Below are 144,179 nucleotides of genomic sequence, written 5' to 3'. Positions count from 1 at the left end.
CTAACCCCTGGGCCAGACGCAGGGCCGTCTCAGGCTGTTCTGTGAAGAGGGCTTGTGCTGGACCAGAGGAGACCCTTCTGTTTTGTCTCCTGCTTTGTCCCCACACTTCCTTGTCCATCTGGGCAATGGCCGTCCCCAAAGGACACACCTGCCCCAGGTCTTCCAAACTCTGCCTGGTTCAGGGCTCAGCGGACAGGGTCTGGGGAGGGGCCCCAGACACAGACACTGGCTTTGAACACTGTTCGTAATGCTGAACATGCTGCGATCTATCTCACAGGTAAGGATACATCTTCAGTTCAGTTCAGTCGCTCAGTCGTGTCCGACTCTTTGCGACCCCATAGAGGTTCAAATAGTTCCATACACCCCGGTAGTGACAAAACCAGCTTCAGGCTCCCGCTGGGTCCTCTCACCTGGGAGGCACAGGGAGGTGGCTGGCAGAGTCACGCTGTGAGAGTTCAGGTGTGCGCAGGTGTGGGGAGAGAGCAAAGTTGCCCAGATGGCGTGTTCAGGCTCCCGTTTTGTAAATCATGACTATGTAACAGCCGAGCGCATTTGCAGCACTGCGCATGCGCGTCACGAGGTACTCGCTCGGTCATGGCCTGCTTTGTGCCCTAGAGATAGGTGAACTCCACCTAGAAAGTGGCGGCGCTCTATCGCTTCAGCACAGCTGTGTCCATTGGGTCAACCAGGAGAAGAGAGACTGTAGCTTGTCTACTAGCAGTGTCTACATAGTAGTCTATGGCTACTGCGTCAGCCAGGAAAGAATGAATGTGTCTGCAATTCCCAGGGCTCCTCAAGTCTCCTTCCAGCCTCTTAGCTCAGGCCTTGCCTAACCTGGGTTCAGCAAGCACTGCAGACAGTGTGAACAGCAAGACAATTGGAGTCACAAGCAGGATCAGCAATACAGCAGGCAAGGCTGGCATGCTGGGGCTGTGTTATCCCTCAGGCTAAATGCCGAGAGACCCGCTGGGTCTTGGTTGGGGGGTGCAGGGGCTGTCTGACTTTTGGGATTTAAGGGCCTGAGAGCCTTCTGTTGAGCTGTGAGAATCTCTGAGGAGCACGAGTATTGTTGACCCCTCCCCTTGCCCACCCTTGCCACTCCTGTGAGGGATTCAGACCCTGGAGGGGGTGAGGAGTCAGCACGTCTCAGCACCCCGTGACCCAAGTGTTCTGCACACGTCCCCATCGGACAGAGGGACAACCCGAGGTTCCGAGGCCCAGCTACCAGCCTGGGCTACAGTGGAGGCAGTACTGGGTAGTGAGGCAAGGCTGGACTTGGATGCCCTCCCTTTCCTCCCACCTCGTAGTCCCCCCTGACCCCACTCCTCCGTCAGCATTGCATGCAGCCTTGCAGAGGAGCCTTTAGCTTGCAGTTCTCCTGCCCCATCAGTGCAAGGGAAGCCTGCTTTTGTCCTGGCATCTGCATGGGTGTCAAACACTTAGATACTATGTGTCCAGCTGGACTTGGACAAGCTTCTGGCCACACCCGAGTGGCCCACCCGCCCACAGCTTGAGGCACCCCTGAGCTGGTCTAGAACCCAGGACTTTCCCAGTGGCCGTATCTGGAAGGTGTGAGGATGGTGGGCAAGTAGTATTCTGCCTGCAGAGTGCCCAGGACCCTCATCTTGCTCAGTAAGTGCGGGCAGGACACAAGACTATCTGGCCCTTTGGCTTGTCCGGTTTCACTTTTTGGGGTTGGTGTATCTCATGAGGACCCAGGTCCTTGATTTTGTTGGACCTCAGTGAAAGAGGTAGCCTAACTGAGCCATCAGGGACCAGGCAGTCCCGGAGGGGCCTGTGTCGCTCCACTTTGAGACCGAGGCCAGGCCCTCCACCCAGGCTGCCCCAGCAGCTCCCAACCCTGAGCTGGCCCCTGCCCTCTGACCTCTACAGTCTGGACCTGGGCAGCCTCTGCTTCCTCTAGTCCCTAGACACAGACCACGAAGGGGTGGGAGCTTGTTATGATGACCCTCCTCCCCGCCCCATTCTGTCTTCTGACCCCCTGCTCCATCCTCTCCCCGCCCCCTCCTCTCTCCGCTTCTTTTCTCCCTCTCTCTGTTGCCCGCTTCCTCCCTTTCCCCGCTCCTCCCCTTTCCTCTCCTGCCATTCTTTTTGCTTCTGCTCCTGCTCCCTCCTTCCTCACCTCCCTCTTCCTCCCTTCTCCTCTTGTCCTATTTCCTGTGCCCTTCTCTTGCCCTGGTCCAGGGCCTGCGACCCTCTTGCATGGTTAAGGGCTCAGACAACAGAGTCCCTCACCCCCACTGTGCCATGCCCCCATTGACCCTAATTCTTACTGCACACCTGCACATGGGGTGCACAGATGCCTGCTGCAGAGACCAGCAGGTTCATCTGGGAGACTCGGGGGGTGTCCCTCATCCCAGCGTGCCCAGGCACAGGAGGATAGCCCACTGTCAACCCAGACTCTCATGTCCCTTGGAGACTGGGGATAAATCAACTTCCATGGCTCATCCTTGAGTAGCCTTCAGAATCGTTGGCTAATGTTAGAAACGACTTTATATGCAGTACGTTTTGAAAAAGTCCAGGAAAAGGGATATTTGTCAGTGTTTAAAGGCCACGTGACAAGCCTCTGCGTCATCAGCCTCTATTTCTCCCCACTCCAGGATCTGACCGCGGTGCTGCCTCCCCGAGGGGCATGGCCAGCCACCCAGGTCCCCCACTGACAGGTGTCCTGCCTTCTCTCCTGGACACAGGCCTGCCAGACCACCTCCACCTTCAGGATTGGGAAAGGCCAGGAGTGCACACTGGCCCCGCCCACACCATGGAAGCGCCCCGCCCCAAACCTAGTCCTGTCCCCTTTCAGAGAGAGCCCGCCCACCACGGCCCAATCCTTGACCTGGCCCCTTCCCAGCCTGGCCAGCCCGCCGAGAGCCCGTCTGCAGCCACCGCAGCCGAGCCCTGGAGACTCAGTGGAAGCAGGAGTGGATGTTGTGAGCACCAGCTGTGGGTGAGGACGGCGCTGCTGTACATGGCAGGCAGGGGGTCCACTTACTGCCTCAGTGACCTGGTCTTGAATCTGTTGGGCACACAAGTGCTGATGCTGGGGCGCGGATGGGGTAGGGGAGGCGTTTTTCGTAAGCAGGTTGTATTCATGAATGTCCGCCTTGTAAAGAGACCTCAGCGTCCTAGGCCCCTCTGGTGTTCGGAGACCTGTATGCTTCTGCTCTCTGCGATTGGCAAGGAGGCCAAGAGGATGACAGGTGGACAGGCTGCACCTGCTCCTCGTACACTTGCTTGTTGAGCCCGTCGGAGCCTCCAGGACGGCTGCCCATCGCCTAGGCTAAGATGGACAGGATGCGGAAATACCAAGCTCACCAGCAGGCCGCCAGCAGAGAAGGAGCAGGGGCCCAGCAGAGGCTCACACCCAGGACGATGGTGCCTCGGCCACGTGCGGGGGTCCCTGAGGGGCCCCTGCTCCTGGGAAGGCTTCGGCGGTGGGTTCCAGCTGTCTTGGCAGTGTGTGTTATTTACGATATGATTTTGTGATATGCAGGTTTACACGTTTTGATTCCCGGCTACATTTTTTGTGATGGTTGTCGCTGAGGCTGTAAATAGTGTTTCTCTAGTATCTTCTGTTCGCTGTGGTATAAAATCCAAATGACTTCTTATGTGGTCTCAAATCCATGCACCTTACTAAGTTTCTTGAGAAACTCTCCAAAGACGTGGGGATTGAAAAAATTATCTTGTGATATTAACTTCTGATTGAACTGTTTTGCAGAGACCTTGTTAGAGCGTCTGCCTCTAATATGGGAGACCCAGGTTCGATCCCTGGGTTGGGAAGATCCCCTGGAGAAGAAAATGGTAACCCACTCCAGTATTCTTGCCTGGAGAATCCCATGGACGGAGAAGCCTGGTAGGCTACTGTCCACGGGGTCGCAAAGAGTCGGACACGACTGAGCGACTTTACTTTACTTGGCCTATACGACACATGGTGTTGGAAATTGTTTCTTGTGGCTTAAGAGATGGGGAATTTTTACGGAGGCTGCCAGCACCCGGGAAGTTCTGCTGCTGCTGCTGCTGCAGCAGGAGGGCCTCTGCTCCCGGGGCAGGCTTCCGTGATGCCTTCTCCATCAGAATTGGTCCTCTCTGCTGTGAGTTCTCTCAGAGTCAGATATTCCTTTTCCTTGGACATCTGGCCAATATGTGCCTGATATATCTCTCCCTGTGTTCTTGCTTTCAACTGCTCTGCATTCCATCATTATATTGTGTTGCCTGAACAGCACAGAACCGGGAGTTATAGTTTTTTGTTTTAACCCAATATGATCCTGTCTTTTAGGTTTTAAGAATAGTCCAGTATGTACTGTGACTATTGATATATCTGGATTTCTTTCAATTTGTCTTTATTTCCACTTTAATTAGTTCTTTTCTACTTTCTTGCCTTAATGGAGATTTTTGTTTTAATACTCCCTCCCACCTTTATTGATTTTTCTCTATACAGGCTTGAAATTTATACATGCTGATTCTAGTCTTTCAATGCTGCCTCTTGAGCAGTTTAACCTATTAAGTTAACAGAGACTTAAATATTTGATTACCTCCAAGGCAATAAAAGTACGTTAGAATGTTTTAGCTCCAATAAGTTTTCCAACTTAGTATTACTGAGTGTTTTAGTTCTTTCTTTAACCTCGCAAATTAGATGTTGTTTCATCGTTTATGGACAGTGGTTGTTTGGATTCATCCACGTATTACTGTTGTGTTTGTTGATCATTTCTTCTTATACACTGGACTATCCTTCCAGGATTATTTTCCTTCTTCTCAAAGCACATACTTGAATTCCTTGAGAGCCAACTCTGGTGTTAAATTCCCTCCATTTCTGTTTATCCTGAAGTGATTTTATTTTCCCTTTGTCCTTGAGGAGTAGATTTGCTCAATATACAATTCTATGTTGGCATTAATTTTCTTTCAAAACTTTGTAGCTGTTATTCTAATGAACTGAATCTATTGCTGCAAAACAAATTACGTCAAAACTTCGCTGTGCCATGTCGTGCTAGGTCGCTTCAGCCGCGTCCAACTCTGTATGACACCATGGACTGGGCTTCTCTGTCCATGGGGTCCTTCAGGCAAGAATACGGCAGTGGGTGGCCATGCCCTCCTCTAGGGGATCTTCCTGACCCAGGAATCGAACCTGAGTCTCTTATGTCTCCTGCATTGGCGGGAGGGGTTTTACCACTAGCACCATCTGGGAAGCCTTAAAACTTACCTGTTTAACACAAAAATAATTTTCCATGGTTTCTGTGGATCAGGAATTTGGGAGTAGCTTAGCTGTTCTGTTCTGCCTTAAGATCTGTTGTGAAGCTGGATATTGTTTGAAGGCCCGGAGATCTGCTTCTAGGGGAGGTCACACGGCTGTTGGTTAAAGGCCTTGGCTTCTCTCCACAAGAACCTCTCCACAGGCCTTCTAAGTGTTCTCCTTCCAGAGTGGCTGACTTTCTCCAGAACTTCAGTCCAAGAGACTGAGGTGGAAGTACGAACGCTCTTCGTGTTTTAGCTTTGGAAGTCGCACATCATCACTTCCTCAATATCCTATTGGGCACAGAGCCAACCCTGCTCAGTGTGGCTGCTGCAGGCAAAGTCGCTTCAGTCACTGCAACTCTTTGCAGCCGTGCAGGTCATAGCTCTCCAGGCTCCTTTGTTCATGGGATTCTCCAGCAAGAATACTGGAGTAGGTTGCCATTTCCTGCTCCAGGGGATCTTCCCAACCCAGGGATGGAACCTGCATCTTTTACGTCTCCTGTATTATAGGTGAGTTCATTACCACTAGTACCACCTGGGAAGCCATTCAGTGTGGGAGGGGGTACAGAAAGGCACAAGTGAAATGAGGGTTACTGGAGGCCAATTTGGAGGCTGCCACCGTAGCTTCAGTTGCCTTTGTTTAGAGTTCTGTAAGCCTTTCCTTTATAGGTGATTTCTCCTCTCTCTGGGTCCTTGAAAGATATTCTCTTCCTCAGTTTTACTATAATGTGTCTAGGTGTAGGATATATTGTACACTTGTGGATTTATATTTTTCATCAGTTCAGGGAAATTCTCTTAATATATTAATATAACCCTCTTAATGTTTGTAGCCATTCCCCAATAAATCCTTATCACTTTCTCTTAAGAGATTCCAGATAGACACAGATTAGATCCTCTCACTGTATCCCCTTGTGCCATTTAATCTCTTTTTTGTGTGTTTTCCACCTTCTCTTCTCTGCTGCATTCAGGATAAATTCACTGAATATGCTTTCTGCTTCCTGACTTCTCTCTTTAACTGTGTTTAATCTGCTGCTGAACCCAGCTACTGTGTGCACATTTCTTTAAAATTTCAGTGATTATATTAAATTTTTAGAAGTTACATTAAAATATTCTGTTGATTCCTGAAGGTTTGCTTTTATCCTGTGTAATTGCATCCTTTATTTTTCATTTAAAAAAACATTTCACTTGAAAAATAACATCCGTACATAAAATTTCACAAAACAAGATTGTACAGCTGAAAGTTATCATAAAATAAATGACTTTATGGTGAGAACATCACCCAGATCAAGAAACAGAATGCATCTTGCAGCCCAAAAGTATCTTTATACTTTTAATAACTCTCTTTCTTCTTCCTTGTAACTTTCTGTTCAGTTCAGTCGCTCAGTCGTGTCTAATTCCTTGCGACCCCATGAATCACAGCATGCCAGGCCTACCTGTACATCACCAACTCCCGGAGTTCACTCAAACTCATGTCCATTGAGTCGGTGATGCTATCCAGCCATCTCATTCTCTGTCGTCCCCTTCTCCTCCCGCCCCCAATCCCTCCTAGCATCAGACTCTTTTCCAATGAGTCAACTCATTGCATGAGGTGGCCAAAGTATTGGAGTTTCAGCTTTAGCATAAGTCCTTCCAATGAACACCCAGGACTGATCTCCTTTAGAATGGACTGGTTGGATCTCCTTGCAGTCCAAGGGACTCTCAAGAGTCTTCTCCAACACCACAGTTCAAAAGCATCAATTCTTTGACGATCAGCCTTCTTCACAGTCCAACTCTCACATCCATACATGACCACGGGAAAAACCATAGCCTTGACTAGACGGACCTTTGTTGGCAAAGTAATGTCTCTGTTTTTTAATATGCTGTCTAGGTTGGTCATAACTTTCCTTCCAAGGAGTAAGCATCTTTTCATTTCATGGCTGCAATCAGCATCCGCAGTGATTTTGGAGCCCCCAAAAATAAAGTCTGACACTGTTTCCACTGTTTCCCCATCTATTTCCTATGAAGTGATGGGACCAGATGCCACGATCTTAGTTTTCTGAATGCTGAACTTCAAGCCAACTTTTTCACTCTCCTCTTTCACTTTCATCAAGAGGCTTTTTAGGTCCTCTTCACTTTCTGTCATAAGGGTGGTGTCATCTGCATATCTGAGGTTATTGATATTTCTCCCGGCAATCTTGATTCCAGCTTGTGCGTCTTCCAGCCCAGCGTTCCTCATAATGTACTCTGCATATAAGTTAAATAAGTAGGGTGACAATATACAGCCTTGACGTACTCCTTTTCCTATTTGGAATCAGTCTGTTGTTCCATGTCCAGTTCTAACTGTTGTGCTGCTGCTGCTAAGTTACTTCAGTCGTGTCTGACTCTGTGCGACCCCATAGACAGCAGCTCACCAGGCTCCCCCGTCCCTGGGATTCTCCAGGCAAGAGTACTGGAGTGGGTTGCCATTTCCTTCTCCAACTGTTGTAGACAACCACTATTCCAACTTTATAATTTTATTTGCTTTTTTAAACACCTACATTCTTAAACACCATAGCTTATCCTTGCCTGTTCTCTGAACTTCATGTAAATGGAACTACCCAGTACATGTTTTGTTGTGTTCGGCTTCTTTTATTCAATATTAGAGCTGTGAGATTCATGCACATTGTTGCTTGTTGTAATTTATTTTCATTGCTGCATAGTATTCCATTGTGTGAATATACCGCTCTTAAAAATACCTTCTTCTGTTGCTGAATGTGTCTTTTTCCCTGTTTGGGTCAACTGTGAATAATGAGGCTATGTTTTGCCAAATGTTTTACTTTCATTTCAGGTTCAAAGGATTCATTAACAAAAAAAACAACTCATTACAAACAAACAGTTTCAATATTTAATGGACAATCATTTAATTTCAGTATACAGTCATTAAAAGAAAAGAGAAATAGAAACAACAGAGAAGAGTAATAGCACATACATCCCCAAATGGGGCTGATCAACACCCAGACTTAAACAGCATGCTGGGAGTTTGTGTGTGTGCCTGCGTGTGTATGTGCTCAGTCAGTCGTGTCTGACTCTTTTGTGACCCCATGGATTATAGCCTGCCAGGCTTCTCTGTCAATGGAATTTTCCAGACAGGAATACAGGAATTGGTTGTCATTTTCTGCTCCAGGGGATCATCCTGAACCAGGAACCCAACCCACATCTCTTGTGTCTCCTGCAGTGGCAGGCAGATTTTTTACCACTGTGCCACATGGGAAATCCAGCATGCTGGGAAGTCCCTCATTAACAGCAGTCTGGAGTCCTGACTGGGAGAAGGCCCTGGGCAGTGTGTGCACCCCATGGGTGAGACTTCAGATGGCAGTGTTGGGGGCTCCCACTTATAACCCCAAGCTGCAAACTGATATCATTAGTTTGTGTGCAAAAATGCAGCTCTGGCTTTACTTTAACATCTTACAAGGCTGTCTGTTTTTAGATTGTGAGTTATACGATTTTGCTAAACCCTGGGTGCAGTTGGCCAGACCTCCAGGGGCTCAAGAATTCCAAGATCCACTCTCTTTCTAATCTAAAGTGCCACCTGACTAGGTGTGCTTGTGGGCAGGCACGGAATCCGGGCAACGTCCACACAGGTCAGAAGCAAGATCAGAGGTCTGCTTTTCTGCTTCTGAAGCCTGAACAAGACTCTCTCCATTTTAATTTCCCTAACATAATTTCCATGAACATAATTTATTTGTATTTCTTGTACATGTGCATGTGTTTCTTTTGGGGTATTAACCTAAAAATGGATTGCTGAGTGAAAGGTTGGCGGCATATTCAACTTTAGCAGATAGTACCAAAACAATTGAACCAATTTAAATTTTTTCTAGAGTGCACAAGAATTTTCATTGTTCCACGTGGCCAGTTTTTTTTTTTTTTAATATGAGGTATTCCGGTGGATATGGAGTTGTATCTCATTATTATTTAAGCTTGCATTTCCCTTATGAGTAATGGATTGGTTATTTAAATATCCTCTTTTAAGAAGTGTCTATTCAAGTATTACCCATTTCTCTACTGGGTTATCTTTTTCTTGATTTTTTTGAAACTCTTCAAATTTGTCAGTTTTGTGAGTAACATTTTCTTAAACTTCATGGTTTCTCACTGATTCAATGTGTGGGTGGTCAGTTGCATCCAAGTCTTTTCAGCCCCATGGATTGTAGCCCGCCGGCTCCTCTGTCCATGGGCTTTTCCAGGCAAGAATATTGGAGTGGATTGCATTTCCTTCTCCAGGGGATCTTCCCAACCCAGGGATTGAACCTGGGTCTCTTGTGTCTCCTGTACTGGCAGGTGGATTCTTTACCACTGGGCCACCTGAGAAGTCCTGGGCCAGCTGAACAGTGTCTTCTGATGTCTTCAATAGTGTCTTCTGCTGAAAAGAAAATTTTAATTACGATGTTCCAAATGTCAAATTTCCCCTCATGGTTAATGCTTTTTGTGTGTGCATGTGTGTGTGTGTGCTTAGTCGCTCAGACGTGTCCCTTTGTGACCCCACGGACTGTATCCTGCCAGATTCCTCTGTCCATGGGATTTCCTAGCCAAGTATACTGGAGTGGGTTGCCATTCCCTTCTCCAGGGGATCTTCCTGACCCAGGGATTGACCTCGGGTCTCCTGCATTGCAGGCAGGTCTGAGCCACCAGAGAAGCAGTAGTAGTATAAGAGGAGGAGAAAGCTAAGCCAGGATTTGTTCTGCACTGAAGCCCAGAGAGAAGTTCTTGCACGAGAACTGGTGGCAGAGTTGCTGCAACCTTAAGACAAAGGGCTGGCCATCCTGGTCAGATCCTTCATTGTCCCAGGCTCAGGTCAGCCTTGCAGTGGGGGTGGTGCTAGCTACCCAGACCAGGCACTTCCCACTTGGACAAGGATAACCCTCTTGAGAAGAGCAGCTGTTAACTGCTCCAGCCAACACTCACAGCAGCTGGCTGTGGGCACACCAGCTGCTACAGAGGATCTGGGAGGAAACCAAGGGCATCTACCACATCCTCACTGTTCTTATTAAATCCACTCTATCTGGCTAGCTTTCTTGAGATTTTGTTGGTCACACGTCCTTAGAAAATGTTGAAAAGGACAGCTGGTGGGATACACCATGCTCCTGCTGCTGCAGTAGGTCCTAAGCCTGATGATACTCATCATCCTCGCCCTCCCCATTCGATGTCCTGCTGACGTTTGCTGGCCTTTGTGGTTTGCCTGGGGCCAAGGACTATCCCAGATTCTCATCCTTGAGGAGTAGGAGACACTCCTCAGGCTATAGTGACTTCATCTGCCACTTCCAATCACAACTAGGCATTTGAAGAGCAAAGGACACCCTGGGGATTGCCTGGGTGTAAAACATATTCTTTCTGACCCTGCCTCCATTATGTAGCCCCAGTCCAACTCCTCAGGATGATCAAGGTTCATTAGCCCTGTCAGCAGAGGTACTCAATCTGGTGGAAGCTATCACATGAAATCTAGTGGGACTCTTCCTGCACTCCCTGGTAGAGTTCTCTCTTTTCAGGACCTAAGATCTCTGCACCATAGAGCAGACATTGATTTAAAGTACATGCCACGTGTAAAAGAGTCAGTGGGAATTTGCTGTGTGACTCCGAAACTCAAACTGGGGCTCTGTGACAACCTAGAGATGCGGGATGGGGTGGGAGGTGGGAGGGAGTTTCAAGAGGGAGGGGACATATGTACACCAATGGTTGATTCATGTTGATGGATGGCGGAGACCGACACAGTGTTGTAAAACAATTATCCTTCAATTAAAATAAATAAATTAAAAAAATAAAGTACATGCCACGTTCTGAGACATGGTGCCCCATCCTTGCAGAGTTTTTACTCTAAGCTGGCACCTCATCTGCATCTTTCAGAGGCCCGTCAAAGACAGCTTCTGACTGGTGGGAGAGGTGGGGGTTCTTTGGTCGTGTTTTAAAAGGGACCCTTTAGTGAGAGTCTGTGGGTCCTGTGCAGGTAAATGAGACATTGGTGAGCTGAGATTTGTGGTGGCTGAACCACTGCAGGTTGGAAAGGCAAAGTCAGTCCTGGTCGGAATGAAACCTGTCCGGCTGCAGGCAGTGTGGCCCTGGGTTGGTTGGTTGGTTTCTTTAGGAGGTTGTACAGGGTCTCAGCTTTGGTCTCCCATTGGCCTCCATGAACTCCCTGCACAGCACTTGATGGTGGTTGACTCTTCTGCAGTGGCTGCTCTCAGGTGGCTTCAGCACGTGACAGAAAAATCTCACAGTTTTGTGCCCTCTCCTCAGAACTCCTGCTTCCTACACTCCCAATTTGCTTCTTCCTGGCTCCCTACCTAGCTTAACCATTTGCTGCTCATATTTAGCTGGATTTCCTGCTGCCTCCATGTGTCCCTTATACTTTTATTACCTTGGGCCGCAAGGTAGATGGTCTTAGGAGGAGGTCCATGCATTAGGAGGTACCCATCACCACTGTTTTCAAGGGTTTCTCTGGGCACAGCAGCAGTCCACTCACTGAGCCAACCCATCTTGATTTTTCCTTCTTTGTCAGCTACTCTTAAGGGGCCCCAGAAGGCCAGGAGGGGTGAGGAAACGCTTCTGTATGACAGCAGGACGTAGCTTGAAGAACCCAGTTAACTGTTCCTTCAGCTTACTGTCCCCTCTGGACCTGCCTGATGATGATTAGCAGGGCCCACCTAACCTTATGACTTGGAGGGCCTGGCAGTACTCAGTTTGTCATGGACAGTTCGGGCCACATGACCACTCAGATTCCATGGTTGGATGCTTGCTTTCTGCCAGTGTCTGGTGCGTGTCAGGAACCGCACACATGGTGAATGAGAAGAGTGTGCCCTGTGAGCCTCCCAGCCAGAGCTGATCAGATGCTCCTCGCAGTGTCTTTCCGCACCTCATACCTCTCTGGTGCCATGGAATCCAATGAGCTACATGAGCCATTTGGCAGGCCTGGTCATACTACAGCTGGGACCTGACATAAAGCCGTTTCCTGTCTGGGCTTCATGTGATGCAGTCTCCCCAAGTGCAGAGCATGCTGGCTCCAACAACCAGAGGGGCACTGTGCTTCCTTCTTGGTGGGAGGAGGTGTGAGGTGCAGTGCTTTACCCTTCAGTTTGGAAGAGAAACACCAGTAAGTCCCAGTGGGGCCTTATATCCCATTCCGATGGGGAAAGTGTCTGAGTCTCTTTAGGATTTACTGCCCCCGCTGCAGAGTGTCTTTTCAAGGATCCAATATGCTTGGTTTTAGGGAACTTGAAGAGTGACCACCAGTGGACATGGAGAGGAACCTGACTTGATATTAGTCCCTGTACACTCCTTCTCCATAGGGAAGGGTGTATGGCACTTTGGGTCTCTAGCTGTCAGCACGAACTTGGACCCTGTGTTCCACATCCTTGAAAGATCTGGGGGCTCTCCTTTCCCCCAAGATATAACTACTCTGTAAATGGTCATACATCCGGTTGGGAAGGACTGGAGGAGTCACTACTGTACACGCCTGCCAGAGTTTGCAAGGCCCTTCATAGGACACAGGCTCTGGGTCTGAACACTGGCTTAGATCTGGGAGCAAGGGCAGAGATCAAGCGTTCCTCTGGGATAGCTGCCTCATCCTTCTTCTCATTCTTTTTTTTTTTTTTTTTTTGGTGTGTAAGCTATCTGTATTGCCTCAGAAACACCAAGTTCTTACCAAGTTTGTCTCCACAGACACCTCAGGGTCCGAGCCCCTAGACTGCCTTCTGATCTTGCTGCCATGATGGTACTTGTTCATCCTGCTTCTGATAGTCATGCATTGCCCTGACCTCCCTTTTCCAGGGCCCAGCATCCCCATGGTTACCAGAGAGCCTAGTTTGGGAACAGAATCTCCTACATTTGGCTCTGCCCACAGAGAAGGGGGGCTTTCCAGGTGGCTTTAGTGGTAAAGAACCCACCTGCCAATGCAGGAGACGTAAGAGATGTGGGTTCGATCCCTGGGTTAGGGAGATCTCCTGGAGAAGGACATGGCAACCCACTCCAGTATTCTTGCCTGGAGAACCCCATGGACAGAGGAGCCTGAGGGCAACAGTCCATGGGGTTGCAAAGAGTTGGACACAAGTGAAGTAATTTAGCACTCACACATGCATGGCACAGTGGAGAGCTCTCTGGGATGCACCCTAGGCCCTTGATACATGCGGTGTTTTTGAAGTCCTCCTGTAGAATGTGGCAGCTGATTTCACAGTTGTTTCTGATTTCATATAACTGACATATACTAGCATGCCCACTTCTGTAAAAAGGACATTGGAATTTTTATGGGCATTTCATTTAATCTGTAGTTCACTTTGGGTAGTTTTGGATTCTCCTGGGAATATTTTCTTAATAAGCTACCTGTGCAATAATTCTTATCTCAGGGTCTACTCCTGGGGAGACTAGCCTAAGACAAGCTATTTTTACTGATTTTATTTATTTTTATTGAGGTAGAATTCACATAACATAAAATCAACCAGTAACCATTTTAAAGTGTACAATTTTTGGCATTTAGTACATGCATACAAATTACATCTTTTATACATTTGTGTGCCCATTATAATAGATTTATAATTACTGTTTTATGCACATGTCTTTTAAATCAAATAGGAAGATAAGAGGAGTCACAAGCCATAAGCCAGGAATGATGGCCGTTATGTTCACCTGTGCAGTTATGATGAACAGTGCTCTTCGTTTCCTGCACAGCTTCAAATGACTGTCCAGTGTCCTTCTGTTGTAACTTCAAGTGGAGCATTTCTTATAGGCCAAATCTACTCATAACAGACTTCCTCACCTTTGGGAATATCTTTATTCCTTCATTTTGAAGGACAGTTTTGCTGCTGTGGAATATTTTGTTGACACTATTGGTATTTAAATTTCAGTGATTATATTTTTTTAATTCCCCAAATTATATTTTGTGCCATCTGTGTTTACTTCAGAATATCCTGTCCTTGCACCCTAGGTTGCATCTCCATTCTCTTATCTCTCTGAATATATTAAATATACTAATGAAAGTCCTTCTAGGAACTGCTCTATTAAAATTTTTTCATTGGAGTATAGTTGAATTACGATGTTGCGCTAGTTTCAGCTGCACAGCAAAATGAATCAGTTACATTTACATATGCATTTACATGCAGTCACACTTATATATGCATTTACATATATAGACTGTATTTTAGATTCTCTTCTCATTTAGGCCATTATAGAATACTGAATAGAGTTCCCTGTGCTATAGTCCTTACTAGCTATATATTTTATATATAGTAGTGTGTATATATCAATCCCAGTCTCCCAAATTTTCCCTCCCCTCCACCCCCTGGTAATCATAACTTTGTATTTTATATCTGTAACTCTATTTCTGTTTTGTAGGCAAGTTTATTTGTAGCCTTTTAAATATTTCACATATGAGAGATATAATATGATGTTTGTCTTTCTATGTCTGACCTCACCTAGTACAACAATCTCTAGTGCACACTGTGCATGTGTGCTAAGTTGTTTCAGTTGTGTCCAAATCTGTGTGACCCTATGGGCTGTATGTAGACCACCAGGCCCCTCTGTCCATGGGATTCTCCAGGCAACAATACTGGAGTGGGCTGCCATGTCCTCCTCCAGGGGATCTTCCTGACCCAGGGATCGAGCCCATATCTCTAATATCTCCTGCATTTGCAGGTGGGTTCTTGACCACTAGCGCCACCTGGGAAGGCCCTAGGCCCATTCATGTTGCTGCAAATGGTGTTATTTTTAAATTTTTTATTGCTGAGTAATATTCCGTTGTATATATGTACCATATCTTCTTTATCCAAGGAATCGGTCTATTATTCCTTTTCTTTCAACCTAAGTTCTGTTAGATTTACCTTCTTTATGCTATTTCCCAACTGATTTTTGGTTGCATACATATCAAGTTTGTTTTTCTTATTATGTCTGTCTGTGTGTTGAATAGTAAAGAGTGGTTTCCGCCTATAATCTAGCTACCATCTTGAGGCAGAGGGTTCTTCAAGCTCATTCCTCTGCTCTCCCAGGAAGCCATGGTCTGAGTTGCTTCGCTGCCCACCCATCTTGGTTTCCTCAGGTCTTTCCATTGTGTTCAGTGGAAGCGTTGAATACAAACAGACCCTAAGTAGCAAGACTACAGGTATGACCGAGGAGCCCAAACTGGTGAACAAGAAAGGGTGGTGGTTAGGCATCCCCTGGGAGTTGACCAAAGGCGGGATGGGGCAGACCAGGCTGTGGGGCGCAGCTGCACTGCCCACTGTGGATTCAGCTGCCTACTAACTCACAGACAAAGGCTCCAAAAGCCAGAGTTGAAATCCTCCTACGTGCAGGTGTGTGGTATCCCTGACACTGGCCTGAAGAACAGGGGCTCTTCAGAGTGTCGCCCTTGAGGGTCCCCTCCCACAGCCCTTCCTGGGACAGGTGTGCACACACTGCAGGACCTCTACCCAAAGGGGCCAACAGGGGGTGGCCCTGCACCTAGTCTGAGATCTGCACATGCTGCTATTCATTGGATGCCAGGTACTCTGCTCACCAGTCCCTGTCCCACAGGCACCCCTGCAGCTGCTCCTGCAGGGCCTGTCTGAGCATGAAGCTGTGCCCTTGGAGTCCCTAGAGCCAGGCCTTCTAGGCCTGTGATCTGTGCACACTTGGACTCCCTCTGAAAGCCTCCATGCTCAAACAAGTGAAATGTTGGAAACTGCTAGAATCAATGTTTTTGCCACTGTAATTCAGCACCTCCAAGCCAGGTGTTGCTCACTTCATAACTGCCTGCAGAAGGTCCTTCTGGGTATAGAAGCCCACTCAGACAAATTGGGAGGTAGGAGCTTATTCCCAGGCTGACTGTGAAAGGCCCACTGGGCAGTGGGATTGCTCAGTGGGTTGTGACTGAGAAAGCAGCCTCTTATCTTACACTGTTGGTTCTTAGAGGAACCTTGAGGTGTGAGCTGGAGCTGGCAGGGAACTGAGCAGTGCTGGGCTAATGCCCGGCCTCTGCAGCTGGGCCTCCCTGCATGCACAGTGTGGTTTCTGTGGATGCACCTGTGATGTTTGGATCATGATTTCAGGTTAAATTTTATCAGAGGTGTTCAAAATGCTCCTACGTCTTTTTTGTTCTTTTGATGTTAATTAATAGTTATGGTTTTTCTACTGAGCAACTCTGATTGCCTTTGAAGAAGTAATAAGAAAATGAACATCAAACAGAGGAAATAAAGTCCCTTTATTTTCAGAGAATTGATGACCTAACTCAGAAACCTAAGAAGAATCTACAAATATTGCAACAGTTGGAGTTAATCAGATTTAATGGTTTGGAGATCAATATACGGAGTAGTTGGGACTTCCCAGGTGGTGGTAGTGGTAAGGAACCCATCTGCCAATGCAGGAGATCTAAATGACATGGGTTTGATCCCTGGGTCAGGAAGATCCTCTCGGGGGCATGGCAACCCACTCCAGTATTCTTGCCTGGAGAATCTCATGGACAGAGGAGCCTAGAGGGCTATGGTCCATAGGGCCGCAAAGAGTTTGACACGACTGAAGAGAGTTAGCATGCATGCATACATACAGAATAATTACACTTCTCTCTTAAATAGCAAGCAGCTAGCTGAGACTTTCAAAGGCAGCCACTGAGGGACTTTGTGGCTCTTCAGAGGTCTTGTCAGACCAGGGGTCAAAAGTTGATTCCAAAGCCCACTGAAGGATGGCCCTACCTGGGTGGGGGCGGTGCCTGGCAACTGCACACCCAGGAGCTGCTGGCAGTGTGGTGCTAGGGCATCACTGTGAGCGCAGGAGGCAGGAGCACAGGAAAGCCGCAGCCCATGTGCCTGCCTTCGCCGCACTCTCATTTGTAAGAAAATTGCATGGTCAGTACCCAACATGGCCTATAACAGTTAATGGAACAGACTCACAGGCAAGCTGACGTGAGACCATACACCAACACAGGCACCCAGGGAACAGCAGAAATTTAGGGTAGATGCAGGGGGGAAGCTGCTGGCCCACGCCACCACGGCCCCTGCCCCTTAATGTTGAGAAGCAGCAGAGCTCTGGATGGACCTGTTGGACCTGAATACCACTGAGACCAAGGAGGTCTCCACAGGTGGGAGTCTCCCTGCCAGGCCTCTCAGCACTGCAGCTGTGCAGGCAGCAGGGTTAGTGGACAGCTGAGCTGCTCTGCAAACAGAATAAATGTTTCACAGTCCTTTGGCGTTGGGGAAACAAAGGCCAGTCAGTGGGAGGGGTACTGGAGAGAGCCCTGGTGGGGTGAGTTGAGGACCAGGAAGACCTTTCCAAGGGCCTTTGCCAGTTCTGGGCATCCTATCAGCCAGGCTGTGGCTTGGCTGCAAGTGGCTGGAAAAGAGGGCCCAGCAGAGTCCTGGCAACTTGTTGGGTTGGGTGAGAAGCTAGAAGAGCTGCAAAGACAGTTCCCCGAATAGGAGAAATGCTGAAACTTCAGACAGCAGATTAAGGTCCAAGTCAAAAATCTCATGAGACAAACTCATTTTCCAGCTGTCTGATGCAGAGACCTAGAGTAGGCCTTTGGGGGAATATAGGATTTCTCTGAAGTTCCTGGAGCTGTGACCAGACTGCACAGAGCCTTGATCCCGGTTGCTCCCCATGGTCATCAGACCATGCCTGCTGTTGCCCAGCAGAGGGGACCAAAAGACCTGTAGCTTCCAACATGCTCATGCAGAGGAATCTGGCATTCACGCAAAACTTACTAGGCAGTGAGAGAGAGGATCAAGTACCCTCACTTCAGAGGGAAAACAGACAGTGGATTGTTTTGCCTTTGTAAAGCATCCAGAGTATGAGGAAGAAGCCTGTATTGCTAGCAGCCTCTTATTTCTCCTGCCCCCTAGGTCTGGGTGTCTCTTTCGCCTGAGTGCTTCTCAGAGCCCCCTAGTGCCAGGGAGTATGTCCATTTATGGGGAGCATGCTTAGAGGTCCAGTTGCCAAAGACTGGGAGACTCAGACATCAGCCATCCCTTGAACGCTGGGAGGATGTCCCCTGCTTCAGTCCTTTTCTCTTTAGGACCTCCGTCCTGTTAGGTGGGCAGGCCCACCTCATATTGGTCATTTATGCATTTCTTTGTGGCCATTTATTGCCACACCAGTCCCCTTAACCACTCCACCTGAAGCAATTATTTTCATATTTTCAAGGTACATTTTTATTGAAATGTAACTGTGTAAATTGTTATTCTGTGATGATGATAAAGTTAGATGTGATTCACATATAAAATTAACCATTCACCATTTAAAACTGAACAATTCAGGGGCATTAAGTACATTCACACTATTGTGCAAAACCCATCTAATTGCAGATGTTTTCATCACTCCAAAAGCAAAACCATACCCATCACCAGTTGCACTGGGACGTCACCTCATCCCCACCCTTAGCAACCACTGACTTGCCTTTTCTATTTGGATTTACCTCATGTGGCCATTTCACATAAGAGGTATCACACAGTATGTGTCCCCTTGCGGCTGTCTTCTCTCACTTCAGTTCAGGTCAGTTCAGTCGCTCAGTCGTGTCCAACTCTTTGCGACCCCATGAGTCACAGCACGCCAGGCCTCCCTGTCCATCACCAACTCTCTCGCTTAACATGATTTTATTTTAAAGTTGTTTTTAATTGAAGGATTATTGCTTTACCGTACTGCGTTGGTTCCTACCACACATCAACATGAACCAGCCATAGGCACCTCTATCTGTATCTGTATCTGTATGTGCATCCACAGCCATACCTCTCTCTGTATCTGTCCCTATACCTGTATCTATGTCTGTATCTGTATCTGTCTATCCAGATGTCCCCCCGCCCCCCGAGCCTCCCTCCCAGCTCTCACCCGATCCCACCCCTCCAGGTTGTCACAGAGCACTGGGTGTGAGCTCCCTGCGTCATATGGCAAATTCCCACTGGCTGTCTGTTTACATACGGTAATGTATATGTTTCAGTGCTACTCTCCTAATTCGTCCCATCCTCTCCTTCCCTCATTGCATCCACACATCTGCTCACTGTGCCTGCATTTCCATGGCTGCCCTGCATATAGGCTCATCAGTACTATCTTTCTAGATTCCACATATATGTGTTAATATATGATATTTATTTTCTCTTTCCGACTTACTTTACTCTGTATAACAGGCTCATCTGCTTCGTTAGAAGCGACTCAAGTGTGTTCCCTTTTATGGCTGAGTAATATTCCATTGTATGTATGTACCTTAGCTTCTTTATCCATTCATCTGTCGATGGACATCTAGGTCACTTCCATGTCCTAGTTATTGTACATAGTACTGCAGTGCACCTTGGGTACATGTGTGTCTTTCAGTTATGGTTTCCTCAGGGTATATGTCCAGTGCTGAGATTGCTGGATAATATGGTAGTTATGTTGTTAGCTGCTCATAATAGTCTTATGATCCTTTGTATTCCTTCATACTCATGACTTCTCCTCTTTCATTTCTAAATTTATTGACTTGAGTCTTCTCCCTTTATTCTTGATGAGTCTGGCTAGTGAGTGGTCTGTTGATTTTATCTTATCAAAGAACCAGCTTTTAGTTTTATTGATCTTTGCTCTTGTTTTATTCATTTCTTCTTCATTTATTTCTGCTCTGGTCATTATGATTTTTTTCCTTCTACAAACTTTGGGTTTTTTGTTCTTTTTCTAGTTGCTTTAGGCATAAGGGTAGGTTGTTTATTTGATTTTTTTCTCATTTCTTGAGGTAGGATTGTATTGCTATAAGGGCTTCACTGGTGGCTCAGAGGGTAAAGCGTCTGCCTGCAATGCGGGAGACCCAGGTTCGATCCCTGGGTTGGGAAGATCCCCTGGAGAAGGAAATGGCAACCCACTTGGGTACTCTTGCCTGGAAAATCCCATGAACAGAGAAGCCTGGTAGGCTACAGTCCATGGGTCGCAAAGAGTCAGACACAACTGAGCAACTTCACTTCACTGTTAAGCTTCCCTCTTAGAACCACTTTTGCTGCATCCCGTAAGTTTTTGGTCATCATGTTTTCATTGTCATTTGTTTTTACGTATTTTTAAATTTCCTTTTTGATGTCTTCAGTAACCTGTTGGCTATTTAGAAATGTGTTATTTAGCCACATGTGTTTGTGCTTATTACAATTTTCCCCCTGTAGTTGATATCTAGTCTTATAGCATTGTGGTCAGAAAAGATGCTTGATATGATTTCAATATTCTTAATTCAATATTCTGTGGCTTGATTTGTGACCCAAGATGTGGTCTGTCCTGGAGAATTTTCTGTGTGCAGGTGAGGAAAGGTGTATTCTGCTGTTTGGGGATGGAATATCCTGAAGATATCAGTTAGGTCTGTCTGGCCTAATATATATTAGGCCTGTGTTTCCTTATTAATTTTCTGTCCAAATGGTCTGTCTGTTGGTATAAGCGGGGTGTTAAAGACCCATACTATTGTTGTGTAACTTTAATTTCCCCTTTTAATGTTGTTGCTGTTCAGTCGCTCAGTTGTATCTGACTCTTTGTGACCCCAAGGACTGAAGCACACCAGGCCTCCCTGTTCCTCACCATCTTCCGCAGCCTGCTCAAACTCATGTCCATTGAATCAGTGATGCCATCCAATCATCTCATCCTCTGTCGTCCCCTTCTCCTCCTGCCTTCAATTTTTCCCAGGATTGGGGATTTTTCTAATGAGTTGGCTCTTTGTATCAGGTGGCCAAAGTATTGGAGCTTCAGCATCAGTCTTTCCAAAGAATATCCAGGATTGATTTCTTTTAGGGTTGACTGGCTTGATTTCCTTGCCATCCAAGGGACTCTCAAGAGTCTTCTCCAACACCACAGCTCAAAAGCATCAATACTTTGGTGTTCAGCCTTCTTCATGGTCCAACTCTCACATCCATACATGACTAGTGGAAAAACCATAGCCCTGACTCGATGGACCTTTGTTGGCAAACTAATGTCTGTGCTTTTTAATATGCTGTCTAGGTTGGTCATAACTTTCCTTCCACGGAGCAAGCGTCTTTTAATTTCACGGCTAGTCACCATCTGCAGTGATTTTGGAGCCCCCCAAATTAAAGTCTGTCACTGTTTCCATTGTTTCCCCATCTATTTGCCAAGAAGTAATGAGACCAGATGCCATGATCTTTGTTATGTGAATGTTGAGTTTTATGCCAGCCTTTTCACTTTCCTTTTCAGCTTAATCAAGAGGTTCTTTAGTTCCTCTTCACTTTCTTCCATAAGGGTGGTTTCATTTGCATATCTGAGGTTATTGATATTTCTCCCAGAAATCTTGATTCCAGTTTGTGTTTTATCCAGCTCGGCATTTTGTGTGATATACTCTGCATATAAGTTAAATAAGCAGGGTGACAATATACAGCCTTGATGTACTCCTTTCTCAATTTTCAACCAGTCCATTGTTCCATGTCCAGTTCTAACTGTTGCTTCTTGACCTACATACAGGTTTCTCAGGAGACAGGTAAGGTGGTCTGCTAGTCCCATCTCTCTAAGAATTTTCCACAGTTTATTGTGAGCCACACAGCCAAAGGCTTTAGTTTAGTCAATGAAGCAAAGTAGATGTTTTTCTGGTATTCTCTTGCTTTTTCTATGATACAGTGGATGTTGGCAATTTGAACTCTGGTTCCTCTGCTTGAACATCTGGAAGTTCTTGGTTCACATACTGTTGAAGCCTGGATTGGAGAACTGTGAGCATTGCTTTATGGTTGTTAGCATTTGCATTATGTATTTAGGCACTTACTCCTTGGAAGGAAAGTTATGACCAACCTAGATAGCATATTAAAAAGCAGAGACATTACTTTGCCAACCAAGGTCCATCTAGTCAAGGCTATGGTTTTTCCAGTGGTCATGTATGGATGTGAGAGTTGGACTGTGAAGAAAGCTGAGTGCCAAAGAATTGATGCTTTTGAACTGTGGTGTTGGAGAAGACTCTTGAGAGTCCCTTGGACTGCAAGGAGATCCAACCAGTCCATTCTAAAGGAGATCAGTCCTGGGTGTTCATTGGAAGGACTGATGTTAAAGCTGAAGCTCCAATACTTTGGCCACCTCATGCGAAGAGTTGACTCACTGGAAAAGACTCTGATGCTGGAAGGGATTGGGGGCAGAAGGAGAAGGGGACGACAGAGAATGAGATGGCTGGATGGCATCACCGACTCGATGGAGGTGGGTTTGGGTGAACTCCGGAAGTTGGTGATGGACAGGGAGGACTGGCATGCTGTGATTCATGAGGTCACAAAGAGTCGGACATGACTGAGCACCTGAACTGAACTGAACTGATGTTCCTATTACCATTAATTATTTAGGTTTTTTTTTTTTTTTTGGTGTGTGTGTATATTTAACTCATATGCAGAGTACATCATGAGAAACACTGGGCTGGATGAAGCACAAGCTGGAATCAAGATTGCCGAGAGAAATATCAATAACCTCAGATATGCAGACGACACCACCCTTATGGCAGGAAGTGAGGAAGAACTAAAGAGCCTCTTGATGGAAGTGAAAGATGAGAGTGAAAAAGTTGGCTTAAAGCTCAACATTCAGAAAACTAAGATCATAGCATCTGATCCCATCACTTCATGGCAAATAGATGGAGAAACAGTGGAAACAGTGGCTGACTTTATTTTTCTTGGCTCCAAAATCACTGCAGATGGTGACTGCAGCCATGAAATTAAAAGACACTTACTCCTTGGAAGGAAAGCTATGACCAACCTAGACAGCATGTTAATAAGCGGAGACATTACTTTGCCAACAAAGGTTCGTCTAGTCAAGGCTGTGGTTTTACCAGTAGTCATGTATGGATGTGAGAGTTGGACTATAAAGAAGGCTGAGCACCAAAGAATTGATACTTTTGAACTGTGGTGTTGGAGAAGACTCTTGAGAGTCCCTTGGACTGCAAGGAGATCCAACCAGTCCATCTTAAAGGAGATCAGTCCTGGGTGTTCACGGGAGGGATGATGTTGAAGCTGAAACTCCAATACTTTGGCCACCTGATGTGAAGAACTGATTCATTGGGAAAGACCCTGATTCTGGGAAAGACTGAAGGCAGGAGAAGAAGGGGACAACAGAGGATGAGATGGTTGAATGGCATCACTGACTCGATGGACATGAGTTTGAGCAAGCTCCAGGACAGGGAAGCCTGGCGTGCTGCAGTCCATGGGGTCACAAAGAGTTGGACATGACTGAGTAACTGAACTGAACTGAATATCATTGTACTCTATGACCAGCCCCACCCAGATGAAGGAACAATTGGGAAACTAAGACAAACTATGTGCCCAGTGGAAAAGGAATCAGTTAAGGAAACTAATTTACTTGCCTATGTGACATGAGCTTTTCTACTATGTATTATCTAATAAAGTATAAGCTGCTGCTGCTGTTAGTCCTAAGTCGTGTCCAGCTCTTTGCAACCCCAAGAACTGTAGCCCACTAGGCTCCTCTGTCTATGGGATTTCCTAGGCAAGAATACTGGAGGCATTGCCATTTCCTTCTTGAGGGGATCTTCCCAACCTAGGGATCGAACCTGAGTCTCCTGCTTGGCAGGCAGATTCTTTACCACTGAGCCATCTGGGAAGCCCCATAGCACATTAGCACTTTTAAATCCAGTTCAGTTCAGTTCAGTCACTCAGTCGTGTCCGACTCTTTGCCACCCCATGAATCACAGCACACCAGTCCTCCCTGTCCATCACCATGTCCTGGAGCCTACCCAAACTCATGTCCATCGAGTTGGTGATGCCATCCAGCCATCTCATTCTCTGTCATCCCCTTCTCCTTCTGCCCCTCAATCCCTCCCAGCATCAGGGTCTTTTTCAATGAGTCAACACTTCCCAAGAAGTGGCCAAAGTATTGGAGTTCCAGCTTCAACATCAGTCCTTCCATTGAACACCCAGGACTGATCTCCTTTAGGATGGACTGGCTTGGTTTCCTCGCAGTCCAAGAGACTCTCAAGTCTTCTCCAACACCACAGTTCAAAAGCATCAATTCTTTGGCGCTCAGCTTTCTTCACAGTCCAACTCTCACATCCATACATGACCACTGGAAAAACCATAGCCTTGACTAGATAGACCTTGGTTGGCAAAGTAATGTCTCTGCTTTTTAATATGCTATCTAGTTTGGTCATAACTTTCCTTCCAAGGAGTAAGCGTCTTTTATTTTCCTGGCTGCAATCAGCATCTGCAGTGATTTTGGAGCCCCCCCCCCCAAAATTAAGTCTGACACTGTTTCCATTGTTTCAACATCTATTTCCCATGAAGTGATGGGACCAGATGCCATGATCTTAGTTTTCTGAATGTTGAGCTTTAAGCCAACTTTTCCACTCTCTTCTTTCACTTTCATCAAGAGGCTTTTTAGTTCCTCTTCACTTTCTGCCATAAGGGTGGTGTCATCTGCATATCTGAGGTTATTGATATTTCTCCCGGCAATCTTGATTCCAGCTTGTGCTTCATCCAGCCCAGCATTTCTCATGATGTACTCTGCATATAAGTTAAATAAGCAGGGTGACAATATACAGCCTTGATGTTCTCCTTTTCTTATTTGGAACCAGTCTGTTGTTCCATGTCCAGTCCGAACTGTTGCTTCCTGACCTGCGTACAGGTTTCTCAAGAGGCAGGTCAGGGGGTCTGGTATTCCCATCTCTTTCAGAATTTTCTGCAGTTTATTGCGATCCACACAAAGGCTTTGGCATAGTCAATAAAGCAGAACTAGATGCTTTTCTGGAACTCTCTTGCTTTTTCCATGATCCAGCAGATGTTGGCAATTTGATCTCTGGTTCCTCTGTCTTTTCTAAAACCAGCTTGAATATCTGGAAGTTCACGGTTCACGTATTGCTGAAGTCTGGCTTGGAGAATTTTGAGCATGACTTTATTAGCGTGTGAGATGAGTGCAATTGTGCAGTAGTTTGAGCATTCTTTGGCATTGCCTTTCTTTGGGATTGGAATGGAAACTGACCTTTTCCAGTCCTGTGGACACTGCTGAGTTTTTCAAATTTGCTGGCATATTGAGTGAGGCCCTTTCACAGCATCATCTTTTAGGATTTGAAATAGCTCAACTGGAATTCCATCACCTTCACTAGCTTTGTTTGTAGTGATGCTTTCTAAGGCCCACTTGACTTCACATTCCAGGATGCCTGGCTCTAGGTGAGTGATCACACCATCGTGATTATCTGCATTGTGAAGATCTTTTTTGTACAGTTCTTCTGTGTATTCTTGCCACCTCTTCTTAATATCTTCTGCTTCTGTTAGGTCCATACCATTTCTGTCCTTTATTGAGCCGATCTTTGCATGAAATGTTCCCTTGGTATCTCTAGTTTTCTTGATGAGATCTCTAGTCTTTCCCATTCTGTTGTTTTCCTCTATTTCTTTGCATTGATTGCTGAGGAAGGCTTTCTTATCTCTCCTTGCTATTCTTTGGAATGCTGCATTCAAATGGGAACATCTTTCCTTTTCTCCTTTGCTTTTCACTTCTCTTCCTTTCAGAGCTATTTGTAAGGCCTCCTCAGACAGCCATTTTGCTTTTTGGCATTTCTTTTCCATGGGGATGGTCTTGATTCCTGTCTCCTGTACAATGTCACGAACCTCCGTCCATAATTCATCAGGCACTCTATCTATCAGATCTAGTCCCTTAAATCTATTTCTCACTTTCATTGTATAATCATAAGGGACTTGATTTAGGTCATACCTGAATGGTCTAGTGGTTTTCCCTACTGTCTTCCATTTCAGTCTGAATTTGGCATGTTAATGATCTGAGCCACAGTCATCTCCTGGTATAGAGCTTCTCCATCTTTGGCTGCAAAGAATATAATCAGTTTGATTTCGGTGTTGACCATCTGGTGATGTCCACGTGTAGAGTCTTCTCTTGTGTCATTGGAAGAGGGTGTTTGCTATGACCAGTGCGTTCTCTTGGCAAAACGCTGTTAGCCTTTGCCCTGCTTCATTCTGTATTCCAAGGCCAAATTTGCCTGTTACTCCAGGTGTTTCCTGACTTCCTACTTTTGCATTCCAGTCTCCTCTAATGAAAAGGACATATTTTTGGGGTGTTAGTTCTAGGTCTTGTAGTTCTTCATAGAACTGTTCAACTTCAGCTTCTTCAGCATTACTGGTTGGGGCATAGGCTTGGATTACCGTGATATTGAATGGTTTGCCTTGGAAACGAACTTAAATCATTCTGTCATTTTTGAGATTGCATCCAAGTACTGCATTTTGTACTCTTTTGTTGACCATGATGGCTACTCCATTTCTTCTAAGGGATTCCTGCCCACAGTAGTAGATATAATGGTCATCTGAGTTAAATTCACCCATTCCAGTCCATCTTAGTTCGCTGATTCCTAGAATGTCTACGTTCACTCTTGCCATCTCCTGTTTGACCACTTCCAATTTGCCTTGATTCATGGACCAAACATTCCAAGTTCCTATGCAATATTGCTGTTTACAGCATCGGATCTTGCTTCTATCACCAGTTACATCCACAACTGGGTATTATTTTCTTTGGCTCCATCCCTTCATTCTTTCTGGAGTTATTTCTCCACTGATCTCCAGCACCTACCGACCTGGGGAGTTCCTCTTTCAGTGTCCTATCATTTTGCCTTTTCATACTGTTCATGGGGTTCTCAAGGCAAGTATACTGAAGTGGTTTGCCATTCCCTTCTCCAGTGGACCACATTCTGTCAGACCTCCCCACCATGACCTGCCCATCTTGGGTGGCCCCACACGACATGGCTTAGTTTCATTGAGTTAGACAAGGCTGTGGTCCATGTGATCAGATTGGCTAGTTTTCTGTGATTATGGTTTCAGTGTGTCTGCCCTCTGATGCCCTCTCGCAACACTACCACCTTACTTGGGTTTCTCTTACCTTGGTCCTGGGGTATCTCATCACTGCTGTTCCAGCAAAGCGCAGCCACCGCTCCTTAACTTGGACTAGGGGTATCTCCTCACAGTCGCCCCTCCTGACCTTGAACGTGGAGTAGCTCCTCTAGGCCCTCCTGCACACGTGCAGCTGCCACTCCTCGGAATGTGGGGTAGCTCCTCTTGGCCGCCGCTCCTGACCTCGGATGTGGGGTAGATGGCTCAGACGGTAAAGCGTCTGCCTAAAATGCTGGAGACCTGGGTTCGATCCCTGGGTTGGGAAGATCCCCTGGAGAAGGAAATGGCAACCCACTCTAGCATTCTTGCCTCGAAAATCCCACGGATGGAGGAGCCTAGTCAGCTACAGCCCATGGGGTTGCAAAGAGTTGGACATGACTGAGTGACTTCACTTCACTTTTAAATTCAAACACTTGTTTTTCTCTCTGGTGTGCATTCTGGTGTGATGTACTCTTTTTTTTCCCCCCAGACAAATTTTTTACTATGAAATAGATTTCATGTTCTATGTTTTCCTTAACATGATACAACATAGCATATTTATGGGAAACTACCTTTGAATCCAACCTCAGATATGCAGATGACACCACCCTTATGGCAGAAAGTGAAGAGGAACTCAAAGGCCTCTTGATGAAAGTGAAAGAGGACAGTGAAAAGGTTGGCTTGAAGCTCAACATTCAGAAAACTAAGATCGTGGCATCTGGTCCTATCACTTCATGGGAAATAGATGGGGAAACAGTGGAAACAGTGTCAGACTTTATTTTGGGGGGGCTCCAAAATCACTGCAGATGCTGATTGCAGCCAGGAAATTAAAAGACGCTTACTCCTTGGAAGGAAAGTTACGACCAGCCTAGACAGCATATTAAAAAGCAGAGACATTACTTTGCCAATCAAGATCTGTCTAGTCAAGGCTATGGTTTTTCCCGTGGTCATGTATGGATGTGAGAGTTGGACTGTGAAGAAAGCTGATCCCCGAAGAATTGATGCTTTTGAACTGTGGTGCTGGAGAAGACTCTTGAGAGTCCCTTGGACTGCAAGGAGATCCAACCAGTCCATTCCAAAGGAGATCAATCCTGGGTGTTCATTGGAAGGACTGATGCTAAAGCTGAAACTCCAATACTTTGGCCACCTCATGTGATGAGTTGACTCACTGGAAAAGACTCTGATGCTGGGAGGGATTGGGGGTAGGAGGAGATGGGGACGACAGAGAATGAGATGGCTGGATGGCATCACCGACTCGATGGAGGTGAGTTTGAGTGAACTCCGGGAGTTGGTGATGGACAGGGAGGCCTGGCGTGCTGTGGTTCATGGGGTCGCATAGAGTCGGACACGACTGAACGACTGAACTGAACTGACCTTTGAATCCAAGATATGTGTGCTCTATTTTACTGTTTTGTAAGGTGTTTCACTATCCTACAGGCAGGCTCTGTGAGACCAGTTATATCTACTTAAAAGTTTACCAGATAGTCTCAACTTTAAGATGAGGGGACTTGTCCTCATCCTAAATATCATCCAAATTCTTCCTGCTCTGTGAAAATTTTCCTAGTAATGGTATTCAAAACTAACATTTTTCTTCTTTATTTTTATCAGTCTTTATTGTAATTAATACACATTAAAATTTACCTATAATTGGGTTAATTATATGAACATATATTTTCCTTCAGCAATTTATGAAATTTGGGTAGCTCATACTACCAATATGTAGCATTAGAGTTATGCAACACATATTTGATAAATCTGTGGAATGTTCATTCATTGTTGGTATGAATGTACTACTTAAAAATAAAATTACAATTGAACATATGTTTAAAGAAGAATTTAACATTCAAATGATTGACAAATTTTCAAAAATATTTGTTGTTGTTTAGTCGCTAAATCATGTCTGATTCTTTTTCAACTCCATGGACTATAGCTTGACAAGTTTCTCTGTCCACAGGCTTTCCCAGGCAAGAATACTGGAGTGGGTTCCCATTCCCTGCCTTATGCTTTCAATTTTTCACCATTGAGGATAATGTTTGCTGTGGGTTTGTCATATATAGCTTTTATTATGTTGAGGTATGTTCCTTCTATTCCTGCTTTCTGGAGGGTTTTCATAAAATTGAAAGCATTTCCCCTGAAGTCAGGAACAAGGAAAGGGTGCCCACTCTCACCACTACTATTCAACATAGTTTTGGAAGTTTTGGCCACAGCAGTCAGAGCATAAAAAGAAATAAAAGGAATCCAGATTGGAAAAGAAGTAAAACTCTCACTGTTTGCAGGCAACATGATCATCTACATAGAAAACCCTAATGACTCCACCAGAAAATTACTAGAGCTAATCAATGAATGTAGTAAAGTTGCAGGATATAAAATTAGCACACAGAAATCCCTTGCATTCCTATACACTAACAATGAGAAAACAGAAAGAGAAATTAAGGAAACAATTCCACTCACCATTGCAATGAAAAGAATAAAATACTTAGGAATATATCTACCTAAATAAACAAAAGACCTATATATAGAAAACTATAAAACACTGATGAAAGAAATCAAAGTGGACACAAATAGATGGAGAAATATACCATGTTCATTGATCGGAAGAATCAATATAGTGAAAATGAGTATACTACCCAAAGCAATCTATAGAGTCAATGCAATCCCTATCAAGCTATTTTTCACAAAACTAGAACAAATAAATTCACAATTTGTATGGAAATGCAAAAAAACTGAATAGCCAAAGCAATCTTGAGAAAGAAGAATGGAACTGGAAGAATCAACCTGCCTGACTTCAGGCTCTACTACAAAGCCACAGTCATCAAGACAGTATGGTACTGGAACAAAGACAGAAATATAGATCAATGGAACAAAATAGAAAGCCCAGAGATAAATCCACACACCTATAGACACCTTATCTTTGACAAAGGAGGCAAGAAAATACCATGGAGAAAAGACAATTTCTTTAACAAGTGGTGTTGGTAAAACTGGTCAACCACTTGTAAAAGAATGAAACTAGAACACTTCCTAACACCATACACAAAAATAAACTCAAAATGAATTAAAGATCTAAATGTAAGACCAGAAACTATAAAACTCCTAGAGGAAAACATAGGCAAAACACTCTCTGACATAAATCACAGCAGGATCCTCTATGACCCACCTCCCAGAGTAATGGAAATAAAAGCAAAAATAAACACTTGGGACCTAATTAAACTTAAAAGCTTTTGCAAAACAAAGGAAACTATAAGCAAGGTGAAAAGACAGCCTTCAGAATGGGAGAAAATAATAGCAAATGAAGCAAGTGACATAGAATTAATCTCAAAAATATGCAAGCAACTCCTGCAGCTCAATTCCAGAAAAATAAATGACCCAATCAAAAACTGGGCCAAAGAACTAAACAGACATTTCTCCAGAGAAGACATACAGATGGCTAACAAACACATGAAAAGATGCTCAGCATCACTCATTATCAGAGAAATGCAAATCAAAACCACAATGAGGCACCATTTCACGCCAGTCAGAATGTCTGCTATCCAAAAGTCTACAGGCAATAAATGCCCGAGAGGGTGTGGAGAAAAGGGAACCCTCCTACACTGTTGGTGGAAATGCAAACTAGTACAGCCACTATGGAGAACAGTGTGGATATTCCTTAAAAAACTGGAAATAGAACTGCCATATGACCCAGCAATCCCACTGCTGGGCACACACACCAAGGAAACCAGAATTGAAAGAGACATGTGTATCCCAATGTTCACTGCAGCACTGTTTATAATAGCCAGGACATGGAAGCAACCTAGATGTCCATTGGCAGACGAATGGATAAGAAAGCTGTGGTACATATACACAATGGAATCTTACTCAGCCATTAAAAAGAATATATTTGAATCAGTTCTAATGAGGTAGATGAAACTGGAGCCTATTATACAGAGTGAAGTAAGCCAGAAAGAAAAACACCAATACAATATACTAACGCATATGTATGGAATTTAGAAAGATGGTGATGATAACCCTATATGTGAGACAGCAAAAGAGACACAGATATAAGGAACAGTCTTTTGGACCCTGTGGGAGAGGGCGAGGGTGGGATGATTTGGGAGAATGGCATTGAAACATGTATATTATCATATGTAAAATGAATCGCCAGTCCAGGTTCGATGCATGAGACAGGGTGTTCGGGGCTGGTGCACTGTGATGACCCAGAGGGATGGGATGAGCAGGGAGGTGGGAGGGGGGTTCAGGATGGGGAACATATGTACACCCAGGGCAGATTCATGTCAATGTATGGCAAAACCACTACAATATTGTAAAGTAATTAGCCTCCAATTAAAATAAATAAATTTATATATATATTTTAAAAGTGCTGCCTTATGGACAAAGGTTTTTCCACATTCATAACATTCATAGGGTCTCTCCCCTGTATGAATTCTCAGGTATACTCCAAGTGTTGAATTTTGGGCAAAAGCTTTCCCACATTCATTACACTCATAGGGTTTCTCTTCTGTGTGAATTCTCTAGTGTGCACTAAGGTGTGACTTCTTGGGGAAAGTCTTCCCATACTCACTACATTTGTAGGATCTTACACCTGTGTGAATTCTCTGATGTACTCTGAGGGTTGAATTATGTGCAAAAGTTTTCCTCCATATATTACATTAATAAGATTTCTCCCCATGTGAGTTCTCTGATGTGCATTAACATATGACTTCTGAGGAAAAGTTTTGCCACATTTATTACATTCATAAGATTTCTCCCCTATATGAGTCCTCAGATGTACTTTGAGGTGGATATCTTGGAGAAAGTTTTTCCAAATATATTACATTCATACAGTTACTCCATTTTGTGAATTCTCTGATGTGCCCTGAGGGCTTAATTATCTGCAAAGTTTTCCCACATTACTCACATAAGGTTTCTTTCCTGTGTGAGTTTTCTGATTTGCACAGAGGTGTGTCCTCTGGGAGAAAATTTTCCCACATTCATGACATTCATAAGGTTTTTCTCCTTTGTGAATTCTCTCATGTCCACTGAGGTATGATTTCTGAGAGAAGGTTTTCCCACAGTCACAACATTCATAGGGCTTCTCACCTGTGTGAATCCTCTGATGTGTACTGAAGTGTGTCTTCTGGGCAAAAGTTTTCTGAAATTCATTACATTTGTAGAGTTTCACCTCAGTGTGAATTTTCTGAAGTGCTCTTATTAGGGGACGCACACTGACTGAAGGGCTTCCATGGTGGCTCAGATGGTAAAGAATCTGCCTGCAATGCAGGAGACCCCGGTTTGATCCCTGGGTTGGGAAGATCCCCTGGAAGAGAGTATGGCTACCCACTCCAGTATTCTTGAATGGAGAATTCCATGGACAGAGTAGCCTGATGGGCTACAATCCATAGGGTTGCATAGAGTTGGACACGACTGAAGTGCCTTAGCACAGCACAGCACAGCACCGACTGAAACCACCCACCCCGGCCAGACACCATAGTAACCATTTGTGTGAGTTATTTTATGATAGGAGGTCCTAGTAAGGAACATGGAACTAACAAGCCACCGCCAACCAGAAAAAATTGGGAAAGGTCAAAAGGAGATGCCACGTGTCCTACCACCTCCCAGAATCCTTCTTGTTGGCATCCATCTTGGCTGCACAATGCATGCGCCACCAGGAAGGACTCTGAATCAGAGTGATTGGCCAAAGAAAGCCCAGAAGCTAATCCCATCACCATAAAACCTGAGACTGTGAGCCACGTGCAGAGTAGTTCTCCTGAGTTCCTTACCCTCCTGCTCTCTGCCTGGCCGCCCCTTTCCAATAAAGTCTCTTGCTTTGTCAGCACGTGTGTCTCCTCAGACAATTCATTTCTGAGTGTTAGAAAAGAGCCCACCCTTGGCCCCTGGAAGGGGGTCTCCCCTCCTGCAACACTCTGAAGTTTGAATTATGGGCAAAAGTTTTCTTATATTCACTACATTCATATGGTTTCTCACCTGTGTGAATTCTCTGATGTGCTCCAAGGATTGAATTACCAGCAAAAGTTTTACCACATTCATTATATTTATAGAGACTGACCCTAATATGGGTTCTGGAATAATGAATAGGATGTGAATTTGAACAAAAGGATTTCCCACATTTCTTACATTCAGAAGGTTTCACACCTGAGTGGGTCCTCTGATGTTGAATCAGGTGTGCTTTCTGATAAAAGGATTTCCCACATTCAGTAAGTTCAAATGACTTCTCTCCTATGGCTCATTGTTGATGTACACTGAGGGGTGAGTTTTGATGGGAGGATTTCTCATATTTATCACATTTGTGGAATTTCTCTTCTTTGTGAGTTCTTTGATGTATTGTAGGGTCTAATTTCTGGCAGAAGGCATTTATAAATCCATTATAAACACAGAATTTATCTTTTGTTTGTGTCTTCTGATGTACTGTATAGGCTGAGCTCTAGCTCAAGTTCTTCACACTAAATGCTTTCAAAAGCACCTTGTTCTATAACAGTTCTCTGAGGGTGAGTGAGGGGTAAATTCCTACTGAAGTTATTCCCATTTTCATTACATTCATAGTGTGTCATAGCCTTGTGATCTTCATTGTATTCCACAATGGAGGTTTTGTCATAGGATTTACCACATTCGTTAAGATCAAAATATTTCTCCTTTGTGCCAGTTCTCATGCAATTAAAAAGAGTTGCTGTACCAGTCCTCTGTGACAACCTAGAGAGGTGGGATGGGAAGGTATGTGGGAGGGGGATTCAAGAGGGATGTGACATACATATATACCTAATGCTAATTCATGTAGATGTATGGTAAAAACCATCACAATATTGTAAAGCAATTATCCTCTAATTTTTAAAAGAGTAGCTTTATCACAGTTTTCCCTAAATTCATTATCCTTACAGGATTCCTCTCCTGTTAGCAAACTCTTAGCTGTAACCCAGACAATATTATTATGTAAAACTTTTCCATATTCATTACATTCAAAAGATTGCTTCAGAGTTTGAAATTTATGATCATCTTTCACATAACAGAGAGCTTTCACGTTTTTATCATATTTGTAAGAGCTCTCCCATGTGAGTTTTCTCATGCTGAATACCCAGCTGCAAATTTTCACATATGTTTATGTTGTCAGTCTTCTGTCATGAATAGTTCCTATTACCAACAATTCAGAAACAACTGGAAAATTCACACTACATGTGTCACTTGGTTGTTGTTGTTCAGTCGCTTAGCCGTGTCCAGCTCTTTGCGACCCCATGGACTGCAGCACACCAGACTTCCCTGTCATTCTCTATCCCATGGAGTTTGCTCAAACTCAAGTCCTTTGAGTCGATGATGCCATCCAACCATCTCATCCTCTGTCATCCCCTTCTCCTGCCCCCAATCTTCACCAGCATCAGTGCTTTCCAAAGAGTCGGCTCTTCGCATCAGGTAGCCAAAGTATTGGAGCTTGTATTAGCATCAGTGAATGTTCAGGATTGACTGGTTGGATCTCCTTGCAGTCCAAGGGACTCTCAAGAGTCTTCTCCAGCACCACAGTTCAAAAGCATTCATTCTTCAGCATTCAGCCTTCTTAATTGTCCAACTCTCACATCCATACATGACTACTGGAAAAACCATAGCTTGGACTATACAGACCTTTGTCAGTAAAATAATGTCTCTGATTTTTAATACACTGTCTAGGTTTGTCATAGCTTTTCTTCCATGGAGCAAGCATCTTTTAATTTCATGGCTGCTGTCCCTGTCTGTAGTGATTTTGGAGCCTAAGAAAATAAAATCTATCACTGTTTCCATCTTTTCCCATCTATTTGCCATAAAGTGATGAAACTGGATGCCATGATCTTAGTTTTTTGAATGTTGAGTTTTAAGCCAGCTTTTCCACCCTCCTCTTTCACCTTCATCAAGAGGCTCTTTAATTACTCTTGGATTTCTGCCATTAGGGTGCTATTATCTGCCTGTTTACATACTTTGTTCGTAGTGATGCTTTCTAAGGCCCACTTGACTTCGGCCACCTGATACAAAGAGCTGACTCATTAGAAAAGACCCTGATGCTGGCAAAGATTGAAGGCAGGATGAGAAAGGGATGACAGAGGATGAGATGGTTGGATGGCATCACTGACTCAATGGACATGAATTTGAGCAAGCTCCAGGAGGTGGTGGAGGACAGGGAAGCCTGACATGCTGCAGTCCATGGGGTTGCAAAGACTTGGACATGACTGAGCGATTGAACAATAAAACCTTAATACTTGAGGTTATTGATATTTGTCCTAGCAATCTTGATTCCAGCTTGTGTTTCACCCAGTCTGACATTTCACATGATGTATTCTGCATATAAGTTAAATAAGCAGGGTGATTATTATATAGCCTTGATGTACTCCTTTCCAAATTTTGAAGCAGTCCATTGTTCCATGTATGGTTCTGACTATTGCTTTTTGACCTGCATACAGGTTTCTCAGGAGGCAGGCAAAGTGATCTGGTATTCTCATCTCTTTAAAAATTTTCCAGTTTGTTTTGATCCACACAGTCAAAGGCTTCATTGTAGTCAATGAAGCAGAAGTATATGTATTTCTGGAATTCCTTTGATTTTTCTATGATCCAGTGGATGTTGGTAATTTGATCTTTGGTTCCTCTGCCTTTTCTAAACCCAGCTGCACATCTGAAAGTTCTTGGTTTACATACTGTTGAAGCCTAGCTTGAAAGATTTTGAGCATTACCTTGCTAGTATGGAAATGAGCACAATTGCACAGTAGTTTCAACATTATTTGCCATTGTCCTTCTTTGGACTTGGAATGAAAACTGACCTTTCTCAGTCCTTTGGCCACTGCTGAGTTTTCCAAATTTGCTGGCATGTTGAGTGTAGCACTTTCATAGCATCATCTTTCAGGATTTGAAATAGCTCAGCTGAAATTCCATTACCTTCATTAGAATTGTTGGTTGTAATGCCTATTGAAGTCAGGCCCACCTGACTTCACACTCCAGGATGTCTGGCTGTGAATGATCACATGATTGTGGTTATCTGGGTCATTAAGACCTCTTTTGTATAGTTTTTCTGTGTATTCTTGATACCTGCTTTTAATATCTGCTTCTGTTAGATACTGCTTCATTAATAATGTTTCTGTCCTTTATTATGCCCACCTTTGCATGAAATGTTCCCTCTGTATCTCTAATTTTCTTGAAGAGATTTCTAGTCTTTCCTATTCTATTGTTTTCCTCTGTTTCTTTGCATTGTACACTTAAGAAGGCATTCTTATCTCTCCTTGCTATTCTTTGGAACTCTGCATTCAAATGGGTGTATCTTTTCTTTCCCCCTTTGCCTTTAGCTTTTCTTCTTTTCTCAGCTATTTGTAAGGCTTCATCAGACAACCATTTTACCTTTTTGCATTTTTTTTCATTGGGGATGGTCTTGATCCCTGCCTCCTGTACAATGTCACAAACCTCCATCCATAGTTCTTCAGGCATTCTGTCTATCAGGTCTATCTAATCCCTTGAATCTATTTGTCATTTCCACTGTATAATCGTAAGGGATTTTATTTACGTCATAACTGAATGGTCTAGTGGTTTTCCCTACTTTCTTCAATTTAAGTCTGAATTTGGCAATAAGGAGCCTATGATCTGAGCCACAGTCAGCGCCAGGTCTTGTTTTTGCTGACTGTATAGAGCTCTTCCATCTTTGGCTGCAAAGAATATAATCAGTCTGATTTTGGTATTGACCATCTGGTGATGTCTGTGTGTAGAGTCATCTCTTGTGTTGTTGGGAGACGGTGTTTGGTATGATCAGTGCGTTCATTGGCAAAACTCTGTGAGCCTTTGCACTGCTTCATTTTGTAATCCAAGGCCAGACTTGTCTGTTACTCCAAGTATATCTTGACTTCCTACTTTTGCCTTCCAGTCCCCTATGATGAAAAGCCATCTTATTTTGGGGGGGGGGCGTGTTAGTTCTAGAAGGTCTTGTAGGTCTTCATAGAATTGTTCAACTTCATCTTCTTCAGCATTAGTGGTGGGGGCATAGACTTGGATTACTGTGGTATTGAATGGTTTGCCTTGGAAACAAATCAAGATCATTCTGTTGTTTTTGAGATTGCACCCAAGTACTGCATTTTGGACTCTTTTGTTGACTATGAAGGCTATCCCATTTCTTTAAGGGATTCTTGCTCACAGTAACATATATAATTATCTGCTGCTGCTAAGTCACTTCAGTCGTGTCCGACTCTGTGTGACCCCATAGATGGAAGCCCACCAGGCTCCCCCGTCCCTGGGATTCTCCAGGCAAGAACACTGGAGTGGGTTGCCATTTCCTTCTCCAATGTGTGAAAGTGAAAAGTGAAAGTGAAGTCGCTCAGTCGTGTCCGACCCTCAGCGACCCCACGGACTGCAGCCTACCAGGCTCCTCCATCCATGGGATTTTCTAGGCAAGAGTACTGGAGTGGCTTGCCATTGCCTTCTCTGATATAATTATCTACTAATATCTATATAATTATCTACTACTGTGGGCAAGAATCCCTTTAAGAAATGGTCATCTGAATTAAATTTACCCATTCCTGTCTTATTTTAGTTCACTGATTTCTAAAATGTCGATGTTCACTCTTGCCATCTCCTGTTTGACGACTTTCAATTTACCTTGATTCATGGCCCTACCACTTCAGGTTCCTATGCAATATTCTTCTTTACAGCACTGGACTTTACTTTCACCACTAGACACATCCACAACTGGGCATCATTTCTGCTTTGGCTCAGCCTCTTCATTCCTTCTGGAGCTATTTCTCTGCTCTTTTCTAGTAGCATAACCTACTGACCTGGGGAGGTTCATATTTCATTGTCATATCTTTTTGCCTTTTCATACAGTTCATGGCATTCTCAAGGCAAGAATGCTAAAGTGGTTTTCCATTCCCTTCTCCAGTGAACCACATTTTGTCAGAACTTTCCACCATGACCCATCTGTCTTGGGTGGCCCTTCACAGCATGGCTCATAGCCTTACACAAGGCTGTGATCCATGTGATCATTTGGGTTAGTTTTCTGTAAATGTGGTTTTCATTCTGTCTGCCCTCTGATTGATGAGGATGAGAGGCTTGTGCAAGCTTCCAGATGGGAGGGACTGGCTGTGGGGAAAAGTGGGTCTTACTCTGGAGGGCAGAACCATGCTCAGTAAATCTTTAATCCAATTAAAGCTAGTTTAGCAACTAGTTGCAATTTTAGTGTTCTTGCAGGAGAAGATGAGCGCACATCCTTCTACTCCACCATATTGCTGGTAGTATGGAGCTCCCTAAAACCATTTTTAAACATTGGTTGAAACTTCTAGATGCATGTTCTGTTTGATTCTCTGTAAATATTATTGAGATCATGAATTTAAAAACATTCTCTCACATTAACTGTGTTGATGAACTTGCACTCACAGTATGAGAACACGGGACTTACCCAAGGTCAACAAATCCATCAAGCAGCCTGTGTGCCCACCCTGCTGGCCCTCTCACTAGATGCTGTCACTTTCACTTCTGCTTCTTCAGTTGGTGATTAGTGTCCTGGTTCTCATAAACTGTTTCATTTTTTCTGTTGTTATTTTCATTATTTTCCAATTGGTTCTCATAACTGTTATCCTTATTTCCTTCATGATTTTGACATGAGTTTTGTTTTCATTTGGATATAGTAAGACAAGTTTTGTCTCTGAGATCTTTTTGTGTATGTGATTTGCAGTTTCGGCTTCTTTTTTTCTTGGTTATTGTTTGACTGGGTTACTCCCTGCTGTCATTATTTGAATTTTAGTATGATCAATAATACTGAGAAATTTACAAATTAATCTGATATTAAGGCCTCCATAAGAGCAATTCAAAATGCATTTTAAGTTGCCACTTGGTTCCACTGGGTGGTGGTCTCTGATGCACTGATATATGTGTGCGGGAGTTGTGTCATTGGAGCACTTACTTTTCCAGGTAGTTTGGTTGCATCTGCAGCCATCATGTGTGTTGTTTCACCAGGAACCAGAAAACTTTGCTATGGCAGATTAGGAAGAGGAACTAAGGTATGAAGGTCAGCTGGGATGCATGAAGCACTCAGCTTCAAATGGCCACTTCACCATGTAAGTTTTCTGCCTGACTGACAGAGACTTTAGTAAGTTGTATTTCATGAATTTCCATTCCAACAGAAGATGTTTGGTATGTTTACTATTGCACATGCTGCATTATTAACTCTATTCCGGTACAGGACAGAGCTTCCATCTTGACCTGTGTAGTGAAAACTTAACTCTCACTTGCAGACTAACTTGTGTCGTACATACAGGGCCTGAGTATTCCTGGCAGCATTGCTGTACCCAGATGGCTAGCAATTATTTACCTCTCTACAGAAGGATGTATACAATGTAAATAAGAATACATCCTTAGCTGAATCCCCAGTGGCCCTGGATGAGAATGAAGGAGACACAGGGAAAGACATCAAATGAAGTTAAGAGTTTGTCTTAACCTATTGCTGTTAAAATACTCGTGTTGCAAACATCACAGATCACAATGATTGGAATGCATCGCTCTGGCTCTGAGTGCAGCTTTGTCTCAGCTTTATGCTAAAACAAAGCCAATGACAGCAGAGACTAATTGCTTTGGTGCCTCTTGTCACTCCAAGGCTGTGACAGTGCTTGGTTCACAGCTGCTGCTGTTGCTGCTGCTGCTAAGTCGCTTCAGTCGTGTCCGACTCTGTGAGACCCCAGAGAAGGCAGCCCACCAGGCTCCACCGTCCCTGGGATTCTCCAGGCAAGAACACTGGAGTGGGTTGCCATTTCCTTCTCCAATGCATGAGAGTGAAAAGTGAAAGTCACTCAGTCGTGTCTGACTCTTAGCGACCCCATGAACTGCAGCCTACCAGGCTCCTCCATCCATGGGATTTTCCAGGCAAGAGTACTGGAGTGGGGTGCCATCGCCTTCTCCGTGGTTCACAGCAGTGCTCAACAAATACCTGGAATGAATACAGGTATGTTTTGTACTAAAGAATTCTAGTGTTCAGCTGTGTGAAGAGAGCAAACTGGTCAAGATGGAGTGTTCAGGCTCTCTTGCCCCCCGTTTTGTAAATAATGACTATGTAACTGAACTGAACTGAACAGCCAAGATCATTTGTAGCACTGTGCATGTGCATCAGGAGGTGCTCGCTTGATCACGAGCTACTTTGTGTTGCAGGGATATTTGAGCTTCACTTTGAAAGTGGCGGCATTTCACTGCTGCCTCACAGCTGTCTGTCGGATTAGCCACGACAGGAGAGAATATAGTGTGTATACTGTTATGGCTGCTGCATCAGCCAGGAGAGAATAAACATGTCTGCAGTTCCTATGGGCCCTCGAGTCTTCTTCCTGCCTCTTGGCTTGCGCCTTGCCTACCCTGGGTTCAGCGAACATTGCGGACTGGATGATCAGCGATATAATTGGTGTAGTGGGCAGGATACCCAGCAGGTAGGGTATCTGAGGCTCCACTGGATGGAGGTAGCCAGTGGCCACTATAGAGCATGTGGTGCCATGTGGCTGCAATTCTCTCAGCGTGGGCTCTGGTGGAAGACTGGGAGGTGGTGGACGGTTCACTGGATAGCATTGAAAAGGTGTTGTAGGCGGTGAGTTCCCATTTGCTGCACAGACTGCCTGGCTCTGTGGGGTGGATTTTCCTGACTGCCCTGAAGATGAATATGGATAATGTTCTCAGTGATGCTGTGCTGGTGTACAGTGTGCAGAGATGCTCGGAAGAACTAGAGCATCGTATACCGGCGTTAGAGCAAGAACCCCGTGGCCCTGATGAATCCAGCATCTCTGACAGCGAGGCGGTAAGTGATGGTGATGATGAAAGTTAATGAGACTGTGGGTTCCCACTTGACAGTGAGGCCCATTCATTGTACAGCAGAAAGTGAAGCATGAGCACCTCATGTGGCCTGGGGGAGGCATCCTCAAGGGGCCCCCAGGGTGACTGAGTTCACGACATTTCAACCATATACTCAGGAGGAGTTGGTCGACTTGGGTAAGCAGTTTTGACAAAAGCAAGGGGAACCTTGGCAGCTTGGCTTTTGTGACTCTGGGACACAGGGGTGGGCCCAGCTCCTGTGGGGGGTTTTGCGGGTCCTTACTAGAGAAGTAGAGGGATGGCATGTAAGATGCCATTTTGAAAATGTGAAGACTGAAGGGGGCCTGACCTGGCAGGGGTCCCATCTGGGTTATGTGGATGCAAATATGGGCTGATTTGTGCAAAGGCATAGTGTAAAGGCTGTGTCCTGTGATATAGGTTTAGAATAGTATACTGTAAAGGCTATGTCCTGTGATGTAGGTTCAGTAGAACAGTGTACTGTCAAGGCTGTGTCCTGTGATGTAGGTTTAGAACAGTGTACTGTAACAGCTGTGTCCTGTGATGTAGATTTAGTAGAACGGTGTGCTGTAACGGCTGTGTCCTGTGACGTAGGTTTAGAACAGTGTACTGTAACAGCTGTGTCCTGTGATGTAGATTTAGTAGACCAGTGTACTGTCAAGGCTGTGTCCTGTGATGCAGGTTTAGCAGAACAGTGTGCTATAAAGCCTGTGTCCTGTGATATAGGTTTAGAACAGTGTGCTGTAAAGGCTGTGTCCTGTGATGTAGGTTTAGTAGAACAATGTACTGTAACAGCTGTGTCCTGTTATGTAGGTTTAGTAGAACAGTGTGCTGTAAAGGCTGTGTCCTGTGATGTAGGTTTAGAACAGTGTACTGTAACAGCTGTGTCCTGTGATGTAGATTTAGTAGAACGGTGTGCTGTAATGGCTGTGTCCTGTGATGTAGGTTTAGAACAGTGTGCTCTAAAGACTGTGTCCTGTGATGTAGATTTAGTAGAACAGTGTACTGTAAAGGCTGTGTCCTGTGATGTAGATTTAGTAGAACAGTGTACTGTAAAGGCTGTGTCTTGTGATGTAGGTTTGGTAGAACAGTGTCCTGTCAAGGCTGTGTCCTGTGATTTAGATTTCGTAGAACAGTGTACTGTAATGGCTGTGTCCTGTGATGCAGGTTTAGAACAGTGTGATCTAAAGACTGTGTCCTGTGATGCAGGTTTAGTAGAACAGTGTGCACTAAAGGCTGTGTCCTGTGATGTAGATTTAGTATAAAAGTGTACTGTAGAGGCTGTGTCCTGTGATGCAGGTTTAGTAGAACAGTGTACCTTAAAGGCTGTGTCCTGTGATGTAGGTTTAGTGGAACAGTGTACCTTAAAGGCTGTGTCCTCTGATGTAGGTTTAGAAGAACAGTGTACTGTAAAGGCTGTGTTCTAAGATGTGCTACTAACCTCTGATTCTCTTGCAGATTTAGAATAGTGTGAAAGCATTTGGAATCATGTTGGTGGGCTGTGAATGCCACAAAGATCCTCTCCTTGAAGGGGTATGCCCAGTGCCTGTGGGGGATTTTGCTGGTCCTTAATATAAAAACTCCACAGAGGCAGAGTTGTCCCTGTGGAGGCTTTCCTGCAGTCCCACACGGACAGACAGCAGACTGAACTTGGTCATGGAAGATGAAGGCACTCCACATGTGGCGGGTGGCTCTTCTAGCCCCATGAGGGCAAGAACTACAGCATGAGTTCCAGGTGATACCTGGCGTTGGGTTTTGCTATGTCTTGGGGATGCAACTGTTTGTTGTTGTAGCTACTGCTGTTGCAAGATATAAATCCAAGGGTCAGTGTTACTCTGCAAGGGAGTATTGCAGAAGATGGACTGTGCATTGAATGTGAGGCAAGAGACCCTGAGGGGGTGGAGTGTGGGGAGAGCACAAATTGGCCAAGATGGCATGTTCAGGCCCTCTCACCCCATGTTTTGTAAATAATGACTATGTAAAAGCTGAGATCATTTTTAGTGCCATGCATGCACGTCAGGAGGCGCTCACTTGGTCATGAGCTACTTTGTGTTGTAGGGACATATGAACTTCACTTAGAAAGTGGAGGCACTTTACTGCTGCCTCACAGCTGCCTGTTGGACTAGCCACAAGAGGAGAGAATATAGTGTGTATACTGTTATGGCTGCTGCATCAGCCAGGAGAGAATAAATGTGTCTACAGTTCTGTGGCTCCTTGAGTCTTCTTCCTGCTTCTTAGCTTGGGTTCAATGAACAGTGTGTCCAGTGAGACACAGTGAGACAACTGGCATCACAAGCAGAATCAGCAATACATCAGCCCTTCCAAAACTGCTGGGAAAACAGTCTGCTTGGTCAGGGTGTATACAGTTTCTAAGGCCAACTTTATATGACCATGTCAAATCACACTTTTTAAAACTTAAATATCTTCAGTGATTTAAAGTGACACATTTCCCACACACTGATTTTCCAACATGATGTTGTTTAGTCACTAAATCGTGTCCAACTCTTTGCGACCCCATGGACTGCAGCAGCATATATTTGGGCTCAATTCTGAGTGTGTATGCACAGACACAAATTCTCAAGTCTATGGAATGTTATTATTGTAGCATCTTTGGGGGATATTTTAATTTCTGCTGGCTTAGTCCCCACCGTGACTTGAATTTAGTTTTATTCCTGGGTTTTCTCACCTATCTGTGTTTTGCTATACACTTTCAAATCAATTTATCTAACTCCAGAAAAGAAAAACACATTTTGAGTTATCTGTTCAAGAATCTGGGATATCTTATCCATCCAAATCTACTTTTTCTTTTTGTGTATGTTGTTTTGATTTTTATCCCCCCCCCCCCCCGCCAGGAATATTTTAAAGGTTTCCCCATATGAATTTTCACTTTTTTTTTTAAGGTCATAGGTATCTTATCTCTTTCATTGTTATTATAATTGGTGTTTTTGTCTTTCATCATGCTTTTAATGGGAATATGGCAACCCACTCCAGTGTTCTTGCCTGGAGAATCCCAGGGACGGGGGAGCCTGGTGGGCTGCCATCTATGGGGTCTCACAGAGTTGGACACGACTGAAGCGACTTAGCAGCAGCAGCAGACTGATTTTGTCATGTTTTGTCTAATGACCTTACTGAACTTTCTTACTATTTGTGGTAGTTTCATAGTTTTCTCTTGGGTGTTCCAGATATCCTCTAAGTCTTCTTTTTAAAGAAATTCAGCTTTATAGCATTTTTAACTTTTATTTATTTTTAAAAAATGTATTTATTTATTTTTGCTGCATGGCATGTGGAATCTTTGTTCCCAACCAGAGATTGAACTCCCGCCCCCTGCATCGGAAGCATAGATTCTTAACCACTGGGCCACTAGGGAAGTCCTTCTAAGTTTTAAAATAGGAGATAGATTAAAAGTCCCTTTTCCATTTCCCTGGATGATTCTCTAGTGTGGCTGTGGTGGCCAATCTTATTAAGGAGCAAGGGATAAAGGAAAAACCTTTCTGTGACCCTGACTTCAGCATAAAGGCACTCATTCCCTCACTAAGGAAAGTGCTAGCTTTTAGACTGACTTGTATATATATATTAGGCTGACTTGTATATATATATCTTACTGGACTTCCCTGGTGGCTCAGACACTAAACAATCTGCTTGTAATACAGGAGACCTGGGTTCAATCCCTGGTCAGGATGATCCCCTGGAGTAGGAAATGGCGACCTACTCCAGTATTCTTGCCTGGAAAATTCCATGGACATAGAAGCCTGTTGGGCTACAGTCCATGGATTCGCAAAGAGTCAGACACGACTGAGCAACTAATACACTATATATCTTATTATCCATTGGTTCCCTTTTTACAAGTTGGAAATGGATTTTGAATGTATTAAACATCTTTTCATTAATTTTATTCTCCTTAGAAAAGCAATAATATTGTGAATTATATCTATGGGTTTTCTAATAATAATCTTCACATTACTGGAATAATTCCTACATGATTATAACGTATTACTTTAAAAAATATTGAATTTGTTACTATTTCATCAGGATTTTTGTTAATTGATAGGTTGGATTGTCTTAGTTTTTTGCGTGTGATTAGTTTCTGTCTTCACAACACTTTCCTCCTTTGTCTGCAACTGGAACAGAATGGACAGCACTGGGACAATCCTGTGGTTAAAGGCCTGATATGATTCCCAGGGAGGCCGTCTCAGCTAAGGATTTTCACTAGGATAGAGTTTCTTTTCTTAAATTTCCCCATTTCTTCTTTGGAATTTGATCTCTAGCCTTCTGTCTCTACTGGGATTAGTTTCAGTAAATTAGTTATTTCCTAAAAAGTGATACTTTTCATTTGAATTTATTTACATAGAGTTGTATAATATCTCTTAGGATTTCTTAGATTTGTTATGTTCAATGGATACAGCCCCCGTGTCATTTCTTGTTTTGTGTATTTTTAGTCTCACATCATATCTCGATTAAACGATGTCCTTTTCTACTTTTTTATTTTTTGTTACAATTGGTATTTCTACAGTGTTAGTTTTAGTGTTTTCTATTGTTTGGCTTTTGATTTCTGCTTTTACCTGTGTAAGTTTCCTTTGTGTGCCTACTCTCAGCTCATGTTTTCCCTTTTCCAAATTAGATGTTTAAGTATTTAATACTCTGATATTGATAAGTCTGTTTTTAAGATGATGACTTTCCCTGTGCCCCAGTTTTGGTCACACCCTGGATTCTATATCCAGACACCAGTGTTTACATGGTTGTCCTTTCTAGACATGCTGTAGTTTGGTTTGTCCTTCTCTCACCCTTCTGCCCATCATTCTGACAAGGCAGGGTGATGAATATACTCTGCATGTGAAAGGGAGGCTGTACTCTGTGTAGAAAGATAAATATAGGATTTCTGGGACACTTGCTTTGTAAATATTTAATATCTTCTCAAATCTTAGGTGCCCAGAGCACTCAACAAATGTACTCTGCCCTCCCATGAACCGCCACCCTTCTGTGATGAGACCAGCCTCTGCCTTCCTGGGCGTGGCCCTCGTCAGTCTCCTCCCGGACCTCGCATGTGAGCTTGGCTGATGGCCCTCAGTTTGCTCAGGTGTGTGAGGGCTTGAGGGGCTGGAGCTGGACAGGGATGGAGGCATGCAGCCATGAGGAAGCTGGGTGAGGGTTCTTGTCCTCACAGCATTGACAGGGCAGCCAATGAGGTCATAAGGACATTGATGATGGCCCCCAGAGTACAGGAGAGGGCAGGGAGTGGCTGAAGAGGTAAGGGTGTGTTTTCTATGTGATGATGAATCCATTTTGAGAAAAAGGAGACTCGGGCAAAAACTGTCGGATACATAGGGTATGTGCAACCCTGCCCCCAGCTCACTACTCCAATTTGCACCCAGGTGCGGTTGAATTCACAGACAAGTGGGCCCCCAGAATCACCCTGGAAAAAAGAGGAGTTTCTTGTGAACTGGGAGTTTGGGGCCTCCTGCATGAGGGTGGTCCAATGCCACACTGTGGGATGGACCCAGGCTCCTGCCACTCATGCGACCCCAGCTTGTCAATGGGAAGGCCCTGCTGCAGGCAAGCAGTGTTCACTACACTGTCCTGCAAGTAGAGGGTAGGTGCTGTGGGATGACAGTCAGCATGGCCTCTGGGAAAACGTGGAGCCCTGGGCTGCTCTGGCCAGCACTGGGGTTCACAGGGCCTGACTGAGGCCTGTGTTGCATTTGCACATAAGCCACCTTGTGGTCTCCCACTCAACCCATGGCTGTATGGAGATGTACTTCTGAGGCCCATAGGAACAAGGCTGTTGGGGACCATTGACCCACCTGGTAGAATGCTCCTGGCTTAAAGCATATATAACATCTGAAATCCCTGGGCTTAGCCTCCCATTCCCACAGTGGGTCGCACCTCACATGCAGTCTTCATGTCCTTGAAGTTTCCGGCACACAGCATGTCTGGCAGGATGTTTCTTTGTCCATAGAGCAGTCGGCACAGGTACAATGGGACCAGAGGCAGCTGTACCTCCTGCAGCTTGTTTGAAGTGTCACCTGTCAGAAGCAGTGCAGGCCCAGTGAATGGTCTCACTCTTTTTCCCCAGGGCACACACTGGAGCTCGCCCAAGGCTTAGTGGGCTCACACCAGAGCTCCTTCTCTTGCTCCTGCCCTCCACGTGGCTCCCTTCTCTGCAATGGAGACCCAGGCTTTTGTCAGTAAAGTTTAAATATGTGCCACATGACACTTCCTAAGAGAGATGTAAGAACCAAGACTTGGATCATCCCATTACATTCCCATTGTTGCAGCTCAAGTGCAAACAGCTCCATCAGCTCCATCAGCTGAGAGTCAGTGGATGACAGAATGTGTGCAAGAAAGTAGCCTCCAAAAGTTTTGTGGGTTGTTATTCCATGTGTCCTTGTCTATGCCAATGGATATGGTAATAGGTCCTAGGAAACCTGTACTTGCCTGACCAATGTTTAAGTGATCCTGTTCTGCCTAGAAAGGGGTTATTCTCACAGGTTAAAGACAGGTCTGAGTGGGTATTGGTGGGGGGGGGTGCTGTATTTGGGGATAGTGTAGTCTGTGGCAGGGGGGAATTAGTTTTAGAGTAAACAAACGTGTACCTCAAAGGAAGATGATGGGAAGCAGAATGTCAGCAGTGTTTGTGGTTTCTATTGAGTGCATTGGCAAGGCAGTATCAGGAGAGGGGCCATGGAAGAATTAGATGGTTAACAGAAGGAATTAAAAAAAATCAAGCTACTTATTGTGGTAGTTTAAGCTACTAATATTTTGTTAAGTTGCTATCCTAACTAATAAAATTTAAATGAAAGGAAAAAAAAAAGAAGAGGGAATGTTGTAAATTTCATGTAATTTGCTGCAGCAGACCAAGATTTAAAAGCTGTTTATTATGTAAAAATTGTTTAAAGATAATAAAGTAGATAATATTAAGAGACATTTTCAGTAAGTACAGAGTGAGTTTGATGAGAACAGTCCATAGTCCAAAAAAAGTCAATAAAATTAGTTGCCTGCATTCAAAATGAGTGTCCAATAAAAACTGTTTAAAAAAAAAGGAAAAAAAATAAGGTTGGTGATCCTGGAGAAGCAATGTAGTAAAATGCAGTTGGAAAATACTTTTAACTACTAAGCCAGCTAAAGATCTATCTGAGGCCTTTCTCTGTGCCCACAGTTGGGTAACTGGGAGTGAACTTGCCTCTACCATAAGCTAGCAGTAAACGTATTTACCTAGGAGGCAATTATTTCCCATTCAACATGAGGCAGGGCACTGCTGTGGCCCCTGAGAAAAGAGAGCAGATGAGGTACGGTCTATAAGGGCCTCATCTTCCTTCTTGGGGCACATTCCAGGCTGTGACATGAAGAGGAGCACAGGCAGCTGGAATCTGCAAAGGTGGATGCCAGAATCAGGGTACTCCAGAGTGAAGGACCCCTGAGGGAGCACAGGAGGCCCTAGTGCCTGCAGTCTGCCGTTGGACCCTGAGCCATGGGTACACAATACACAATTCCACAGGAAGGGCAGAGTAGCCAGATTAGACTTCACAGTTCCCAGAGCTCACACGGGTCTAGAAGGCTGGGTTGTAACCAGTGAAGAGTGAAGCGCCTTGTGGAGCACCTGAGACATTGAATGAAGACAGTGCAGGGGTGGGATAAACTACCCCTGTCATGGTTACACAGGTGCCAAGGCCCACATGGAGCCAGGGGCACAGAGGCCCGGAAGGATGAGCTCTAAAGGTGACCAGCACAGCACAAAGGAAGAGGTGTGCACACAGTGGGAGGGAGAAGTCAGCCAGCTATAATTTCAGTGGGTTATTCAACTGTGGGCCAGGGTGCCAGTTCAGAATGATGAGACATCAGACGAGAGGACTGCACTCACTGGTAGGTCTTTCTCCCAGGCCTTCACTAGGAGCTCATGCAGTATACCTGGGGCAAAGCAAGGGACCACAGACAGAACATCTCAGTGTAGGTGTTCAGAAGATTACCGCCTACCACTGGGGACCTGAAAGAACACATTTTGCTTACCGCTCACATATGGAGCAGAAGCCTTCTACCGGTAGTATGTGGCGGGAGGCACCACATAGTCCTGTCCTCAGGTGCACTATTCTGGTGGAAGAGTAGAACGGCCCCATATCCCTGGAAAATCTCAGATGCCAAGACTAACATCAGAAGCCACAACCCAGTTCAAGTTCTCACGAGCCTGAATCAGACCTTCCCCATCCTAATGGTTTAGCAGAAGAAGAGGAATGCCTGCTTTGGGGTACAGAGACTTTAGTCTTAAGTGTTCTTCTTTAATATCTGGCATTCAACCAAAAATGAAAAGATACACACACACAGGTACAGGGGGAGTGGAAATAAAACACTGGACCCACTGTCAAGAGATGTAACATTGAACAGAATCAGACCCAGAGATGACTGAAACATTGAAAGCATCTGAAACGAACTTTAAAGTAGCTATGATTAACACGTTAAAGAAATTAAGAAGTAAACAAGCATGAAAAAATGAAGAATTGTAGAGATATGGAAACTATTAAAAAAAAAACAATCAATTGGGAATGCCAAAAATGCACACTATCAGAAATTTAAAATTACTTCAACAGATGTTTCAGCAGACTGGACACAAATGAGGAAAGAATAAGCAAATGTGAAGATAGGTCAATAGCTATTATCCATGCTGAAATACAAAAGAAAAAGAGTAGAGAATAAAGCAAACCTTAAGAGATAGATGTAGCAAAATAGCAGTGTTAACATATGTGGAATTAGTCCCAGAAGAAGAGAGTGTAGGGCATAAGAAATATGTAGAGATATAAAGGCCAAGAATTTTCCAAGATTAAAGACTATAATAATCACAGATTCAAGAATTTCAGAGAACCCCACACCAGAATAAAACAAGCAAATATCATAGTCAGTGGAATTTCCTGGTGATCCAGTGGCTGAGACTCCACACTTCTACTGCAGGGGGCATGGGTTCGATCCTTCGTTGGGAAACTAGTTTCCTGCTGGCCATGCAGTACAGCAAAAGAAAGGAAGGAAGGAGGAAAGATCATAGTCAAATGGCTGCAAAATGAAGTCAAGGAAAATCCTAAGGCAGTGAGAGTAGGAAATATTTAACACAGGATCAAGGGTAAGAGTTACAAGTTTTTCATTAAAAACTATGCAGTTCAGAAGACGATGAATCAGACTATTGCAAAACAAAATTAAACCAGAAACCTGTCTACTCAGAATTCTATATGTCGGGAAATTATCTGTAAAAATGAAGGTAAAATAAAGACTTGTAGTCCAACAAACAGACCTGTAGCTCTTATTCACTCCTGAATACAGTGAAAAATTGCACACACACTTTGGAAAATCCTTTGCAGTTTCTCAAAACTACATGAGTAAGTAATTTCACTGTCATGGATGCACCCAAGAGCAATGAGAGCACATGCACAGAGACAGTTGTAAAAGAATGTTCATAAGAGTTTTGTTCACAGTACCCCAAAACTGAAACAACACAAATGTCAGCCAACAGAAGAACAGACAAATAAACTCTGGTATTTATGTGATGAAAAGGCAAAAAGAGATGACACTGAAAACGGACTCCCCAGGTCAACAAGGTGCCCAATATGCTACTGGAGAAGAGTGGACAAATAGTTCCAGAAAGAAAGAAGAGGCTTAGGCAAAGTGAAAACAGTGCCCAGTTGTGGACATGACTGGTGATGGAAGTAAAGTCTGATGCTGTAAAGAACAATATTGCATAGGAACCTGGAATGTTAGGTCCATGAATCAAGGTAAATTGGAAGTGGTAAAACAGGAGATGGCAAGAGTGAACATCGACATTTTTAGGAATCAGTGAACTTAAATGGCCTGGAATGAGTGAATTTAATTCAGATGACCATTATATCTATTACTGTGGGTAAGAATCCCTTAGAAGAAGTGGAGTAGCCCTCATAATCAACAAAAGAGTCCAAAATGCAGTTCTTGGGTGCAGTCTCAAAAACAACAGAATGATCTCTGTCTCCAAGGCAACCCATTCAACATCACAATAATCGAAGTCTATGCCATAGCCACTAATACCGAAGAAGCTGAAGTTGAATGGTTCTATGATGACCTACAAGACCTTCTAGAACTAACACCAAAAGGGGTGAGAAGGGAGGGAGATAGAAGGGAGGTCCAAAAGGGAGATGATATATGTATACCTATGGCTGATTCATGTTGAGCTTTGACAGAAAACAACAAAATTATGTAAAGCAATTTTAATCCTCAATAAAATGATAAAAAAGATATCCTTTTCATCATAGGGAACTGGAATGCAAAAGTAGGAAGTCAAGGTAACTTTGGAGTAACAGGCAAGTTTGACCTTGGAGTAAAAAATGAAGCAGGGCAAAGGCTAACAGAGTATTGCCAAAAGACACATGCTGGTCACAGCAAAAACCCTCTTCCAACAACACAAGAGATGACTCTACACATGGACATCATCAGATGGTCAATATCAAAATCAGATCGATTACATTCTTTACAGCCGAAGATAGAGAAGCTCTATACAGTCAGCAAAAACAAGACTGGGAGCTGACTATGGCTCAGATCATGAACTCCTTATTGCAAATTTCAGACAAAATTGAAGAAAGTAGGGAAAACCACTAAGCCATTCAGGTATGACCTAAATCAAATGCTTTACAATTATACAGTGGACATGACAAATAGATTCAAGGGATTAGCTCTGATACACAGAGTGCTTGTGGAACTATGGACAGGGGTTCATAACATTGTACAGAAGGTGGTGATCAAAACCATCCCAAGGGAAAGAAATGCAAAAAAGCCAAAATGGTTGTCTGAGGAGGCCTTACAAATAGTTGAGAAAAGAAGAGAAGCTAAAGGCAAAGGAGAAAAGGAAAGATATACCCATTTGAATGCAGAGTTCCAAAAAATAGCAAGGAGAGATAAGAAAGCCTTCTCAGTGATCAATGCAAAGAAATAGAGGAAAACAAGAGAATAGGAAGACTAGAGCTCTCTTCAAGAAAATTAGAGATACCAAGGGAACATTTCATGCAAAGATGGGCACAATAAAGAACAGAAATGGTATGGACCTAACAGAAGCAGAAGATGTTAAGAGGAGGTGTCAAGAATACACAGAAGAACTGTACAAAAAGATCTTCATGATCCAGATAATTACGATGGTGTGATCACTCACCTAGAGCCAGACATTCTGGAATGCAAAGTCAAGTGGGCCTTAGGAAGCATCACTATGAACAAAGCTAGTGGAGATGATGGAATTCCAGTTGAGCTATTTCAAATCCTAAAAGATGATGCTGTGAAAGTGCTGCACTCAATATGCCAATAAATTTGGAAAACTCAGCAGTGGCCACAGGACTGGAAAAGGTCAGTTTTCATTCCAATCCCAAAGAAAGGCAATGCCAAAGAATGCTCAAACTACCACACAATTGCACTCATATTACACACTAGTAAAGTAATGCTCAAAATTCTTGAAGCTAGGCTTCAACAGTACATGAACTTCCAGATGTTCAAGCTGGATTTAGAAAAGGCAGAGGAACCAGAGATCAAATTGCCAAGATTCATTGGATCATTGAAAAAGCAAGAGAGTTCCAGAAAAACATCTGCTTCATTGACTATGCAAAAGCCTTTGACTATGAATCACAACAAACTGTGGGAAATTTTTCAAGAGATGGGACTACCAGACCACCTTACCTGCCTCCTGAGAAATTTGTATTCAGGTCAAGAGGCAACAGTTAGAACTGGACATGGAACAACAGACTGGTTCCAAATTGGAAAGGAGTATATAAAGGCTGTATATTGTCATCCTGATTATTTAACTTATATGCAGAGTACATCGTGCAAAATGCCAGGCTGGATGAAACACAAGCTGGAATCAAGATTGCCAGGAGAGATATAATTAACTTTAGATATTCAGATGACACCACCCTCATGGCAGAAAGCAAAAAGGAGATAAAGAACCTCTTCATGAAAGTGAAAGAAGAAAGTGAAAAAGTTGGCTTAAAACTCAACGTTCAAAAAACTATGATCATGGCATCCAGTCCCATCCCTTCATGGCAAATAGATGAGGAAACAATGGAAACAGTGACTGACTTTACTTTCTTGGGCTCCAAAATCACTGCAGATGGTGACTGCAGCCATGAAATTAAACGATGCTTGCTCCTTGGAAGAAAAACTACGACAAACATAAACAGCATATTAAAAACAGGAACATTACTTTGCTGACAAAGGTCCATCTAGTCAAAGCTACGGTTTTTCTAGTAGTCATGTATGGATGTGAGAGTTGGACTATAAAGAAAACTGAGCACTGAAAGAATTGATGCTTTTGAGCTGTGGTGTTGGAGAAGACTCTTGAGAATCCCTTGTACTGAAAGGAGATCCAACCAGTCCATCCTAAAGGAAATCAATCCTGAATATTCATTGGAAGGAGTGATGCTGAAGCTGAAGCTCCAATACTTTGGCCACCTGATGGGAAGAACTAACTCACTGGCAAAGACCCTGGTGCTGGGAAAGATTGAAGGCAGGAGGAGAAGGGGATGACAGAGGACAAGATGGTTGGATGGTATCTCTGACTAAATGGACATGAGTTTGAGCAAGCTCTGGGAGATGGTGAAGGACAGGGAAGCCTGGCATGCTGCAGTCCACGGGGTTGCAAATAGTTGGACATGACCGAGCAACTGAACTGAAGTGAATATTCCTTGAAATAAAAGGAGCTGTAGATACAAGCAAAACATGAATAATTCTTACAGACTATATTGAGTAAAAGAATATTCCATTTATATATAAAGTCCAAAAGCATAAAACTAAAGGGTAAATCACAGAAATCACAACAAAAGCTACCATAGAAGAAAGAACTTGGTTGCAAAGCAGTAAGAGAGCTTTCTGAGGCGATGAAAATGTTAAATGTATTGATTTGAGTGTTTCAAGAATGTTTTATATAGAAACAAATAATTTTAAAAGTTAGAAAAATGATCAGAGAAGCTCTCTGAAGAATATTCAGTGATGAGCTGAGTAAGTGGAAAACAGTGTGGTCTTATGAGCTGAGTGTCAGAGACATATTTTTTGGGTAATGTTCAGGAATTTGCTGGTGTGGAATAGAAGAGGGAAATAACTAAGAAATATGTGTTGTATTGAAGTCAGAACCCATACAGTGTCATCTAAGTGACCTAAATAAAGATGAGGCTACTTTCCAGTTATTTTTGGTTCCTTGGGAACTGTAAAACTGAGAACTATAAAACTTCATTAGGTGGCCCTATGGTTATTTGAACTACTTTCGCTTTGCACATCTTAGAGCATGTTCTTGCATTCTGGATAATTCTCTGAGTTCTGCTGAGGGAAGGCCATAACACTGTAATTGTATATTTTTTTCCTCTTTTTTAAAAATTAATTTTTATTGGAGTATAGTCGCCTTACAATGTTGTGTTAGTTTTGCTGTACAGCAAAGTAAATCAGTCATGTGTATACACATATCACCTCCTTTAAAGATTTCTTCCACATTTAGGACATTACAAAGCACTGAGTAGAAGTTCTTTGGTATACAACAGGTTCTCTTCACTTATCTGTTCTAGACATAGTAGTGTATGTGTGTCAAACCCAATCTCCCAATTTGTTCCTGCCTCCCTTCCCCTTTGGCATTCATAAATTTGTTCTCTGCATCTATGTATCTATTTCCACTTTCCAAATAAGTTCATTTCTATTATTTCTCTAGATTCCACTTATAAGTGGTAATATACAATATTTGTTTTTCTCTTTTTTCACTTTGTATGACAATCTGTAGATCTATCCACATCTCTGCAAATTGCACTATTTCATTCCTTTTTGTGGCTGAGTAATATTCTTTTGTATATATGTACCACATTTTTAATCCATTGCTCTGTGGATGAACATTTGGGTTGCTTCCATGTCATGGCTATTGTAAATAGTGCTGCAATGAACATTGGGGTGCATGTATTTTTTTTTTTTTTGAATTATGGTTTTCTATGGGTAAATGCCCAGAAGTAGTGTTGCTGAGTCATATGGTAGTTCTGTTTTTAGTTTTGAGGAGCCTCCGTACTGTTCTCCATAGTGGCTGTATCAATTTGCATTCCCATGAACAGTGTAGGAAGGTTCCCTTTTCTCTACAACCTCTTTAACACTTACTGTTTGAAGATTTAACATTTTTTTTAATTTATTTATTTTAATTGGAGGATAATTGCTTTACATTGTTGTGTCAGTTTCTGCCATACATGAATCAGCAGAACGTCCTCCTTCTTGAACGTCCCTCTCACCTTCTGCCCTGTCCCACCCCTCTAGGTTGTCACGGAGCACCGGGCTGAGCTCCCTGCATCATACAGCAGGTTCCCACCGGCTGTCTGTTTCGCGTGTGGCAATGCTTGTGTTTTGACGCTGCTGCCTGCCTGTCCCACCCGCTTCTCCCTGCTGTGCCCGCAGGTCTGTTCTCGGCACTGCTGCCTGCCTGTCCCACCCGCTTCTCCCCGCTGTGCCCACAGGTCTGTTTTCGGGGTCTGCACCTCTACTGCTTTTGTTTGCTGTCATTCAGTCACTAAATCACGTCTGACCTTTTGCGACCCCGTAAACGGCAGCATGCCAGACTTCCCTGTTCTTCACCATCTCCTGGGGTTTGCTCAGACTCATGTCCACTGAGTGAGGGATGCCACTCAACCATCTCATCCTTTGTTGCCCCTTGCCCTACAAACAGGTTCATCAGTACCATCTTTCTAGATTCCATATACATACGTTAATACACGGTATTGTTTTTCTCTTTTTGACTCACTTCACTGTGTATAATAGGCTCTAGGTCCATCCGCCTCATTAGAACTGACTTAGATGTGCTCTCCCTTTTATGACTGAGTAATATTCCATTGTATATGTGTACCACAGCTTCCTTATCCATTCATCTGTTGGTGGACATCTAGGTTGCTCACATGTGTTGTGGTGACCAGAGCCTGCCCTGGATGTTGCAGAGTCTCCCCTTTGCCCTGTGGTTATCACTGCACTGTCAGGGGCAGAGGCATCTCCCTAGTTGTTGGAGTAGAGGACCCCCAAATCTGCTTCTCAGGTGTGTTTCTGATCTGTGGTGCGGTAGGCAGATTTGGAACACTCCTCCTGGCAGGGAGGCCACTGAGTATTCCTCCTCTGGAGCTGTTCACCTGTGTGTGTGCTCTGTTGTCTCACCTTTAACCCATTGTGTGAACTCTCAGATTACACTGATGTTGGCACTGCTCTCAGCCCCACTTTAACTGTGGGTGTGATGGCAACTGGCCCTGGTGTCTCTCAGATGTTGCTTTCACCATGCCACCAGAGTAGATCCTCTGAAATCTGGTTCTAAATGCAGAAATCCTGGCTCTGGAGCTGTTGTGGGCATACAGAGGCAACTCAGACTTTAGCCTGATCCAACCCCTACAAGTTCATTCCAATCCCAAAGAAAGGCAATGCCAAAGAATGCTCAAACAACCGCACAATTGCACTCATCTCACACGCTAGTAAAGTCATGCTCAAAATTCTCCAAGCCAGGCTTCAGCAATATGTGAACTGTGAACTCCCAGATGTTCAAGCAGGTTTTAGAAAAGGCAGAGGCACCAGAGATCAAATTGCCAACATCCGCTGGATCATGGAGAAAGCAAGAGAGTTTCAGAAAAATATCTATTTCTGCTTCATTGACTATGCCAAAGCCTTTGACTGTGTGGATCACAATAAATTCTGACAGAGATGGGAATACCAGACCACCTGACCTGCCTCTTGAGAAACTTGTATGCAGGTCAGGAAGCAACAGTTAGAGATGGACATGGAACAACAGGCTGGTTCCAAATAGGAAAAGGAGTACGTCAAGGCTGTATACTGTCACCTTGCTTATTTAACTTATATGCAGAGTACATCATGAGGAATGCTGGGCTGGAAGAAGCACAAGCTGGAATCAAGATTTCTGGGAGAAATATCAATAACCTCAGATATGCAGATGACACTACCCTTATGGCAGAAAGTGAAGAGGAACTCAAAAGCCTCTTGATGAAAGTGAAAGAGGAGAGTGAAAAGGTTGGCTTAAAGCTCAACATTCAGAAAACAAAGATCATGGCATCTGGTCCCATCACTTCATGGGAAATAGATGGGGAAACAGTGGAAACAGTGTCAGACTTTATTTTTTGGGGCTCCAAAATCACTGCAGATGCTGATTGCAGCCAGGAAATTAAAAGATGCTTACTCCTTGGAAGGAAAGTTATTACCAACCTAGATAGTATATTAAAAAGCAGAGACATTACTTTGCCAACAAAGGTCCGTCTAGTCAAGGCTATGGTTTTTCCTGTGGTCATGTATGGATGTGAGAGTTGGACTGTGAAGAAAGCTGATCGCCGAAGAATTGATGCTTTTGAACTGTGGTGTTGGCGAAGACTCTTGAGAGTCCCTTGTACTGCAAGGGAGATCCAACCAGTCCATTCTAAAGGAGATCAATCCTGGGTGTTCATTGGAAGGACAGATGCTAAAACTGAAACTGCAATACTTTGGCCACCTCATGCGACGAGTTGACTCACTGGAAAAGACTCTGATGCTGGGAAAGGTTGGTGGTGGGAGGAGAAGGGGACGACCGAGAATGAGATGGCTGGATGGCATCACCGACTCTGTGGACATGAGTTTGAGTGAACTCCGGGAGTTGGTGATGGACGGGGAGGCATGGCGTGCTGTGATTCATGGGGTCGCGGAGAGTCGGACACGACTGAGCGACTTAACTGGACTGACTGAACCCCTACAAGTATGTGCCCACAAAGTCTACAGCTGCTAAAGCTAGGCCTGTCCTAGCCAAGGGAACTTGTCTGTTCAGATGTTTTGTATGCACTGAGTTTTTAACCAAGTCAGTAATGAGATGTCAGTTCACAGTTTGCTCAAGTGAGATAAGTAATATCAACTTTTCCCCCCTTAGTTTCATGTCCCCTGGGGCTCACCTATGGTTTTGTCCTTACCTCTGTGTGTGAGCCACCCACAGGGGCCTGCTCCTGAGGCTGCCTGGAGCACTCGGGTCCACCCTGGTTAGGGCAGGGCATGGAGGTGGCACAGCTAGTGGTGTTACAGGAGGCCTGATGGTGACAGGTGTACTGGGGAGTCAGTGGTTGTGAAAGATTCTGCCCCATCAGTAACAAGGTACCCAGGAAAACTGGTGGCTACTGGTGTGAGAGATCCAGCCCTGGAGGCAGCCTTTCCTAGCCCCTGTCTACCGCACAAGATGGCCACCCTGGTGGGGACCTTTTCTAACATCTGCTGGCAGGTGGGCAAGGGCCAGTTCCTTCCCCAGATGCAGGGAGCGCTCCTCTCCTTCAGCCAACCTCTCAGGGGCACAGGTCCCATCCAGCTTCCTCTCTTCTCCTTCCCATCTTCTTTCCTTTGTCCCTCCTGGTTACATGGGGATCTTTCTTGCTCATTCCAGTGTCTGAGGTCCTCTGCTAGTGTTCGGCCAATGCTCTGTGAGAACTGTTCCATCTGTAGATGTACTGTTGCTGCATTTGTGGAGAGAGACGAATTTCACATCCTCCTACTCCTCCGCCATCTTGCTTCCTCTGTGGCTGTATCTTAAATGAAGGATAAGTCAGAGCCAGAGTCTCATACAGGAGGGGAAGATATATAAAGTCAGTTTCAGCTAGAAGAGAGTGGAACCTGACATTCTTTTCTTTAGGTCCAAGCTTCTCAACCCGTGGCCTTAGTTCCTGATAGGCAATGGATTCTATGCCCTGGGATCCATGTGTATACCATGACTGCCTGTGAAAGATTTGTGGGGAGCATTCTGGGAGATGGCCAAGCAGGAAGCACTAAGAATTTGTCTTCCACTAGGACAAAAGAACTGCACTGGCAGGATTTGACTGATGTATTTTGGAGTTCTAGAATCTACTGAAGATTTGGAGGGTAAATTGCAACCAACTTTAGTCAATTTCAGCTCTTAACACAGTAGCATCTACATCCCTGGGGCAGACAGCTGTACACATATTCCTGGAAAGCTTGCACACAACATGTGGGGGCCAGCGTGAGCAAAGAAGACTCTGTACCCTGTATATTGGGGATCTGTGCTTTGATTGCTGCTTCTTTTCACAGAAGCATACACAAAAAGGGAGGCAGTAATTTATTTACAGGGCAGCAATGGCGAAACAGACATAGGGAATAGACTTATGGACATGGGGAGAGGGGAGGAGAGGGTGAGATATATGAAAAGAGCAAACACGGAAACTTACATTAGCATATGTAAAATAGACAGCCAACGGCAATGTGCTGTATGGCTCAGGAAACTCAAACAGGGGCTCTGTATCAACCTAGAGGAGTGGGATGGGAAGGGACATGGGAGGGAGGTTCAAAAGGGAGCAGATATATATATACCTGTGGCTGATTCATGTTGAGGTTTGATAGAAAAGAACAAAATTCTGTAAAGCAATTATCCTTCAATAAAAAATATATTTTAAAAAAGGGAGGCAGCCGTTGTTGTTGCACCTCCCCCCAGTTGTCACAAGCACCTCCTACTCCAGCTGAAGTGACTTCTAGAGGATTTATGAGGCCACAACCCTTTTCTCTCTTCATTTTTTACTTTTCCCTTTTTGAGATCTAGAAAGAAAAAAGACTAAAGAAAAGCAAACAGGGCCTAAGGAATTGGTGAGACACCATCAAGAAGCCAACATACATTGTGGGTGTCCCTGGAGAAGAGAGAGAGAGATAAAGGGGCAGAGAGAGTATTTAAAGAAATAATAGCTGAAAAATTTGCAAATTTAATGAAAGACATAAGTATAAACATCCAAAATCCTCAACAAACTCCAGGAAAAATGAATTCAAAAGGATCCACACTGAAACACATTATAATCAAACTTTCAAAAGCCAGAGCCAAAGAGGGAAACCTGAAAGCAGTAAAAGAGAAGAGAATCATCACGTACATGGGATTCCCAGTAAGACGATCAGTATATTTCTATCAGAAACTTTGGCGACCAGGAGACAATGGACAGATATAGTCAAATTAATAAAAGAGAAAAATTGTCAACCAAGAATTCTAATCTGGCAAAACTGCCTCTCCAAAGGAGGGAGGAACCAAGCTATTCCTAGAAATTTCTATACAGTCCATGGAATTCTCCAGTCCAGAATACTGGTAGCCTTTCCCTTCTCTAGGGGATCTTCCCAATCCAGGGATCGAACCCAGGCTTCCCACATCATGGGCAGATTCTTTAGCAGCTGAGCCATAAGGAAGCCCAAGAATATTGGAGTGGGTAACCTATCCCTTCTCCAGTGAATCTTCCTGACCCAGGAATCAAACTGAGGTCACCTGTATTGCAGGTGGATTCTTTACCAACTGAGCTATCAGGAAAGCCCTGACTTAAAAGACCAATGCATTTAAAAGAGTTAAATGCATTGTTTATGTTTTGGGGCACAAAATGTATAAGATGCAATTCTGTGACATCAACAACCAAATTGGCTGTGGATAGAATTTCAAAGGAGCAGAGTTTTTATATGTTACTGAAGTTAAGCTGTTGTAAATTCAAATTAAAATGTTAAATGTCATTTCCATAATCACAAAATAGCTATAGATTATGCACAAAAGAAAAGAAATTTAAACTTTTTACTACAAAAATATCAACTAAACACAAAAAAATAGTCATGCAGGAAATTAGAGACAACAAAGCTATGGAGCATATAGAAAATTTACTTCACAGTGACACAAGTAATTCCCTCCTTATTGATAATTAAATGTAAATGGATTTAAACTGTCCAATCAAAAGATTTGCAGAATGGATTAAAAACACATGATCTAACTAAATGTCTACAGACTCACTTCAGATCCAAAGATACAAACAAGTTGAAAGTTAAAAAAAAAAAGGAAAAAGATAGTTCATGGAAATAGTAACCAAACAATAGGAGGTGAGTTTATACTAATATCAGAAAAAGTATATTTTTAAATTAAAAAAGAGACCAAAAAAAAGGATAACTCAGTTGGTAAAGAATCCACCTGCAGTGCAGGAGACCCTGGTTTGATCCCTGGGTTGGTACGATCCACTGGAGAAGGGATGGGCTACCCACTCGAGTATTCTGGCCTAGAGAATTTCATGGACTGTATAGTCCATGGGGTTGCAAAGAGTCAGACATGACTGAGTGACTTTAAAAAAGATTAATAAAAGAATACAGCAAGAAGATATAACAATTATAAACATCTACATCAAAATATATGAAGCAAAACTGACAGTATTCAAGGAGAAATAGTTCAATAATAATTGTAGACTTCTATACCTTTTCAGAATAATGGATAGGACAAACAGACATAAACAAAGAAACAGGAGTGAACACAACAAACCAATATTTATCTAGTAGATACATACAAAATACTCCACCCAGCAACAGCATAGACATTTCCCTCAAGTACACATGGAGCATTTCCCAGGATAGACCATAGTTTAGACCACAAATTAAACCTCAATAGATTTAAAAATATTGATAGGATGAAAACATCAACATTGAATTTGGCAATGAGTGGAAGTGAATGGTCCTGATTTCAGAGTAAACTGAATTTGAGCATTAGGTCAATCATTTCCTGAATGAAATTAAAAATGAAACTACTGAAAAGCATGTTGAAGGATTACTGAAGATTTAAAGCAACAATAATGCCAACATAGTGTGCAGAAGTAAAACACAGAATAATGGTATAAGAAATTGAAGGGAGTAATGGAGTTGTACTTTGTTAAGTGTTTATCTGCTTAACAATAAACTATAAATTGAAGGGAATGAATTGCATTAATGAATTCAATTTTCCATATTTTCCTACATATACGTCCTTTGCTCTGTTTCTTTGCAGTTACTCCCATCAAGAGGTGTAATGTATATTCTCAGTCCTTGGATCTGAATTTTGCCACATGACATGCTTTGTCAATGAGATTTGAGCAGACTTGCTGCAAGCAGAGACTTCAAAAAATGTGTTTCTCCACCACTGCCTGTGAATGTTTCCTGGTCAATCTGCTGGACAGTGAAAGATGCATGAATCAGAGTTCAGCACTCCAGATCAATCCGTCACAGGTTAGCCCATAGAGACAGTTACCAGATACACAGGCATGCTCAGCCACAACCAGCAGGATCACACAGCTCAAGACCTGTACTTGTGAAAGTGTTGCCAGTCTGGACTAAAAGGTAGCATGATGTTCAAAATGTCAAAGACTGTGGGCCCCAGGAGAGAATGGTAAATTTGCTCAATATGGCATTTTTCAAGGCCCTTTTAAGAAGTAGCCAAGGTGGAGGATGTCTCAGAGAACAGTGCCAAAGAACAGTGCCATGGAAATTCAAAATCTTAGCAGTTTTATTGTAGAAATCAGGGAGCTAATTCTAAAATTCATATGAAAGTGCAAAGGACTCAGCATTCCCATGATAATTTTGAAGAAGAGAAACACTGTGGAGAATGTGTAAGATCAGACTCATCATAAAGCCCTGGTAAGTAAGGCCTGCTGTACTGGAGAGATCCAAGTGGCAGAAGAGTAAGTCTGGAAGTAGGCCCCACACATATGGTCACAAGAGGTTGGACAAAGATGCCAATACAGGTCAGTGGGGAAAGGAGATGATTCTTTACAAATGGTGCTAGAGCAAGGTACAGAAGATATTAAGAAGAGGTGGCAAGAATACACAGAAGAATTATACAAAAAAGATCTTAGTGACCCAAATAACCACAGTGGTGTGAACATTGACCTAGAGCCAGACATCCTGGAGTGCAAAGTCAAGTGGGCCTTAGGAAGCATCACTAAGTAGAGATAATGGAATTCCAGCTGAGCTATTTCAAATCCTAAAAGATGATGCTGTGAAAGTGCTGCACTCAATATGCCAGCAAATTTGGAAAACTCAGCAGTGACCGGACCACAAGACAGGAAGAGGTCAGTTTTCATTCCAATCCCAAAGAAAGGGAATGCCAAAGAATTTTGAAACTACTGCACAATTGCACTAATCTCACACACTAGTAAAGTCATGCTCAAAATTCTCCAAGCCAGGCTTCAGCAATACGTGAATCATGAGCTTCCAGATGCTCAAGCTGGATTTAGAAAAGGAAGAGGAACCAGAGATCAAATTGCCAACATCCGTTGGATCATCAACAAAGCAAGAGAGTTCCAGAAAAACATCTATTTCTGCTTTATTGACTATGCCAAAGCCTTTGACTGTGTGGATCACAACAAACTGTGGAAAATTCTTAAGGAGATGGGAATACCAGACCACCTGACCTGCCTCTTGAGAAACCTGTATGCAGGTCAGAAAGCAACAGTTAGAACTGGACATGGAACAACAGACTGGTTCCAAATTGGGAAAGGAGTATGTCAAGGCTGTATATTGTCACCCTGCTTATTTAACTTATATGCAGAGTACATCGTGAGACATGCCAGGCTGGATGAAACACAAGCTGGAATCAAGTTGCTGGGAGAAATGTCAATAACCTCAGATATGCAGATGACACCACCCTTATGGCAGAAAGCAAAAAGGAGATAGAGTCTCTTGATGAAAGTGAAAGAAGAGAGTGAAAAAGCTGGCTAAAAACTCAGCATTCAAAAAACTAAGATCATGGCATCCCGTCCCATCACTTCATGGCAAATAGATGGGGAAACAATGGAAACAGTGACAGACTTTATTTTCTTGGGCTCCAAAATCACTGCAGATGATGACTGCAGTCATGAAATTAAAAAACGCATGCTCCGTGGAAGAAAAGCTATGACCAACCTAGACAGCAGATTAAAAAGCATAGATACTACTTTGTTGACAAAGGTCTGTCTAGTCAAAGCTATGGTTTTTCCAGTAGTTATGTATGAACTTGAGAGTAGGACTATAAAGAAAGCTGAGCACCAAAGCATTGATGCTTTTGAACTGTGGTGTTTTAAAAGACTTTTGAGAGACCCTTGGACTACATAGAGATCAAACCAGCCAGTCCTAAAAGAAATCAGTCCTGAATATTCATTGGAAGGACTGATGCTAAAGCTGAAACTCCAATACTTCGACCACCTGATGGGAAGAACTGACTCATTGGAAAAGACACTGGGAAATATTGAAGGCAGGAGGAGAAGAGGACGACAGAGGATGAGATGGTTGCATAGCATCACCGACTCAATGGACATGAGTTTGAGCGAGCTTCGGGAGTTGGTGATGGACTGGGAAGCCTAGAATTCTGCAATCCATAGGGTCACAAAGAGTCTCACACAACTGAGCAACTGAACTGAACTGAATCCCAGATGACTTCACTAATGAATTATATCAAACATTTAAAGAAGAAACAATAGGAATACTACAAAACCCAATATTACCCCAATACCACAGGCAGACAAAAATCATGGTACAGCCAATATCTCTCGTAAATATACATGTAAAAATCTTAAAAGAATTATTGATAAGTTGATTCTAGTACTCTTGCCTAGAAAATCCCATGGATGGAGGAGCCTGGTAGGCTGCAGTCCGTGGGGTCGCTAAGGGTCGGACACGACTGAGCGACTTCACTTTCACTTTTCACTTTCACACATTGGAGAAGGAAATGGCAACCCACTCCAGTGTTCTTGCCTGGAGAATCCCAGGGACGGGGGAACCTGGTGGGCTTCCGTCTGTGGGGTCACACAGAGTTGGACACGACTGACGTGACTTAGCAGTGACCTATAAAAATGATTATACACAATGACCAAAAGGAATTAATCGTAGGAATGCGAAGTTTTTAACATCTCCAAATTAACACATATGGTAACCTTATTAATAAAAGGCAAAAGTCACATGAGCATAGATAATAAAAGGCATTAAAAAAAATCTGACATCTGTTCATGATAAACTCTCAACAAAGATAAAGGGATAAAAGGAACTTTACTCATTCTGGTAAACAGCATCTACAAAAATTCCACATCTGTTATCATTCTTAATGATAAAAGACTAAATATTTTCCCCCTTAAGATCAGAAACAAGGCAAAAGATACTCACCTTTACCACATGTTTAACATTGTATTGCAGGTTTTAGCCAGTGCAATGAATAAAACGTTCTTACTTTCTTCTGGAAAGTTAGAATTAAAACATCTTTGTTGAAGACAAAATAACAACTGTATGAAGGAATAGTTAATGTCCAAAAACTATTAAAACTAGTTTTCAGAATACAAGATAAATATACAAATGTCAAGTATATTTCCGTATATTAATAATAGCAATTAACAATTTAAAACAAAATTACTAAAACAGCTCCACTCACAATAGTTTCAAAAAGAATGAAATTTTAAAGAATAAATTTATCAAAGAATGGATAACACGTATACAATCAAACACTGTAAAATAATACAGATCTTAAGACAATCTAAATCAATAGCGATCCATTCAATGGTCATGGATTAGAGGACGCAATGTTATTAAAATGGAATTAGTTCCCAAATTTATGTATAGATTTAATGTCATCCCTGTCAGAATCTTAGGAGGTGAGAAACACTGAAAAACAAGCAGAAAGAGTCAGAACCAACTTTGTCAGAAACATGGGAAAACAAAAGTTCACAGCAATCAAGCAAACACTGATGCAAGAGAAAGGCAACTTCAAACTGATAGGAAAGCTTTGTGGCATTTTTCTTGTCCTTTTCCTACCCCCTTCCCAGTATAGTGGCACCTTTTTACAAAAATTCACTTTATTTTATCTTTTTAAAACATTTTTAGAGCATATTATTTTCTTGGTTTCTTCTGTACAATAATGTGAATCAGCTATAAAACTACATATATATATATAGTTAATAGTATAGTTTATATATATAGCTTTATATATAGTTTTATAGCATATATATCCATCCCTCTTAAGCCTCCCTCCCACCCCACCATCCTGCCCCTCTAGGTCATTACAGAGCGCTGACCTGAGTTCTCTGTGCTACACAGCTGCTTCCTGCTAGCTAGCTATTTTACACATGGTAGTATATATATGGCAATCCACTCCAGTGTTCTTGCCTGGAGAATCCCAGGGACGGGGGAGCCTGGTGGGCTTCTGTCTATGGGGTCACACAGAGTCGGACACGACTGAAGTGACTTAGCAGCAGCAGCAGCAGTATATATATGGGCTTCTCAGCTGACTCCGTGGTAAAGAATATGCCTGCCAATGCGGAGATGTGGGTATGATCTTTGGGTTGGGAAGATATCCTGAGGGGGAAAATGCAACCCACTCCAGTATTCTTGCCTGGGAAATCCAATGGACACAGGAGCCTGTCAGGCTACAGTCCATAGGGCCACAAACAGCCAGACACAGCCGAGTAACTGGGCACACAGTGCTCCCAGTAGTCCGTGCTACTCCTCTACTTGTCCCAACTTCTCCTTCCCCGACTGTGTCCACAAGTCTGTTCTCCACATCTTTGTCTCTGTTCCTACCGCCAAGTAGGTTCGTCAATACCATTTTTCGAGATTCCATATATATGCATTAATATACAAATTTGTTGTTCTCTTTCTGACTTTGTTCACTCTACATAACAGGCTCTAGGTTCATACACCTCACTGCAAATGACTCAAATTCATTCCTCTTTATTAAGTAATATTCCCTTGTGCATGCATGCATGCCAAGTCGCTTCAGTCATGTCTGACTCTTTGTGACCCTATGGATTGCAGCACACCAGGCTCCTCTGTCCTCCAGTATCTCCCAGGGTTTGCTCAAATTCATATTCATTGAGTCAGTGTTGCTATCTAATCATTTCATCCTCTGCCACCCCTTCTCCTTTTGCCTTCAATCTTCCCCAGCATTAGGGACTTTCCCAATGAGTTGGTGCTTCACATCAGGTGGCCAAAATAGTGGAGCTTCATGTATACTATAAAACGAAAAAGAACCCCCAAAAACAAATAAAAGAAGACACAGCACAACAGAAAGCCAAAGTAGAAGAATCAATACATAAAAGAAGTTAAAAACATGATTTGAAAATCCCCAAAGCCTAAACAGAAATAATAACAAAAACAGTAACCACAGCAACAGGGAGAAAAGAAGAAAGCAAAACAAAGTAGAACAAAACCCCCAGAACCAACGATAAACTAGTCAAAACCTAAAAATAACAGATGTTCTGAGGGTCTTGGCTGTCACTGTCTTTGCCCACATTGTGAGTCACAATCCATCTCAGCCTCCGTCGGAAGCACTCCAGTACTGAGGAAGGCTGGTCCCTGTAGTCTTTGTCCTGGAATTGCTCTCCAATCCCCACACTCCAGCTCCCAGCGCCCGTGCACGCCAGTGGACATGCGTCCCAGCCTGGGGTACAGGGTACAGGGCCACAGCATGGATTGTCTGTGTGTTTCTCAGTCTATTCAGACCGTCATAGATCAGCTGGTTCACCCTCTGATAGCTTCAAATGCTTCCCTTCTGTCCCAACCAATTTCTCTGGATGCGGGAGCCTCTCCTTTGCTTCAGCTCCCCCACCCCTGGGTGCTGGCCCTGTCCTGCTTGCCCTCCTCCTCCTCCTCCCTTCTTCCTTTCATCCCTACCGAATCATGCATGGGTCCACATAACCCTTTCTGGTAGTCAAGGACTCCTCTGGTATTCAGCCCGTGTTCTGTGACAACTGTTCTGTCTGTAGATGTGTTCCTAATACATCTGTGGAGAGAAATGCATTCCATGTCCACCTACTTCTCCACCATCTTGGTTCCTCCACAGCGGCACCTTTGAATAGGGAAACCCACATTCCAAGTACAGGTCCCTGGTACTTGATTCCAGAAGGAGCAAAGCAGATCTTACTTACAAATTATTGCATGGCTGTCTGAATCTGCAGGCTACCTGAAGGACTGACATAGACACTCATCCCTGTCTCACCTAGTTCAGAACGCAGGCCGTGAAAGTGGTGGGCACTGCTCAAATACACTGTAAGCCAAGCCAACAGTCTATGGAGAGGTCCAGGGGAAAAGATTATTGTCAAAATAGCCAATAAACTGACTAAGATTTGGGAGTAACAGCTCAGGAGAATTTCTTAGAGAAATTAAGACATTCAAAAGCATCCGTGTAGACAAATATATTTATTATTGGAGGCTTGTAACAAGTTCAAACAGAATGGCCTCAGTAGAAAGAAAGACTATAGGTTTATGAGGTAATATGCCATGAAAAGCTATAGATCTGAGTTCGTATGTGAAGCAGCAAAGGAGAGACTGAAATTGCAGCAGATGACAATGAGCAAATCATTCATGATGTGAGAGCCTCAGAGAGCAACACCGAGCTACATGCAAAGATTTAGGGCTCTTCTTTAGAAAGCAATGACAACAGCAGGAGAGCAATCTCAAAGAGATTTCCAGAGGAAATAGGGCAGCTTGCTCTATAAGACACCAACTATGAGAAAACAGGTAAATTTATGTGGTAGATTTTTAAGTGATAACTTCTGGTAAAAGAAAAAAATACTGACTTATAGTACCCATCTTGGACTGACTAAACAATGCTCTGGACTTGGGCCCTGCCAGCCAGACTCAGCATTGTCCAAACTGTGGGCTTTGGAATGGCCTCACCCTGATTCCCTTGTGTCTTAACACAGTTTGCCAATAGGAAAACGCCATTCTTTTCCTTTGAGCCTATATACCTGTTTCAGTTCAGTTCAGTTCAGTCGCTCAGTCATGTCTGACTCCTTGCGACCCCATGAATCACAGTATGCCAGGCCTCCCTGTCCATCACCAACTCCCGGAGTTCACTCAAACTCATGTCCATCAAGTTGGTGATGCCATCCAGCCATCTCATTCTCTGTCAACCCCTTCTCCTCCCGCCCCCAATCCTTCCCAGCATCAGAGTCTTTTCCAGTGAGTCAACTCGTCGCATGAGGTGGCCAAAGTATTGGAGCTTCAGCTTTAGCATCAGTCCTTCCAATGAACACCCAGGACTGATCTCCTTTAGAATGGACTGGTTGGATCTCCTTGCAGTCCAAGGGACTCGCAAGAGTCTTCTCCAACACCACAGTTCAAAAGCATCAATTCTTCAGCGATCAGCTTTCTTCACAGTCCAACTCTCACATCCATACATGACCACTGGAAAAGCCATAGCCTTGACTAGATGGACCTTGGTTAGCAAAGTAATGTCTCTGATTTTTAATGTACTATCTAGGTTGGTCATAACTTTCCTTCCAAGGAGTAAGCATCTTTTAATTTCATGGCTGCAATCAGCATCCGCGGTGATTTTTGGAGCCCAAAAAATAAAGTCTGACACTGTTTCCACTGTTTCCCCATCTATTTCCCATGAAGTGATGGGACCAGATGCCATGTTCTTTGTTTTCTGAATGTTGAGCTTCAAGCCAACCTTTTCACTCTCCTCTTTCACTTTCATCAAGAGGCTTTTGAGTTCCTCTTCACTTCCTGCCATAAGGGTGGTGTCATCTGCATATCTGAAGTTATTGATATTTCTCCCTACAAATATGCTATTATATAAAATATTTTTAGAGGGCAAATATTGCATCCTTTTCTAAAAATTGCTGTGATGTTGCTGTCCTTTATTTTTTTCTTTTTTCCATTCTTATCAAGATATAGTTGAAAAAATTATATATATCTTCTTTTCATGATGAGACGTCTGAACAGAAAGTCTTTTTTTAAAAATTTATTTATTTTAATTGGAGGCTAATACTTTACAATATTGTAGTGGTTTGGCCATACATTGACATGAATCAGCCATGGGTGTACATATATATCTTAAAGTGTACAATGTGATAAAATAAAAACATCCCTGTATTTGATGGAATTTAGAAGGCCACACACACACCCAGGGTAAGGTATGTGCTAAGGAAAGACATGAGACAGGCCCTTGGGTTTCACAATGAGCTGATCTCTAGGTTCTGTGCAAGCCCGTCTGAGTGTTGAAAAAGTGCCACAGCAGAGAGCAAAGACAAGAACAAGAGCTTTGTTTGCTTCATTGGTTTGTTTTAATTACTGGCATTGAGTAAAATATCTGTCACAGAAGTAGCTGCACAGATTCTAAGGAATGAGTACATTAGTGACGATGCATAAAATTGGGAATGTCATTAAACAAGCTACTACAGCCTTTGACAGTCAAACGAAGAAAGAAAGGAAAAGGGAAGCCTCGGAGGGGAGAGAGAATTTTATCCTCAGAGTTACATTATAGTACTCAATACCCAACCACGTGTAATATTTATTATATGCTGAAAAGTACAAACTCAATATTTCAGTTTTCAGCAACAACAAAAATCATACAAAGAAACAGAAACGTATAGCTTATTCAAGGAAACAAAACAAACAGGGAGAAACTGTCCCTGAGGGCTTAAAATTTTCTTAAAAATTCTCAAAGAACAAATGGAAAACATACAAAAAGAATTAAAGTAAATCGGGAAAATGACCAATAAACAAAATGAAACTATCAAAACCATACATTATTGAAAGGTATCAAACAGAAAAGTTAGCACTGAAAAGTCTTAACAATTGAAATAAAACTTCACTAGAAGTGGAAAACAGCAAATCTTAGCAAGCAGAAGAGAAAATTAGTTAACCTAAATATAGGACAATTGAAATTATAAAAAAGTTTGAGGAACAGAAGAAGAAAAAAACTGAATAGATGCTAAAGGACCTGTGGAACATATAAAATCCATCACTATATGTTATTATTGGATACCTAGAAGGAGAAGACAGAAAAAGGCAGAAAGAATATTTGGAAAGATAATAGCCTGAAACTGCCCAACCTGGTGGAAGTTTTGAATCTACTAATCCAAGAAGTTCAACAAATTCCAAGTAGAATAAAATCAAAGAGGGTCCCTATGTAGACACACTATAATTAAACTTCCAAAAACTAAAAAGAAACAGAATTTTGAAAGGAGCAAAACAGGAGCAATTTGCCCTCAATAAGAGCAATAGATGATTCTCGTTAAAAACAATGACTACTACTAGGAGGTCAGAAGACAATGGGATAACACAAAGTGCTAACCTAAAAACAGTCTCCTGAGAATTCTATATATGGCAGCAACGTCCTTAACAAGTGAGAACTCAGATATTCCCAGATAACCGAGAGATAACAGTCTGATACTAGTAAACCTTCCCTAAGAGAAATGCTATAAGGAGTTCTGGTGAAAATGAAAGTACAAAGATAGTCACTCAAAACTACATGAAGAGATTTTTTTAAATCCTGGTAAAGGTAAATATTTGGGCAAGTATAAAAATCCTTACTGTCATCTTTTTGGTTTGTAATTCCACTTTTTATTTTCTACAGAATTTTAAAGACAAATTTATAAAGTAATTTAAAATACATGTTTCAGGCACACAGTATACAAGGATGTGACTTGTACAGCTTCTGTATGCGATTGAGGTTAAACTGGTATCAGTTCAAACTAGATTGTTATAAATGTGGAATATTAAATGTAATCTCCATGGTAAAAACAAACAAAAATGTCTAAAAATATACACATTAAATGTGAAGGGTTTAAAACAGCTCACTATAAAAGATTAATTAAGCACAAAAGAAATCAGTATTGGAGGAAATAAGGGATAGAAAGATTTAAAACTGAAAAGAAATAGCAAATGATGGAAGTAAGTTCTTACTATAAGTAATTAGTTGAGTTAAGGAGATCCAACCAGTCCATTCTAGAGGACATCAGTCCTGGGTGTTCATTGGAAGGACTTATGCTAAAGCTGAAACTCCAATACTTTGGCCACCTCATGCGAAGAGTTGACTCACTGGAAAAGACTCTGATGCTGGGAGGGATTGGGGGCAGGAGGAGAAGGAGATGACAGAGAATGAGATGGTTGGATGGCATCACTGACTCTGTAGACATGAGTTTGAGTGAACTCCGGGAGTTGGTGGTGGACAGGGACGCCTGGCGTGTTGTGATTCATGGGGTCGCAGAGAGTTGGACACGACTGAGCGACTGAACTGAACTAAACTGAAATGAGTGAAACTCTCCAACCAAAGGACAGAGAGTGGCAGAATTAATTTTGAAAAATCCAGCTATATGCTGTCTATGAGACTCATTTTGGATTCAAGGATACAAAAAGATAGAAAATGAAAGGATTAAAAAAAGATATTTTACACAAATACTAATACCAAAGAAAGTGGGTAGGCTATACTAATTTCAGACAAAATAGACTTCAAGTCAAAACTGTTATAAGAAACAAAGGTATTATCTATTCATAAAAGAATCATTTCATTAAGTTTTCTTTATAATTAATATATTCATCAAACAAAATATGAAGCAAACATTGGCAGAATTGAAGTGGGGGACAGACAGTTCCACAGCAGTAGTTGTAGATCCAATACCACACTTTCAACAACATGTGTAACAAGAACATTATAAGGAAATAGAGGACTTGAACAACATTATAAACCAATTAGACCTGATAGACATTTATATAATACTTCACCCAACAACAGTGGAATATACATTCTTCTCAAGTAGGCATGGGACAAAGTCCAGGGCAGAATATATAAGTTAGTCATGAAACAAGTCAATAAATTTTAAAATACAGAAATCATGTAAACTGTGTTCTCTGAACACAATGGAATGAAGCTGGAAATCAATAACAGAAAGATAACTAAAAACAAAATTGAAATTAAACAATACATTCTGGAAAAACCAATAAGTCAAAGACGAAATCACAAGAGAAAACACTTAGAGAAGAATGAATGAAAACTCAGCATATGAAACTTATAAGATGCAACAAACACAATGCTCAGAAGGAAATTTAAAAATATAACTCCTATATTACAAAAGAAGAAAAATCTTCTATCAATAACCTAACCTTGCCCCCTTGTGAAGCTGAAAGAAAGGCATGATAAACTCAAAGCTAGCAGAGGAAAGAAGTAAAAAATAGAAAGAAAAAAAAGTACAATCAATCAAACCAAAGTTTCACTGAAAATATAAACAAAACTGGCAAAACTTTATCTAGACTGATAAAGAAAAAAAAAGAGAAGATATAAATCACCTAAATCAGAAGTCAAAGTGGAGGAATTTACTATTGGTCTCAGAAAAATAAAAATGAATTGTAAGAGAATACTATGAGGAATTTTACTCCAACAAATAAGATAACTTCAATGAAAGACAATTCCTAGAAACATGCAAATAGTCTAATCTGACAGAAGAAGAAATAGAAAATTTCAGCAGATTCTTAACAGAAAGATTAGTTCAGTAAAAATGTTTAATAATGAAAATCTAGTACCATATGGATTCATTGGTGAATTCTATCTAACATTTAAAAAATTAACACCCTTCTTCTCAAACTTTCCAAAAAATGCAAGATAAGGGAACACTTTTATTTTATTTATTTTTTTATTGGAGGCAAATTACTTTACATTAATATAATATATTGGTTGGTTTTTGCCATACATTGACACGAATCCGCCCCGGGTGTACATGTGTTCCCCCTCTTGAACCCACCTCCCACCTCCCTCCTCCCCATATCCTCCCTCCAGGTCATCCCCATGCACCAGCCCCAAGCATCCTGTATCATGCGTCGAACCTGGACTGGTGATTCATTTCACATATGATAATATACATGCTACAATGCCATACTCCCAAATCATCCCACCTTCACCCTCTCCCACAGAGTCCCAAAGACTGCTCTATACACCTATGTCTCTTTTGCTGTCTTGTATACAGGGTTAAGGTTACCATCTTTCTAAATTCCATATATATGCGTTAGCACACTTTATTGATGTTTTTCTTTCTGGCTTACTTCACTCTGTATAATAGGCTCCAGTTTCATCCACCTCATTAGAACTGATTCAAATGCATTCTTTTTGATGGCTGAAAAATACTCCATTGTGTATATGTACCAAAGCTTTCTTATCCATTCGTCTGCAGATGGACATCGAGGTTGCTTCCATGTCCTTGCTGTTATAAACAGTGCTGCATTTTAAACTCATTCTAGAAAGCTGGCATTACCCTGATACCAAATCCAAAGACATTGAAAGAAAAAAAAAAAAGATCATATACTTTCAAGTATAGATTCCTGGGCACTCACTCCAGCTCCTCTTACTCTAGTGCTGCTCTCCACTAATATAGTGCTGTGATTGTCAAAGAAAATGCACACACTTACAAGGAATGGAGGCTTCTTGGACCCAACCTCGGGGCTCTGCTCCAGCACCTTGGGCCCTGCTCCTGCTCCTCATGGGGTAATGAGTGCCACTGATGACAGGAGAATTCCAGGCTCACACCTGGCTCTGGTTTGAGCCCCTCCATCTCCAGCCATACTCCCAGCAAGGTGGTAGCCACCCGCACACCCTGGGTGACTCATGCTTAATTCAGATCCAGATCTCCTACCAAAGACACTGGACACATGCAAAGTGAATAGGGATGATCTCATAAGAGTCTACCCCTTTAAGACTAGAATAGATTATTGTTTTCACTTAATTTCATAGAAACAAAAAAGTTAAAATGAGAAACATAGGAATATGTTTCAGATGAAAAATTGAGGACTAAGACCCTAGAAAAATGCTAATGAGACAGAGATAAATAATTCATCAGATGAGGTCAAAGTAACAGTAATAAGATAAGTGAACTTGGGAAAAGAATAAACAGTGAGAACTCTAACAAGGAACTAGAAAATTTAAAAAGGACCAGTTAGAGCTGAAGAAATCAAAAATACACGAGAAGGGAATAACATCAGACTAGGTAATACAGAAGAATGTAACACAGAACTAAATCATCCAATCAGATCAGAAAAATGAAAATAAATTTTAATGAGCATAATTTAAGGGACCTCTAAAATAATGCTTTTGAACTGTGGTGTTGGAGAAGACTCTTGCGAGTCCCTTGGACTGCAAGGAGAGCCAACCAGTCCATTCTAAAGGAGATCAATCCTGGGTGTTCATTGGAAGGACTGATGCTAAAGCTGAAACTCCAATACTTTGGCCACCTCATGCGACGAGTTGACTCACTGGAAAAGACTCTGATGCTGGAAAAGGTTGGGGGCGGGAGGAGAAGGGGACAACAGAGAATGAGATGGCTGGATGGCATCACGGACTCTGTGGACATGAGTTTGAGTGAACTCCGGGAGTTGGCGGTGGACAGGGAGGTCTGGCATGCTGTGATTCATGGGGTCGCAGAGAGCTGGACACGACTGAGCGACTGAACTGAAATGAACTGAAAATAATGCCAAGTACACTAATATTTGCATTTAGGGGTTCCAAAACAAGAAGAGAGAGAAAAGGGTAGAAAGTGAAGTTGATGAAATTACAGCTGAAAAATTCCTGAGGCTGAAGAAGGAAACATTTTCCAGGTATAGGAAGCACAGAGCCCCATACAAGATGAACCCAAAGAGAGTCACACTAAGACATACCATAAATAAACTGGCAAAAGTTAAAGATAAGGAGAGAATTTTCAAGGCAGCAAAAGAAATACAAATAGTCACATATAAAGGAATTCCCTATAAGACTATATGTGGTTGTCCCACATAAAGTTTGCAAACCAGAAGGGGGTGGCATGATATATTTATTTAAAGTACTGAAAGTAAGACTTCCCTGGTGGTCCAATGGCTAAGATTCCACACTCTCAATGCAGGGGGCTCAGGTTCAACCCCTGGTCAGGGAACTAGATCCCACGTGCTGCAACCAAGACTTCACATGCTGCAACTAAGAGTTAGCATGCCACAACTAAAAGATTCCACATGCCACAACCAAAGGTCCCACATGCTGCAACTAAGACCTGACGCAGCCAAGTAGAAAAGTAAATAAAAATAAATATTCAAAAAAGTACTGAAAGGGAAAAACACAACCTAAGATATTCTACCCATCATGGTTATCATTCAGAACTGAAGAAGAGCTGAAGATTTTTTCAGACAAACAAAAACTAGAAGAGTTCATCAATACTAAACTGATCTTACAAGAAATGCTAAAGGGTATTTAAATGGAAAAGAAAAGACTACAAGAAGTAAGAATTTATATGAAAGGGGAAAATATCCCACTAGTAAAGGCAAATATATATTAATAGCAAAGGCTGTTATCAACCACTTAAACTAATAGGAAGGTTTAGAGACGAAATTTTTAAAATCAACTATAATGACAGAGCATGAGATGGTTGAATAGCATCCCTGACTTGATGGACATGAGTTTGAGCAAGCTCCGGGAGCTGGTGATGGACAGGGAAGCCTGGCGTGCCTCAGTCCATGCAGTCACAAAGAGTTGGACACAATTTGGTGACTGAACTAAATTGATAACTATAATAAACAAGGAAGAGACATGAAGATGTAAAAAACACAAAATACAGGTGAAAGTAGTAAAAAAAGAAAAAAAGTAGATCTTTTAGAATGTGCTTGAATTGAATTGACTATGAGTTTGTACCAGTAAATATAGTCATAGGTCAAAATAAACGGTAACCACAAATCTAAACCTTCCATAGACACAGAAAAACTAAAGAGAAAAGAATACTAAAGAAAACTGTCAAACCACAAGGGAAGAGACCAAAAAAATAACAGAGAAGAGCTAAAAACAAGAAAACAAGTAACAAAATGACAAAAAGTACACACCTATCAATATTCACTTTAAATATCAATACACTGATGTTCCCATCAAAAGACAGAAAGGGGCTAATTGGATGAAAAACAAGACTCATCTATATATAGCCTACAAGAAACTCACTTCAGAGCTAAAGACGCACAGAGACTGAAGGTGAGGGGATGGAAAAAGTTTTTTCACACAAATGGAACCAAAAAGAATGCTGGGGTGGCGGTACTGACAACAGAAAAAGAAGACTTTAAATAAAAGTCTATGACAAAAGACCAAGAAGGGCATTACACAATAAAGGGATCTATACAAGAATAGGATGTAATGTTTGTTAACATTCATGCACCTAATAGGTATGTATATCAGTTGCTCAATTGTGTCCAACTCTGTGACCACATGGACTGTAGCCCCTCAGGCTCTTCTGTCCATGGAATTCTCCAGGCAAGAAAATTAGAGTGGGTAGCCATTCTCTTCTCCAGGTGATCTTCCCAACCCAGGAATCGAACCTGGGTCTCCGGCTTCACAGGTGGACTCTACTGTCTGAGCCACCAGGGAAGCCCATGCACCCAATATAGTACTGTGCTGTTTCTGGATGGAATGTTCTATAGATAGCTATTATGTCCATCTGGTCTAATGTGTCATTTAAAGGCTATTGTTTCTTTATCGATAGCTGTCTGATTGTAACCGGGGTGTTATAGTCCCCTATGATTATTTTATCATTGTCAATTTCTCCTTTTTAGTCTGTTAATATTTGTTTTATGGATTTGGTTTAACAAATTTAAGAGGATAGAAATTATATCAAACCTCTTTTCTGACCATAAAGATATGAAACTAGAAATCAATTACAGGAAGAAAAATAGTAAAAACATAAATGCATGGAGACTAAACAACATGCAATTAAAAAGCAATGGGTAAATGAAAAAAGCAAAGATGAAATCAGAAAATATCTCAAGACAAATAAAAATAAAAACAACTTTTCAAGATCTATGGTATGCAGCAGAAGTAAATCTAAGAGGGAAATTTATACCTGTAGAAACAAGAAAAATTTCAAACTACGTATCATCTAAAGGAATGAGAAAAAGAAGAAAAACAAAACCCAAGGTCATCAGAAGAAAGGAAATAATAAAGGCCAGAATAGAAAAGAATAAAATATAGACAAAAATAGAAAAGATCAGTGAAACCAAGAGCTATTTTTTTAAATGATAAAGAAAATTAATAAGTGTTTAATCAGGATCAATAGGTGAAAAAAGAGGACCCAAATAAACAAAATGAAAGAGGAAAAATTACAAATGATATCACAGAGATACAAAAAAATTAAAACAGAACACTATGAAAGTTATATGCCAACAAATTGGACACCCTAGGAAGAAATGGATAATTTGCAAAAAACATGCAACCTTCCAAAACTGAATCAGGAGAAATAGAAAATCTGAAGAGACTAATCACTAGTAGTGAAACTGAATCAGTAATGCAAAACTCCCACGAGGCAAAAGTCAAAGACTGAACAGTTTCACAGCTGAAAAGTTAATATCTATTGTTCTCCAACTATTCAAAAAAATTGAGGAGGAAACTATTGAATCCATTCTACAAGACCACCATTTTCCTGATATCAAAACCAAAGACATTATTAAAATGAAAATTACTGGACAATATCCTGATGAATATAGATACAAAAATTCTCAGCATGTTAGCCAACTGAATTCAACAGTATATAAAAAATATCAAACCATGATCAAAAGAAATTAATTATAGGGATGCAAGGATGGTTCAATATCTGCAGATGGTTCAATATCAATGTGATATACCACATTAACAAGTGCTAAGTCACTTCAGTCATGTCCGACTGTTTGCAACCCCATGGACTGTAGCCTGCCAGGTTCCTCTGTCCATGGGGATTCTCCAGGCAAGAATACTGGAGTAGGTTGCCATGCCCTCCTACCACATTAACAAAAGGAAGGATAAAAATCACAAGATCGAGCTTCCAGCATGGCATATCAGGGCCAGGGCCAGAAGGTGCAGAAGGTGATGGTTCAGCCCATCAATCTCATCTTCAGACACTTGCAAAATAGATCGCGGATTCAGGTGTGGCTTTAGGAGCAAGTGAATATGCAGATAGAGGGCTGTATCATTGGTTGGACCTCGTATTAGATGACGCAGAAGAGATTCATTCTAAAACAAAGTCAAGAAAACAACTGGGTCAGATCATGCTAAAAGGAGATAACATTACTCTGCTCCAAAGTGTCTCCAACTAGAAGTGATAAATGAAGTGAGAAATTGTTTGGCAATACTATTGGTTTTTTTAGGTGTCCTTTGTTAGAGATGTAGTTCTAAAACATGTATTCATATTGTTCTGCTCACCCTTATGTTATTACCAGTTGACAATAAATGCTGTGGGACTGTTTTTATAAAAAAAAAAAAATCACAAGATCATCTCAGTAGACACAGAAAAAGCATTTGATAAAATTCAAAATTCATTTATGATAAAAACTCCCTTCAAAGTTAGTATATAGAGGACATATCTCAATATAATAAAGGCTAGTTATGAGAAACCAACAACTAATGCCATGCTCAATGCTGAAAAGCTGAAAGTTTTTCCTCTAAAATCAGGAATAAGACAAAGATGCCCAATCTTTCCTCTTTTGTTTGACATACTATTGGAAGTCCTATGGGAAAGACTGAAGGCAGGAGGAGAAGGGGACGACAGAGGATGAGATGGCTGGATGTCATCACCGACTTGATGGACGTGAGTTTGTGCAGGCTCCGGGAGCTGGTGATGGACAGGGAGGCCCGGCGGCTGCAGTCCCTGGGGTCACAGAGAGTCGGATGCAACTGAGCAACTGAACTGACTGACTGACTGGAAGTCCTAGTCACAGAGGCCAACAAGAAAAAGAAATAAAAAAGCACCCAAACTGGGAGGGAAGAAGCAAGACTGTCACTATTTCAGATGACGTGATATATGCAAAAGCCTAATGTCTCTACCAAGAAACTATCAGAATTAATAAAGGAATTCAGTAAAGCTGAAGGATACAATATTAATATAAAGAAATCCATTGTTTTTCTTTCTATAAAATTCTACTAAAATTTAACATACTAGTAATTTTTTAATTAAAGTATAGTTCATTTACACTATTCTATTAGTTTCAGGTGTACAGCATCGTGAGTCAGTGTTTTACAGATTATACAGCATTCAAAGTTCCTATAAGATAGTGACTGAAATTCCTTGTACTATACAATATATCCTTGTTGCTTATCTATTTTATATGTGATATTTTATATCCCTTTATCTTATACTCCTAATTTGCCACTTCCCTTTCCTTAACCCTTTGGTAACCACTAGTTTGTTTTCTAAATCTGTGAGTTGGTTTCCATTTTGCATATATTCATTGGTAGTATTTTTTAGATTCCACAAATTAGGAATATGACTCACACAGTCTTTGTCTTTCTGTGTATAAATCACTTAACTAAGCATAATATTCTCTAGATCCATCCACATTGCTGCAAATAGCAGAATTTCATTCACTTTTCTGGCTGAGTAAACTACACACACACACACACACACACACACACATATGTTGTGATCCACACAGTCAAAAGCTGTATAAACAACTGTGGAAAATTCTTAAAGACATAGGAGTATCAGACCACCATACCTGTCTTCTGAGAAACTTGTATGTAAGTCAAGAAGCAACAGTTAGAACTGGACATGGGGCAACTGACTGATTCAAAATTGGGAAAGGAGTATGACAAGGTTATATATTATAACCCTGCTTATTTAACTTAAATGCAAAGTACATCATGCAAAATGCCAGGCTGGATGAATCACAAACTGGAACCAAGACTGCTGGGACAAATATCAACAACCTCAGATATGCATATGATACCACTCTAATGGTAGAAAGCAAACAGGAACTAGAGTCTCTTGGTGAGGGTGAAAAGGGAAAGTAAAAAAGCTCTCTTGAAACTAAACATTAAAAAAAACACATGTACTCTAATGTTCATTGCAGCAGTGTTTATAATAGCCAGGACATGGAAGTAACCTAGATGTCCATCTGCGGACAAATGGATAACAAAACTGTGGTACATATATACAATGGAGTATTACTCAGCAATTAAAAAGAATACATTTGAATCAGTTCTAATGAGGTGGATGAAACTGGAGCCTATTATACAGAGTGAAGTAAGCCAGAAAGAAAAATACCAATACAGCATACTAACGCGTATATATGGAATTTAGAAAGATGGTAACAATAACCCTGTATACGAGACAGCAAAAGAGACATGGATGTATAGAACAGTCTTTTGGACTCTGTGGGAGAGGGTGAGGGTAGGATGATTTGGGAGAATGGCACTGAAACATGTATATTATCATATGTGAAACGAATCACTAGTCCAGGTTTGATGCATGATACAAGATGCTCGGGGCTGGTGCACTGGGATGACCCGGAGGGATGGGATGGGGAGGGAGGTGGGAGGGGGGGTTCAGGATGGGGAACACATGCACACCCAGGGCAGATTCATGTCAATGTATGGCAAAACCAATACAATATTGTAAAGTAATTAGCCTCCAATTAAAATAAGTAAATTTAAAAAAAAACTAAGATTATGGCATCTGGCCCCATCACTGCATGGCAAATGGAAGGGACAAAATGGAAGCAGTGACAGAATTTATTTTCTTGGGCTCCGAAATCTCTGTGGATGGTGACTGAAGCCATGAAATTAAGACATTTGCTCCTTGGAAGGAAAATCATGACAAACCTAGATAGCACGTTAAAAAGCAGAGACATCACTTTGCCATCAAAGTCCATATGTTTCCAGTAGTCATGTACAAATGTCAGAGTTGGACCATAAGGAAGGCTGGGCGCTAAAGAACTGATGCTTTTGAGCTGTGGTGCTGGAGAAGACTCTTGAGAGTCCCTTGGATTGCAAGGGAATCAAACCAGTTAATCCTAAAGGAAATCAACCCTGAATATTCACTGAAGCTGAAGCTCCAATACTTTGGCCACCTGATGCAAGGAGCCAACTTACTGGAAAAGACTGAAGGCTAAAGGAGAAGGAGGCAGCAGAGGATGAGATGGTTAGATACTATCACTGACTCAATGGACATGAATCTGAGCAACTCGGGGAGATAGTGAGGGACAGAGGAGCCTGGTATGCTGTTGTCCATGAGATTGCAAAGAGTCAGACATGACTTAGTGACTGAACATCAACAAATATATGTGTGTATGTGTGTGTGTATATATATATGGCTCAGCAGTAAAGAACCTGCCTGCAGTGCGGAAGACGTGGGTTCAATCCTTGGGTCGGGATGATCCCCTGGAGGAGGGCATGCACTCCAGTATTCTTGCCTGGAGAATTCCTATGGACAGAGGAGCCTGGAGGGCTGCAGTCCATGGGGTTGCAAAGATTTGGACACAACTGAGTGACTAAGCACAGCACAACATGGTCGAACTACCCAAAGTCATTACAGACTTAATGCAACCCTTACCAAAATACCCATGATATTTTTCACAGAACTAGAACAAATAATCCTAAAATTTATATGGAGTCACACACACACACACACACACAAAACAAATAGCCAACGCAGCTGAGAAAAGTGAACAAAGTTATAAGTATCACAGTGGCTGACTTTAGACTACAAAGTTTCAGTACTCAAACAGTGTGGTACTGGCACATAAAACAGGCACATAGATCAGTGGAAAACAATAGAGGACCCAGAAATAAATCCACACACTTAAGGTCAATTAACCTACAACAAAGGAGGCAAAAATATACAATGGGGAAAAGGCCGTCTTCAATAAATGGTGCTGGGAAATTGGAATATCTGCATGTAAAATAATTAAAAGATTTTCTCATACCACATATGAAAATAAACTGAAAATAGATCAAACACTTAAATGTGTTAAGACCTGAAACCACAAAACTCCTAAAAGGGAATATACGCAGAACACTCTTTTACATGAATTATAACAATAGTGTTTTGGGCTTGTCTCTTTAGGAAAGAAAGGAAAATAAAAAATAAACAAATGAAATCTAGTTAAACTTAAAAGTTTTAGCAAGGTAAAGCATACCACTAAGAAAGTTACAAAATGAAAAGACATCCTACTGAATGAGAGAAAATATTTGCAAGTAATATATCCTATAAGTATTAATATCCAAAATATACAACAGCTCATACAACTCTCTATATATTTATATCTATATCTATATGTATATCTCCTATCTATCTAAATTCAATTTAAGAATGGACAGAAGACCTAAACTGACATTTTCCCTGAGGAGACACACAAATGGCCAACAGGCACATGAAAAGATGCTCAACATTGCTAATCATCAGAGAAATGCAAAGCAAAACCACAGTGAAATACCACCTCACACCTGTCAGAATGGCTATCATCCACAAGATCATATTAATAAAGACCATCAATGAAGCTGAACAGAAAGGAAAAAAAGAAAATATATAAAGATGGTTTAAGATGACACCATCCCTGCAGAAAATCAAGAGGAACTAAAGAGCCTCTTAGTGAAAGAGAAGAATGAAAAATTTGGCTTAAAACTCAACGTTCAAAAAATGAAGATCATGGCATCTGGTCCCATCACTTCATGCCAAATAGATGGGGAAACAATGGAAATAGTGATAGACTTTATTTTCTTGGGCTCCAAAATCACTACAGATAGTGACTGCAGCCATGAAATTAAAAGACGGTTAGTTCCTGGAAGAAAAACTATGACAAACCTCGACAGTATACTAAAAAGCAGAGACATTACTTGCTGACAAAGGTCCATATAGTAAAAACTATGGCTTTTCCAGTATGTATGGATGTGAGAGTTGGACCATAAAGAAAGCTGAGCACCAAAGAACTGATGCTTTAAAAAAAAAAAAGTATTTATTTTTTAATTGAAGGATAATTGCTCTACAGAATTTTGTTGTTTTCTGTCAAACATCAACATGAATCAGCCATAGGTATATATATGTCCCCTCCCTCTTGAGCCTCCCTCCCATCTCCCTCCCCATCCCACCCCTCTTGAGTTCCCTGGGACATACAGCAAATTCCCATTGGCTATCTATTTTACATATGTGAGAGTTCAATGGTGAAGAAAGCTGAGTGCTGAAGAACTGATGCTTTTAAACTGTGGTGTTGGAGAAGACTCTTGAGAGTCCCTTGGACTGCAAGGAGATCCAACCAGACCATCCTAAAGGAGATCAGTCCTGGGTGTTCATTGGAAGGACTGATGTTGAAGCTGAAACTCCAATACTTTGGCCACCTCATGCGAAGAGTTGACTCACTGGAAAAGAGTCTGATGCTGGGAGGGATTGGGGGTGGGAGGAGACGGGGACGACAGAGAATGAGATGGCTGGATGGCATCACCGACTCGATGGACATGAGTTTGAGTGAACTCCGGGAGTTGGTGATGGACAGGGATGCCTGGCGTGCTGGGATTCATGGGGTCGCAAAGAGTCGGACACGACTGAGAGACTGAACTGAACTGAATGTAAGTTTCCATGTTACTCTCTCCATACATCTCACCCTCTCCTCCCCTCTAAAAGAATTCAGAATAATGATAGTAAAGATGATCAAAAACCTTGAAAATAGAATGGAGAAAATATAAGAATCAATTAACAAAGACCTAGAAGAATTAAAGAATAAACATACAAACAACACAATTATTGAAATTAAAAACACTCTAGAAGGAATCAATAGCAGAATATCTGAAGCAGAAGAATGGATCAATGAGCTGGAAGATAAAATGGTGGAAATAACTACTGAAGAACAGAATAAAGTAAAAAGAATGAAAAGAACTGAGGATAGCCTCGGAGATGCCTGGGAGAAGATTAAACGCACCAACATGATACAGAACCCACAATGAGAAGAGACAGAAAAGGGAGCAGAGAACATATTTGAAGATATAATCACTGAAAAATTTCCAAACCTGGGAAAGGAAACAGACATCAAGTCCAGGGGGCACAGAGAGTTGGCCCACACAGGATCCACCAAAAAGGACCACACCAAGACACACTGTGATTAAAATGGCAAAAATTAAAGATAAAGAGAGAATATTGAAGCAGCAAGGGAAAAGCAACAAGTTACATACAAGGAACTCCCATAAGGGTATCAGTTGACTTTTCAGCAGAAACTCTGCAGGCCAGAAGGGAATGGCATGATTAACTTTAAGGGATGAAAGGGAAAAACCTACAACAAAGAATAATCTACCTAGCAAGGTTTTCATTCAGATTTGATGGAGAGATTGAAAGTTTTACAGATGATAAAAAAGAGTTCAGCACCACCAAAACAGCTTTAAAAGAAATATTAAAGCGACTTCTGTAAGTGAAAAAAAGCCACAACTAGAACATGAGAATTATGAAAGGAAGAAACTCATTGCTAATACATAGTGAAGATAGTAAATCAAACACATACAAAGCCAATAAGAAGGTTAAAAGACAAAATGCCAAGACTATACCCACAATAAGTAGTTAAGAAATACATGATCAAAAAGAAGTAAAATATTAATAAAACAATAATCTTGAAGAAAGGGGAGTAAATATGCAGTGTTTTTAAAATACATTTGAAAATAAAAGATCAACAATGTAAAATAACCATGAGGATTATAGAAGAATTATATAAACCTCATGATAAGCCCAAAGAAAACCTATAATAGATAGATATACACACAGAAAAAGAAAGAAATCCAAGCATAATGCTACATATAGTCATCAACTCATGAGGAAATAGAACAAAGAAAGAAGAAAGGAACAAAAAAGAGCTATAAAAGCAATCCCAAACCAATGAACAAAACAGCAGTAGTTAATACCTACTCTAGATATAAATGAACTAAATGCTCCAACCAGATGACATAAAATGGATGCAAACATAAGACCCATATATATGCTGCCTACAAGAGACTCACTTCAGATCTAAACTAACCTAAGTGCCCATTAATAGATGAGTGGTTGAAGAAGATGTGGTACATATATACAATGGAATATTACCCGGCCATAAAAAAGAATGAAATCTTACCATTTGCAACAACATGGATGGATCTAGAGGATATTGGGCTAAGTGAAATAAGTCAGACAAAGACAAATACTTTGTGTGTGCGTGTTTATATTAGTCGCTTAGTCGTGTCTGACTCTGTGACTCCATGGACTGTAGCCCGCCAGGCTCCTCTGTCCATGGAATTCTCCAGGCAAGAATACTGGAGTGGGGTGCCTTTCTTTCTCCAGGGAATCTTCCCAACTCAGGGACTGAACCCAGGTCTCCCACATTGCAGCAGATTCTTTACCATCTGAGCCACCAAGGAAGTCCAAATATATGATTTCACTTATACGTGGAATCTAAATAAAGCAAATGAACAAACAGAACAGAGTTATAGATACAGAGAAAAAACAGGTGGCTGCCAGGGGTGAGGGGTTGGGGTAAGGAAAGAAATAGGTGAGGAAGATTAAGAGGTACAAACTTCCAGTTGTAAAATAAATGAATCACAGGTATGAAATGTGCAGTGTGCAGAATAAAATAAAAAATTATGTAATATATTTGTATAGTGACATACTGTAATTAGACTTATCAGTGATAGTTTTGAGCTGTGGAGAAATACCAAATCACTATGTCGTATAACAGGAACTAACATATCAATTAGACTTCAAAGACAAACTCATAGAAAAAGAGATTAGTTCTATGATTACCATGGCAGGAGAGTGTTGAGGGAGGATGGAATTGGTTGAAGGCAGTCAAAAGTTATAAACTTCCAGCAGTCACAAGATAAATGAGTACTAGGGATGTAATGTGGGCTTCCCAGGTGGGTCAGTGGTGAACTAAGTCATGTCCGACTCTTTGCAATCCCACGGACTGTAGCCTGTCGGGCTCCTCTGTCCATGGAATTCTCCAGGAAAGAGAATTCAGGCAGATGTTAAACATTCTTAAACTGATATAAGATATCAATTTGAAATCTCCAAATCAAGCCACAGATGCAATCGTAAGCTATTAAAAGCATTTCAATTAAAATAAAAAACAAGAAAAAGAGACCTAGCAATATTTCTACTAGAGGTTCTAATCATTGCAATAAGATAAGAAAAATTAATTAAGGATAAGATGTAGAAAAGGAAGTGATGAAACAAGCTTTATCTGAAGAAAAGATATTTAAAAATCTAGAACAATTAAATAATCAACTGACAAACTATTAAAAATTAGTCCTATATGGTGGGTGGAAATATTATCAATACACAGAAATCAACAGCTGTGTCTGATTAGCAAATGCAATTAAAAATAATCTTTATATAAGCATAGAAATCCTAAAATACAAAGATTTAAACCTAGAAAAAAAGTACAAAGCCTTTATGAATAACTAGAATAACTAATATGTTTTTTCATATTAAATAAAAAAGATTATAAATTGAATTTAAAATTTTAAGAACAACTACGCTGGAAATTTGTGCTCTTGGTATACAAAATATTAGCTTCACACTCAAAGCAGATGCAACTACTTCTCTGTATACACCAAAACCAACCAGGAATAAAGCACAACTCCTCACTGACAGAGAAACATATAGTGCTTGATGGATAAAGATTCCAGTCCTCAGACACTTGCAACCCCTTAATGGACAGAACATGTTCTCTCCGGTAATGTCATAAAGCCATCATCCCTTCCACAAGCTCTGATAAAGGGATCCACCCTGCACTTTGTTTTCTTACCTTGTCGGGAGATGGATCCCCATCCTGTAGCCCAGCAAGAAAGGTTCGAAAGAGTCAAGTCTGGGGGTGCAATACAGACGGGAAGCACAGAGTCGGAAAAAACAATGCCGGTTTTCAGCTGCACCAGAGCGATGTCGCCTCCAATAGGGTGATACAATTCATATGTGGGGTGTATGATCACTCTATTCACCTCAAACCACTGTGTGTGATTGCCTGCAACTGTGAGGTCCACAAGACCCACATACATATCAAATGCCTCAGTGTTCTTATTCCTGTAGAGACAGAGAACAAAGGTACAGTGGTTCAAGCACCTGACACCTGGGAAGAGGAGCTTCCATGAGCTCACAGGCCCAAGGAGTCCTAGAGCATGGGGGCCTGGGTATCCAAGCTCTCAGCCAGGATGTGGAAAGTGAGCCGTTCCAGCATAGTAGGGACCTGACTGGCAGAATTGCTCCCAAAGAAGTCCTGACCTGAGTACATGGAGGATTCAAGGACTCACCAGTATCTGCTGGATGGTGAGCTTGTCAGATGTACAGTGAGCTGCCAATGAGGATATGTCTTTCATCACCTCTCATCTTATAATCCTAAGATGTGACTCCTCACCTCACCTCTCATCCTATTATTTTTTGCACACCTATCTGGAAGAGCTGATGGCCCTAAAGGAGTCCTCAGTCCTGTGCAAGAAGCTGTAGTGAATGGAGCTGTGTGCTGGGTCCCACTCTCTCCCCAACTCTAATAAGTCCCAGTCCTATGTCTTGCAGCCCTAGGCCTCCATGGGAAGGGTATCCATCACCACCCACTCACCTGTCAAAGCAGTGGGCAGCAGACAGGATCCAGTACTCATCAAGGATGGACCCACCGCAGATGTGGTAACCTGCATAGTGCACACTGACCTGCCACGGCCACTTTCCCTCAAGGGCGTCCACGCCTCCCAGTATCTTCCCTTGCACATGGCGCTGGCCACAGGCTGAAGGAAGAATGACAAAGGGTGTGAGTAGCAGTGGCACCAGGGTGGGCCTGGCCACATGGAAAGGGAAGGCAGGGAGACTGGGAGGCGAGGAAAAAGGAAAGGACCGCGGAAGGCTGGGTCTCCACCCCTGGGAGTCGGAAGCTCGGGATTCACTGGATTCACCGCCAGGACCACCGCCAACCTGGGCTTGGAGGGGTCCTACCCACATCACGGCTAAGGGCGACCTCCTCGCTGGCAGGGTGCCTGTGGGCTGTGGCTGCAACCTGGGTGGGAGGCAGGAGAAACAGGAGCAGGAGGAGGCTCCGGGACGCGGGCCAGGACTCTCCAGGCCCAGCGCGAGGGCCAGTCAGTGCGGCGGCCATGTGGGCGAGTCTCAAGGACGGCAGGGCTGGAGCGCACAGCCGGTGACGCCATAAACACGCGACAGTGCCCACGCACACGACAGTACGAAGGCGCAGCAGCCCGAGCCCCAGCTGTCTCGCTCCTCAGCCGGGAGCCCCCTCTCAGTGGCCCCCCTCCCCCACCCCCACCATGGCTGGCTCTCTGTGCTTTCACTCCCTGGAGGGTGCTCAGTTAGACTCTGGGTGGGCTTTCTCCCTCATGGTGGTGGTCTCTCTCCCTACTCAGCTGCCTGGCTGTTAGTTAATGCAATGGGAATAATTTCATCCTGAGTCTCCCAACATCCAGCCAGCAAGCTTAGATTTGGTCATGTCTTAGTTGCAGCATTACAGAAATGTACAAGCACTTTTCACACCTCTTCTTGATCATATTTGCTAATGTACCATTGAATAAAGCAAGTTATACAGATGTTGGGGAAAAGGGGATTGGAAAAATGCACTATAGTACTTAAGCCCCCTCTGTGGAAACTTCAGAACTCTGTTGTTGTGACAATACATACACAAATGAACAGGACTATCTTCCAACAAACTGTATTTACAGACACTGAAATTGGAATTTTAATTTTTGCATCTCATAAAATATTTTCTTGTTTTAACCCCAAGCAATAAAAGTGTATAAACTGCTCTTAGTTAAGAATGTACAGGGCTTCCCTGGTGGCTCAGAGGTTAAAGCATCTGCCGCCAATGCGGGAGACCCGGGTTCGATCCCTGGGTCGGGAAGATCCCCTGGAGAAGGAAACGGTAACCCACTCCAGTATTCTTGCCTGGAGAATCCCGTGGACGGAGAAGCCTGGTAGGCTGCAGTCCACGGGGTCGCAAAGAGTCCGACACGACTGTGCGAGGGAACGGAAGCACAGAGATTACTACACTTAATTAAAAAAAAAAAGAATGTACAAATGTACATTAGTTCAGATGTACAGAAGTAGGTAGTTTGCAACCTCTGCTCTGTTTCTTATATTTATTTTTTTTAAATAGATTTTATTTTTTGTAGCAGTTTTAGGTTCACAGCAAAAGTAGACAGAAGGTACAGAGGTTGTTAATGGGGAGTCAATGTGTGTATCAGCATAGAAGGTATTGGGAAATCTCTGTACACTCTATTTCTTGATATTAATCCCTTGTCTTTTATATGTATTGCCAGTAATTTCTGCTTCTTCACTGTTTCTTGTTCTTTAATATGTTTCAAGTGTGTTCATAATTGTTCAATGGAGAACTTTTATAATGGCTGCTTTAAAATCCTTGCCCAAATTCAATAGCTAGGTGAGCTTGATGTTGGTGCTCATTAATAATCTTTTCTTTTTTAAAATTTATTTTAATTGGAGGCTAATTACTTTACAATATTGTAGTGGTCTTGCCATACATTGACCTGAATCAGCCGTGGGTGTACATGTGTTCCCCATCCTGAACCCCCTCCCACCTCCCTCCCCATCCCATCCCTCTGGGTCATCCCAGTGCACCAGCCCTGAGCATCCTGTCTCACACATCGAACCTGGACTGGCGATCTGTTTCACATATGATAATATACACGTTTCAACGCTATTCTCTCAAATCATCCCACACTCGCCTTCCCCCACAGAATCCAAAAGACGGTTCTTTTCATTTGTATCTCTTTTGCCATCTTGCATATAGGGTTATAGTGACCATCTTTCTAAATTCCATATATATGTGTTAGTATACTGTATTGGTGTTTTTCTTGCTGGCTTACTTCACTCTGTATAATAGGCTCCAGTTTCACCCACCTCATTAGAACTGATTCAAATGTATTCTTTTTAATGGCTGAGTAATATTCCATTGTGTATATATACCACAGCTTTCTTATCCATTCATCTGCTGATGGACATCTAGGTTGCTTCCATGTCCTGGCTATTATAAACAGTGCTGTGATGAACATTGGGGTACGCGTGTCTCTTTCAATTCTGGTTTCCTCGGTGTGTATGCCCAGCAGTGGGATTGCTGGGTCATATGGCAGTTCTATTTCCAGTTTTTTTTAAAGGAATCTCCACACTGTTCTCCATAGTGGCTGTACTAGGTTGCATTCCCACCAACAGTGTAAGAAGTTTCCCTTTTCTCCATACCCTCTCCAGCATCATTGTTTGTAGACTTTTGTATAGCAGCTATTCTGACCAGCTAATAGTCTTTTCTTATTGGAATTGAGAGTTTACTAGTTTTTAGTGTGACAAGGGCTTCCCTGGTGGCACAGATGGTAAAATGTCTGCCTGCAATGCGGGAGACCTGGGTTCAATCCCTGGGTTGGGGAACATTCCTTGGAGAAGGAAATGGCTAACCCACTCCAGTACTCTTGCCTGGAAAATCCAATGGAGAGAGGAGCCCTTTAGGCTATAGTCCATGGGGTCGCAGAGAGTTGGACACAACTGAGTGACTTCAATAGTGTGACAAATAATGTTGGACTGTGTCCTTTGCATTTTGAGTATTGCTCATGAGACGCTGGTTCCCACTTAAATCTTTTAATCTATTTTAGCAAGTTGAAAATCTGTTTAGGTCCAGAATGCATATCCTGGCTCACTCTGGTGAACTGGTTCCAACAGCAGTTTATCAAGTCTTTGCAGGGCTATTCTTATTTGTCCACTTGCATGCTTCCAAGATGATGGGATCCCACCTCATAGTCTTTTCAGTGCTGGCTTGAGATGGGGAAGGGTGTTACCTCCTACTGCAGGTGAGGAGAGAAGACAGGCTCTACAATGTGTCTGACTCTCATGTCCTATAGTTCCTGCAAAGGGTTGTAAAGTCAGAGAGCATTGGTTCTCAATCAGGGGTGATGTTCCAATAGCACATTTGGTAATATATGTATATATTTTTGATTATAGGAATTGGGGGAGTGTGCTATTGGCATCTGGTGTGGTATACAGCCATTTTGCTTTTTGTATTTCTTTTCCATGGGGATGGTCTTGGTCCCTGTCTCGTGTACAATGTCACGAACCTCCGTCCAGAGTTCATCAGGCACTCTATCTATCAGATCTAGTCCCTTAAATCTATTTCTCATTTCCACTGTATAATCATAAAGGATTTTATTTAGGTCGTATCTGAATGGTCTAGTGGTTTTCCCTACTTTCTTCCATTTCAGTCTGAATTTGGCAATAAAGAGTTCATGATCTGAGCCACCGTCAGCTCCTGGTCTTTTTTTTGCTAACTGTATAGAGCTTCTCCATCTTTGGCTGCAAAGAATATAATCAATCTGCTTTCGGTATTGACCATCTGGTGATGTCCATGTGTAGAGTCTTCCCTTGTGTTCTTTAAAGAGGGTGTTTGCTATAACCAGTGCGTTCTCTTGGCAAAACTCTATTAGCCTTTGCCCTGCTTCATTCGGTATTCCAAGACCAAATTTGCCTGTTACTTCAGGTGTTTCTTGACTTCCTACTTTTGCATTCCAGTCTCCTCTAATGAAAAGGACCTATTTTGGGGGTGTTAGTTTTAGAAGGTCTTGTAGGTCTTCATAGAACCGTTCAACTTCAGCTTCTTCAGCATTACTGGTTGGGGCATAGGCTTGGATTACTGTAATACTGAAGAGTTTGCCTTGGAAACGAACAGAGATCATTCTGTCATTTTTGAGATTGCATCCAAGTACTGCATTTCGGACTCTTTTGTTGACCATGATGGCTACTCCATTTCTTCTAAGGGATTCCTGCCCACAGAAGTATATATAATGGTCATCTGAGTTAAATTCACCCATTCCAGTCCATTTTAGTTCACTGATTCCGAGAATGTCTACGTTCACTTTGACCACTCCCAATTTGCCTTGATTCATGGACCTAACATTCCAGATTCCTATACAATACTGCTCTTTATAGCATCGGACCTTGCTTCTATCACCAGTCACGTCCACAACTGGGTACTGTTTTTGCTTTGGCTCCATCCCTTCATTCTTTCTGGAGTTATTTCTCCACTGATCTCCAGTAGCATACTGGGCACCTACCGACCTGGGGAGTTTCTCATTCAGTATCCTGTCATTTTGCCTTTTCATACTGTTCATGGGGTTCTCAAGGCAAGTATACTGAAGTGGTTTGCCATTCCCTCCTCCAGTGGACCACATTCTGTCAGACCTCTCCACCATGATGGGTGGTCTTGGGTGGCCCCACACGGCATGGCTTACTTTCATTGAGTTAGACAAGGCTGTGGTCCGTGTGATCAGATCGACTAGTTTGGGAGAAAAGGAAAGATATAAGCATCTGAATGCAGAGTTACAAAGAATGGCAAGGAGAGATAAGAAAGACTTCTTCAGCGATCAATGCAAAGAAATAGAGGAAAACAACAGAATAGGAAAGACTAGAGATCTCTTCAAGAAAACGAGATACCAAGGGAACATTTCATGCAAAGATGGGCTCGATAAAAGACAGAAATGGTATGGATCAAACAGTAGCAGAAGATATTAAGAAGAGGTGGCAAGAATACACAGAAGAACTGTACAAAAAAGATCTTCACAACCAAGATAATCACGATGGTGTGATCACTCACCCGGAGCCAGACATCTTAGAATGTGAAGTCAAGTGGGCCTCAGAAAGCATCACTACAAACAAAGCTAGTGGAGGTGATGGAATTCCAGTTGAGCTTTTTCAACTCCTGAAAGATGATGCTGTGAAAGCACTGCACTCAATATGTCAGCAAATTTGGAAAACTCAGCAGTGGCCACAGGACTGGAAAAGGTCAGTCTTCATTCCAATCCCAAAGAAAGGCAATGCCAAAGAATGCTCAAACTACCGCACAATTGCACTCATCTCACACGCTAGTAAAGAATTCCTCAAAATTCTCCAAGTCAGGCTTCAGCAATACGTGAACTTCCAGATGTTCAACCTGGCTTTAGAAAACGCAGAGGCACCAGAGATCAAATTGCCAACATCCGCTGGATCATGGAGAAAGCAAGAGAGTTCCAGAAAAACATCTATTTCTGCTTCATTGACTATGCCAAAGCCTTTGACTGTGTGGATCACAATAAACTGTGGAAAATTTTGAAAGAGATGGGAATCCCAGACCACCTGACCTGCCTCTTGAGAAACCTGTATGCAGGTCAGGAAGCAACAGTTAGAACTGGACATGGAACAACAGACTGGTTCCAAATAGGAAAAGGAGTACATCAAGGTTGTATATTGTCACCCTGCTTAGTTAACTTATATGCAGAGTACATCATGAGGAACACTGGGCTTGAAGAAGGAAAAGCTGGAATCAAGATTGCTGGGAGAAATATCAATAACCTCAGATATGCAGAAGACAACACCTTTATGGCAAAAAGTAAGGAGAAACTAAAAAGCCTGTTGATGAAAGTGAAAGAGGAGAGTGAAAAAGTTGGCTTAAAGATCAACATCCAGAAAACTAAGATCATGGCATCTGGTCCCATCACTTCATGGGAAATAGATGGGGAAAGAGTGGAAACAGTGTCAGACTTTATATTTTGGGCTCCAAAATCACTGTGGATGCTGATTGCGGCCATGAAATTAAAAGACGCTTACTCTTTGGAAGGAAAGTTATGACCAACCTAGATAGCATATTAAAAAGCAGAGACATTACTTTGCCAACAAAGGTCCATCTAGTCCAGGCTATGGTTTTTCCAGTGGTCATGTATGGATGTGAGAGTTGGACTGTGAAGAAAGCTGATCGCCGAAGAATTGATGCTTTTGAACTGTGGTGTTGGAGAAGACTCTTGAGTGTCCCTTGGACTGCAAGAAGATCCAACCAGTCCATTCTGAAGGAGATCAGTCCTGGGTGTTCATTGGAAGGAATGATGCTAAAGCTGAAATTCCAATGCTTTGGCCACCTCATGCAACGAGTTGACTCACTGGAAAAGACTCTGATGCTGGGAGGGATTGGGGGCGGGAGGAGAAGGGGATGACAGAGAATGAGATGGCTGGATGGCATCACCGACTCGACGGACATGAGTTTGGGTGAACTCCGTGAGTTGGTGATGGACAGGGAGGCCTGGCGTGCTGTGATTCATGGGGTTGCAAAGAGTCGGTCACGACTGAGCGACTGAACTGAACTGTGTTACACAGGGATACAGCTGTACATCCTATAATGCATAGAATATCCTTCCATAGCAAAGGCTTTTCCAGCCCCAAATGTCAATAATGCTGAGTATGAGATATCTTGGCTCACAGGTTCATGAGGACCACCTTACTAAAGGGAAAAGAGGTTGGATCATAGCCTCTTACCAATGAGTTCAGTGTCTGAAATGCCTGGTTGGGAATTGCAGCTCTCCTCATGTTTGCCACAAGAACTGAGTGGTGAAAAGGTTTTTGTCATGGTAGGCAAAACTTTTCCGGACCTTCGGCTTTTCTAAGGCATGTGTATGTGTGTGATTTCCAGGTTGATATTTCCAGATTTCAGACTTCTCTAACCTCAAGTTGGATGCATCGGAGGAAAGAAAACCCCAGGAAACTCCCCACTGGGTTGTTATTTGAGTCCTGAGGTCCCTAGTTAATTTGCCTCCTTTTGTCCACTTCTCAGAATCTAATGGTAAGTGGCTTGTGGCATTGTGGTCACTGGGAGGAATAAAGTGAAATGTATTCATTTTTTCTAAACTTTAAGGAAGGTGAAATCCTTACTGACTTTTGTTTTCTTCTCCCAGATGAGTTTGTTTCCTACAAATTGCTGTTTTCAACTTGATTGATTTGATGCTTATTTTCTATGTTTAGAGACTTTCCTTTGACATCTGGTCTTCTGTTTGAAATTATAAGTGTTGGAATAAAAAGTGATTGGAAACTCTGGGATGTGGTCCTAGCTTGTTTACTTTGAACTTCCTAGGGAGAGAACTGGATGAGTCATGGGAGAGGTGCTGATGTCAGTATTTTTAGGACATCTTTCTTGGACTTGTTAGCGTCTCCAGAGGATCCCAGACTCCTTCTTCAATGGTGGGAGTCTTACTTCAGGCTTCTGGCAGCTCAGGTCAAAGGTGGCGTACTCTTCATTAAGTAAGCCATCTCCTAATCTTCCAATTTTGGCATCTAAGGGGCCTGAACTGCCCTGAGACTCCTCAATGTGAATTACTTGTTTTACTCCCAGGAGAAAACAAAACCAGATTTTTTTCAATAGTCAGAAGGTATACTAGCCTAGAGATATGGAATAGGGAGATTTAGGGATATAACTGTCTAAAACAGCTTTTCCTCCAATATTCTTTCCTTCCTAGCCAGATCTAGACACACTGTTTCTTTTTGAGAATTCTGTGTTAAAGATCATTATGTTTTTGCCTTTCTTCAGAGCCCACTCAATTCTTTAAGGTAAATTACTATGTATAAATCTGCCATCCACTTGTCAAAACCTTTTTGATTAAGATATAATATACAAATAGTCAGTTGTATCCAATCATGCAAGTCTTGACAAATAAATACAATCCTGTTACCACCACCACCAAGTTAAAGTATCCTTTGTGCTCCTCATCTCTGCCACCACTTTCTCTGTGCACCTGAATTGTCAAGCCTTCCTTTTCCCCAAGCCCCTTTAAACCACTAAGCTGCTTTTCCATCCACATAGTTTGGCCTTTTCTAGAATATCATATATGTAGTCTTCTAAGTCTGACTTCCTCTACTTAGCATAATGCATTAGAGATGTATCCATATGATGGCTAGTAAGATCACTGAATCTAGAATTTTCTTTTCTGAACGGTTTTTAACTGTGAATTCAATTTCTGTAATACATGTAGGACTATTCAGGTGATTTGTTTCTTCTTGAAGGAGTTTTGGTACTTTTTATCTTTTAAGGAAGCTGTCTGTTTCACTTGAATTATTGAATTTAAGGCTATCAAGTTAGTAAATATTTCCTTATTATTCTTTCAATGCCCATAGTAATCATTCGTCTTTGTTCCTGATATTGGTATCTTCTAACACCAACTCGATGGACATGAGTTTGAGTGAACTCCAGGAGCTGGTGATGAACAGGGAGGCCTGGCGTGCTGTGATTCATGAGGTCGCAGAGTCGGACACGACTGAGCGACTGAATTGAACTGAACACATTTTTTTTTAATTTTATTTGGCTCTGCTGCACAGCCTGTGGGATCTTAGCTTCCTGACCAGGGATTGAACCCGAGCTTTGTCAGTGAAAATGCCTAGTCCTAACCACTGGAGCACCCGGAAATTCCTTAATGTTATTATTTTACATATGCAGACTATTGGGTTTTTCTATTCTACTTTACTGAATATTATTTCAGTTTGTGATAGTCTCACATTGATACTTTTTTTGTTATTGAGTTGTACGAGTGCTTTATAAATTCTTGATACAAGTTTCATTAAATATATGGTTTGCAAATATCTTCTCACAGTAGGTGGGCTGTGTTTTCACTATCTTGAACTTGCTTTATGACACACCAAGATTTTAATTTTAAAGAAGTCCAACTTCTCTATTTTCTTTTGAAATTTGTGCTTTTTGTGTCATATCTAAGAAACCATTGCTTAAACTAAGGTCATAAAGATTTATCTGATGTTTTCATCAGTCAGTTCAGTTCAGTTGCTCAGTCATGTCCGACTCTTTGTGAACCCATGAACTGCAGCACACTAGGCCTCCCTGTCCATCACCAACTCCCGGAGTTTACCAAAACTTATGTCCATTGAATTGGTGATGCCATCCAACTATATCATCCTCTGTCATCTCCTTCTCCTCCTGCCTTCAATCTTTCCCAACATCAGGGTCTTTTCAAATGAGTCAGCTCTTCACATCAGGTGGCCAAAGTATTGGAGTTTCAGCTTCAGATCCATCCTTCCAATGAATATTCAGGACTGATTTCCTTTAGGATGGACTGGTTGGATCTCCTTTCAATCCAAGGGACTCTCAAGAGTCTTCTCCAGCACCACAGTTCAAAAGCATCAATTCTTCAGTGCTCAGCTTTCTTTATAGTCCAACTCTCACATCCATACATGACCACTGGAAAAACCATAGCCTTGACTAGATGGACCTTTGTTGGCAAAGTAATGTCTCTGCTTTTTAATATGCTATCTAGGTTGGTCATAACTTTCCTTCCAAAGAGTAAGCGTCTTTTAATTTCATGGTGCAATCACTATCTGCAATGATTTTGGAGCCCAGAAAAATTAAGTCAGCCACTGTTTCCACTGTTTCCCCATCTATTTCCCATGAAGTGATGGGACCAGATGCCATCACCTCCACTAGCTTTGTTCGTAGTGATGCTCTCTAAGGCCCACTTGACTTCACATTCCAAGATGTCTGGTTCCAGGTGAGTGATCACGCCATCGTGATTATCTTCGTCGTGAAGATCTTTTTTGTACAGTTTTTCTGTGTATTCTTGCCACCTCTTCTTAGTATCTTCTGCTTCTCTTAGGTCCATAAAATTTCCGTCCTTTATCGAGCCCATCTTTGCATGAAATGTTCCCTTGGAATCTCTCATTTTCTTGAAAAGATCTCTTGTTTTTCCTATTCTGTTGTTTTCCTCTAATTCTTTGCACCGATCGCTGAGGAAGGCTTTCTTATCTCTCCTTGCTATTCTTTGGAACTCTGCATTCAGATGCTTATATCTTTCCTTTCCTCCTTTGCTTTTTGCTTCTCTTCTTTTCACAGCTATTTGTAAGGCCTCCTCAGACAGCCATTTTTCTTTTTTGCATTTCTTTTCCATGGGGATGGTCTTGGTCCCTGTCTCCTGTACAGTGTCACGAACCTCCGTCCAGAGTTCATCAGGCACTCTATCTATCAGATCTAGACCCTTAAATCTATTTCTTACTTCCACTGTATAATCATAAGGGATTTGATTTAGGTCATATCTGAATGGTCTAATGGTTTTCCCTACTTTCTTCAATTTAAGTCTGAATTTGGCAATAAGGAGTTCATGATCTGAGCCACAGTCAGCTCCTTGTTTTGCTAACTGTATAGAGCTTCTCCATCTTTGGCTGCAAAGAATATAATCAATCTGATTTCGGTGTTGACCATCTGGTGATGTCCATGTGTAGAGTCTTCTGTTGTGTTGTTGGAAGAGGGTGTTTGCTATGACCAGTGCGTTCTCTTGGCAAAACTCTATTAGCCTTTGCCCTGCTTCATTCCGTGCTCCAAGGCCAAATTTGCCTGTTACCCCAGGTGTTTCTTGATTTCCTACTTTTGCATTCCAGTCCCCTATAATGAAAAGGACATCTTTTTTGGGTGTTGGTTCTAAAAGGTCTTGTAGGTCTTCATAGAACTGTTCAACTTCGGCTTCTTCAGCGTTACTGGTTGGGGCGTAGACTTGGATTACTGTAATATTGAATGGTTTGCCTTGGAAACGAACAGAAATCATTCTGTCGTTTTTAAGATTGCATCCATGTACTGCATTTTGGACTCTTTTGTTGACGATGATGGCTACTCCATTTCTTCTAAGGGATTCCTGCCCACAGTAGTAGATATAATGGTCATCTGAGTTAAATTCACCCATTCCAGCCCATTTTAGTTCACTGATTCCTAGAATGTCGACGTTCACTCTTGCCATCTCCTGTTTGACCACTTCCAATTTGCCTTGATTCATGGACCTAACATTCCACGTTCCTATGCAATATTGCTCTTTACAGTGTCGGACTTTGCTTCTATCACCAGTCACATCCACAACTGGGTATTTGTTTGTTTGTTTTTTATTGGAGGCTGATTATTTTACAATATTATATTGGTTGGTTTTGCCATACATTGACATGAATCCGCCCTGGGTGTACATGAGTTCCCCCTCCTGAACCCCCCTCCCACCTCCCTCCTCCCTTTATCCTCCCTCTGGGTCATCCCCGCACACCAGCCCTGAGCATCCTGTAACATGCATCGACCCTGAACTGGTGATTCGTTTCACATATGACAACATACATGTTTCAATGCCATTCTCCCAAATCATCCCATCCTCACCCTCTCCCACAAAGTCCCAAAGACTGTTCTATACATCTGTGTCTCTTTTGCTGTCTTGTATACAGGGTTATCATTTGCATCTTTCTAAATTCCATATATATGCGTTTGTATACCGTATTGGTGTTTTTCTTTCTGGCTTACTTCACTCTGTATAATAGGCTCCAGTTTCATCCACCTCATTAGAACTGATTCAAATGTATTCTTTTAAATGGCTGAGTAATACTCCATTGTGTATATGTACCACAGCTTTCTTATCCATTCGTCTGCAGATGGACATCTAGATTGCTTCCATGTCCTGGCTATTATAAACAGTGCTGCAATGAACATTGGATTATATGCGTCTCTTTGAATTCTGGTTTCCTCGGTGTGTATGCCCAGGAGTGCGATTGCTGGATCATATGGCAGTTCTATTTCCAGTTTTTTGAGGAATCTCCACACTGTTCTCCATAGTGGCTGTACTAGTTTGCATTTCCACCAACAGTGTAAGAGGGTTCCCTTCTCTCCACACCCTCTCCAGCATTTATTACATGTAGACTTTTGGATAGCAGCCATTCTGACTGGTGTGAAATGGTATCTCATTGTGGTTTTGATTTGCATTTCTCTGATTATGAGGGATGTTGAGCATTTTTTCATGTGTTTGTTAGCCATCTTTATGTTTTCTTTGGAGAAATGTCTGTTTAGTTCTTTGGCCCATTTTTTGAATGGGTCATTTATTTTTCTGGAATTGAGCTGCAGGAGTTGCTTGTATATTTTTTAGATTAATCCTTTATCAGTTGCTTCATTTGCTATTATTTTCTCCCATTCTGAAGGCTGTCTTTTCACCTTGCTTATAGTTTCCTTTGCTGTGCAGAAGCTTTTGATTTTAATTAGGTCCCATTTGTTTATTTCTGCTTTTATTTCCAATATTCTTGGAGGTGGGTCTTGGAGGATCCTGCTGTGATTTATGTCTGAGAGTGTTTTGCCTACGTTCTCCTCTAGGAGTTTTATAGTTTCTGGTCTTACATTTAGCTCTCTAATCCATTTTGAGTTTATTTTTGTGTATGGTGTTAGGAAGTGTTCTAGTTTCATTCTTTTACAAGCGGCTGACCAGTTTTCCCAGCACCACTTGTTAAAGAGACTGTCTTTTCTCCATTTTATATTCTCGCCTCCTTTGTCAAAGATAAGGTGTCCATAGGTGCATGGATTTATCTCTGGGCTTTCTATTTTGTTCCATTGATCTATATTTCTGTCTTTATGCCAGTACCATACTGTCTTGATGACTGTGGCTTTGTAGTACAGCCTGAAGTCCGGCAGGTTAATTCCCCCAGTTCCATTCTTCTTCCTCAAGATTGCTTTGGCTATTCGATACAAATATACAAATATTTTTTGTATTTCCATACAAATTGTGAGATTATTTGTTCTAGTTCTGTGACAAATATCGTTGGTAGCTGGATAGGGATTGCATTGAATGTAGAAATTACTTTGGGTAGTATACTCATTTTTACAATATTTATTCTTCCAAACCATGAACACGGTGTATTTCTCCAACTATGAGTGTCCTCTTTGATTACTTTCAGTAGTGTTTTATAGTTTTCTATGTACAAGTCTTTTGTTTCCTTAGGTAGATAAATTCCTAAGTATTTAATTCTTTTTGTTGCAACAGTGAATGGAATAGTTTCCTTAATTTCTCTATTTTCTCATTATTAGTGTATAGGAATGCGAGGGATTTCTGTGTGTTGATTTTATATCCTGCAACTTTATTGTATTCATTGATTAGCTCTAGTAGTTTTCTGGTAGAATCTTTAGGGTTTTCTGTGTAGAGGATCATGTCATCAGCGAACAGTGAAAGTTTTACTTCTTTTCCAATTTTTATTCCTTTTATGTCTTTTTCTGCTCTGATTGCTGTGGCCAAAACTTCCAGAACTATGTTGAATAGTAGTGGTGAGAGTGGGCACCCTTGTCTTGTTCCTGACTTTAGGGGAAATGCTTTCAGTTTTTCACCATTGAGGATAATGTTTGCTGTGGGTTTGTCATATATAGCTTTTATTATGTTGAGGTATGTCCCTTCTATTCCCACTTTCTGGTGGGTTTTTATCATAAATGAATGTTGAATTTTGTCGAAGGCTTTCTCTGCATCTATTGAGATAATCATATGATTTTTATTTTTCAGTTTGTTAATGTAGTGTATTACGTTGATTGATTTGCGGATATTGAAGAATCCTTGCATTCCTGGGATAAAGCCCACTTGGTCATGATGTATGATCTTCTTAATGTGTTGTTGGATTCTAATTGCTAGAATTTTGTTAAGGATTTTTGCATCTATGTTCATCAGTGATAATTGGCCTGTAGTTTTCTTTTTTTGTGGGGTCTTTACCAGGTTTTGCGATTAGGGTGATGGTGGCCTCATAGAATGAGTTTGGAAGTTTCCCTTCCTCAGCAATTTTCTGGAAGAGTTTGAGTAGAATAGGTGTTAGATCTTCTCTAAATTTTTGGTAGAATTCGGCTGTGAAGCCTTCTGGACCTGGGCTTTTGTTTGCTGGAAGATTCCTGATTTCAGCCTCTAGTTCCATGCTTGTGATGGGTCTATTCAGATTTTCTATTTCTTCATGGTTCAGTTTTGGAAAGTTGTACTTTTCTAGGAATTTGTCCATTTCTTCCAGGTTATTCATTTTATTGCCATATAATTGCTGATAGTATTCTCTAAAATCCTTTGTATTTCTGTGTTGTCGGTTGTGATCTCTCCATTTTCATTTCTAATTTTATTGATTTGGTTCTTCTCCCTTTGTTTCTTGATGAGTCTGGCTAGTGGTTTGTCAATTTTATTTACCTTCTCAAAGAACCAGCTTTTGGATTTGTTGATTTTTGCTATGGTCTCTTTTGTTTCTTTTGCATTTATCTCTGCCCTTATTTTTACGATTTCTTTCCTTCTACTGACCCTGGGGTTCTTCATTTCTTCCTTTTCTAGTTGCTTTAGATGTAGAGTTAGGTTATTTAGTTGACTTTTTTCTTGTTTCTTGAGGTGTGCCTGTATTGCTATGAACTTCCCCCTTAGCATTGCTTTTACAGTGTTCCAGCGGTTTTGGGTTGTTGTGTTTTCATTTTCATTCATTTCTATGCATATTTTGATTCCTCTTTTGATTTCTTCTATGATTTGTTCATTATGCAGCAGTGTGTTTTTCAGTCTCCATATGTCGGCATTTTTAATAGTTTTCCTCCCGTAATTGAGATCTAATCTTACTGCATTGTGGTCAGAAAAAATGCTTGGAATGATTTCAATTTTTTTGAATTTACCAAGGCTAGATTTATGGCCCAGGATGTGATCTATCCTGGAAAAGTTTCCATGTACGCTTGAGAAAAAGGTGAAATTCATTTTTGGGGGTAAAATGTCCTATAGATATCTATTAGGTCTAACTGGTCTAGTATATCATTTAAAGTTTGTGTTTCCTTGTTAATTTTCTGTTTAGTTGATCTATCCATAGATGTAAGTGGGGTATTAAAATCTCCTACTATTATTGCATTGTTGTTAATTTCCCCTTTCATACTTGTTAGTAATTGTCTTACATATTGCGGTGCTCCTATGTTGGGTGCATAAATATTTATAATTGTTATATCTTCTTCTTGGATTGATCCTTTGATCATTATGTAGTTTCCTTCTTTGTCTCTTTTCACAGCCTTTGCTTTAAAATCTATATTATCTGATATGAGTATTGCTACTCCTGCTTTCTTTTGGTCTCTGTTTGCATGGAATATCTTTTTCCAGCCCTTCACTTTCAGTCTGTATGTGTCCCTCGTTTTGAGGTGGGTTTCTTGTAGACAACATATATGGGGGTCTTGTTTTTGTATCCATTCAGCCAGCCTTTGTCTTTTGGTTGGGGCATTCAACCCATTTACGTTTAAGGTAATTATTGATAAGTACGATCCCGTAGCCATTTTCTTTATTGCTTTGGGTTTGAGTTTATACACTCTTTCTGAGTTTCCTGTCTAGAGAAGATCCTTTAGCATTTGTTGGAGAGCTGGTTTGGTGATGCTGAATTCTCTCAGCTTTTGCTTGTCTGTAAAGCTTTTGATTTCTCCTTCATATTTGAATGAGATCCTTGCTGGATACAGTAATCTTGGCTGTAGGTTATTTTCTTTCATCACTTTAAGTATGTCTTGCCATTCCCTCCTGGCTTGAAGAGTTTCTGTTGAAAGATCAGCTGTTATCCTTATGGGAATCCCCTTATGTGTTATTTGCTGCTTTTCCCTTGCTGCTTTTAATATTTGTTCTTTGTGTTTGATCTCTGTTAATTTGATTATTATGTGTCTTGGAGTATTTCGCCTTGGGTTTATCCTGTTGGGGACTCTCTGGGTTTCTTGGACTTGGGTGATTATTTCTTTCCCCATTTTAGGGAAGTTTTCAACTATTATCTCCTCAAGTATTCTCTCATGGTCTTTCTTTTTGTCTTCTTCTGGGACTCCTATGATTTGAATGTTGGAGCGTTTAACATTGTCCCAGAGGTCTCTAATATTGTCCCCATTTCTTTTAATTCGTTTTTCTTTTTTCCTCTCTGTTTCATTTATTTCTACAATTCTATCTTCTAGCTCGCTTATCCTGTCTTCTGCCTCTGTTATTCTACTGTTTGTTCCCTCCAGAGTGTTTCTGATCTCATCTATTGCATGATTCATTGTATATTGACTCTTTTTTATTTCCTCTAAGTCCTTATTAAACCTTTCTTCCATCTTCTCAATCCTTTTCTCCAGGTTATTTATCTGTAATTCCATTTTGCTTTCAAGATTTTGAATCATTTTCACCACCAAAATTCGAAATTCTTTATCAGGTAGATTCCCTATATCTTCCTCTCTTGTTTGTGTTGGTGGGCATTTATCTTGTTCCTTTACTTGCTGGGTATTTCTCTGCCTCTTCATCTTGCTTATATTGCTTTGCTTGGGGTGGCCTTTCCCTCTTCTGGCAGTTTGTGGAGTTCTCTTTATTATGTAGTTTCCTCACTGTGTGTGGGGTTGGACGGGTGACTTGTCAAGGTTCCCTGGTTATGGAAGCTTGTGTCGGTGTTCTGGTGGGTGGAGCTGGATTTCTTCTCTCTGGAATGCAATGAATTGTCCAGTAATGATGAGATATCAGTGGGTTTGGAGTGACTTTGGGCAGCCTGTATGTTGAAGCTCAGGGCTATTTTCCTGTGTTGCTGGAGAATTTGCGTGGTATGTCTTGCCCTGGAATTTGTTGACCCTTGGGTGGTGCTTGGTTTTAGTGTAGGTACGGAGACGTTTGATGAGCTCCTATCGATTAATGTTCCCTGGAGTCAGGAGTTCTCTGGCATTCTCAGGATTCGGGCTTAAGCCTCTTGCCTCTGGTTTTTGGTCTTATTCTTGGAGTACCCTCTAGACTACTCTATCTGTCATTTCCAAGGTGGTTTCCTCTGTTTTAGCTTCTGTTTGCTGGTCTCTTCAGTGTCTAATTTCCGCCCTGATACTAGGGGGTGGGTGGACACTTTTCAAGGCTCAGTTGTTCAGTCCTGTTCTGGGAAGGGAGGAACGCTGCAGACAAATATCTCTGGCATCTGTGGGGAGTGTTCGCAGCGTCTCGGTCACACTGGGTTTGCCCCCGCTCACAGCGCATGTGTTGTCCCAGTCTACACTGCACAGGCTCTAGGTTGCTCTGCCGGGAACTGTCCGAGGCCAGCGCTGGGTTGTATGCACTTCCCAGGTCTGAGCGGCTCAAGTTCAGGTTCTCGGGTACTCCACAAAGTCGCAGACTTGGCTGGGTCTGCGTTTTGTGCCTTCCCAAGTCCGAGCAGCTCAGGGGACCAGGTGTTTGGCGAGCATGGTCGCTTGACTTATCACCTCCCTGGTCCCTGCCACTCGGTTTTCTGGGTGTACAACTGGCGCACCTTCTCAGGCAGATACCGACCGGCCCGAGCCCAAGAAGTCTTGATTAGCAACAAGCCTGCCTGCAGTTTGTATCGGATGCCTTTCTGGGGCCTCGGTTGCCCCTTCCAGATCTGGCTGACCTCCCTGTCTGTCTCGGCAGGGGATGGGGGATGGGCCGACCGCAGCTGGCTCACTCTGCTCAGCCCTTTGTTCTGTGACCGGGGCTGGCGGAGTCTTAGGTTAGAGCTTTCTGCCTTTTCATGGGGAAGCTATCCCAGTCTGCTTTGCTATCCCCAGTTCTCTCAGATTGTTCTCGCAGCATTCAAGCCCAGTCCTCTCTCTAAGCAGTTCAGCCAGCTCCTCCCTACCCAGCCCCCGCTTGCTAATGGCGTATGCAGGCGTCTGCGCTGCTTCTCCACTGGGAGTTACCATTTGGTGGGTAATCTGTGGGTTTTTAAAAAATCTTTAAAAAAAAGAGGGTTTTGTGGCCCTCTGAGCTCCCAAGGCTCGCCACAGATTCGCCAGTGAGAGTGTTTCCTGGTGTTTGGAAACTTCTCTCTTTTTAAAGCCTCCCTTCCCGGGACGGAGCTCCATCCTTACTTCTTTTGTCTTTTTATCTTTTATGTTTTTTCCTACCTCCTTTCGAAGACAGTGGGCTGCTTTTCTGGGTGCCTGATGTCTTCTGCCAGCATTCAGAAGTTGTTTTGTGGACTTTACTCCACATTCAAATGTTCTTTTGGTGAATTTGTGGGGGAGAGAGTGGTCTTGCCGTCCTATTCCTCTGCCATCTTGTTCCTTCTCCCGGGTATTTGTTTTGCTTTGGCTCCATCCCTTCATTCCTTCTGGAGTTAATTCTCCACTGATCTCCAGTAGCATACTGGGCAACTACTGACCTAGGGAATTCCTCGTTCAGTAGCCTATCATTTTGCCTTTTGATACTGTTCATGGGGTTCTCAAGACAAGTATACTGAAGTGGTTTGCCATTCCCTTCTCCAGTGGACCACATTCTGTCAGACCTCTTCACCATGACCCGTCCATCTTGGGTGGCCCCACATGGCATGGCTTAGTTTCAATGAGTTAGACAGGGCTGTGGTCCTTATGATCAGATCAACTAGTTTTTTGTGATTAAGATTTCAGTGTGTCTTCCCTCTAATGCCCCCTCCCAATACCTACCGTCTTATTTGGGTTTCACTTACCTTGGTCATGGAGTATCTCTTCACAGCTGCTCCAGCAAAGTGCAGCCGCTGTACCTTACCTTGGACGAGGGGTATCTCCTCAAGGCCGCCCCTCCTGACCTTGAATGTGGAGTAGTTCCTCTCGGCCCTCCTGTGCCCGCGCAGCCACCGCCTCTTGGACGTGGGACAGCTCCTCTCGGCCACTGCCCTGACCTTGGGCGTGGGGTAGCTCCTGTCGGCTGCACTTCTGTGCGTGGTTGGTAGTGCCGAGTCAGCGTCTCTCGCGTCAGCGCTCTGCCAGAGCCGGCGTCTCTCGTGTCAAGTCCTTATTAGTTACCTGTCTTATATATAATAGTGTGTATATGTCAGTCTCAATCTCCCAGTTTGTCTCTATTCTTCTTCCCCCTTCACTGATTTAGCTTGTTTTCTACATCTATAACTCTATTTCTCTTTTGTAAATAAGTTTATTTGTACCCTTTTTTAGATTCCACATGTAAGTGATATCATATGATATTTGTCTTTCTCTGACTTACTTCACTCAGTATGACAATCTCTAGGTCTATCCATGTTATTAGATATAATAAATAGCTAGAAACAATAAATAACATTATTTCATTCTTTTTAAAAGAAATTATTTTGTATTGGGGTATAGCCGATTAACAGTGTTGTGATAGTTTCAGGGGAACAACGAAAGTACTCAGCCACACAAATTCCCCTCCCATCCAGGCTGCCACATAACATTGAGCAGAGTTCCGTGTGCTATACAGTGAGTCCTAGTTGGTTACCAATTTTAAACATAGCATGTGTACCTGTCCATTTCAAGCTCCCTAACTATCCCGTCCCTCCATGCTTCCCCCAGGCAACCATAAATTCATTTTATAAGACTGTCAGTCTGTTTTGTAAGTTCTTTTGTATCCTTTCTTTTTAGAGTCCACCTATAAGGGATGTCAGATGATATTTCTCCTTCTCTACTTCCTGACTTACTTCACTCAGTATGACAGTCTCTAGGTCCATCCATTTTGCTGCAAGTGACATTATTTCCTTCTTTTTATGGCTGAGTAATATTCTATTATATACATGTACCACATCTTCTTTACCCATTCCTCTGTGGATGGATATTTATGTTAATTTCATGTCCTGGCTATTGTAAATAGTGCTGCAGTGAACATTAGGTGTATGCGTCTTTTCGAATTATGGTTTTCTCCAGACATATGCCCAGGAGTGGGATTGCTGGATCATATGGTAGCCTTATTTTTAGGTTTTTTAGAAACCTCCATACTGTTGTCCACAGTGGATGTCCCAATTTATATTCTCACCAACAGTGTAGGAGAGTTCCCTTTTCTCCACACCCTCACCAGCATTTATTGTTTTTAGATTTTTTTTTTTTTGATGATGGTCATTCTGACCAGTGGTGATGTGATATCACATTGCAGGTTTGATTTGCATTTCTCTAACACTTAGGGATCTTAGAGATGTTAGAGCATCTTTTCATGTGCTTTTTAGCCATCTGTATGTCTTCTTTGGAGAAATGTCTATTTAGATCTTTTGCCTATTTTTTCATTGGGTTGTCTGTTGCTTTTATACACACGCACACACATATATATAAATATGCATATATAAATATATATATATATATATCAGATATGCAGATGACACCACCCTTATGGCAGAAAGTGAAGAGGAACTCAAAGCCCTCTTGAAAGTGAAAGAGGAGAGTGAAAAGGTTGGCTTGAAGCTCAACATTCAGAAAACTAAGATCATGGCATCTGGTCCCATCACTTCATGGGAAATAGATGGGGAAAGAGTGGAAACAGTGTCAGACTTTATTTTCTGGGGCTCCAAAATCACTGTGGATGCTGATTGCAGCCATGAAATTAAAAGACGCTTACTCCTTGGAAGGAAAGTTATGACCAACCTAGATAGTATATTAAAGAACAGAGACATTACTTTTCCAACAAAGGTCCGTCTAGTCAAGGCTATGGTTTTCCCAGTGGTCATGTATGGATGTGAGAGTTGGACTGTGAAGAAAGCTGATCGCCGAAGAATTGATGCTTTTGAACTGTGGTGTTGGAGAAGACTCTTGAGAGTCCCTTGGACTGCAAGGAGATCCAACCAGTCCATCCTAAAGGAGATCGATCCTGGGTGTTCATTGGAAAGACTGATGCTAAAGCTGAAACTGCAATACTTTGGCCACCTCATGCGAAGAGTTGACTCACTGGAAAAGACTCTGATGCTGGGAAGGATTGGGGGTGGGAGGAGAAGGGGACGACAGAGAATGAGATGGCTGGATGGCATCACCGACTCGATGGACATGAGTTTGAGTGAACTCTGGGAGTTGGTGATGGACAGGGAGGCCTGGTGTGCTGTGATTCATGGGGTCGCAAAGAGCCGGTCACGATTGAGCGACTGAACTGAACTGATATATAAACTGTTTGTATCTTTTGGAGATTAATCTCTTGTCAATTGCTTCATTTGAAAGAATTTCCCCCCACTCTGAAGGCTATCTTTTGTTTTGTTTATGGCTTCCTTTGCTGTGCAAAACCTTTTAAGTTTAGTTAGGTCCTACTTGTTTATTTTCATTTTTATTTTCATTACTCAAGGTGTTGCATTGAAAAAGATCTTGCTGTGATCTATGTCAGAGAGTGCTCTCCTTTATTTTCCTCTAACAGTTTTTGTAGTATCTAGTCTTACATTTAGGTCTTTAATCCATTTTGAGTAGTTTTGTGTATAGGGAGTGTTCTAATTTCATTCTTTTACATGCAGTTGTCTAGTTCTCCCAGCACCGCTTCTTAAAGAGATTGTCTTCTCTCCACTATGTATTATTGCCTCTTTCGTCATAGATTAGGTGACCACAGGGGCATGGGTTTACCTCTGGGCTTTCTGTCCTGCTCCATTGATCTATATTTCTGTTTTTGTGACACTATCATACTGTTTTGATTGCTGTAGCTTAGTATCATAGTCTGAAGTCAGGGAGTCTGATTCCTCCAGCCCTGTTCCTCTTTCTCAAGATAGCTTTGGTTATTCTTGTCTTTTGTGTTTTCAAACAAATTGTAAAATTTTTGTTCTAAATCTGTGAAAAATGCCATTGGTAATTTAATAAGGACTGCATTGAATCTATAGATTGCTTTGGTAGTATATTTTCACAGTATTGATTTTTCCAGTCCAAGAACGCAGTATATCTCTCCATTTGTTTGTATCATTTTTATATTTCTTTAATCAGTATCTTTGATGAAGGTGAAGAAGAAGTGTGAGAAAGCTGGCTTAAAACAAAACGCTCAAAAAACGAAGATCATGGCATTCCATTCTATCACTTCATGGCAAATAGATGGGAAAACAATGGACACAGTGACAGACTTTATTTTCTTGGGCTCCAAAACCACTGCAGATGGTGACAGCAGCCATGAAATTAAAAGACGCTTGTTCCTTGGAAGAAAAGTTATGACCAACCAGACAACATATTAAAAGGCAGTGTATCAAAAAGCAGAGACATTACTTTGCCAACAAAGGTTCGTCTAGTCAAAGCTATGGTTTTTCCAATAGTCGAGTATGGATATGAGAGTTGGACCATAAAGAAAACTGACTGCAGAAGCATTGATACTTTTGAGGTACGGTGTGGGAGAAGACTCTTGAGAGTCCCTTGTACTGCTAGGAGATCAAACTAGTCAATCCTAAAGGAAATCAATCCTGAATATTCCATAGGGGTCACAAAGATTTGGACATGACTGAGCAACTGAACAACAAAAATCAATATCTTAAAGTTTTCGGAGTACAGGTCTTGATTTTTATGTCTGACAGAATTTACCATTGAAGTCTTTGGGGCCTGGACATTTATTGAAAGTGTTTGTTGCTCAGTTGTGTTTGATTCTTTATGAAGTTTCTACTAATTCAATCTCTGTTTGTTGCAGATGTATTCATATTTTGTATTGTTTCTTGAGCCAATTTTAAGGAAAAAGAAAAAATTTTAATATAGTATGTACCACATAGTGAAATAACAAAATTTGACAGTATACATAGTAGAACAAAACAATACTGCTTTATATCTGATATCTAATTTTTTTTATATTTGGTCCTAATTTAGTCATTGATATACATTTTTTTTTAATATACCTTTGGGGCTTTACACCGAGTTAGAGTTCCTATCAGAGGGATAACAGCACCACAGCCGAACTGAATCCTCATGAAGGAGGCACACGAATGACTGGATTACAAGAGTTACAGGAATGAGAGCTGCTCACTTCCCAGAAACCACAGCTCACAGAAAATCAACAAAGGCATGAGACACAGACCATCGACTTATGAATGTGTAAAACTCAAGAAAGTCCACATTATTCCTACAACATGTTGAAAGTGCTTCAGAATTCATACAATACTAATTTTCTTTTGGTTCTGGTTAAATTATATATACCAGTTTATAACAAATGGTAAAATCTGTAACTCTGTTCAAAATTTTAAAAGATCACTTAAGAATAGTTTCTTGTATTTCTATGCCACCTTTATAGTTCTGGTTTCTCATTTCTTAATTAGTAAATTCAGCGTGCAGGTTCTATCCCAGGCTAATTTATACACTTCCAGAAGGAACAGCCTCTTAAATTCACAGAGTGTTGAGGTGGGGAGCCCCCAAACATGTCAGATTCATTTCACATATGATGATGGACAGGGAGGCCTGGCATGCTGTGATTCATGGGGTCGCGGAGAGTCGGACACGACTGAGCAACTGAACCGAACTGAACTGAACTGAACATACATGTTTCAATCCATTCTCCCAAATTATCCCACCCTCACCCTCTCCCACAGAGTCTGAAAAACTGCTCCACACATCTGTGTCTCTCCTGCTGTCTCGTATACAGGGTTATCGTTATCCTCTTGCTATATTCCATATAAATGTGTTAATATACTGTATTGGTGTTTTTCTTTCTGGCTTACTTCACTCTGTAATAGGTTCCAGTTTAATCCACCTCATTAGAACTAATTCAAATGTATTCTTTTTAATTGCGGAGGAGTACTCCATTGTGTATATGTACCACAGCTTTCTTATCCATTCATCTGCAGATGGACGTCTAGGTTGCTTCCATGTCCTGGCTATAATAAACAGTGCTGCAATGAACATTGGAGTACATGTGTCTCTTTCAATTCTGGTTTCCTCAGTGTGTATGCCCAGAAGTGGGATTGCTGGGTCGTATGGCAGTTCTATTTCCAGTTTTTTAAGGAATCTCCACACTGTCCTCCATAGTGGTTGTACTAGTTTGCACTCCCACCAACAGTGTAAGAGGGTTCCCTTTTCTCCACACCCTCTCCAGCATTTATTGCTTGTAGACTTTTGGATAGCAGACATTCTGACTGACATGAAATGGTACCTCGTTGTGGTTTTAATTTGCATTTCTCTGATTATGAGGGATGTTGAGCATATTTTCATGTGTTTGTTAGCCATCTGTATGTCTTCTTTGGAGAAATGTCTGTTTAGTTCTTTGGCCCATTTTTTGATTGGGTTGTTTATTTTTCTGGAATTGAGCTGCAGGAGTTGCTTGTATATTTTTTAGATTAATCCTTTATCAGTTGCTTCATTTGCTATTATTTTCTCCCATTCTGAAGGCTGTCTTTTCACCTTGCTTATAGTTTCCTTTGCTTTGCAGAAGCTTTTAATTTTAATTAGGTCCCATTTGTTTATTTTTGCTTTTATTTCCAATATTCTGGGAGGTGGGTCATGGAGGATCCTGCTGTGATTTATGTCAGAGAGTGTTTTGCCTATGATTTCCTCTAGGAGTCTTATAGTTTCTGGTCTTACATTTAGATCTTTAATCCATTTTGAGTTTATTTTTGTGTATGGTGTTAGGGAGTGTTAGAGTTTCATTCTTTTACAAGTGCTTGACCAGTTTTCCCAGCACCACTTGTTAAAGAGATTGTCTTTTCTCCATTGAATATTCTTGCCTCACTTGTCAAAGATAAGGTGTCCATAGGTGCATGGATTTATCTCTGGGCTTTCTATTTTGTTCCATTGATCTATATTTCTGTCTTTATGCCAGTACCATACTGTCTTGAGGACTGTGGCTTTATAGTAGAGCCTGAAGTCCGGCAGGTTGATTCCCCCAGATTCATTCTTCTTTCTCAGGATTGCTTTGGCTATGCGAGGTTTTTTGTATTTCCATACAAATTGTGAAACTATTTGTTCTAGTTCTGTGAAAAACACCGTTGGTAGCTTGATAGGGATTGCATTGAACTTATAAATTACTTTGGGTAATATATTAATTTTCACAATATTTATTCTTCCAATCCATGAACATGGTATATTTCTCCAACTATTAGTGTCCTCTCTGATTTCTTTCACCAATGTTTTATAGTTTTCTATATATAGGTCTTTTGTTTCTTTAGGTAGATATATTCCTAAGTATTTTATTCTTTTCGTTGCAACGGTGAATGGAATTGTTTCCTTAATTTCTCTTTCTATTTTCTCGTTATTAGTGTATAGGAATGCAAGGGATTTCTGTGTGTTGATTTTATATCCTGCAACTTTACTATATTCATTGATTAGCTCTAGTAATTTTCTGGTAGAGTCTTTAGGATTTTCTGTGTAGAGGATCATGTCATCTGCAAACAGGGAGAGTTTTACTTATTCTTTTCCAATTTTTATTCCTTTTATGTCTTTTTCTGCTCTGATTGCTGTGGCCAAAACTTCCAAAACTGTGTTGAATAGTAGTGGTGAGAGTGGGCACCCTTGTCTTGTTCCTGACTTTAGGGGAAACACTTTCAATTTTTCACCATTGAGGATAATGTTTGCTGTGGCTTTGTCATATATAGCTTTTATTAAGTTGAGGAATGTTCCTTCTATTCCTACCTTCTGGAGGGTTTTGATCATAAATGGATGTTGAATTTTGTCAAAGGCTTTCTCTGCATCTATTGAAATAATCATATGGTTTTTATTTTTCAATTTGTTAATGTGGTGTATTACATTGATTGATTTGTGGATATTGAAGAATCCTTGCATCCCTGGGATAAAGCCCACTTGGTCATGATGTATGATCTTTTTAATGTGTTGTTGGATTCTGATGCTAGAATTTTGTTCAGGATTTTTGCATCTATGTTCATCAGTGATATTGGCCTGTAGTTCTCTTTTGTTGTGGCATCTTTGTCAGGTTTTGGTATTAGGGTGATGGTGGCCTCATAGAATGAGTTAGGAAGTTTACCTTCCTCTGCAATTTTCTGGAAGAGTTTGAGTAGGATAAGTGATAGCTCTTCTCTAAATTTTTGGTAGAATTCAGCTGTGAAGCCATCTGGACCTGGGCTTTTGTTTGCTGGAAGATTTCTGATTACAGCCTCTAATTCTGTGCTTGTGATGGGTCTGTTAAGATTTTCTATATCTTCCTGGTTCAGTTTTGGAAAGTTATACTTTTCTAAGAATTTGTCCATATCTTGCAAGTTGTCCATTTTATTGACATATAATTGCTGATAATAGTCTCTTATGATCCTTTGTATTTCTGTGTTGTCTGTTGTGATCTCTCCCTTTTCATTTCTAATTTTATTGATTTGGTTCTTCTCCCTTTGTTTCTTGATGAGTCTGGCTAGTGGTTTGTCAATTATATTTACCCTCTCAAAGAACCAGCTTTTGGCTTTGTTGATTTTTGCTATGGTCTCTTTTGTTTCTTTTGTATTTATTTCTGCCCTAATTTTTAAGATCTCTTTCCTTCTACTGACCCTAGGGTTCTTCATTTCTTCCTTTTCTAGTTGCTTTAGGTGTAGAGTTAGGTTATTTAGTTGGCTTTTTTCTTGTTTCTTGAGGTATGCCTGTATTGCTATGAACCTTCCCCTTAGCACTGCTTTTACAGTATCCCACAGGTTTTGGGTTGTTGTGTTTTCATTTTCATTCATTTCTATGCATATTTTGATTTCTTTTTTTATTTCTTCAATGATTTGTTCGTTATTCAGCAGTGTGTTGTTCAGCCTCCATATGTTGGAATTTTTAATAGTTTTTCTCCCGTAATTGAGATCTAGTCTTACTGCATTGTGGTCAGAAAAGTTGCTTGGAATGATTTCAATTTTTTTGAATTTACCAAGGCTAGATTTATGGCCCAGGATGTGATCTATCCTGGAGAAGGTTCCATGTGTGCTTGAGAAGAAGGTGAAATTCATTGTTTTGGGGTGAAATGTCCTATACATATCTATTAGGTCTAACTGATCTATTGTATCGTTTAACTTTTGTGTTTCCTTGTTAATTTTCTGTTTAGTTGATCTATCCATAGGTGTGAATGGGGTATTAAAGTCTCCCACTATTATTGTGTTATTGTTGATTTCCCCTTTCATACTTGTTAGCATTAGTCTTACATATTGTGGTGCTGCTATGTTGGGTGCATATATATTTATAATTGTTATGTCTTCTTCTTGGATTGATCCTTTAATCATTATGTAGTGTCCTTCGTTGTCTCTTTTCACAGCCTTTGTCTTAAAGTCTATTTTATCTGATATGAGTATTGCTACTCCTGCTTTCTTTTGATCTCTGTTTGCGTGGAATATCTTTTTCCAGCCCTTCACTTTCAGTCTGTATGTGTCCCTCGTTTTGAGGTGGGTCTCTTGTAGACAACATATATAGGGGTCTTGTTTTTGTATCCATTCAGCCAGCCTTTGTCTTTTGATTGGGGCATTCAACCCATTTACATTTAAGGTAATTATTGATAAGGGTGATCCTGTTGCCATTTTCTTTATTGTTTTGGGTTTGATTTTATACACTCATTCTGTGTTTCCTATCTAGAGAAGGTCCTTTAGCATTTGTTGGAGAGCTGGTTTGGTGATGCTGAATTCTCTCAGCTTTTGCTTGTCTGTAAAGCTTTTGATTTCTCCTTCATATTTGAATGAGATCCTTGCTGGGTACAGTAATCTTGGCTGTAGGTTATTTTCTTCCATCACTTTAAGTATGCCCTGCCATTCCCTCCTGGCCTGAAGAGTTTCTATTGAAAGGTCAGCTGTTATCCTTATGGGTATCCCCTTGTGTGTTATTTGTTATTTTTCCCTTGCTGCTTTTAATATTTGTTCTTTGTGTTTGATCTTTGTTAATTTGATTACTATGTGTCTTGGGGTATTTTGCCTTGGGTTTATCCTGTTTGGGACTCTCTGGGATTCTTGGACTTGGGTGATTATTTCCTTCCCCATTTTAGGGAAATTTTCAACTATTATCTCCTCAAGTATTTTCTCATGGTCTTTCTTCTTGTCTTTTTCTTCTGGGACTCCTATGATTTGGATGTTGGGGCGTTTAACATTGTCCCAGAGGTCTCTGAGATTGTCCTCATTTCTTTTAATTCGTTTTTCTTTTTTCCTCTCTGCTTCATTTATTACTACCATTCTATCTTCTAGCTCACTTATTCTATCTTCTGCCTCCATTATTCTACTGTTGGTTCCCTCCAGAGTGTTTTTGATCTCATCTATTGCATTATTCATTGTATATTGACTCTTCTTTATTTCTTCTAGATCCTTATTAAACCTTTCTTGCATCTTCTCAATCCTCGTCTCCAGATTATTTATCTGTAACTCCAATTTGCTTTCAAGATTTTGGATCAATTTCACTATCATTATTTGGAATTCTTTATCGGGTAGATTTCCTATCTCTTCCTCTTTTGTTTGGGTTGGTGGGCATTTATCCTGTTCCTTTATTTGCTGGGTATTTCTCTGCCTCTTCATCTTGCTTATATTGCTGTGTTTGGGGTGGCCTTTCCGTCTTCTGGCAGTTTGTGGAGTTCTCTTTATTGTGGAGTTTGCTTGCTATGGGTGAGGTTGGACAGGTGGCTTGTCAAGGTTCTCTGGTTAGGGAAGCTTGTGTCAGTGTTCTGGTGGGTGGAGCTGGATTTCTTCTCTCTGGAGTGCAATGAAGTGACCAGTAATGAGTTATGAGATGTCAATAGGTTTGGCGTCACTTTGGAAAACCTGTATAGTCACTTCGGACAACCTGTATAGTCACTTCCAAGGTGGTTCCCTCTGTTTTAGCTTCTGCTTGCTGGTCTCTTCAGTGTCTAATTTCCGCCCTGAACTAGGGTGCGGGTGGACACTTTTTAAGGCTCACTTGTTCAGCCCTGTTCTGGGAAGGGAGGAACACTGCAGAGAAATATCTCTGGCGTCTGTGGGGAGTGCTCGCAGTGTTCCAGCCACACTGGGTTTGCCCCCGCTCACAGCATGTGTGCTGTCCCAGTCTACACTGCACAGGCTCTAAGTTGCAATGCCAATAACTGTCTGAGGCTGGCGCTGGGTTGCATGCACATCCCAGGTCTAAGCCACTCAGGTTCAGGTACTAGGGTACTCCACAAAGGCGCAGACTTGGTTGGGCCTGCGTTTTGTGCCTTCCCCGGACTGAGCAGCTCAAGTGACCAGGTGTTTGGCGAGCGCAGTTGCTGCGACTTATCACCTCCCTGGTCCCTCCCGCTTGGTTTCCTGTGTGTACAACCGGCACACCTTCTCAGGCGGATGTTAACCAGCCAGAAACCCAAAAAGTCTTGGTTAACACGGAAGCCTGCCTGCACTTGGTATCGGATGCCTCTCTGGGGCCGCAATTGCCCCTTCTGGCTCTGGTTGCCCTCCCCTGCCTGTCTCAGCGGGGGATGGGCCATCCACAGCCGGCTAGCTCTGCTCAGTCCTTTGTTCTGTGAGCAGGGCTGGGGGAGACTTAAGTTCGGGCTTTTTGGCTTTTCGCGAGGTAGCTACCCCACAGTCTGCTCTGCTATCTCCAGTCAGCTCCCCCAGACTGCCCTCATGGCATTCAAGCCTGGTCCTCTCTCTAAGCAGTTCAGCTGGCTCCTCCCTGCCCAGGCCCCGCTTGTTAATGGTGGATGCAGCGTCTCCTCTGCTTCTCCACTGGGAGTTACTGTTGGACTCATAAGCTGTGAGGTTTAATTATTTATTTCTTTTTCTCCTGGTTGTGTTGCCTTCTGAGGTTCCAAGGCTCGCCACAGACTCGCCTGTGAGAGTGTTTCCTGGTGTTTGGAAACTTCTCTCTTTTTTATGCCTCCCTTCCCGGGATGGAGCTCCGTCCCTACTTCTTTTGTCTCTCTTTTTATCTTTTATGTTTTTTCCTACCTCCTTTTGAAGACAATGGGCTGCTTTTCTGGGTGCCTGATGTCCTCTGCCAGCATTCAGAAGTTGTTTTATGGACTTTACTCAGTGTTTAAATGTTCTTTTGATGAATTTGCGGGGGAGAAAGTGGTCTCACCGTCCTATTCCTCCACCATCTTGTTTCAGCCTCCTGGCTCACTTTCTGTACATTTTGTTTTATTTTTTTATAATAGCTTTGCCAACCAAGGTCCATCTAGTCAAGGCTATAGTTTTTCCAGTGGTCATGTATGGATGTGAGAGTTGGACAGTGAAGAAAGCTGATCGCTGAAGAATTGATGCTTTTGAACTGTGGTGCTGGAGAAGACTCTTGAGAGTCCCTTGGACTGCAAGGAGATCCAACCAGTCCATTCTGAAGAGATCAATCCTGGGTGTTCATTGGAAGGACTGATGCTAAAGCTGAAGCGCCAGTATTTTGGCCACCTCATGCAAAGAGTTGACTCACTGGAAAAGAGTCTGATGCTGGGAGGGATTGGGGGCAGGAGAAGAAGGAGACGACAGAGAATGAGATGGTTGGATGGCATCACCGACTCGATGGACATGAGTTTGAGTGAACTCCAGGAGTTGGTGGTGGACAGGGATGCCTGGCATGTTGTGATTCATGGGGTCACAAAGAGTCGGACACGACTGAGCGACTGAACTGAACTGATTTCTATAAAAATGTGACTTTCTAGTTTTTCGTTTTTTTTTTTTTAAAGAGGGAGAACAAAATGGCAGAGGAGTAGATGGACATGGAGTACGTCTCCCTCCACAGATACTTCAGGAATACACTTTCAGACACGAAGTGCATGTAGAACACCAGCTAAGAGCGGACAGGACCTGAACAGCAGAAAAGAATATATAGACCCGTGCAAAACTCGGTAGGAGGAAGAAACTAGGGGGAAAATAGGAGTGTTAGCAGGACTGGACCTGCCCTCAGCGGATGGGGGAACTGAATCAGGGGTCCAATCCCCACATCGGGGCAACTGTCTGAGTCAGAGGAGAACCATTTAAGGCTAAGAATGAAAGAGCTGATCTGTGGCAGCCTAAATGGAATGAGAATCAGACAGTCCTTGCCACAGCCATACATACCCCAGATGGTGCAGTGACTGGGAGCGGGAGTTTAGGGATTGTGGAACAATCCCAGGGCAAGGGCTTCTCTTGACTGTGGAAAGAGTGATGGAGGGGATGTGAGGGAGGAGATTGTGGTTGGAAATGCCTGTGGAGGAAAGCCGAGGAGTCATGGAAGCAAGGCGATACTGCTGAGTCATGTGTAGGAGGTGGAGCCATCACCATAGCCTCTCTCCCCCTACTTGCCAGCATTGGCAGCTGAACAATAGAGAGGCTGGCCCATCAAATGCCTGATGCACTGAATTACAGAGTAGGACCCCACCCAGGTACCCCTTTAAGTGCCTGATGCGGCGAACAACAGAGAAGGACCTCAGGCAAGGAAGCCCTCTAAGTGCTTGGCACTGCCAGGGTTCCTGCAAGCCAAGCAGCTTCACGCTCAACTCTCACTGGGGCAGAGCTGCCACAGACAAAAAGTCTTGTGCCTATGCGTGCAGGATCACTTCGGTTGTGTCCAACTCTGCAACCCTGTAGACTGTGGCCTGCCAGGCTTCTCGGTCATGGAGGGGAGTTCTCCAGGCAAGAATACTGGAGCGTATTGGCCAATACTGGTTGCCATACCTTATTGGAGCACTTTATTTCCTGCTGCCCTAGCCACCAACCCCCCTCAGTACCTGGTGCTGCCAGAACTCCTGCAACCCAAGCAGCTGCACCACCTTCACACCTGGCCCTCACAAGGGCAAACCCAAGTCCTCCAGGGCAGCCTCAAGAGCAAACCCCAGTGGACGACCCACATACAGAAGTGGAAATAAAATCACAGCTGAAACCCGGGGCAGTGTGACTAAGGAAGAAGACCCAAAACCTTCCCAGCAGCTGTACAAGCTGCAGATTAAATCCACATGATCAACTAGGCAGACTCTGTGTCTATGGACTATATAAAAGGTCATTGAGAACTCCCACAAAAGAAAGCGCACTAGTTCTGATAGCTGTGGACTTTGGAGGCAAGAACACACAGGAGTAGAACCAGATTAGAATGAGCTGCCCCCACAGCAGGTCCAGAGATCAGCATAGTGTTGGAGGGCATCCTAGGGAGGTGAGGTGGACTGTGACTCCCAGAGAGGGAAAGGACTCTGACAACAGTGACTCAAGAAAAACAGTTATTATTCTTATGTTTTGATTTGTTCTGTAGAATCTTTTGGATTTTTTTTCTTTATTTCCCTTCCCCTCACCCCTGTTGTAGTTGTTGATTTTACTGGCACTATGAAATCTAATTAAGCTTTTGAGCTTTTACTTCCAGTCACATTTTTTATTGTTGTTATAAACCTCTGCCTCTATGTTGGGCTTTTGCAGTGCTGGGGAGGTTTTTTTTTTTCTTTCTTTTTTAATTATAATTTTTTTAACCTATTTTTTTTTTACATTTATTCCTTTGCTTTTCCTATGTTCTCTTCCCCTTGAAGTCAATCTTTCATATATATAAATCTTCTTTATCTACCTCTAATTAACTTTGCTTATCTCTTCTTTCTTTCTTTTCCTTCTTAACTTTAATCTCAACGTATTTCTTAATTTTACTTTCACTGCTTTATTCTTCAATTGGCACCTTGCTTTAGTTTTGTTTTACAGTTTGTGCTTTAGTTAGTGTTCTGGTAGACATAATTTTATTTCAAATCCATAATATTTCAAATCCTGAAAGATGATGCTGTGAAAGTGCTGCACTCAATATGACAGCAAATTTCGAAAACTCAGCAGTGGCCACAGGACTGGAAAAGGTCAGTTTTCATTCCAATCCCAAAGAAAGGCAATGCCAAAGAATGCTCAAACTACTGCACAATTGCACTCATCTTACAAGCTAGTAAAGTCATGCTCAAAATTCTCCAAGCCAGACTTCAGCAGTATGTAAACCGTGAACTCCCAGATGTTCAAGCAGGTTTTAGAAAAGGCAGAGGCACCAGAGATCAAATTGCCAACATCTGCTGCATCATAGAGAAAGCAAGAGAGTTCCAGAAAAACATCTATTTCTGCTTCATTGACTATCCCAAAGCTTTTGACTGTGTGGATCACAATAAACTGTGGAACATTCTGAAAGAGATGGGAATCCCAGACCACCTGACCTGCCTCTTGAGAAACCTGTATGCAGGTCAGGAAGCAACAGTTAGAACTGGACATGGAACAACAGACTGGTTCCAAATAGGAAAAGGTGTACGTCAAGGTTGTATATTGTCATCCTGTTTATTTAACTTATATGCAGAGTACATCATGAGGAACGCTGGGCTGGAAGAAGCACAAGCTGGAATCAAGATTGCCGGGAGAAATATCAATAACCTCAGATATGCAGACGACACCACCCTTATGGCAGAAAGTGAAGAGGAACTAAAAAGCCTCTTGATGAAAGTGAAAGAGGAGAGTGAAAAGGTTGGCTTGAAGCTCAACATTCAGAAAACAAAGATCATGGCATCTGGTCCCATCACTTCATGGGAAATAGATGGGGAAACAGTGGAAACAGTATCAGACTTTATTTTTTGGGGTTCCAAAATCACTTCGGATGCTGATTGCAGCCATGAAATTAAAAGACGCTTGCTCCTTGGAAGGAAAGTTATGACCAGCTTAGATAGCATATTAAAAAGCAGAGACATTACTTTGCCAACCAAGGTCCGTCTAGTCAAGGCTATGGTTTTTCCCGTGGTCATGTATGGATGTGAGATTTGGACTGTGAAGAAAGCTGATCGCCGAAGAATTGATGCCTTTGAACTGTGGTGTTGGAGAAGACTCTTGAGAGTCCCTTGGACTGTAAGGAGATCCAACCAGTCCATTCTAAAGGAGATCAATCCTGGGTGTTCATTGGAAGGACTGATGCTAAAGCTGAAACTCCAATACTTTGGCCACCTCATGTGACGAGTTGACTCACTGGAAAAGACTGACGCTGGGAAAGGTTGGGGGCAGGAGGAGAAGGGGACGACAGAGAATGAGATGGCTGGATGGCATCACCAACTCTGTGGACATGAGTTTGAGTGAACTCTGGGAGTTGGTGATGGACAGGGAGGCCTGGTGTGCTGTGATTCATGGGGTTGCGGAGAGTCGGACATGACTGAGCAACTGAACCGAACTGAACTGAACTGATGGACAGGACAGCCTGGCGTGCTGTGATTCATGGGGTTGCAAAGAGTCGGACACGACTGAGCAACTGAACTGAACTGGACTGATGGTTAGTTCTCTGGTAGTCTAGGGCTTGGAGTCAGTGCTCCCACTCCAAAGGTTCAGGGCTTGATCTCTGGTCAAGAACAAAGATTCCACAAGTGGTTTGTTATGGCATTGAGTGAGATTAAAACAAATATCCAAAAAAGAGAAACCAAAGATGAACCCCAGACAAATGGCAGTTACAAAATAAGGCAAATAATAACGAAAATAATGTAATACACACATATACATATACACCCAAAGTCAAAACAGTCCAACAAAAATAAAGTACAAGAGATTGACCCGGTGAAGAAAGGAAATAAAAAATTATATTTACCAGTTAAGAACAAAACTAACTAAAGCACAAACTGGAAAACAATACTAAAGCAAGGTGCCAAGTGGGAAATAAAGCAATGAAAACAAAACTAGCAAATATGTTCAGAGAAGAGGAAAAAAAGAAAAGAAAAAAAGAATAGATATGCAAAATTAAATAGAGGTAGGTGAAGATTTACATACATTAAAGATTAACTACAAGGGGAAAATAGCAGTAGGAAAGGCAAACAAAGGAATACATGAAAAATATAATACGTTTTAAAAAATAAAAGTTAAAATTATAAAAAAGAGAAAAGAAAAAAAAAATGGAAAGGGGGGTGAAAACTCCACCGAAGTGCAAAAGCCCAATGTAGATGCAGAGGTTTATAACAACAACAACAAAAAGTGTGACTGAATATACACATGTACATATACACCCATAAGCAAAATCAAAACAGTTCAACAAAAATAAAGTATGATAGACTGACCCAGTGAACAAAGGAAACAAAAAATTATATATACCAGAACAAAACTAACTAAAGCACAAACTGGAAAACAAAACTAAAGCAAGGTGCCAATTGGGGAATAAAGCAATGAAAATAAAACTAATAAACATGTTGAGAGGAAAGGAAAGAAAGAATAGATATGCTAAGTTAAATAGAGGTAGATGAAGATTTATATACATTAAAGATTAACTGCAAGGGGAAAAGAACAGTAGAAAGGCAAACAAAGGAATAAATGTAGAAAAAAATATAATAGGCTTAAAAAATTAAAATTATAAAAAAGAGAAAAGAAAAAAAAAAGGAAGAAGAAAAGAGAAAAGGAAAACTCCACAGAAATGCAAGGGTTCAATGTAGAGACAGAGGTTTATAACAACAATAAAAAGTGTGACTGAATATACACATATACATAGACACTGATAAGCAAAATCAAAACAGTCTAACAGAAATAAAGTACAATAGACTGATCCAGCGAACAAAGGGAACAAAAAATTATGTCTCAGTTCAGTTCAGTCGCTTAGTCGTGTCCGACTCTTTGCGACTCCATGAACCACAGCACGCCAGGCCTCCCTGTCCATCACCAACTCCCGGAGTTCACTCAAACTCATGTCCATCGAGTCGGTGATGCCATCTAGCCGTCTCATTCTCTGCCGTCCCAGTCTCCTCCTACCCCCAATCCCTCCTAGCATCAGACTCTTTTCCAGTGAGTCAACTCATCACATGAGGTGGCCAAAGTATTGGAGTTTCAGCTTTAGCATCAGTCCTTCCAATGAACACCCAGGATTGATCTCCTTTAGAATGGACTGGTTGGATCTCCTTGCAGTCCAAGGGACTCTCAAGAGTCTTCTCCAACACCACAGTTCAAAAGCATCAGCTTTCTTCACAGTCAAATTCTCACATCCCTGTCCATAGGCGGTATCAAATAGTGAGAACTCACACAAAGGAAACCACTGGAATACAAGACCTAGCATCACCAAACCACCAATAGCACACTGTGCAGGAAGCCTCATCTAAACAACAAACAAAACAGAACTACAAACCCAATCAGCAGCAGACAGGATTACCACCTCACTCTGCCTTGCCCATCAGAGGAAAAACAAACAAACGAACAAACAAAAAAACCTCAGCACAAATCTCACCCTATAAGAAGCTTACACAAACCACTGGATCAACCTTAGGAGTGTAGAAACCAAAAGGAAGAAAGAATTCAACCCTGAGGCCTGGGAGAAGGAGACCTCAAACACAATAAGTTTAAAAAAAAAAATCAATGAAAAGGCAGAGAAATAGTACTCAAATGAAGGAGCAAACTAGAAACACAGAAGTCCAAATAAACGAAGAGGAAATAGCCAAAATACCTGAAAAAGAATTCATAATAATGATAGTAAAGATAATCAAAAACCTTGAAAGCAAAATGGAGAAAATGCAAGAATCAATTAACAAAGACCTAGAAGAATTAAAGAATAAAAATTCAGAGACAAACAACACAATTACTAAAATTAAAAATACTCTAGAAGGAATCAATAGCAGAATATCTGAAGCAGAAGAACAAATCAATGAAGATAAAATGGTGGAAATAACTTCTGAAGAGCAGAATAAAGTAAAAAGAATGAAAAAAACTGAGGATAGTCTAAGAGACCTCTGGGACAACATTAAACGCACAAACATTCACATTATATAGGGATCACAGAAGAGAAGAGAGAAGGGACCTGAGAGAATATCGAAGAGATAATAGCTGAAAACTTCCCAAACAGGGAAAGGAAATAATCCAAGTCCAGGAAGCACAGAGTCCCAGGCAGGATAAACCCAAGTAGTAATACACCAAGATACATAGTAATCAAACTGACAAAAATTAAGAAAGAGATAAAATATTAAAAGCAACAAGGGGAAAACAATAAATAACATACAAGGGAACTCCCATCAGGCTATCAGCTGATTTCTCAACAGAAACTCTACAAGCCAGAAGGGAACGGCATGATGTATTTAAAGTGATGAAAGAAAAGAACCTGCAACCAAGAATACTCTATCCAGCAAGACTCTACTTCAGATTTGATGAAGAAATCAAAAAGCTTTCCAGACAAGCTCAAGTTAAGAGGATTCAGCACCACTAAACCAGCTTTACAATAAATGCTAAAGGAACACAAGAGAAGAAAACACCTTCAGAAAATAAACAAGAAAACGATAATAGGATCATCAGTTCAGTTCAGTCACTCAGTCATATCCAACTCTTTGAGACCCCATGGACTGCAGCATGCCAGGCCTCCCTGTCCATCACCAACTCCCGGAGTTTACTCAAACTCATGTCCATCAAGTCGGTGATGCCATCCAGCCATCTCATCTTCTGTCATCCCCTTCTCCTGCCTTCAATACCAAATGAAGTGAAGTGAAGTCGCTCAGTCATGTCCAACTCTTTGCGATCCTGTGGACTGTAGCCTACCAGGCTCCTCCATCCATGGGATTCTTCAGGCAAGAGTACTGGAGTGGGTTGCCATTTCCTTCTCCAGGGATCTTCCCAACCCAGGGATCGAACCCGGGTCTCCCGCATTGGAGGCAGACACTTTAACCTCTGAGCCACCAGGGAAGCCCAATTACCTTAAATGTAAATGGATTCATTGCACAAACCAAGACATAGACTGGCTGGGTGGATGAAAACATGTGCACTTCCACATATCACATCTCTCTGCTGGGCCCCCCAAATTGTATGTCATTATTTTACATTGTTAAGTTAATCCTGTTCCCATTGTGGATTGTAATTGTTTTTTTTTTTTTGTCTGACTATTGCTTGTGAAAACTGACAAACATCTTTTACTATTGTAATTATGTAACTCTAACTCACTTAATAGCATTGTATCATGATTGGACAAGAGAAAAATTATAGATCTCTATATCACCAAAAGTACGATTTAGTAGAAAAACCTGTAATCACTTTTTAAAATCTATATTCATGTCAGAATTATCTTGAAATTTTTTGAAAAATACAAATGCCCAGGTATTGCTTTTTTCTCCAGAGCTCCGGATATGTTTCTAGTGAGCAGTCGTGTTTAAAAACAACTGGACTATGTGATGATCTTTTACTTTTATCTAATTTGTTTCACATTTTCTATTTCATATTCAGTGCTCCCATTTCATTTAGTTTGTTTTCCAATTTCTCCATCTCTTCTTTTTTTGATGTTCTTTCTCAAGCCTTTATGAAGTGTAATAGAAAAGCTTTTGTATCAGTTCAGTTCAGTTCAGTCTCTCAGTCGTGTCCAACTCTTTGTGACACCATGAATCCCAGCACAGCAAGCACTTCTGTCCATCACCAACTCCTGGAGTCTACTCAAATTCATGTCCATCAAGTCTGTGATGCCATCCAGTCCTGTCATCCTCTGTCGTCCCCTTCTCCTCCTGTCCCCAATCCCTCCCAGCATCAAGGTCATTTCCAATGAGTCAATTCTTCACATCAGGTGGCCAAAGTATTGGAGTTTCAGCTTTAGCATCAGTCCTTCCAATGAACACCCAGGACTGATCACCTACATATATATAAATATGTATGATATATATATTTTAGAAAACATGAACTTTTGCCTAACTAAAAAAATTATGACATTTTGATTCTACTTCTTTGACTTAGGATGAACAGAATGCTAGATTTCAATTTATTTTTTAGATTTCTAATTTAAAAATAGATATGCAACAAGCAACAAAGGTTTACTGTATAGCACAGGGAACTCTATTTAATATCTTGTAATAACCTATGATGGAAAATAATTTCAAAAATAATATGTATGTATTTGTATAACTGAATCACCTTGCTGTGCACCTGAAACATTGTAAGTCAACTATACTTCAATAAAAAATATATATTAAGAAAAAGAACCAAGTCCAGTAGCATATAAAAAGAATTGTATATCATGATCAAGTGGGATTTATTCCAAGGTTGTAAGGATGATTCAATATTCACAGTGTGGATTCAATTAATATGACACATCACATTAACAAAAGGAAGGATAAAAATCACATGATTATCTCAATAGGTGCAAAAAACGCACTTGACAAAATTCTACATTCATTCATGATAACAATTCTCATCAAAGCTGGTATAGAGGGAATATGTCTGAATATAATAAAGGGCATTTAAGACAAACTCTTAGCTAATATCATTCTCACATGTGAAAAAGTGAAAGTCGTTCCTCTAAGTTCAGAAACAACAAAAAGAGGCCGTGAAATTAAAAGACACTTGCTCCTTGGTAGGAAAGCTATGACAAACCTACACAGTGTATTAAAAAGCAGAGACATCACTTTGTTGACAAAGGTACATATAGTCAAAACTATGGTTTTTCCCAAAGAAAGGCAATGCCAAAGAATGCTCAAACTACTGCACAATTGCACTCATCTCACACGCTAGTAAAGTCATGCTCAAAATTCTCCAAGCCAGACTTCAGCAGTATGTAAACCGTGAACTCCCAGATGTTCAAGCAGGTTTTAGAAAAGGCAGAGGCACCAGAGATCAAATTGCCAACATCCGCTGGATCATGGAGAAAGCAAGAGAGTTTCAGAAAAATATCTATTTCTGCTTCATTGACTATGCCAAAGCCTTTGACTGTGTGGATCACAATAAACTGTGGAAAATTCTGAAAGAGATGGGAATCCCAGACCACCTGACCTGCCTCTTGAGAAACCTGTATGCAGGTCAGGAAGCAACAGTTAGAACTGGACATGGAACAACAGACTGGTTCCAAATAGGAAAAGGTGTACGTCAAGGTTGTATATTGTCATCTTGCTTATTTAACTTATATGCAGAGTACATCATGAGGAACGCTGGGCTGGAAGAAGCACAAGCTGGAATCAAGATTGCCGGGAGAAATATCAATAACCTCAGATATGCAGACGACACCACCCTTATGGCAGAAAGTGAAGAGGAACTAAAAAGCCTCTTGATGAAAGTGAAAGAGGAGAGTGAAAAGGTTGGCTTGAAGCTCAACATTCAGAAAACAAAGATCATGGCATCTGGTCCCATCACTTCATGGGAAATAGATGGGGAAACAGTGGAAACAGTATCAGACTTTATTTTTTGGGGTTCCAAAATCACTTCGGATGCTGATTGCAGCCATGAAATTAAAAGACGCTTGCTCCTTGGAAGGAAAGTTATGACCAGCTTAGATAGCATATTAAAAAGCAGAGACATTACTTTGCCAACCAAGGTCCGTCTAGTCAAGGCTATGGTTTTTCCCGTGGTCATGTATGGATGTGAGATTTGGACTGTGAAGAAAGCTGATCGCCGAAGAATTGATGCCTTTGAACTGTGGTGTTGGAGAAGACTCTTGAGAGTCCCTTGGACTGTAAGGAGATCCAACCAGTCCATTCTAAAGGAGATCAATCCTGGGTGTTCATTGGAAGGACTGATGCTAAAGCTGAAACTCCAATACTTTGGCCACCTCATGTGACGAGTTGACTCACTGGAAAAGACTGACGCTGGGAAAGGTTGGGGGCAGGAGGAGAAGGGGACGACAGAGAATGAGATGGCTGGATGGCATCACCAACTCTGTGGACATGAGTTTGAGTGAACTCTGGGAGTTGGTGATGGACAGGGAGGCCTGGTGTGCTGTGATTCATGGGGTTGCGGAGAGTCGGACATGACTGAGCAACTGAACCGAACTGAACTGAACTGATGGACAGGACAGCCTGGCGTGCTGTGATTCATGGGGTTGCAAAGAGTCGGACACGACTGAGCAACTGAACTGAACTGGACTGATGGTTAGTTCTCTGGTAGTCTAGGGCTTGGAGTCAGTGCTCCCACTCCAAAGGTTCAGGGCTTGATCTCTGGTCAAGAACAAAGATTCCACAAGTGGTTTGTTATGGCATTGAGTGAGATTAAAACAAATATCCAAAAAAGAGAAACCAAAGATGAACCCCAGACAAATGGCAGTTACAAAATAAGGCAAATAATAACGAAAATAATGTAATACACACATATACATATACACCCAAAGTCAAAACAGTCCAACAAAAATAAAGTACAAGAGATTGACCCGGTGAAGAAAGGAAATAAAAAATTATATTTACCAGTTAAGAACAAAACTAACTAAAGCACAAACTGGAAAACAATACTAAAGCAAGGTGCCAAGTGGGAAATAAAGCAATGAAAACAAAACTAGCAAATATGTTCAGAGAAGAGGAAAAAAAGAAAAGAAAAAAAGAATAGATATGCAAAATTAAATAGAGGTAGGTGAAGATTTACATACATTAAAGATTAACTACAAGGGGAAAATAGCAGTAGGAAAGGCAAACAAAGGAATACATGAAAAATATAATACGTTTTAAAAAATAAAAGTTAAAATTATAAAAAAGAGAAAAGAAAAAAAAAATGGAAAGGGGGGTGAAAACTCCACCGAAGTGCAAAAGCCCAATGTAGATGCAGAGGTTTATAACAACAACAACAAAAAGTGTGACTGAATATACACATGTACATATACACCCATAAGCAAAATCAAAACAGTTCAACAAAAATAAAGTATGATAGACTGACCCAGTGAACAAAGGAAACAAAAAATTATATATACCAGAACAAAACTAACTAAAGCACAAACTGGAAAACAAAACTAAAGCAAGGTGCCAATTGGGGAATAAAGCAATGAAAATAAAACTAATAAACATGTTGAGAGGAAAGGAAAGAAAGAATAGATATGCTAAGTTAAATAGAGGTAGATGAAGATTTATATACATTAAAGATTAACTGCAAGGGGAAAAGAACAGTAGAAAGGCAAACAAAGGAATAAATGTAGAAAAAAATATAATAGGCTTAAAAAATTAAAATTATAAAAAAGAGAAAAGAAAAAAAAAAGGAAGAAGAAAAGAGAAAAGGAAAACTCCACAGAAATGCAAGGGTTCAATGTAGAGACAGAGGTTTATAACAACAATAAAAAGTGTGACTGAATATACACATATACATAGACACTGATAAGCAAAATCAAAACAGTCTAACAGAAATAAAGTACAATAGACTGATCCAGCGAACAAAGGGAACAAAAAATTATGTCTCAGTTCAGTTCAGTCGCTTAGTCGTGTCCGACTCTTTGCGACTCCATGAACCACAGCACGCCAGGCCTCCCTGTCCATCACCAACTCCCGGAGTTCACTCAAACTCATGTCCATCGAGTCGGTGATGCCATCTAGCCGTCTCATTCTCTGCCGTCCCAGTCTCCTCCTACCCCCAATCCCTCCTAGCATCAGACTCTTTTCCAGTGAGTCAACTCATCACATGAGGTGGCCAAAGTATTGGAGTTTCAGCTTTAGCATCAGTCCTTCCAATGAACACCCAGGATTGATCTCCTTTAGAATGGACTGGTTGGATCTCCTTGCAGTCCAAGGGACTCTCAAGAGTCTTCTCCAACACCACAGTTCAAAAGCATCAGCTTTCTTCACAGTCAAATTCTCACATCCCTGTCCATAGGCGGTATCAAATAGTGAGAACTCACACAAAGGAAACCACTGGAATACAAGACCTAGCATCACCAAACCACCAATAGCACACTGTGCAGGAAGCCTCATCTAAACAACAAACAAAACAGAACTACAAACCCAATCAGCAGCAGACAGGATTACCACCTCACTCTGCCTTGCCCATCAGAGGAAAAACAAACAAACGAACAAACAAAAAAACCTCAGCACAAATCTCACCCTATAAGAAGCTTACACAAACCACTGGATCAACCTTAGGAGTGTAGAAACCAAAAGGAAGAAAGAATTCAACCCTGAGGCCTGGGAGAAGGAGACCTCAAACACAATAAGTTTAAAAAAAAAATCAATGAAAAGGCAGAGAAATAGTACTCAAATGAAGGAGCAAACTAGAAACACAGAAGTCCAAATAAACGAAGAGGAAATAGCCAAAATACCTGAAAAAGAATTCATAATAATGATAGTAAAGATAATCAAAAACCTTGAAAGCAAAATGGAGAAAATGCAAGAATCAATTAACAAAGACCTAGAAGAATTAAAGAATAAAAATTCAGAGACAAACAACACAATTACTAAAATTAAAAATACTCTAGAAGGAATCAATAGCAGAATATCTGAAGCAGAAGAACAAATCAATGAAGATAAAATGGTGGAAATAACTTCTGAAGAGCAGAATAAAGTAAAAAGAATGAAAAAAACTGAGGATAGTCTAAGAGACCTCTGGGACAACATTAAACGCACAAACATTCACATTATATAGGGATCACAGAAGAGAAGAGAGAAGGGACCTGAGAGAATATCGAAGAGATAATAGCTGAAAACTTCCCAAACAGGGAAAGGAAATAATCCAAGTCCAGGAAGCACAGAGTCCCAGGCAGGATAAACCCAAGTAGTAATACACCAAGATACATAGTAATCAAACTGACAAAAATTAAGAAAGAGATAAAATATTAAAAGCAACAAGGGGAAAACAATAAATAACATACAAGGGAACTCCCATCAGGCTATCAGCTGATTTCTCAACAGAAACTCTACAAGCCAGAAGGGAACGGCATGATGTATTTAAAGTGATGAAAGAAAAGAACCTGCAACCAAGAATACTCTATCCAGCAAGACTCTACTTCAGATTTGATGAAGAAATCAAAAAGCTTTCCAGACAAGCTCAAGTTAAGAGGATTCAGCACCACTAAACCAGCTTTACAATAAATGCTAAAGGAACACAAGAGAAGAAAACACCTTCAGAAAATAAACAAGAAAACGATAATAGGATCATCAGTTCAGTTCAGTCACTCAGTCATATCCAACTCTTTGAGACCCCATGGACTGCAGCATGCCAGGCCTCCCTGTCCATCACCAACTCCCGGAGTTTACTCAAACTCATGTCCATCAAGTTGGTGATGCCATCCAGCCATCTCATCTTCTGTCATCCCCTTCTCCTGCCTTCAATACCAAATGAAGTGAAGTGAAGTCGCTCAGTCATGTCCAACTCTTTGCGATCCTGTGGACTGTAGCCTACCAGGCTCCTCCATCCATGGGATTCTTCAGGCAAGAGTACTGGAGTGGGTTGCCATTTCCTTCTCCAGGGATCTTCCCAACCCAGGGATCGAACCCGGGTCTCCCGCATTGGAGGCAGACACTTTAACCTCTGAGCCACCAGGGAAGCCCAATTACCTTAAATGTAAATGGATTCATTGCACAAACCAAGACATAGACTGGCTGGGTGGATGAAAACATGTGCACTTCCACATATCACATCTCTCTGCTGGGCCCCCCAAATTGTATGTCATTATTTTACATTGTTAAGTTAATCCTGTTCCCATTGTGGATTGTAATTGTTTTTTTTTTTTTGTCTGACTATTGCTTGTGAAAACTGACAAACATCTTTTACTATTGTAATTATGTAACTCTAACTCACTTAATAGCATTGTATCATGATTGGACAAGAGAAAAATTATAGATCTCTATATCACCAAAAGTACGATTTAGTAGAAAAACCTGTAATCACTTTTTAAAATCTATATTCATGTCAGAATTATCTTGAAATTTTTTGAAAAATACAAATGCCCAGGTATTGCTTTTTTCTCCAGAGCTCCGGATATGTTTCTAGTGAGCAGTCGTGTTTAAAAACAACTGGACTATGTGATGATCTTTTACTTTTATCTAATTTGTTTCACATTTTCTATTTCATATTCAGTGCTCCCATTTCATTTAGTTTGTTTTCCAATTTCTCCATCTCTTCTTTTTTTGATGTTCTTTCTCAAGCCTTTATGAAGTGTAATAGAAAAGCTTTTGTATCAGTTCAGTTCAGTTCAGTCTCTCAGTCGTGTCCAACTCTTTGTGACACCATGAATCCCAGCACAGCAAGCACTTCTGTCCATCACCAACTCCTGGAGTCTACTCAAATTCATGTCCATCAAGTCTGTGATGCCATCCAGTCCTGTCATCCTCTGTCGTCCCCTTCTCCTCCTGTCCCCAATCCCTCCCAGCATCAAGGTCATTTCCAATGAGTCAATTCTTCACATCAGGTGGCCAAAGTATTGGAGTTTCAGCTTTAGCATCAGTCCTTCCAATGAACACCCAGGACTGATCACCTACATATATATAAATATGTATGATATATATATTTTAGAAAACATGAACTTTTGCCTAACTAAAAAAATTATGACATTTTGATTCTACTTCTTTGACTTAGGATGAACAGAATGCTAGATTTCAATTTATTTTTTAGATTTCTAATTTAAAAATAGATATGCAACAAGCAACAAAGGTTTACTGTATAGCACAGGGAACTCTATTTAATATCTTGTAATAACCTATGATGGAAAATAATTTCAAAAATAATATGTATGTATTTGTATAACTGAATCACCTTGCTGTGCACCTGAAACATTGTAAGTCAACTATACTTCAATAAAAAATATATATTAAGAAAAAGAACCAAGTCCAGTAGCATATAAAAAGAATTGTATATCATGATCAAGTGGGATTTATTCCAAGGTTGTAAGGATGATTCAATATTCACAGTGTGGATTCAATTAATATGACACATCACATTAACAAAAGGAAGGATAAAAATCACATGATTATCTCAATAGGTGCAAAAAACGCACTTGACAAAATTCTACATTCATTCATGATAACAATTCTCATCAAAGCTGGTATAGAGGGAATATGTCTGAATATAATAAAGGGCATTTAAGACAAACTCTTAGCTAATATCATTCTCACATGTGAAAAAGTGAAAGTCGTTCCTCTAAGTTCAGAAACAACAAAAAGAGGCCGTGAAATTAAAAGACACTTGCTCCTTGGTAGGAAAGCTATGACAAACCTACACAGTGTATTAAAAAGCAGAGACATCACTTTGTTGACAAAGGTACATATAGTCAAAACTATGGTTTTTCCCAAAGAAAGGCAATGCCAAAGAATGCTCAAACTACTGCACAATTGCACTCATCTCACACGCTAGTAAAGTCATGCTCAAAATTCTCCAAGCCAGACTTCAGCAGTATGTAAACCGTGAACTCCCAGATGTTCAAGCAGGTTTTAGAAAAGGCAGAGGCACCAGAGATCAAATTGCCAACATCCGCTGGATCATGGAGAAAGCAAGAGAGTTTCAGAAAAATATCTATTTCTGCTTCATTGACTATGCCAAAGCCTTTGACTGTGTGGATCACAATAAACTGTGGAAAATTCTGAAAGAGATGGGAATCCCAGACCACCTGACCTGCCTCTTGAGAAACCTGTATGCAGGTCAGGAAGCAACAGTTAGAACTGGACATGGAACAACAGACTGGTTCCAAATAGGAAAAGGTGTACGTCAAGGTTGTATATTGTCATCTTGCTTATTTAACTTATATGCAGAGTACATCATGAGGAACGCTGGGCTGGAAGAAGCACAAGCTGGAATCAAGATTGCCGGGAGAAATATCAATAACCTCAGATATGCAGACGACACCACCCTTATGGCAGAAAGTGAAGAGGAACTAAAAAGCCTCTTGATGAAAGTGAAAGAGGAGAGTGAAAAGGTTGGCTTGAAGCTCAACATTCAGAAAACAAAGATCATGGCATCTGGTCCCATCACTTCATGGGAAATAGATGGGGAAACAGTGGAAACAGTGTCAGACTTTATTTTTTTGGGCTCCAAAATCACTGCAGATGCTGATTGCAGCCATGAAATTAAAAGACGCTTGCTCCTTGGAAGGAAAGTTATGACCAACCTAGATAGTATATTAAAAAGCAGAGACATTACTTTGCCAACCAAGGTCCGTCTAGTCAAGGCAATGGCTTTTCCCGTGGTCATGTATGGATGTGAGAGTTGGACTGTGAAGAAAGCTGATCGCCGAAGAATCGATGCTTTTGAACTGTGGTGTTGGAGAAGACTCTTGAGAGTCCCTTATACTGCAAGGAGATCCAACCAGTCCATTCTAAAGGAGATCAATCCTGGATGTTCATTGGAGGGACTAATGCTAAAGCTGAAACTGCAATACCTTGGCCACCTCATGCGATGAGTTGACTCACTGGAAAAGACTCTGATGCTGGGAAAGGTTGGGGGCGGGAGGAGAAGGGGACGACGGAGAATGAGATGGCTGGATGGCATCACCAACTCTGTGGACATGAGTTTGAGTGTACTCCAGGAGTTGGTGATAGACAGGGAGGCCTGGCGTGCTGTGATTCATGGGTTCGCGGAGAGTCGGACACGACTGAGCAACTGAACTGAACTGAACTGATGGTTTTTCCAATAGTCATGGAAAAACCTTTCCAGTAGTCACGGAAAAACCTTTCCAGTAGTCATGGAAAAACCATAGTGTTTTGAGTTGTAAGAATTAATATTAGTAAAATATCCATACTACCAAAGCAATTTACATATATAATGCAATCTCTATCAAAATATCTATGACATTTTCCACAGAAATAGAACATGTAATCCTAAAATGTGTATCAAACCACAGAAATAGCATGAATCGCCAATGCAATCTTGAGAAAAAAGAACAAAGTTTGAGGTATTACAGTCTCTATATACTACAAAGCAACAGTAATCAAAACAGCATGATACTGGCACAAAAACAAACACATAGATCAATATAACAGAGAGCCTAGAAATAAACTCACACACTTATGGTCAATTTATGAAAAAGAAGGCAAGAATATACAATGGAGAAAATATTGTCTCTTCAACAAGTGGGGCTGTGAAAACTGGACAGCTACATGTAAAAAATGAGATTGGGACATTTCTTCACCTCATATACAAAAATAAATTCAAAGCAGATTAAAGACCAAAATGTAAGACCCTGAAACCATAAAACTCCTAGAAGAGAACATAGGCAGAACATTCTTTGACATAAATAGTAGCAATATTTCTTTTGAAATCTGTCTCCTAAGGCAAAAAAAAAAAAGCAAAGCAAAAATAAAACAATAAATGGGACCTAATTAAAATTAAAATCTGTTGCAGAACAAAAGAAACCATCAGCAAAACAAACACACAACATACTGAATGGGAGAAAATATATGAAAATGACATAACCTTTAAGAGTTAGTATCCAACATATATAAAGAGCACATATAACTCAATATCAAGAAAGCAAAGAATTTAATTTAAAAATTTGGCAGAAGATCTGAACAGAAAATTTTCCAAAGAAGATATACAGATGGTCAACAGGTATATGGGGTTCTCAAGGCAAGAATACTGAAGTGGTTTGCCATTCCCTTCTACAGTGGACCACGTTTTATCAAAACTCTCCACCATGACCCGTCCATCTTGGGTGGCTCTACATGGCATGGCTCATAGTTTCATTGAGTTAGACAAGGCTGTGGTCCATGTGATCAGATTGGTTTGTTTTCTGTGATTATGGTTTTCATTCTGTCTGCCCTCAATGGATAAGGATAAGAGGTTTATTGGGAAAGACTGACTGAGGGGAAACTGGGTCTTGTTCTGATGGGCGGGGCCATGATCAGTAAATCTTTAATCCAATTTTCTGTTGATGGTTAGGGCTGTGTTCCTTCCCTGTTGTTTGACCTGAGGCCAAACTATGGTGGAGGTAATGAAGATATGGTGATCTCCTTCAGAAGGTCCCATGCACACACTGATGCACTCAGTGCTCCCAACCCTGCAGCAGGCCACCGCCTACCCACACCTCCACCAGAGACTCCTGGACCCTCATGGGCAAGTCTGGGTGTCTCTTGTGGGGTCACTGCTCCTTTCTCCTGGGTCCTGGTGCACACGAGGTTCTGTTTGTGCCCTCCAAGAGTCTGTTTCCCCAATCCTGTGTAAGTTCTGGTGGCTCTATGGTGGGGTTACTGGCGACCTCCTCCAAGAGGGCTTATGTCATACTGCACCCAGAGCCCCTGCCCCTGTGGCAGCCCACCACTGACCCGTACCTCTGCAGGAAACACTCAAACACAGTCTGGCTCAGTCTCTGTGGGGCCTCTGGGTCCTGGTGAACACAAGGTTTGTTTGAGCCTCGGAGCATCTCTGGCTGGTAAGGGGTTTGATTCTAAACACGATTTCACCCCTCCTACTGTCTTGCTGGGGATTCTCCTTTGCCCTTGGACATGGGGTATCTTCTCAAAGTCGCTCCAGCACCAGCTTAGCTGCCGCTCCAGTGGCGCACAGCCGCTGCTCCAGGGCCTACCTTCTTGCTGGGGCTTCTCTGCACTTGGACGAGGGGTATCTCCTCAAAGTCACCATGCCACTACGCTGGACCCAGATAACCATGATGATGTGATCACTCACCTAGAACCAGACATCCTGGAATGTGAAGTCAAGTGGCCCTTAGGAAGCATTACTATGAACAAAGCTACTGGAGGTGATGGAATTTCAGATGAGCTATTTCAAATCCTGAAAGATGATATTGTGAAAATGCTGCACTCGATATGCCAGAAAATTTTGAAAACTCAGCTATGGTCACAGGACTGGAAAGGTCAGTTTTCATTCCAATCCCAAAAAAAGACAATGCCAAAGAATGTTCAAACTACCACATGATTGCACTCATCTCATATGCTAGCAAAGTAATGCTCAAAATTCTCTAAGCCAGGCTTCAACAGTACATGAACCATGAACTTTTGGATGTTCAAGCTGGATTTGAAAAAGGCAGAGGAACCAGAGATCAAATTGCCAACATCCGCTGGATCATGGAAAAAGCAAGAGAGTTCCAGAAAAACATCTATTTCTGCTTTATGACTATGCCAAAGCCTTTGACTGTGTGAATCACAAGAAACTGTGGAAAATTCTGAAAGAGATGGGAATCCCAGACCACCTGACCTGCCTCTTGAGAAATCTGTATGCAGGTCAAGAAGCAACAGTTAGAAATGAACATGGAATAACAGACTGGTCCCAAATCTGGAAAGGATATTATTGTCATGCTCATTTAAATTATATGCAGAAAAAAAATTATATGCAGAGTACCTCATGAGAAATGCCAGTTTGGATGAAGCACAAGCTGGAATCAAGTTGCTAGGAGAAATATCAATAACCTTAGTTATGCAGATGACACCATGCTTATGACAGATAGCGAAGAAGAACTAAAGAGCCTCTTGATGAAAGTGAAACAGGAGAGTGAAAAAGTTGGCTTAAAGCTCAACATTCAGAAAACTAAGATCATGGCATCTGGTCTCATCAGTTCATGGCAAATAGATGGGGAAACAATGGAAACAGTGACAGACTTTAATTTGGGGGGCTCCAAAATCACTGCAGATGATGACTAGCTGTGAAATTAAAAAACCCTTACTCCTTGGAAAGAAAGTTATGACCAACATAGACAGTATATTAAAAAGCAGAGACATTACTTTGCCAAAAGGTCTATCTAGTCAAAGCTATGGTATTTCTAGTGGTCACGTATGGATGTGAGAGTTGGACTATAAAGAAAGCTGAGCACTGAAGAATTGATGCTTTTGAACTGTGGTGTTGGAGAAGACTCTTGAGAGGCCTTTGGACTGCAAGGAGATCCAACTAGTCAATCCTAAAGGAAATCAGTCCTGAATATTCATTGGTAGGACTGATGTTGAAGTAGAATTCCAATACTTTGGCCACCTGATGTGAAGAACTGACTCATTGGAAAAGACCCTGATGCTGGGAAAGATTGAGGGCAGGAGAAGAAGGGCACGACAGAGAATGACATGGTTGGATGGCATCACAGCCTCAGTGGACATGAGTTTGCACAAGCTCTGGGAGTTGGTGATGGACAGGGAAGCCTGGCATGCTGCGGTTCATGGGGTCACAGAATCAGACACAACTGAGCGATTGAATTGAACTGAATAGGTATATGGAAAGAAAATGCTTAACATTCCTAATCATCTTAGAAATGTAAAGCAAAACCACAATGAGGTATCACCTCTCACCTGTCAAAATGCCTATTATCAGAAGTCTACAAATAACAAATATTCGCAAGGATGTGGAGACAAGGAAACTTCAGTAAACGTGGTGGAATTGTAAACTGGTGCATCCACTATGGAAAACAGTATGGAAGTTGCTCAAAAAACTAAAGGTAGAACTACCAATGATCCAGTAATTCCACTTTGAGCATATATTCAAAGAAAATAAAAACACGGATTTGGAAAGATTCATGAACACCAATGTTCACAGAATTATTTATATTATCCTAGATAGGTAAGCAATCTAAGTATCCATCAACATATGAGTGGATAAAGAAGATATGTTTTATACACACACATGCACACACACACACATACACATAATAAACTATTGCTCAGTAATAAGAAAGAATGAAATTCTGCTATTTGGAACAACATGGATGGACCTAGAGAATATAATGCTTAGTGAAATAAGTCTGAGAAAGACAAATACTCTATGTTATCACTTATATGTGGAATCTAAAATATAGAGAGCAAGCTAGTGATTACTAGTGGTTAGAGGGGAGGGGGAGAGCGGAGACAGTTGTATGAGATAAAGTGACACAAACTACTATGTATAGAATAAATGAGTAACAAGGATATATTGTAAAGCACAGAAAATAAAGCCATTAATCTGTAAATACATTAAGTGGGGTGTAATCTTTATTATTTTAATATAAATTTATTTATTTTCATTGGAGGCTAATTATTACTTTGCAATATTGTATTGGTTTTGCCATACATTGACATGAATCCACCCCGGGTGTACATGTGTTCCCCATCCTGAACCCCCCTCCCACCTCCCTCCCCATCCCCTCCCTCTGGGTCACCCCAGTGTACCAGCCCTGAGCAAATATTGAATCACTATGTTGTACACCAGAAATTAATATATTGGATTAGCCAAAAAGGTTTGTGAAGGTTTTTTAGTAATATCTTACAGGAAAACCTGAATGAAGCATTTGGCCAATCCAATAATATTGTATTTCAACCATACTTCTCTAAAAATTGAAAAATTCGGGAAAGGAAGTACTCAGCCCTCCACAATTAGTAAGATACAGTGGCCAACAATCCTTTAAAGAAGGAGTCTCCAAACTTTTTTTGTGAAGGGTCAGATAAAAAATATTTTACAATTTGTGTGTCACGTTGTCTCTGTCACAGCTACTCAATTCTGCCATTGTAGGTGAAAATAGACTAAGGCAATATTTGAATAAAGAAATTAGCATAGCTGTGTTTCAATAAAACCTTAAAGTAGAAAGTGAAATGCTAGAAAAGACCCACAGGTCGTGTCATATTTGCCTCTGTTCTAAGGCAGTGAAATGGTAATAATTAGGCAAATTAGGCAAAAGTTTTTGAATTGTAAAGTTTTCAAAGATTGTAAATAAGCTACACTATACTAGATACAAACTATTTTAGAGAGATAAAGGAGAATAACATAAGAATAGAATAAACGGTATTCTTTAGTAGGTATTGAAGATAGTAATGTCTTCAAAGGGTGCAGATGCTTTGGAATAGAAGATAATAATGTTATTTTCATTATATATAAACATTATATTTCTTCTAAATGTTGGGATTCTAAAGCAATGCTGATAAAACAGCAAAAGTTTCATGCAGAAAATTACAAAACATCAAAAGTATATTTGAAACAAAAGAACAATTATTGAATATTTCATTCTAAGGGTTTCTTTTCTTCCTTCCTTCTTCTCCTCCCTCCCTTCCTTCCTCCCTCCTTCCCTTTCTTCCTCTCTCCCTTCTTTCTTTCCTTTCTTCCTTTGTCTATTTCTGTCTTTTTCTTTGTTTTAATTAATTTAGTCTGTCAGTCCTTCCAAAAAGAACTCATCTTGTATAGATAAGCTAACCTGAATTGCATTCCAGACTTTCAAAATACTTTCATAGTATTAAAAGTTATAGCAGGGAAAGGTATAGAATTCCAAATAATTAGCAACTGAAAGCTATTATTCCTGACAAAGGATTTTTAAATACTAATTTTTTTTTAATAAAAAAGAAAGAAAGACCTGAAAAAATCCAAATACTTGGATCTTCAGTAAGACAAATGTAAATTGTAAAACAAATATCCTTATTATGTTCAAGGGGGTAAATCCAGGCTTGTAAATTTCTGCAACAACTGGAAACTATAAATTTGACAGAGATTAAAAAAGAACCAAATAAAGCTTCCAAAAATGAAAAACACAAAAGTCAAAATTCAGATTTCATTGAAAGTCTTTAACAACAGTTTAGACCCAATCTTAAAAATAAACAAAATTTTGACACATTCTGCTCCAATACTTTGGCCACCTGATGTGAAAAGCCGACTCATTGGAAAAAACTCATGCTGAGAAAGATTGAGGGCATGAGGAGAAGGGGACAATAGAGGATGAGATGGTTGGATGGCATCACCAACTCAATGAGCATGAGTTTGAGCAAACTCTGAGAGATAGTGAAGGACAGAGAAGCCTGGCATGCTGCAGTCTATGGGGTCACAAAGAGTCAGACATGACTGAGTGACTGAACAACAACAAAAATATTGATGAGCCTTGAAAACATAATGCAGAGTGAAATAAGCAAGATAAAAAAGAAGAAAAACTGTATGATTCCACTTATATAAGATCCCTACAATAGGCAAATTCATAGGGACAGCAAATAGAACAGTGGTTACTTAGGGCAAGGGGAGGTAGGAAATGGGGAGTTAGTTTAATGTGGACAGAGTTTCAGTGTGAGAAGATAAAAAGTTCTGGAGATGGATGGTGGTGATGGTTGCACAACACTGTGAGTGTATTTAACGCCACTTAACTGTACACTTTAAATGGTTTAAAATGTTAGATTTTAAACCATGTCTATTTTATTATAATAAAAAATTTAATCTAATCTTTATGAAGGTAACAAAACTGTATTTTCACCAAACGCTTATATGTCTAATATAAAAATCTATTTTCAGCAGAGTAGACATCATGAGCTAAGCACACCCTCCCGAGTTGAAGAAATTTATGGACAAGAAGTTATCATTGAAATTAAATGGTGGCAGACATGTCCAAGGAATATTGCGGGGATTTGATCCCTTTATGAATCTTGTGATAGATGAATGTGTGGAGATGGCAACTAGTGGGCAACAGAACAATATTGGAGTGGTGGTAATACGAGGAAATAGTATCATGTTAGAAGACTTGGAACGAGTATGAACAATGGCTGTGTTCACCAGAGAAATCAACTGCTTCCATGTGTCCCCTCTCCACATTTTACTACCAGAAAAATTGGGTTGTGTACATTTTCTTACTGAACTGTTTTGTTAAATAAACTTTTGTAATAGCCCCCCCCAAAAAACTATTTTCTTTCAAAATTGAAATAATTCTACCCTCTTCTACCTTTAGAGTATGGAAAGGTTGTCTGAACTTGAGGAGCACATGAGAGAGGAAAAACAAGAGAGATACACCTCAGAACAGCTCTCAGAAGGGCCCTGTGCCTCATTGCTGTGGGAAGCCAGCCCACAAAAGTGTTGTACATGAGAGCTGCATGGAAATACACTCCCTTTTCTAGAATAAGTAGGCATAAAGTATCAAAACCAGTTTCCTCATAGGTCCTAGCAAGTGTACTGGTGTTGAGCATATTGATGGTGTGCTTGAGGGCAGCTCGAATTCCCCAGGAGAATACCTCTGAGAAGCTGAATGTAGTCCAGAGACCAGTGGAAGTGAATGACCAGCATCCCATTAAAGTAAGATTGTGTCCATGCACATCTGCAAGATGAAAGATGACCAAAGATGAAACACTCCCATGTCAATGCCTTGGCATAACCAAAGTCATCATCCTTCCCAGGATGGGGATAACTCCTGAACTAAACGAGATCTAGTTTTACAAAACAAGAGGTTTGGGCTTGCAACGCAGAAAGATAAAGCTCATTTACAGATCAATAAAGAAAAGTGCTGTTATTGTAATGAATTAAAACTTGTAACTGTGAACTCTGAGGAGAGAATACACATTCTTTTAAAATATAGGTAGAATATCTTTAAAATAAAAGCCTATAGTAGGCTACAAGAAATATCTCAACAAGTTCCAGGTTTTTTATATAATACAGGTCATGTCCACTGACTATAATGGCTTAAAGCTCAAAATGGGGCTTCTCCAAAACATCTTCAAAGCTAGGAAAAAACCCCACAACTTCTAGAGGATTCTTGGGTGAAAGAGAAAGTCACCTACCACTCACATCACAGTTAATACTTTCCTCTTAAGATCAGAAAGACAGGGACATCAGTTCTCACCACCACTATTCAGTATCATCCTGGAGATCCTGGACAGTGTAACAAAAGAAGAAAAAGAAATAAAAAGAGCTTTCTAAAAATAGAAAATAGGGCTCCGGCGGCGCAGACGCGAGAGACGCCTGGCTCCGGCGGTGCAGATGCGAGAGACGCCCGGCTCCGGCGCAACCGACCACGTGCAGAATCGTGGCTGAGAGGAGCTACCCCGCGCCCAGGGTTAGGGCGGTGGCCGAGAGGAGCTGTACCATGTCCAGGAGGCAGTGGCTGCTTGGGCACCGGAGGGCCGAGAGGAGCTGATCCACATTCAAAGCAAGAGGGGCGGCCTTGAGGAGATACCCCTCCTCCAAGGTAAGGTACAGCGGCTGCACCTAGCTGGAGCAGCTGGGAAGAGATACTCCACGACCAAGTGGAATATAAGAATCCAGTGTTCTGGGGAGGAAGGAACAAGATGGCGGAGGGATAAGACGGCGAGACCACTTTCTCCCCCACAAATTCATCAAAAGAACATTTGAACGCGGAGTAAAGTCCACAAAACAACTTCTGAATACTGGCAGAGGACATCAGGCTCCCAGAAAAGCAGCCCATTGTCTTCTGAAGGAGAGAGAAGAAATCCAGCTCCACCCACCAGAACACCGACACATGCTTCCCTAACCAGGGAACCCGGACAAGTCACCCGTCCAACCCCACACACAGTGAAGAAACTACGTAATAAAGAGAACTCCACAAACTGCAAGAAGAGGGAAAGGCCACCCCAAGCAAAGCAATATAAGCAAGATGAAGAGGCAGAGAAATACCCAGCAAGTAAAGGAACAAGATAATTGCCCACCAACACAAACAAAAGAAGAAGATATAGGGAATTTACCTGATAAAGAATTTCAAATTTAGATGGTGAAAATGATTCAAAATCTTGAAAGCAAAATGGAGTTACAGATAAATAACCTGGAGAAAAGGATTGAGAAGATGGAAGAAAGATTTAATAAGGACTTAGAAGAAATAAAAAAGAGTCAATATACAATGAATAATGCAATAGATGAGATCAGAAACACTCTGGAGGGAACAAACAGTAGAATAACAGAGGCAGAAGACAGGATAAGTGAACTAGAAGATAGAATTGTAGAAATAAATGAAACAGAGAGGAAAAAAGAAAAACGAATTAAAAGAAATGAGGACAATATTAGAGACCTCTGGGACAATGTTAAATGCTCCAACATTCGAATCATAGGAGTCCCAGAAGAAGAAGACAAAAAGAAAGACCGTGAGAGAATACTTAAGGAGATAATAGTTGAAAACTTCCCTAAAATAGGGAAAGAAATAATCACCCAAGTCCAAGAAACCCAGAGAGTCCCCAACAGGATAAACCCAAGGCGAAATACTCCAAGACACATATTAATCAAATTAACAAAGATCAAACACAAAGAACAAATATTAAAAGCAGCAAGGAAAAAGCAGCAAATAACACATAAGGGGATTCCCATAAGGATAACAGCTGATCTTTCAACAGAAACTCTTCAGGCCAGAAGGGAGTGGCAAGACATACTTAAGGTGATGAAAGAAAATACCCTACAGCCCAGATTACTATACCCAGCAAGGATCTCATTCAAATATGAAGGAGAAATCAAAAGCTTTACAGACAAGCAAAAGCTGAGGGAATTCAGCATCACCAAACCAGCTCTCCAACAAATGCTAAAGGATCTTCTATAGACAGGAAACACAGAAAGAGTGTATAAACTTGAACCCAAAGCAATAAAGAAAATGGCTACGGGATCGTACTTATCAATAATTACCTTAAACGTAAATGGGTTGAAATTTTCAAAAAGGCTAGGAGACAATTCTCATAGCCATCAATAGTTCAGTGTTGAGTTCATGAATAGTTTTCAAAGTTTGGGACAAACTGTAGTATTTGCTATTTGAAGTACTATTTGTAATTGGCATATTAAGATGTAACATTGGTCTTCATTTCCAACTTAAAATGCCTAAAAATGCCTAACAGGTTTTTATATTTGTGAATTTTAGTTGAAATGTATTTTACAATGTTACTAAACCTGCAGAAATATTGAAATATTTCAGAGAACTTATTCACTGTACATTTAA

At 41.6% G+C, this 144,179-nt stretch overlaps 1 protein-coding gene and 4 pseudogenes across 1 annotated transcript; 3 read left to right on the top strand and 2 right to left on the bottom strand.

The window, feature by feature from the left end:
- Window positions 1-27,402: 27,402 nt before the first annotated feature.
- On the bottom strand, window positions 27,403-42,811 carry LOC148777200 (uncharacterized; annotated as a pseudogene).
- A 3,116-nt stretch (window positions 42,812-45,927) lies between these two features.
- On the bottom strand, window positions 45,928-88,158 carry PRSS38 (serine protease 38). Its single transcript, XM_055428859.2, has 5 exons — window positions 87,944-88,158; window positions 87,576-87,738; window positions 86,772-87,043; window positions 46,653-46,792; window positions 45,928-46,182 (listed from the first exon to the last, which is right to left on the bottom strand). The coding sequence occupies exons 1-5, from the start codon at window positions 88,101-88,103 to the stop codon at window positions 45,928-45,930; spliced, it is 990 nt and encodes a 329-aa protein (XP_055284834.2). The 5' UTR covers window positions 88,104-88,158.
- On the top strand, window positions 78,070-78,446 carry LOC148777199 (small nuclear ribonucleoprotein E pseudogene; annotated as a pseudogene).
- A 52,631-nt stretch (window positions 88,159-140,789) lies between the features above and the next one.
- On the top strand, window positions 140,790-141,017 carry LOC148777198 (small nuclear ribonucleoprotein G pseudogene; annotated as a pseudogene).
- Window positions 141,018-141,445: 428 nt separating this feature from the next.
- The window catches only part of LOC129558067 (RNA-binding motif, single-stranded-interacting protein 2-like), a 4,438-nt pseudogene continuing 1,704 nt past the window's right edge, over window positions 141,446-144,179 (top strand).

The sequence above is a fragment of the Moschus berezovskii genome, chromosome 8 (assembly GCF_049115385.1).
Source record: "Moschus berezovskii isolate FMDL1 chromosome 8, NW_MosBer_1.0, whole genome shotgun sequence".
Taxonomy (NCBI): Eukaryota; Metazoa; Chordata; class Mammalia; order Artiodactyla; family Moschidae; genus Moschus; species Moschus berezovskii.
Note: the sequence above shows the minus strand (reverse complement) of the source record. Positions and strands in the feature narration are given on the sequence as shown.

Excerpts from the sequence above, each read along its gene's own strand:
- PRSS38 (XM_055428859.2), bottom strand. The coding sequence starts at position 88,103 with ATGGCCGCCGCACTGACTGGCCCTCGCGCTGGGCCTGGAGAGTCCTGG. Across the intron at positions 46,793-86,771 it reads GGGATCCATCTCCCGACAAG|GTGACACTTCAAACAAGCTG; the intron begins GTAAGAAAACAA and ends TGCTTCTGACAG. Across the intron at positions 46,183-46,652 it reads ACATGAAGACTGCATGTGAG|GGTGATTCTGGGGGCCCACT; the intron begins GTGCGACCCACT and ends TCTTTTTTCCAG.